General features: G+C 41.0%; 5 protein-coding genes across 5 annotated transcripts; 1 reads left to right on the top strand and 4 right to left on the bottom strand.

The window, feature by feature from the left end:
• Window positions 1-11,644: 11,644 nt before the first annotated feature.
• On the bottom strand, window positions 11,645-31,897 carry LOC112565184. The gene is made up of 5 exons (XM_025240517.1): window positions 31,533-31,897; window positions 14,775-14,989; window positions 13,878-14,078; window positions 13,310-13,454; window positions 11,645-11,822 (listed from the first exon to the last, which is right to left on the bottom strand). Exons 1-5 carry the CDS (start codon window positions 31,599-31,601, stop codon window positions 11,712-11,714), a joined length of 741 nt encoding a protein of 246 aa, XP_025096302.1. The 5' UTR covers window positions 31,602-31,897; the 3' UTR covers window positions 11,645-11,711.
• A 5,302-nt stretch (window positions 31,898-37,199) lies between these two features.
• On the bottom strand, window positions 37,200-75,497 carry LOC112567716 (ubiquitin-conjugating enzyme E2-24 kDa-like). Its single transcript, XM_025244534.1, has 3 exons — window positions 75,328-75,497; window positions 40,185-40,317; window positions 37,200-37,457 (listed from the first exon to the last, which is right to left on the bottom strand). The coding sequence occupies exons 1-3, from the start codon at window positions 75,495-75,497 to the stop codon at window positions 37,200-37,202; spliced, it is 561 nt and encodes a 186-aa protein (XP_025100319.1).
• Window positions 75,498-101,725: 26,228 nt separating this feature from the next.
• On the bottom strand, window positions 101,726-110,064 carry LOC112567654 (RNA-binding protein 40-like). Its single transcript, XM_025244406.1, is given in 17 exon segments — window positions 101,726-102,561; window positions 103,254-103,386; window positions 103,624-103,682; window positions 103,857-103,951; window positions 104,110-104,209; window positions 104,434-104,510; window positions 104,973-105,220; window positions 106,286-106,395; window positions 106,604-106,653; window positions 106,656-106,671; window positions 107,106-107,217; window positions 107,494-107,589; window positions 108,067-108,182; window positions 108,474-108,521; window positions 108,938-109,059; window positions 109,812-109,850; window positions 110,055-110,064. Coding segments are annotated over 17 exon segments (1,470 nt in total). The 3' UTR covers window positions 101,726-102,522.
• Window positions 110,065-110,407: 343 nt separating this feature from the next.
• Window positions 110,408-114,084, bottom strand: LOC112570657 (tRNA wybutosine-synthesizing protein 5-like). Its single transcript, XM_025249207.1, has 7 exons — window positions 113,935-114,084; window positions 113,330-113,484; window positions 112,688-112,757; window positions 112,026-112,208; window positions 111,601-111,688; window positions 111,278-111,394; window positions 110,408-110,711 (listed from the first exon to the last, which is right to left on the bottom strand). Exons 1-7 carry the CDS (start codon window positions 114,013-114,015, stop codon window positions 110,440-110,442), a joined length of 966 nt encoding a protein of 321 aa, XP_025104992.1. The 5' UTR covers window positions 114,016-114,084; the 3' UTR covers window positions 110,408-110,439.
• Window positions 114,085-114,120: 36 nt separating this feature from the next.
• Window positions 114,121-125,334, top strand: LOC112571413 (m-AAA protease-interacting protein 1, mitochondrial-like). The gene is made up of 5 exons (XM_025250351.1): window positions 114,121-114,595; window positions 114,736-114,807; window positions 115,364-115,493; window positions 122,327-122,456; window positions 124,210-125,334. Exons 1-5 carry the CDS (start codon window positions 114,170-114,172, stop codon window positions 124,307-124,309), a joined length of 858 nt encoding a protein of 285 aa, XP_025106136.1. The 5' UTR covers window positions 114,121-114,169; the 3' UTR covers window positions 124,310-125,334.
• The last annotated feature ends 18,845 nt before the right edge of the window (window positions 125,335-144,179 follow it).

Genomic DNA, 144,179 nt, shown 5'->3' with positions numbered 1-144,179 from the left:
ATTCTTTCTAATCATTTTTCCCGTGCTTTGCCCACAACGTTCAACTTGAATTCGATAGTCTGATGGCCCATGACCACTGCCATGGCGAAGACGCGAATGTTTTGTTAGCGAGGACTAAGTTCACGAGGGCTGCCAAGCTGTTTCTAGGTTAGACGTTTGGATGGGACAAAGGATTGGGAGTGAGGAAGGAATGGAGGATATGACGATGAGAGAAAAGCTTGTAAACCTACAGTGCGCCTTGCGAGCGCATTATTGTCTCTTTGAAAACATACTCGTCAGAATTAGTCTCATAATCTGTCCATTGATTTGTGTAAAACTGGCATTAAGTTATTAATGTATTGATGAAAATGCCTAATCTGGTGAGTGGCCTATTTGATGTCAGAATTTTTATTTCTGTAGAAGCATGTTGTGGCCTGTTCAGATCGATCCCAATTCCACCCGGGCTGTGTTCTGTGAAACGGGTAATGTGCCAGGCTGCACAACCGCTCGCCATTGCGTTCAGAGGTCGTTCACTGGAGATTAAAGGCAGCCTGCGGCGGGGGGAGGCGGTGTGGATGGGGTGGGTCAGAACTGTGTCACACTTTAAATATGTCACACATGAGAGCAATCTGCTCACAACTGTTCACTTATGCAAAATACAGCGCTAAAGACTTTTCCCCTTTAAGTATGCAAACACAGGTATGCAGCTCTTCTTTTTTCAAAATATTTGGCTGTAAACAAGTAAATTTTTTTTTACGTCCTAAAAGAAATCGTCGCAATTTGCAATAAAGGTAAACTTATCTTCCCCGGGACTTTGCTTGGCTTGCCTTGTGAACAACAGAAAAGATGTGCTGAGTCATTGATGTTGATGATGTAGTATTTTTTTATTTTGATTGCAGCTGTTAGATGTGTGTAAAAATCTTTCCCACAAATGTTTAGAGAAGAGTAGAAGGTTCAGTTTGTTGATATTTCTGTTTCTTGAACCCGTCGTTTCGAGCAAGAAACTGTCTCCCAAATATTTCTCTAAGAATTGGAGAGTTGTTTGTTGGTGCTCTGTTACTCGATTCTGTCAGTTACAAAAAATGTTTCCTAAATTGTAGGACAAGAATGGAAGGTTTACTGTTTGTCTTTTGTTACTTGAACCATTATTTCAGAAAATAATCGGATCCTTGGGGCGTAGTCATGAAGCATTCATCCAAACTCTAGATATATCTCAGCTCAGTACTTACATCCTTAACCTAGCCTGATGTAGCCATAGGACCTCTACATTATCATCCAGCCCTCTAAATCTTCTCTAAATAAAACACTTCTCAATACTTGCGGTGCATGGCTAACTTCGTAACTACAGCCACAGGTGTTGAGACAAGAGTCGGAGGGTCACAGTAAAAAAAGCCCCGGTTGTTTTACTTTGCATGTCTACATCCGGGTCTTGAAGGAAAAGCGTTTGGGGAGAGTGTCTAGGAGTGTTTTGTAGTTCTGATCTGCGTTCTAAGAAGTAGCCATTCATGTACTCCGATGTGTTCTGTCACAGGCTGGTGAGGTGACTTTTAAAGAACCTTCAGATGGAAGATGCTGTTTTAGTTGATGTCTGATTAGTTAATGGATTGAAATGCACCTCGCACGTCTTCGTGAAAAACGTTGACTAGCCAGAACAAAAAATGATTTACAGTTTTCTTGTGCGCGCGTGTGTGTGTTTTCTTCTTCATCATCTATTGTTGTCCACTTGATTTCTGAAAAGTGGCGCGTTTTGATAGTACTGTTAGAGCTGGTTCGCCAGAGCCAGCGCTTGTTTAACATTCTCATAAAAAAATTTCAAGTAGAAATTTCAAAAGTATTGCCTTTCTTTTCTTGCATCTGTTATTATTCCACCTGGTTTGATCTTTGTTTATTTATTTTCGTTGTTTTATCAGTGGTTTCTCCTCGCCTTTTCATTTGACCTTTGTTTTTTCTGCTTAGATTCTGTTTAACTCATACATCTTTCTATCACCTGTTTGTTTGCTACTGTCTTTTATCTAACAGACATGTGCATCGTGCTCCTGCGTGCTTTCAAAGTCTTTCTTAAACCCAGAATTAACCAGTCACATTAATTTTTACTTTATGTCTGAACTTTTTCGTCTCCATTTGTCTCGCAACAAGGAATGATAACAGCCTGCCCTCAAGGCATTGTAGTCCAGTCTCGTGCACTAGCATTCAAAAATTGCCGAAGTTGTCCGACATTCGTCCCTTTTCTTGATCCCTTAATGGACTTAGAATTTCGGTCGAGTTCCGGAGGCGAAATGGATGGTTGCAGACGACTTCTTCACACACGTGACCGCTTTCTTTTATCACGGACCTCGGCACGGCAGGTCACCTGCTCGCTGCGACTTTCCCATCTCCAATGGCTCAAAATGGCTGAAGACAACCGGAAGACACCGACTTCGCCCTCTCACGGCATGCGTGGAGACCCGCCATCTTGAGGGGCTCATAATGAATCTTGCCTGCTTCGGCTTTATTAGGGAGAGAACACAGTTTGTTCTCACCATGACGGTTCTAACATATTTCTTCTGTAGAGCGGACTTCTAGGGAAGTATCCTGCCGCTGCTAGAACCAGGCATCGTCGAACCGGCGGCCCACTAGGTGTCTCTGCTCTTGTCTTGTTTATGTAGAGTGAGTCCACAAAGTGGAAAGGACACAGTTGCGATGTTATTCTGTTGACCACGATGCTGTAAGCATGATACTGAAGTAGCTAAAGATGGATGCACTAAAGACCAGCTCTCCGCAATCTTTGTGAGGAGTCGTCATGATTACTTGGCTGACGAACTGAAGTCTGGCAGACTAGTGTTCCTCCCTTTGATCTTGTTTAGTTTGGTTGAAGTTGACCATAAAGACGACTGTTCTCTCTCTCTTAGAAGGCATGACAGAACAGTTCAACAATAAAATTCATAGAGAAGGACAATACTGTAAGTTGTTTTCTCAAGATTCTTTTGCACAAGAGTGAACTTCTCGCTTATAGTATTTAGAAAGCCGTGCCTCACTCTTAATCATCGCTCTTCAGACTTTGACAGTTTCTGCTGACACTTTAAGGAATTTTTTTTTTCTCACACGCACATGTACGTGGTGCGAGGGCAGGTGCTTTGTCCAATCAAACTGCCTTTCCTTGCCTTCTTTTTGTCTCCATGCGCGCCTATGCGTGTTGTGGTTGTTCAACAGATTGTACCTCGCGCCATTTCGAACTAATTGTTTTTCTTTCTTTTTATTTTTTGAAGCATTTTTTCATCTGCAGCAATGTTAGTGCCTTGGTCAGAAAAATATTGCTGTTGGGGGCAAATGCAAGTCATGTTAGACTAGTCAAAACTGTGATCTGGTATGCCGGACTAATGTTAAACATTGAACACATTGTGGGTATAAACAGGTGGTTGGGGAGCAGGGGTGATGCTCATGCACTGGTCTCATATTTTATTATTATTGCTCGCTGAGGCATACAGAGACAAAGTGATCCGAAATTTTATCAGGCAGTATCATTGATGAGTCACATCGGTTATTGGAGCTGGAGGCTCGGAAACTGAGTTTGGAGGTAGAAGGGAATTAATGCCACTAGCCACGCTTTGTCGCTGATCTCATTGAAATTTCGTGACATCTCTTGACCACTTTGCGGTTCGCTATCCTCGTTTCATTATCGGAACCTTAAATCTCCGCTTCGAATTTTCAAACCCGAAATAGGAAGGGGTTGTAGAGAGTTCGAAGGGGTCACAACTGATCCATATCACTGACCCGGTGGTGTCCTTGGATAGACATGAGCAGCTCAAGTCGGTGTTTGCTTCAATCGTTTCACCTGTGGGTCCTCCTCCATGACAGGCGCGTAGCCGCTGGCGGGACGCAGGTAGGATGGCGACCTCATCGCATCCCTTGCAGCAACAGGTCTTATCGCTGCAGCAACAGAGCTTATCGCTACAGCCGGATTTTTCCTCTGACAGAATAATTGATTGGTTGTTAGGGGTGACGAGGTCAACAAGGGATTGCGCACACCCATCCCCCGAAGTCTATCCTCTTATTTACTCGTCCCTTCTCTTTGCTTCTCTTTAACACACACATATATAAATAATATGATAGGTTTGAAAATTGGGTGTGTATGTTGATTTGTCATATTGATAGAAAGTGTACTTTGACGAACTCTCTCTGCGGGCAACTTCCGCGTTATTCGCAGTAAATGCATCAGAAAACTTTCTGTAGTTGCGGCCCTATGCTCCACTGGGGGCGATTAGGAACAAGAAGAAGCATCAGAAAACTTAGACGACAGAATGGGAGGATGGCTGGCTGTGTACACACATCCTACATGGATATGCATACAGTGAAGCAAAAACAGGTCGCCGACGGCAAGTGGCTGTTATGTAATTTTACTGTCTCGCGTGTGTGTGAGAAGAAGTGAAAAGTAGGCAAAGATTTTTTTAGCCAGTCACTTAAGATTGTTTTAATATTTAATGTCTCATGGTCTCATAAAATACAAGAAAAAAGTATAACCATCATTAATTTATACAGCTAAAAGTAAGTATAGTCGCAACAATACATGGAAGATACATGGAAGTACTTCATCAAAGTTTGAACTTGATTGGCAGATCAAACAGTGAAATAAAATTTCATCATCCGAGCTTTGACATCGGATGGTGGGGGAAAAAAAACCTAGCAATCAGCTCCGTGTCCTTTACCTCTGAACCAATGCAAACCATGCTTGCGTGCGTGTGTGTGTGTTTTGGTCCAACCACTCTTGTTACTATTTCGCATGTCATCTTTTCCGAGGCCATACTTTGTATATTTTTGACACAAGATGCTATATGTTTACAGGTTTTTGTACTTTTGTGTACGTTGATCTATATATTTGGTGAGTATGCCTTGGTAAGGACATTGTACAGACGTATTGTTCTATATATATATATGAAATAAAAGGAATCTAACTTATACTTCCTATGGTGTGTTGGTGTCTGTGCTATGTGTGTCAGAGAGAAAGTTTCAATTTAATTTATTCTCTGACTTCAGTGAGTGCTTCAATGAAAAGACAACATCGATTCGCAGAGGCTGGACTGAATTGTCTGCGAAAGGAGTAGCCGCAGCTCTGCATGCAGAGACATCCCAGTAGTCGCCATCAAACCCACCCCCACATCCCCACAATCACGAGTGTTTTCTAAGGGGGCAGAGAGGGTCAGTGCTCAAAATAACCGCTCGGCTATTGTTAGAAATCTTTGTGGCAAAGCAACGCGTCACCGCGACCAGAGCAGATCCGGGTTCGACCTACAATGCCAACGCTTCGCATCGCACATACAGTAATATACATGGGAATATGCATGAATGTGTAATGGTGGGAGAAAGGATGTCAGGTGTGGAGCATTTATGGTTGTGAATGTTTGAATAAGCATCACAGAAGTTAGGAGGATGCTTATCTTCCCCGCTCCCCAAAGTAAAACAACCGTTTTCTGCACGTTTAGAAAATGTAAGGTTTAGGCATTGCCGATATTATTCCGACTAATTCAATAACGAAGATCGTGTAAGTCTGAGTAAGGCAATCCTTGGGGCCATGGTAACGGTCTACAGCAGACCTGGGCAAAGACCGGCCCGCCTCCTGTCTCTGATCGGCCCGCCCGCTGGCCCGCACGCCAGTATATATACTTTTTATACAGTATTGGGTAAAACTGAGTTAGTTATATTAGTCCAGCCCTCTAAAACCATCCCAATTTCTCATGCGGCCCCTTGGGAAAATTAATTGCCCACCCCTGGTCTACAGTAACACCTACCGGCTTGTTAGTTGGTTAGACGGGAAAGTGCTTCCACCTAAAGGTGAATGCGCATTATGAGAGCTCCTAACTCCTAGCCATGCAAACAAGTGTCACACACAGACCTGAGGCGATATCTGAACTAGGGCTCTTACTGGAATGGTGACAAGCGAATGTTTAATCACTATACATCATCGGGAGCCTCCATAGTATTTTATGTACAGTGTATAGCCATAGACAACAACACTTAGATACATTAAAGTGCTGCCAAATAGGCCTTGAAATATTCACTCAAAAATAAAACCCGCAGATCGCGAGCTCATAAATAATGTCTATCAAATTCTCGTTATTGGCAGAATCAACGACAACAAGATAAGTCGGGTGTCTAGCTTTGTCGGAAATCGCTCTTTTCAACCCCTTGAGCACAGTGACGTCCAAAGAAAGGGAGGCTAATCTCAACAGTTCAAAGCCTCCGAGCAACACTCGGTAGTCTCCCTTGGCCTTACATGGTGCCGTCTGCGCTGCAATGCTCGCTGTGCGTGCAGACGAGTAGGGCAGCCGTGAGAGTGCGTGCGTGTGTGTGAACGAGAAAGATGCAAGACCAGAAGACGAGGAAGTTGTCATGAGCACACGTTTACGATTAATTATGTGTTGCAGTAAGATTTCTGCTCCGACATCAACCAGCTCGCTGTCCGACCACTCGCCCCCTCCCTCCTTGCCTGTTAGCGGAGCCTCTGCGTGTGGCAGTTTTCCCCCAGTTCTCTGTAGGAAGCGAGAGGGGGAATGTCGCACCATGGAGCCTCTACCAAATACACTGATATGTCGACCGACTGGCATTTGAAAAGGGCAAAACTGACCAGCTTGTGTATTACCTTTACAAAGACCCCGCCCTGTATGGCCAACGCAATTATGGAAGAGTACACATAATTTATTATCCCTCTCATAAAAAAATGGATTGTAACGGTCTTCCTCTGATTAAATACCATCATTTTCATTTACTGTGTGGCGTAGTGCAAGCAAAGATTTAATATTGCTATTTTTTTTTATAATGAACAAAGTCAGAAGAAATAAAAGCATTGCATTACATGGATGCAATTACATTTATTGCTTACAACATATTTTCTTTGAACATCTGCAACACCATTACAGTATATTTGGAGACATTAACCATGCAATTTCAAGCAAAATTTTATGAGTTAATGAATAATTAAGTCGTTACTGATTTGATCTCTGAATTCACAATAGCTCATGAATACCTCCCAAAGCTACAATTAAACTTTTATGCTGAGTACAGTACTGAATACAGTTCATATAACAAGATATTGAGTAAACGTCACACTTAACACACTTCCAGCACCTTCAATCAAAACTGATTATTGACCTTCACCATATAAATATAGCACGCACAAAAACTGTTAAAAAGTCAATGTATCATTGCTTACCTTTGTATATTTTTGCTAATCCAAATACTGTCCATGTCATAAAAAACTGTAATGAGAGATCAACAGAATGGCGTGGGTAGGGGGGGGGGGAAGAATTCATATTTTATGTGAAACAAGCAGCTAAAGTTATATTACTGCCAGCCAGCTGGCCCTGTAAAGATGTGCCGCACGCAGAGAAAGAGCAGCAGGTCAGAGATGAGTCTTGGTTCGAGACTGCCAATCCTCATTGTGTAAGTGATGAGCACTTTAAAAAAATTGCCACCAGACCACCCAACAGAGTGGTAGGAAAAGTAATTTGCAAAAACAGAAAATTATTCTCTTTCTTCTTTTCATCTTCATTTTCTGTGTCTTTTTGATCATTTTAACCTGCTCAAAAAAATTGCTTGATTGTAAAGTCATTTCAACACAAGAGTTTACTGCAGATAATGTTATAACATTTTCACACGTCAGGGTATTATTAGTTCACAGAATTAACACCTCAGCCCCATGTTTTATCCAGATCTTCTCTCCCTGCTCCCTTCTAATGTTTGTTTTTTGTTGTTTTTTTTTAACTTCAAGAACTCCAAAACATCAAAAGTAATGTACAGTGAGAAATTGGAGTTGTTCATAAGCCAATTAACTTCAGGTTTGTCTTCTTTGATGGCAAAGAGAAAATAAAGTAAAAATAATAAAATCTTTTAGATCATCAAAACAGCATAGGTGTAGGGGTAAAAAAAGAAAAAGAAGATGAAGAGGTTTACTGAAATATCTGCGTCCTGAGCAAAGTGGGGCAATATTACAACTCAGGGGTTTCAGTTTTGACTTGGCTGTTTCTCAACCATTTGTTTTTTCTTTTCGAAACTTTCCCAGCTACATCAGCCTTGAGGTCACTATTGCAAATGTTGCAGCCACCAGACAAAATTTATTTTTAGAGCTGTCTTTTTCTCTCTACCCCCCTCCTCCCCATAAAGCATTTGAGATGCTTCCAGACTCCAGGGCCCACTGTAAGTGTGAGTTATTAACTACTAATTATATTTCGCTCCACATTCCGTTGATTTCATACCTTATCTACTGTGCCAGTGTTTTTCTCTCCTCTGTAGGATGAGGACAAGATAAAAAAGCATGCTTTGTTGATACTAACACCCCACTTAAGAAAGAATTTTAAATTCCATTCTATCTCGCTCTCTCTCTCAACTAAGCTGAAAAACTTGCTGATAACCAGATTAATTGCTTACTGAGCAGGCTACCTGTATGAAGCGTCTTACCTAGGTTGCCTTATGTCCTAGGAAAATCTTTCAAAATTATTGTTAGAGCGAAAAAAAACAGGCTTCAGTAAGGGTAACGATGTCTTTATATACCCTAACTGATGTCAGTAAAAAACCTACCACAAGTACAAATGTAAATCTGCCCTGTCCACTATTTCAGGGTTCGTCTGTAGCAGCTGCTGTAGCAATAAGAAACCATAATGGCTACACAAAGTAAGGGAAACAACCAAATATCTGAAAAAAACAGTGAAAGGAAAACATTGCATTTATCTTTCCAGATAAGAACACTTATGTATTAATGTATTAATAACAATTATTAATTTAGTATCAATTTGTGATTGTATGTTACGCAACATTTGGTTTCATAAAATAATTTAGCTATGACAGAAACATAAAACACTTCTAGAATAACAATATATAACAAGCCACATATGCTAATAATTACTGACATTGAAATTATATCTGAAAGAAAAGCACACAGAATAAATAACATCATATAAAATTGCAATGCATATGGAATTTGTTTTTGATGACTTGCCCAAATATGTTCCTTCAATGAGGTACATTATTTTGATTGCAATTAAAAAAGTAAAATTCACCAGAAATGCATGTACTGGTTAGATAAAACATACACAACTGATTTAACAACATTGATTTAAGTAAATTTGAGCAATATAATGAAGATAACATCAAGTTTATAAATTCAGTATAAGAATCATGAAAAAGATCATGCATCAAATTTTTGATAACGGAACACGTAAAAAGAAAACATAATATCACATTTGTTAAAGCAAGTCAGAATCTTAAAGTAAAGTATTCTGAGTAACATGTTCTACGTTAAACAGAAACCAAACTTATCAGTCATCAAACTACTTTTTCTATGCTTTGTAAATTAGCCAAAATGGAATACCACCGACTTGAATTTTGAACAAAAACTGATGGACAACTGCTCTTTCAGTAACAAGTATATATATAAAAAAATATAAATGACGTTGTTATTGATGTCACTTTATAAATTGTTGTCCATGCTTATAACATTTTATCATAGACTTTCTTACTGTATACATTGTATTGCCACATTTTATATTCAAATCTCACTTTTACTAAGACTATTTCAGTTTGAAAATCTCTTTCTTTCATTACATGTATATATTGGGCCACCGAAATCCAGCACAGGCACCGGGACAGATGAACTTTCCAGGTCCTTGCATTAATTGTAATCGCTTATTATTTTTCCAGTATATAACAGTATGCTTACAAGTTATAATTTGACTCGCAATGTCTATAAGCATACCCTTTGTTTAGCAACATAATATAGACAGCAAACATTAGGTAAAGTGTACACATCTAGGATCTACTGAATGAGATGAACATTTTAGAGTTGTTTACATGTGAAGTGTTCAGTAAATGAGGGAAAAGATCTAAAAATGTCAAACTAGTCTCACCCTTCTACAGCAAATGTCAACAGTGGAAGTGAAAAACTCAACAGATTAAAGAAACAAAGATCAAAGACAAGGTTGATCCTTCACCCTGATGCATGTGTATGCCAGTAGTAACAGATTTGGGTACAATTAAATGGAGGCAGCAGTAACTCTAATAGTTGTGAAGCCTTCACTTTACAGCATTCTTTGAAGTCTAGCTTTTTCCTTGTGGTTCCTTTCCTTTTCGCTTTTGTTTAAAAGAAAAAATTACTGACCAAAGCCAGGTCCCCTCCACAGCCACGGGTCCGGGTACATCACCATCCCTCCCTACATATACAAAATATTGGGATATATATATTTATATCTCCTATTCCAATGCCTCTTTTATCTTGGTCACCATTCTCCCTCTCCACCCCCTTCATTGCTCTCTTTCTTCACTGATCTCTTTCCCTGCCCCTTCGCCCTGCCTCTCCCAATTGGATTCCATTTTTTTCTTTGAGTCTTTCAAAATTTGTGTTTTACCGACTTGCCCTACACTTTGCTGACAAGCAGCTGAAAAATTGAAGCGAAGTTCATGTCCCGCGACTGAAAGGGGAGGGTAAACGAGTGGAGCGGGCCCTGACAAGCCCTAACACAGTAAAGTGCGGCAAGGCCTGACTGCTGAGCACTAATCTTGAGCAAAGCCTCTTCATTTCCCTTCAGAGAAATTGATCTTTGCCAGCAGGAGAAGTGGAAAGCTGGTCCTGCCAGCCAGTGACAAGTGCGATTAAGACACAGCTTTCCTGCAATAATTTCTGAGCTAGCTAGCTTGGCACAGTAAGCTCTTCCCATGACTTACTCCAAAGACAGAAATATTGCCAGTGCACACGGCACAACAGTGTTCCAGTCATGAAGACACAGATGTGGCTAACAAAACAAACTTTAAAATTCTAGTCAGAAAGAAAGTGATCTTTTATTTTTAAAACCGGGTGTTATTCTTACTTATTTTGCATCTTCACCAGGTTCTATTTTTAATACATCTTTTAAAAAAATGGATGCTCGAAGAAAGTCTACCTGTCTATCCAAAATGTCTAAACCGTTAATGTTAAAACTGAGAGCTCAGACTGCTATATCTCTTGAAGTGTATACAAAATCCCACAGTTAACATTGTGTGCTGTGACTAATGGCTATCTAGTGTACATAAAGCCTAAATGTTTACATTTAATGATCTGGTATCTGTTCACATGTGCAGATGCGTTCGATGCAAACCCCAATGCGTATAAAACCGGATGTTGACGTAGTGAGCTCCGATATCTGTTCAAATGTGCACCGATCTGCTATCTGTGCAAATAGGTTTAAACCCTGAATGTTGAGATCTGCGCTCCAACCTCACTCCAGAGGTCGCTAACCCTGATGTCACCTTGACCTCTTTCTCCCTCCACTCCTCCTCCTCTGAAGGTTTGTGACATATTCATGAATACTGGTAGAAATGTAGACTAGCTTAACATCATAAATAAATCTTTTTATAATATGTCACAGCTGTGATGTACGAGGCTAATGAGCTTACGACCTTTCCCGTTAGTCAACAATTTAAAAATCTGCAATGACCATCACAGGCAAACAGCACTGGCTGACATACATGCTTCACTATTGTTGCGATTAAGATTGTTTCATATTTTCGATTTAAGTATGCTTGCTTGACTCTGTCCAGAATTGTCAAAAGCATGAATAAATAGTCATTCAGTGTGAAAATACTTTGAAATTTCCACAATTGATCGTGCTTTATAAAAACAAAAAACTGATTTATACACATAACATAAAATGAAGCTTCAAAATTATTTTTTTTTTTTTTTTACCCTTAACCTGTGGTAATGCCAAGAGGAAGCCGGCGACACGGAGGTGAATTTACTGGAGTGTGGTGTGGGCCCGCCCCCACTTCATGCGCAGCCAGACGGGAGGGGCCGTGCAGCGCACGGTGAACTGGCGGGAGAATGGCCCCTGCTTGCTGCTTCCTCCCTGCCAAACATACCAAGCAACACATCCATAGTCAAACATCCAGAGTAGCAAGATGACTGTGCGTGTGTGTGTGTGAACGGTGAGAGAATACGGGTGTTTATTTTTTCTCTTCAAGAAACTGCCGCCATTGTGGCCTCCTGTACCCACACACCCAAACTCTTAGTCAGTACCCGGTACCTATTCTTTAGGCAACAACGCGCCTTTTCTCACTCTTTTTATTTATTTATTTTTTGGGACGACTCACCACTCTCTCAACAGTCAGCTGGCCTGTCACCGACCAGCGGTTCCAAGGGTGGTGGGGGGCAAGATATGTGGGAGAGGCAGGGGGGTTGAGGAATCGTCTGCCACTTGGTTTCTTCCAGTAAGTCTACATCATTTGAGACTGATTCTCTTCGCCTCAACATCAATCCCCTTTCATTTTAACCGTTTACCCAACTGTTTGTTTTAGAAAGATTTATTAAGGATAGGACCTAGGATGAGGGTTTACCCGTGATCACCATGCTATAATAAAAGCCTCAGGGACACCGGGCTGTAGGCTTATCCCTCAATCCAATCTCAAGGACAGTAGGTTGAGGGCTCACCGCTAAACAGTCTCTAAATACCTCAAGGACATTAGTCCCCCGCCATCAGAAATCTCGAGGACAGTACGTCGAGGGCTTAGCCTTAAATCCTGAGGCTACAACAGTCTCAGGGACAGCAGGCTGTAGGCTTGTCTCATACCTCCAACTCCCCACGCTCGTTTTCGCACTCTCCCCCCCTCTCTCTCTCTCCCCTCACCCCACTCCACCCCATTATCCTCAGCTGTATCGATCTGTTGGCTGTTCCCTTGCCTACCGCCCGCCCCCCGATTTCTCTCGTGCGTGAGAAAGAGAGAATGCGTATGTACGTGAGTGCATCCACCCCTCCTGCCAATGCGATTCGAAGGACTTTTCCACCTTCATGGCAAATAGCACATAGCCTGGCTTCCTCATCTGTCGGAACTCCTCCAGAATGCACCCGCAGTGGAGGGATTTGGGTGGAAAATCGACATGCAGCTTTTCTAAAAATACACTCTTTAAATTTTTGTTCGCTGCAACGAGTCGGCACACGACATCATCACTTTACAAACAACCATCAACACAACATCAAAAAATATCTTAATCCAACATAAATGTACGTGGTAACATAATATAAGCTTATCCTGTATTTCTGAACAATAAAAAAACCCAAGTATTGTCTAATGCGCTTTCCTCCCTCCTCTGTGTGTGTGTGTGAAAACAGATGTACGAGCATCACTTCAAACAAGAAAAGCTTCGTATATCTTTACTACCTTATATATATATTCTATGCTACTATCAAAAGCACACATCTTACACCCCTCAAGTACCTATCCCTCCCTCCATTCTGCCCTCATCCCCAGCTTAGTGGGAAAACCATCACCTAGGACCTCGCATCACTCAAATCAGCCCTCGTGTCTGCCATTTACGGTCACGTGAGCAAGTGCCAACCTGAAGATCAAAGAGCGGATGGCTGCAGCTGCCCAGGGTCCACTGCACCGAGTGACTCGACTTGGCGGGCGACGCACTGCGGGTCACTGGGGTGGGGATGGGTCCGTACAGGTCCTCCGTGTCCAGGGTCTGCTGCCGCCTCAAGCTGCAACACGCAACAAACGTGCAACACCGTGCAACAGCTGCAGCCACTGTGTCATTATATCGTCTACATGTTTGTCATTATGTTATATTAAACCAGCGTGCTAGCAATATTGTGTATTAATCTGGCTTGTCAACAGTAATATTAAAGCAACAACATACAAATGGCTTGCCAGCAATATTGAACAGGCTTAACAATATCTATGTAATATTAAACTATCTCGTCAGCAAGTCAATATCGAAATGGCTTGACAATAATAAGCTATAATAAACTGCTTAATGATATTACTGGCAGCAAGAAGACGAGAAGAATAATGGCAAGCAGCGAGATTGAGCGCAGTAAGAAGTGCAGGAACAAAATACTTTCTCTTCCTTTATCTGAGAGAGAGAGAGAAGGGGGAGCGCAGAGCTGGCGAGTAAAGCCCACCTTTTATACACGTGCACCTCATCTATTCCTCTCACGCCGAATCTGTGGAGGTGCGGGTCATGGAGGGAGGGGTTCCCATATCTCGCGTGCTGCCCTGCCTTCAGAGGTCGCTGACCCAAGGGTCGCGCTAGGTCAGAGGTCAGTGCAGGCCAGGACTGCTTCACCGGCACCTTGTGTATCCGTGGTGTCAGCTCTGGGATTCTGCGATAGCCACTGTGTTATTAGCTCTGACATTTTCACGCAGCGCTATACAGCTCCTCCATACGTACAACAGTTCGTTAATCCTGATATTTACAGAAATCTATGGGGAACTGATAACAACAATAATGGACCCCAGCCCAGGTGTCTTGTCTGAGGGATATATCTGAAACAGATAACTGATTCTATTCGTCTATAGCCGCCAAGCTGCTGTGGCTAAAGGTTAAAAGAAAGAAAAGGGAATAAACTTTTGGTGATAAATGACTTGTACAGGCGGCTGATAATCTTCTGATCACTCTCACAATAATTTAATTTCGCTAGAAGGTTCATTCAGCTGGACATGCACTTAGCCTGTGGACTCCACTACCGATAAATATTTGTACCGAAATATTTGCAGCTGTCAAAATCACCGCAATTGTCTTGTGTTTTACAACCTATGAAAGGTCACAGCCTGTCAAATGCCCCCCCCCCCACCACACACACCACCTCCACCACCACTGCCACCACCACCAATAACAGAACTAAAACTAAATTTCTCAATTTCCTTTATTCATCAGCCAAAATGAAGGTCAGACAGATGGGCCAGTTTATGAGACTGATGGACTGACCGATAAGCATGGAATCATGCAGGTAAAAAGATCAGTGGATAGATGAAAAGACAGCCACCCTTCTCCCACCCTTCAAGACTGAGATATGTACCTGATAATGTGCTCGTATCCAAAGCGACCCCACACTTTGTCGACATCGTCGTTGTTGTCCGCGAACTCATTTGCCAGCGCGGCGTCTGGCGTTCTGGGAGTAATCCGCGGCAGACGGTAGGGCGGGCACCACTTTCCTCCGCCGTCTGGCACCTGCTTCCTCGCCGTCCGCGACCCCGACCACCAGACGTGGCATTGTGGGCCCTGGCCATCGGTCTGCACACACGTTTGGCCGGACACGACGATGACATCATCATCATCATCATCATCATCATCGTAATCATGTTTTGATAACAAAAATCGAACTACAGTGGGTGGGTAGTCGAAAGTACTTTTGTGTGTTTAATATTTTTATTTTAAACAAGTTGTATATCAAAAACATCGATTTTTTTTTCATTTGTTTGGTCAATTTTGAAAAAATTTTATCTGCTAAGCTTTTTGAAAAATTCAAACTCTTATTTGCTTAATCTTTACAAAAAAATTTAACTGCTTTTCTGAGGAAGGTAAGGTTATAATAATAATGTTTTGATGATGATGATGATGATGATGATGATGATGATGATGATGATGATGAAAAGAATGCCTACGAGCTTCGCAAATATCGATTCTAAGGTTTTAACATAGAACAGGTTGCTGGTCTTGTCAAAGCTCGCGCACATCTTCGCCGCCTGCCGCTGCCCACCTTGTCTTCACGTGACAATGGAGTTAGTCTAGCAAAAAGTTTCCCTTCACAGCTGCGTGTTGTGTCTGATTATTTTTTTCCCCCAAGAAGGGGAGGGTCGGCAACTGAGAAGGGGATAAAGTGGGGATCCTCCGTGTCAGCACCGATCTGTGGAAAGGTGTTTCAGTCAAGGGACTTAACCTGGATTAAGCTCACAACAGTCAAGATGATCGCATCACCTTCACGAGATGGCAGACACAAGCAACAGCTTACCCTCGGGTGCCTCTTGGCCTTTTTTTTTTTTTTTTTTTCCCCAACAAAGCCGGTGATGTATGCAAACAGCTTGTTGTTGCTTTTCCACACTGAGTGTCGCAAAAGAAACTTCACCAAAAGCGAAGTAGATAGTTGATTCTATGGACCATTTCCTGAGCGCAAGAAACTGAAGCGAAATTTTAACACGTGTCTCTCTCTCTCTTGAAACATTTAGCAAAACCACAGCCTCTTTATACCTCCACGACAACAATGATCAAAAGGACGAGGAAGGCGACACGCGAGCGTTAGTCAAGCCCCCGTACAGCAAGTCTGTCGTCTGCTCTCGTCAGACACCAACTCTTTCACAGCGAGAAAAAAAAAATAGAGAAAAAATGCGGCGCGGCGCTCAGGAAAGGTGTTACATTCCAACAATGGATTACATTTCACACCACAAGATGGTGCGGAGGGCTGGGGGTGGAATGTGAAGAGTAAAGCAGAGGAAAGGTGGGGGGGGAGGATGGGTGGCTAAGAAAAACTTATTTTAAAAAACGCATACACGTCCCCAACGACAGATGTTCCCCCACCTTTTTTGGTGTCACGGGAAAGAGAGAAAGTAAGAAAAAAAATTATACAAAACCACGGCGGTAGAATCCACTTGCAACACAACACTAGGGTAGCAGGGTGTTAAAGAAACACGATGTCTGCATGTGTGGTAGACGGATGTTTCACACACACTATCACACTATCGCAATAGTTAATACCAAGCCCTCTATAGTTCTTCTTGACATTTGTTACCTCCATCGCGATCTGCTGTTAGTTACTACATTATTAGTCGTCTGCGTCAACACACTCGCTCACGTTGAACATTTAGCAAAGAAAATCCGTGATTCGGTTATCACTCGAGTGCGCATGCTCAACATGTTAACCAACACAGACGACCCTCGCACAACACTCAAGAAAAGCTGCAGGCGGACCATCATCTCCAGCCCCCCGCTCAGTTTGTCCTGGAAATGAATGCCTGCAAGTCCAGGCCTACGCAAAAATTCGCCTCTGCATGGGGCTCGAACCACTAACAAGCGCCTTACTGCATGCTCAGTCCCCCGGCAACCTGCGATAACACGGAGGACTAAAGCTCATCTGTCAACCTTCAAACACCGCGACGGGTATTGTTGAAATCGTTGAACAAAAAGTTTTTATTTTCGCGCTCATTAATCGAGGACCAGAGAAAACACGCGCCAACTCCGGCCCTCCGATAATTTTATGTTTTTTTAAAATCTTATTCTCTGTCAGGACGGACAGTTATACCTCCCCGGTGTCGGAGGCGCTGACGTGTATTATATTTTATTGTTTACAAAGAACAGGTCATGCTTGAGCCTTGCCCGATGAACCGGAGCCTTAGTGACAGGAAACCCCAGTGTCTGATGGAGCAGTCCGTTGCTGCCCTTCCTACCCACCCAACCCTTCCTAAAGATGGGGGAGGTAGATAACTGGACGTGTGCTGTCTACTGTCAATCTCTAACCTCTTGTCAATCTCAAGAAGGGTTGAGAAAAGGACAGAAAACGAAATCGTTATGCAAGCAAACTTCAGGAAAAGAAAGGAACTTAAGGGTCAGGCGTTCGAGTTAGACAAATCCAGAACTAAGAAAATAAGCTCGCACATCCACATCCACATCCACATCTACATCTACGTCCACCAACAGCTGCGACTATTATTCTACACACAAGCAGAGACTTAAGGAGAGGAGACTACAATAAAAGAGTTGTCGACATATTCCTCTTCGGCGCCGCCTGCCCATTGCCAAGTGTGCCAAGTGGTCGCTGAAGTCCAGGCGAGGTCGATGCCATCAAGTACATACACCGTCTGATGGGCAGGTCTGGCAAGTGTCAGCGCTTGTCCCTGAGGGACTGGGACCCCGGCGTGGTAGTGAGCGTGTATGAATGATATTATCGCACCAGGGAGAAAGTTGTGAAACATTTCATCCACTCTGGTCATTGGACACTTCTTTGGTACTTATGCAGGTTGGTGACACAGAAATGCAAGAGATATGAACACATGTACATGCAAATAATAAATAAGGCCGGTGGCGCAAAAATGCTAAAATATCGATGTGCACATTGAATAAAATAAACAAGACTACCGCGCAAAGTAAATTACTCAAGCCAGTGACAGAATCTTAAGTCCTAAAATTAAAAGTGCGTGGATAAAATCATCCTAACCTCTCAATTACAATTTTTTGTTTCATCCATTCACACCACACACGATGACAATAAAGTGGAGGAGTTGTACCAACAGTTAAAGAAGATGATAAAGCAGAACCGAAACAAAACATCGTCGTTGTACTCGGTGACTGAAACGCCAGGGTGGGCTCAGACGCCCTCCATTGCTGTCTCGCCAAGAGTTAAACCTGGCCTGGGTGAAGCAAACTACGGAACCTCAGACTTCTAGAGTTTGTACAGAACCATCGACCTACCTCAGCCAATACCCTACACCCAACAAGAAAACAAGGAAGGCAACTTAGCACTTGCCAGATGGATTGGTCCATGACCAAATCGAATTCATGCTGCTTCCTAGACACTTCAAATTCAGCATCAACAAGGCCAATAGAGGATGTATCCAGACATTGACCCTGACCTTATCTTAACGAGCCTGAAGCTGAGGATGAGGCGCCGCACAAACATCCTCCCGAGTTTGCTTTGATTTGGAGAATTGTCAAGACCCAAAAGTTGTTTAAAACTTTAAGGCACAGTCGCTGAATATGGTGGACTGTGATGTAGACACCCTTGCGGAAAACATCAAAGAGATGTGACTATCACAGCCCAGGAAGTGCTAGAGCGTGAACAGAAGAAATAACCCTGTGTCACTACCGACATCTTAGATCGTTGGACCAAAGGAGTGCCTTGAAAAGAGAAAGTAGCTTCCAAGTACAAAGTGAATTGTGCCATGAGAAAGCGGGTGAAGGCAGATAGGGAGAACTGGATCGACGGCCAATGCCGGATGATGGAGGGAATGGCACTGCAAAAAGACCTACAAACTACTAAAGACCTTACCGTCAGGTCAACACAAAACTTCAGTCATCAAATGGTTACCTTCTCACAGAACTGTACTCAACTGATGGACTGAATATTGCAAAGACCTACATAGCGTCCAGCGGAAGACAGACGCTAACATCATTTAAAACAACTAGACTAGAACCAGCAAACCTGCAGACTTACAAACACTACAGGAAGAGGTCGAAAGTGCAGTACGCAGTCTCAATGGCGGAAAGTCATCTAGCGTTGACAATGTCCCAAGTAAGGTGGGTATGAAACAACAAATGTTCTCACTGCCCTGTGCCAAAGAGTTTGACCCAAAGAATGACGAAAAGAATGGACGCAGTCAGGAGTCGTATAGACACACATGTTGATGCAGCTTGCTGTCGAACGGCTGTCCGTAGTTTCCGACCTCATTCATCGCCCCATCCCCTGCCACCCTCCACCCTGTTCACACACAACAGTCTCACATCGCACTGGGTGAAACTTTATTTCAAATTTCAAAAGGCGAGGGCGAGAGTCTAACGGCGGCTCAGACCTCGGCTCGCTGCAAGTCTTTTTTTCTTTTATTGGTGGAGTGTTTTGGGGAGGGGGATGCAAAATCTCAACAAATGAAGTTAACGCCTTCTCCTTATCCAAAACCATTTGTCTTACCACAGGGATCTGATGATCTTACTTTTTACTGCCAGCCACAAATGGAGGTAGATACATTATCCCTACCGTTCATTCTTAATGTGATTTCTCTTAACAATCTTTTCTTTTCAAACATAACTGTAAGAACCGGTATTTAGTGTACTTTATATCCCCGGGTCAAAACTTTCTTCCCCGTCCCCCACAATAAACATCGGCATTGATGAACAACAACGAGGGTCTTTTGTTCAAATCGGTTTCCAATGGCAACATCAAATAGGCATTGAGCAGCTTTCTTAGTGCCGTATGCAAACTAAACAAGTGGGAAGAGGGCGAGCTCTTGCCAAGGTAGTAATTTTAGTAGTGGATACTAGAAACAACACAAAACGAGGACAGAGAAGAGTGATTTAGTCTGGCTCTTCAGCCTTTGTGCATTGGCGAGAAAACCTTTCTTCCTGAGTGAAGAGCACTAGACAGAAATGGTGGAGCATTATGGGAGAATAAAGTCGTTTCCACTCATTGGAACCTAAGATGCACAGTAGCTAGCGCGTGAAGAACCTATGACTAGTCAGCACAGCTATAAAGCTCATTTAATAATTACATTGGGCTTTTAATAAATAACAAGTCTAAGACAACAATGATTATTTCTGTATTTTTGCATAATATATTGTATCTACATATTGGACAGATACCTCTAAGCGCTTAAGAACAAGAACGAAACATGGACAGCATACGAGGGACAGGAAAACAAATAACATATGAACTATAAAAGAATCAACAGCCGTACTAAACGAAGACTAAAATCAAATACAGAAAACAAAGAGGAAAAATAAAAGTATTACTGCTCGATTTCTCATTTGTTATTGTATATATTTTTGATTATTTGGCAATCATATCACGGTGAAATTTAAAGGTAGTATGCAAAACATCCCTATACACATTTCTCTGTCGCTACTAAGGTTCGTTCATGTAAAAAAAATATTTTGCCACAGCTTTGTGAATGCTGATTAAAGTATATCTTGTCAAATGCTCATTTTCACTCAGATAATGCTCTTACCGTCAACTGTTATTCCGGAATAAATGTCTGAGGCTACTATCCACCGAAATGAGTTTTCTGTCAGGTCCAAGTTCTTTCCTCGTCTCGCTTCAGCCACAATTTTTTGACTTTCAAGTTTTTAAGCATTTATTCTCGGGATGAGCTAATAATAATAATACTCACGCTTCTGCAGTATGTTGTGACAGTTTATAATAGTAAATTTTTCCGCCCGTCTTTTTATATCCGCATATCTCAGTAAAGACAACTTGGACCAACTGATCCCCTCTTCGTTTTAACCACCATCGAGTGTGTACTGCGCATGCCCACAATAACTGACGAACCTCATCACTACTCCTCTTTGAGCAGACTTCCCGCGGAGTTCCATCTAAACCTGCAGGTCTATTACTTAGTGCCACAAAAACACTTTCTAAAAATCGTCTTTCACGAAGTGCAGCCATTCTCAACCATTTTTTTTTTTCACCCTGTAGGAACCCTTGCAATAATGTCTCAGAGTTTTTACATCTTTAGCTCGCCGTTCTCAGAGGTAATCAGGGAACAGTATTTTATTGCAGATATATTAAGCACTAAATTCTGTTGAAGCGATTGTTGTGTTTATATCAAGCTGTTTGCCACAGTGGAGTTCAATGGTTTACACAGCCAGTTCCTGTAAAACTCATTAATGGTGGAGTTCTGGCGGTAAATGTCGACTTGTCGATGCCGCAGTGCAGAGAAATTAAATCCTCTTGTCATTCTCTAAAGTTATCGCCATTGTTCCAGTGCCAGCGAGACCTGTCTGTCCTGTGGATCGCGATGTTAAGAACAAAGAAACAAAAGAAACTCTTAACAATCTGTATATTCAACCCCGAACCAATGGCCGGCAAGAAGAGAACTGTCAGTCTTGTTACATTATAGTAGAAGTGGATTGATAATACTGCTTTCTTTCTAGTTTATTTCTTTGTTGTCTCCTTTCATGATCTGGTATTAAAAAACAGATTTGTCTATTTCCTCTTTCAAACTCGAACAAAAACTTTGGAAAAGATTCTGCATTTTCTAGTTTTGAAAGACAGAAAAATCCTTTATGTGCTGCATCAGACTGTTTGAATGCTGGTAAATAATTCTGGACATGGTAAATCGTCTTGACCATGACAGACCTCACGATGGCGAACCTTTCCATGAAACTTTCAATCCACCGAGCTGCTCGCACCTGGGGGCAAACAGGTTATAATTTGCAAATACAGTTCCGAAGCAGACCTTCCTGAAGTCATGCAACAGCATCAAACCTGCCTGACTCCGACCTCCTCCCTACAGACTGCACAGCGAGTTAATAATAGTATAAAAACTTTATTCTCTTAGCTCGAGGCTACCGGGGGTTTGTGTCCCCTGACGATAAACAACGTCAGGTCATGTCCGTAAGGTTAGCGGGCCAATCATCCCCATTCCCCTCCGTCTCCTCCCTACCTCCTCTTCCCGACTGAAACAGCATGTGGCGGTGCTTCCAGTGCAGTTAAGGTCTAGTGCCGCGCGTGCGCCTCCCTAATGACTCCAGTCATCGCAGTGTCATCCTTCCAAAAAAGATGTCAGACGCCAGCAATAACACTGAGCTCTTCATGGCAGGACAATCGCACAGTTCATGTAGCAAGTCTAAGTCTCTCGAACATGAAAGGTGCCCCGAAAGGTCCATTCACTCCCAACAATTTGCAGACACTTTTTTTTTATGTTGTGTTACGGCGGTGTAAACCCTCGTGCAAGCCAACCGACACGCTCCTGCTGCATTTAACGATGTAAAAAAAAAGAAAGAAAAAAAAAAAGTAAATCCAACAAACGAACTCTTGTTTGGTCACTCGCGTCAACCTCACGGAGCAGCTGCAACAAGAAAGCCTCTAGAGATCACCTCAAAAAAGGAGTGTGAAGAGAAAGTAAGAGAAAGCAGTCTTCAAGCCTCACGACAAAAAAAAAATAAAATAAAAAATAATAATAAAATAAATAACAACAAACAACATCAAAGCCCCGTACAAAAACTGAGCCGGTCTAGTACCAGGTACACTGTACCACAGGAGCTTTCACCGCTTGACAAGAGGTTCTTTGCTACTCACCCAAACCTCCTCTCCTCATCCCACCACCACCTGGAGGGTACGCCAGGGTACGGGTGGATGCATGAAAGATCCACGACATTAAACACACACACTGGCTCGACTTTATCCAGTCACTGTTCTTGTCGCCAGGCCACGTGACTGCTCGCGCAGATCCGAGCATTTCTGCATGAGTAACATCGCAAAGAGCGCATCCCTTCACTGACTTTATTGTCTGCTTTTTTTTTTCTTTATTCTGTTCTTCTTTTTATTTTTTATTTATTTTTTTTTCATACTCAACCGTATCCCCTCTTGCCGAAACTGACAAAAGCAGATGTTTAGCCTTTCTTCTTCCTCCGTGTTTGCTCGTGTAGCAATAGAGAAATGAAGGTGATGATACCTTTATGAACTCCTCCTCGAGAAAAGCAATTAACTTGCACGAGAAAGGTAGCAACTGCCTAGCTTCTCTCTCACTCTCACACACACAATCTCGCTGTACGGAGCGATATCTGCGATCAATCTTGGCCCAACACTGGCTAGTGAAGCTCTGAAATTCAATAAAGCGTTCAGTTGATTCTTTCTTACAGATGGAGCGGAGGGGAAGGTAGTCGGTTAGGGCTGCTGTGTGACAGGTGCGCGTGCATGCTTTAGCCGAATACAGTGCTCACAAGCGCCAACCATCTCCAGATTAAACTAGGAAAAAATCCACCCGGGTATATATGGGAAACTAAGAGGAAAACTTTTGTAATTCTCTCTCTAGCTACACAGTTCTTTCTACATTTATAGAATGCATTCCATAGATATCTAATTCATTGAATAGGGTTACATAATGCCTTTTACAATTTTTTGTACATTGCATTATAATCACATAAGTCGTTACTAGAGAGGAAAGTGGATAAAACAAAAGCATTTCCCTGATATTACACCGAGAAGTTTCTATCCAACTATAGCTATTGAATGTATTCTATAATTATAGAATGATTTGTATAGTTAGAGAAATTTTGACAATTCTCCTCTTGGCACCCCATGAATGTTGAATGTAGTCAAAAGTGCTAGTCGTGCTATGACAATGAAACAGACGATGCGACACTGACAATGACCAACTGGGGAATTATACTAGGTAAGTGCAGTCAGATACAAAAATAAACAAAACAATAAACATTTGCTAGTTACAAGATACGACTGCACTCTGCAAAGGTTGAGTAAAGTGGAATGGAATGTTTCCCTTGCCACACCAGTTAAGAGAACTTGATGACAACTACGACCTTTGTGGACACGACATCACCTGGTCTGGACAATGTCCAGCGACAAGGTGCGATTCCCAAAGGAAAGAGGAGCGATGTTGCACGGTTTTGTTCTAATGTTTACGAAGAAAACGAAGGCGGTGCAGCTGACTGAGCAACTGCAGCTTGCATTCATCACCTTCTGACAGCAGCTCCAGTCATTTCTATGATGTGGAGGTTGGTGGGTTGTTTTTTTTCTGTGCTTTCACTTTTTGATCTGCTTACGGCATAGGAGTGGATGTTGGATAGCAATCTTGCTAAGGACACCCGTTGTTGCGCTCTCGAGGGTGGAACAGCAGGAGGTGGGATGCAGGCCCACAAAAAGTTTATGCATAGCAACAACAACAGCAACGGCATGCCAAGATTATCAGTGGAGTCCTAACATTCTGATGCCTATATTGCAGATTATGCTGGCAGTTTCACCATGACTTATTTAGAAGAGGTCACAGGGTCACCCGACGCCATGTTGGTAGCGCCAACTCACGGAGATGCCAGCCAAACAAGCCGATCAAATATGTTCATGTGAAGTCTGCCAAATCCTTACTGCCTAAACTCGAGGTAGGGAGTGCCAGGATGATGGTTGCATAAAATAAACAGTTATCTACTGAACCAGTCTCAGCTACACAAGGTATCTGGCTTCGCTTGGCAAACTATTTGAAAGGAAACTCTCTTCATACAGGAGACCGTCCAGCAAGCCAGGGAGCACGTAGCAACATGCTTGGCCTGGTCAGAGCCGCACTGCACTCTGGGCGATTCCAGAGCCGTTGATGAGGCCGGCAGGAAGCAATTCTTCCCTTGGTGGCAGTCCGTAAAACGATCTCGTCAGCTGCAGTTGTCACCCTTGATCTTTCGGAGTGCGGCTTGTCTGCCGAGAAAACTGCGGCTTTTGCTGGGGACCTCTAAGACCAGTTGATCGCCATGACAATGGAACCGTGTACGACCTCATTTCGACACTGTCCATCGCATTCTTTCCCCTATATTCTGCTGTTTAAACTTATATTTTAGTTTGGGTTTTAAAAAAAAAAATTTGTTCATTTACTTTTGGTGAGGGTTAAGGTGTATTGAATTGAGACAAACCTCACTCGACGGGACAATTTTAGGTGCATAAATTCTATTTACTTCTATGTCTGTCAGGGTGTACTTCCGCAAAATTTAGAGAACATAACATATGTACTCAAAAAATCCCTTTAAAATGAACACTGTTTCACGCATGGGTGCAGATGTGAACTTGTCCAACACCCCATTGTGGCATAATTTCTCAAATTGATGACCAGTCCGACAGAGACAAAGAAATAGGACCAAACAATAAGTGTTGCTACGACAGATTCCCTTGACAGCACTGCTGTCCAGAGAGGGTGGCCCCACGCTGCCCCTTATGGGAGCTCCAGAGCCCTATGGCACGGCCGCGGACGGAGAACTGAAAATAGCCTGCTCCCGACCACATCAGTCTAATTGGGTTTAGAGACGTGGTGCCAGACCTGTCCTCTGGCGGAGCTGTTCTCTTTTAGCAACCGCTTTCCCTGTGCCCCGAGAACACTTCAGTCCTTGCCAAAGTCTTGCAAGGGTCCTAAAAGGGCATTTGCCCTCTATATTTAGCAGTCATTATGACGATTTGGGGACCCAGTGCATCTTGCGCAGTCGGTGCTTGAAACCATGAGCATGAATCAGTTGTTCAAAATGTAATTCTTCCCTTGGTGGTGTTAAGTGCCCCTCTTGCCTCCTCCACCACCACACACACTCTCTCTCACACACACACCAACAAAAAGAAGCAGACAACAAATGAATTTGCACCAAAGGTCTGCCCAGACACTTCGCTTCCATTATTAACTAAAGAAAAACTCTCCTCTGGCTGCGACTGTCTGAGAAGCAAGAATGATGCTGCCGGCACGAAAACTGATGTAGGGTTTTTCTTCGATTTGGGACTCTGACATCGACTTTACATTTATTTGTTTGTTTTTGCAATGATAAAACAACGATGTGTTCAAAATAAACAGCTGTATATAAAAATTTGTTTCAAAGACAACAAGACCGCGTCTTTATTTTGCTGTACACACACCTTATGAACTTTTAAAAAAAAATGGGAGTAAGGGGGAGGGAGAACCATACAAGAGAAAAAAAAAAAGATTTATGGACGCCTTAACAAATGAAGCACGTGAACATAACAATCAAAGCAAATGAGTATTGTAAAGTATCGGCGTCTTTGAAAACACTCGGAAATAATTATAATGATGGTCATGACTGTGGTGATCACGTGTCTAAAGACCACAAAAGAAGATGAGCAGTCTCAACGATCCATCATTCCGTGTGATGACCACCTTTAGCAAAGTATTAAATTTTTGGGTTGTGGGAGGAAGGAGGAAATCGCACAAACCTGCAACCACAGACTTACACAGAAGTCTGTACCTGCATCCACTGCCATCACATGATCTTTATGCGCGTGCAGTCTGTCATTTGTCGGCGCACTTGCACAAAATCCTGCCACAAGCAATATGTCTGATGCATACAAACAATGTTCATTTGCTGCGGCGGAAATAAATTCTGTATATGAAGGCCTCTTATTCTGTGCGCGCAGAACTAGGTTCTCTCCCTCCCACTGTCGTTGCTGTCGCAAGTATCGAAGTCGTTATTGATGTTTGGAGCAGAAAGCAGACTCAGATACCCGTCACGTGCCGATCACTCGCACCTGCGACACGACAGCTGCCGTATTATTAACACGTTGGAGCTGCGCGAGCTAAACCATCAAAGCCCTCGGACACGCCATCAAAGCCGGACAGATTAGCCCCAGACCCATCAGCCATCATAAACTGTCACCTCCTTCAGACACACCACTAAATCCAGACATCTACACTGCTCTTGAAATTTGTCGACTTCGTCCAGTTACGGACTTCGTGTACTTAATGACTTGTATGAGTGGCTCTCTCTCCCGCCAACACCAACCCCCAATCATTAAAAATATTAAAAAAAATACTTTTTATGTTCCCGTAGAGACATAAACGGTTTACACAGAAAATTTTTTAAAGCCTTATATAAACATGTGCAAAAATTTTTACTTTGAAAAAATGACAACACTGTGAGGGAAAAAAAACATTAGAAGAACACAAAGACTATCTGTGGGCAAACTACACCACATGCAGGGTTCCCACTGTTGCCGATATACTGACGACCTCTGCATTTTAATCCTATTATTAACATCAATGACTTTCATAAAAAAATTATTTCTGACAATGAAGGAGAGATGATCCGTACACTCTTGACCTGAAGCGACAAAAAAACAAACAAAAGGATGGAAATGCTCAAAATGAATGTCAAAAAAGATCAACATGATCAAAGTTACAATTTTTTTACATCCATCTTGCTTCTCTGATTTTTGATTTTCAATGACTTCTGCTCCACATGTGCAACAAACCATCAACTGATTAGTCCTTTCCTTGTGTGTGTCCAATGAAAATGCAGTATTTTAAATAGCCTAAACGGTGGCAGATTTTTTTTTTTTGTTTTTTTTTTTGGTCGACGCTTTTGAGGCGCGGTTGTTAAAACCGAGTGGCTTTCAGTGCCAGCGTTGTTGGTTCGGTTTTTTAATGGATCCTTTTTATCTTTGATGTGCACGCTTTAGCTTTTTGTTATTTATGGAAAGTTGCTGCTTTCCCGTAAATATACATCTGCTTTTTAATTTTTTTAAATTTCTGTTGGCAAAGTCTCTTTTTCTTACTGTAATTTAGACCATCAAAGACGATCAATGGCCGCATTAGCAATTATGTCTATATAAACGTGAAAATAAGCCCCCAATGGTAAATTTTCACACTTGAAGCTTTCGTGACGGACAAACAGAAATTGTAACGGTCAAGATTTGATAAGCTGACTGCGTGTGGCTGTGTGTGCATGAACTGAGCAGGGTCAGTCGCATGTCACTCCCCGGACTGCCCCGTGCTACCACCAGCGCTATCTCGTCCATCGAACTTCCCATGCCCTTCCCTTGCCGCCGCAGAATCGACAGGGAACGATTCATTAGGTTATTACAAGGGCTAAGACTATGAGCTAGCTGTACACATCATGGCTGTACAAACACCCTATGAGGAACCTGAGGTCAATTAAGGGGTTGGAGAATTCGGTTCATTATCAAAGTTCTAGTCACCTTTTACTTTCAATTTTTCGATCAATTCTTTGTTTTGTTTTTTGTTTGTTTTTGTTTTGTTTTGTTTTTGTTTGTTTTTTGGTTTTTTTTTTTCAAAAGGTAAAGGCAGCAGAAAACCTCCTCCCAGTCTCACCAAACCAACTTAAGCGGTAAGAGCATGCTCCTTAGGAATGTGAGTATGCACTTTACAAATTTTGTCTTTATTATTATTAACACTCCCATTATCACCACTTACATCGCCTTCATATAAAAAACAGCTATAAACGCTGCTTGCTAACCATTCTCAAGCCATTACCGATAGCACTAAACCACTGCAGTCTATCTGACAGCTCTGGCATGGCATCTTAAATGCTGTGATGTGAGATTTGGCACCACAAGCCCCACTTCACAATCAATAACAAGGCAGACGCCTCCCGCTAGATAGGTCTCGCCATTCACGGCCTAGTCACTCCAACAGTCCCAGCCTATTTATCTTCTCTGCAGAACAGTGAAAATTAATATCCCCAGCGTTTCCTATGCCATAGGTCACACTAGATGTCACAGGCTGAGTCCATTTCAAACTGGAACATTCGACAAGTTTGACTGATGGCCCACGACAACGTAGTTACTACGTACTACGCCTCCCAAAAAGGAAAAAAAAGTTATATAAATACCTGTGGCCACAGTTGTGAAAGGAATAAAACTATCAAGTCGTTAACAAAATATGATATGTGTACTTAATTTCAGATATTTGCAGTCAAGCCTACTCAACCATTATATTCGTATTCTTCCGGCTGTAACTTTGATGTTCGTATTGTATCTTCAACATCTGCTAACATAATTACTTACATATTGATTGCACTTGGGGTTTTAATGCGCTGGAAGGTTTATAACAGGAACTGTTTGTTTTGTTTGTTTGGTTGGGTTTTTTTGGGGTTCCTGTGTGCGTTATGAAATAAAGCTATTCGGTGTTACTGCACACTGTGTACATGCAAAGAAAAGAATGGTGAAGAGTTCACGGAATTCAAAAGCATGCTGGATCTCTTTCTCTGCACTGATCAATGAAGAAAAACAAATTGGTCGGATTACAGTCCCGGAGGAGGTGGAGGAAGGAGGGGCGCTGCTTCATGCAATGCAAACCAAACAGCCCGGTGGAAATATTCGATTTGGAGGAATGCCAGGTCTCGCAATTCGACACCAATCTTCCTTAACGATCTGCTTCAAATAGCCAGAACCGTATCTTCAACCTTTAATTAGTTCATAAATATGTTAGTTCCTGTATATCTGAGGGTGAATGGTTAAATGGCAATGAGCTTAAAAGAAAAAAAAAACAGTTGGAGGATTATCAAAGACTGCTCAGGAATAGTTAAAATAACGTTAGGTACCCTCTACTGCTATCACCAATAAATGGAGGGTTTTTTTTTTAAAAGCTTGACAATTTTATACATGCCCATTTACTATCATTCATATGAGGGAAGGTAAATAAGTAACAAAAGGTGAAATAGTATTTTGAATTTATTGTATCCGCAAATAATGTTTCGCTTAAAAATAAGCCTAAATGGAGGGGCAGGAATAAAACATTGACACAATACCAACACTTCATATCATGCAACATCTGCTTTCATGAAACTTTTTTGTGTTTCAGCAACTAGTTCAAAAAGTGACTACATGTCAAAGATGTATCAAAATGTGTTAAATACAGAATCACTGTAAATCACTTTTAATATTACTGGGATCAGAGTTAGCCTACAACTAGAACATTTTTCATTAGCACAAAAACAACAGTGAAACTGCAGTATTTTGGGAAAAGATTAAATACTTTTAAATTTATTTTCAGACATAAGTTTTAAATAAATAACATACCTTACTGCTCGTCAGAACAAAAGCATAATACCAAAAAACTGCCTTATTTCTAAATGGGATGTGCCAGATCCAGAGACTGCTGATTAGCTTTTAATGTTTTGAGATTAAATCTTGCCAGAGGCATCAGACCTCAAGGCAATGCATAACACTCATCATTAAGCTTGGAGTGGATTGCTTAAGTATTCATTACGGGCTTTTTCTATACCAGTGAGTGCCCATAATTTTGCAAATCACTTATTTTCCTTTAGTTCAGGGGCACATCTGAATGGTAAAGAAGGTATCAAACACACTCTGAATGTATTACTACGACTGATGTGATTCTACTAAGTTACAGGTTCCTGAAAGTACTCATTTTTTTGTTTGAGATGAGGTCTCCTGCTGTATTTATTTAAAACTGACGCAGGATAAATAAAATGAAACCTTGAGTTTTCTTTAACTTTTTTGTGGCTGTGATTTTTTTCAAAAGGAAACGAATAGCTTTAACCGAAGGAGATTTAAGATTCAGTGCAAATTCTATACGCAAATATTTGTATAAGTGATGATGATGCTTAATAACCAATCTATAGATTAGTATCATTAAAAAGGTAGGAATATGAAATGAAATCTCTGTTTTCTTAATTTTTTCCCCCCTTTATTTAATGTCTTTTTTTTGGTACAACTAAAATTGCAATATTTTCTTTATTGTCGATTGTCAAGATGAATAATTTCTATAATAAATGCTTGACAAAGGCCAATTTCTCAGGTTCCATGCATACAAAAGTAGTTATAAATTATCACACTAGAAAAGATTATGCTTTTAAAAAATTGTGCTTGAGGCACATTTGTAGATGGTCTATAGTCAATCAGGTTCAATAACACCATGCTGCAGTTTTATGCACCAAACACAGACACTGTATCATCTATTTTATGACACTAAGCTCAGCCATTTTGCCTTGTTAAGACACTGTTGTTAAATTTGTTATTAATCTTCACAAATTGTAATCACATCTTTTCCACTAGCTGATACTAGTTGAAAGCTCATATTTTAAAACAAGAATCTCAACAGTTTCTTTGTTGATGGTAAATATTTAACATTGAGTTTATTTTGCACTGTCATTTAAAAATTATATGTGATATAAAGTGTGCACATCTATACCTATAACATATATTTCTCCCCATTGTCTTGGTACTCACAAGAATTTGAAAATGGCATTTGTGTAAACAAGTATAGTTGTCTTTATATTCTGATCCTGCCAAAAATAAGTCTCCCACCTTTTTTCTCTAATTTGAATACAAATTTATCTGTAATATGTCGAGGGTGTAATGGAGGGATCATAACTCCCTTTTTATGGGGCTACAAGACATTAAATTATGCAATATTATTTTTTAACTTACAACATCACTCCCATTGCTACTTTATATTTGCGAGCCAAAAACGTTATCTCCCTTTTCAAAAGCCCCACAAGTGCTATACAGACCACAAAATAGACATCGAAAACAAACTCCATTATGTGTTTCTGCATTTGCCAGAGGAAGTCTTATGGGTTTGTACAAAAATATTTGGCACTCCAGATGTTTGGTTACTTTTGATGGAGGAAATTGCCCCACCGCCTCTACCTCTACCACCACACCACCACAACCCCTTTCATAACCAGCTCATAATAAATCATCAAAGCTCAAAATCAACCCTCTGCCCCTTTAAGAAAAATGCGGTGTCACTGGCAACGCTCCAGCAGGCATTACTCAAAGCAGCTTGTGACACTCAATGGTCGGCTGGCAGCCTGTTGGTGAGTTTGTGATATGCATAGCACACTGACAAGCCCAGACCTTTAATTGCTCACTTACCTGCTCTTCAGACGGATTCGAAAGCCCATGCTCGATGACATATCTCACGTCTGTGTTGGATGTCAGCATGGGATGTGACTTTTGCTAAAACAAGCCTTGACAACAACTGGCTGCCCTTGACACTCAAGTTTTGGAAAAACTTCCGGCGCCATTTGTTGTTATCACGTGACCACCCCCTGGTGTTGTCATGACCTGCCACAGCTCAACTCACGGCAAACTAGTCCAGGGGCTTACTCGCAAATCTCCAGTTCAGCTGGATTACTACCAGTCGAACACGACTAGAATGATATGATCTGTAAATTTAAGTTCTAAGTGCTATTCCTAGTGTGACCCTTCACATCAACAAAACTGAAATTGACAAATGGATGGAAACAATAAACAGTTGATTTTCAAAAAAAAATGTCATCTTTAAGAATGTCGTCTTTTTAAGAAACAAAGCAACAGTCTTAATGGTATTATGTCTAAAATATCTACCAATATTTCAGAATTGCACTAAGCATGTCTCTTATAAATTAATCCTATAAAATCTTCACCAATTTCTTGAAATGTAAGGGAAAAAATGTATGTCCATGAATCTTTATTTGGGGGGTTTACTGTTATCTAGTGTGTGTGGTGCATTTGTGTGAGAATGAGAGAGGGAGGTAGAAGGTACCAAGTGAAAAAAATAGAACAGTGACAAGTGTTTAAATCAATTATAACATTGTTGGCAACTATCACCAGTGGGAAAGCCTTAATCACAGTAACATACACTCTGCCATCCTAACATCCATTATAGTTTTGAATTCTCTCCAAAGCAAACAGTATTAATAATAAAAGTAATGTAATAAATGAACATCCAGCATGTTGATTCCTCCTGCCATACTATAAAGGACTGAAGAATACAAAGAAATATTCAAACATTTATTCAGCTAATAACTACAAGATCTAATACCTGTATGTCACATGGATCATATTGCTGCAAGAGTCGTGAAATACCACAACTCCAGGCGCAACAAGAGAAACAAAAGCACATCTTCAAGTGCAGATTATTATTCTCTGTGCATCAGTCTTTCAACTAAAACCAACCACAATTAAAAAAAAACCAGAGCTTTTGCAGCTCCATTCTGGCATTGGTCACATTTTACAAGTGGACAGAATCATGATGGCCAAAACAGTGAAAAAGAACTTTGAAAAAAAAATACAATGCATGGCAGAAAAGCAGTAAAATGTAAAAAGAAATAAAAATGAAAAATAAATGAGAAAAACTTTTATTTCAGCGTTTCCACACTTGTACAGGTCAGCATTTATAAGTAATCTAGAAACATGAAGGTTTTACTTATAGGGAAAATGGACTGCATGAATAAGGTAAACCTATTGCTCCATAACCTGACTTCAGAACTTTTTAAGTTGTTCTTAACCTCTTTACAAAAAATTTTTGTCTTTGTTTGCTGCAAAAACCACCTTTTGTATCTAAACAGCAATAAAATCATTAAGTATTAACATTACATCCAGTAAAGATCTGATAACCTTTTTTCCCTTTAAGCAAATGTTTCAATGTTTGGAAAAAAAAGTAGCTCTGTTTTTATTGTCATCCATTACTGGAAGGCTTTCTTGAATGCCCCCAAAAATAATAATTCCACGACAGACTTTTGAGACCTACTTCCCCACCCCCAGAGAAGAAATGAGATAATTTCCATGATTATTAAGATATATGTCCTTATTTTCAGTTGTTCTAAACAATCAAAGGACATAACTTGCTTTATTCTTGAGAAAGCTACAATGATTGTGGAGAAAAGGAGTAGATTTAAAGATGGATAGAAACATTTTAAGACCTTTTTTTTAATACTTTAACATTCTCAATGTTTAGACAGATTGGTTCCACAAGTAATGACTTTTTCCAAGTGCTTGTTTCGAGAACCAATAGTGACTTTTTTAATGGTTTAAAACACACAGAAGTAATAAAAAAATACATAAATCTCCACAAAAAGACATCAAAAAAGGAGAAACTGAAAATGAACTAGTCACAGAGCAGCTCTTTCGTAAGAAATAATTCAGATCATTTTAGCATAATCACATTCCTTCCATTGCTATTTGCCTATCAATCTGTGATGGCCAAATGTTGTGATGTATGATTGTGCCAGCAATAAAACAGTGCAAAAAGCAGGATATGATGCAATGCAAATGTTTTTCCCACTTACTGCACATAAGTGCTAAAGTTAAAATCTTGTTCTGCATTCTCAAGGAACAAAAACAAAGAGAAAATAGAAAAAGAAATATGGTTTGTGGATGGCTTCTGTCGGGGTTGACAGGAGGAGGGCCAGGGAATGGAAGGGAAGGGTCGAGCAGAGAAGATAAAGGAAGTTTTCATTTTCTGAATCCTGTAGCTTTCTTCCCTAGCACACTGAATTCAACAAGCAAATCAGATTTTTTTGTTTTCACCTGTAGCTTACGGGGTACACTTTCTAAATATAAAGTTACAAAAAAGTACAAAAGTAGTTGAGAAGATGCTCATCATTTGGGACTGATGCCAACAACATGGTCTTTAAGGACAGCACACACCCCTGACACTCTTTCCAGTCTGTGTAAAAAACATGACTAACATACTGCACATTCTACTCCAATTCATAGCACAATTATCTCAGTGGTGCCTTCTAAATCTTGTTGTCTTTGTTCTCCATATTTGTCACATTCTCGAGTCTTGAAAGCAGTTTTTGTTGTAGAAAAAATCAAGTAACAATGCACATAATCAACTGCACAGGCATTCTGGTTTTGAAATGTTTGAATTAGGAAAAAACTGTCTTCATATAGAGAGTGCTTTTAAATGTTAAACAAGCTTTTCTCTTTCTCACTCACATGCATACCCTCTCTCTTGCCTACTTGATGAGTATAGCCCTTTAAAACTACAGGCTTTATCAGAACTGATTTCTTTAGCTCATCTCCATCTCAATTGTTATAAACAGCAAATATTATCATCCCACTTTAAAAAAACAAAAAAAAAATCCTGATCTGTAGCAAATACTCAAAATGTCTGCCTGCACAGTGTTTCTTTTTGCTAACATTAAAGAAATCGGTCAATATATTTAGTGTTATGTAAGATTGTGTTTGTACATTCTTTAGTACAGAAAATAGTCCCTTAACAATGTATTTTTGTCTTTGTTAGAGATGATCCACCTAAGTGTAATACTGCTCTCTCAAAGCAACCTCCCCAACAGCTTACAATATCTATAATACATAGCTATAACATCAAGATTATGGTTCACAACTACACCCTCACATCATTTTGCATAAAACTTCCTAAGCAAACACAAACCAAAAAAACATAAATTCTAAGACAGGTGAAATTAAATATATATAACCTGCTTCTATCCACTAAAAAAATTGGGTTCACATTATTTGCACTGTTTTGCTCCAGTCCCTGGGTACTGGCTCTCAAAGGTAATTGGTCTTAGTTCACAACTGATATAAAAAAAAATTTTATTTAGATTTTAAGTTTGATGAAAATGGCTAGACCGATCACAAGCATAAACGTAACATCCATTTCTTCCTTGTAATCTTTGAGCAAAGAAATAAACACTGCTGAAGATGTGCCAAGCCTCAAAACAGTCTCACATCAAGAATAAATACTACTTGATATGCCAGTAATAAAAGTGTGAAATGTTCACATCTTTGCTATTCTCTCACAAACATCCTTAAATAAAGCAATATTCTGACCATTACAGCTGCTGTTACTCATCTGAGGCACAGCACTGACTTTATAAATATTACAATAGAGATCATTAGTACACACATCTTAAAACGAATCCTGAACAACCAATAAACTTAGGAAAACAACAACAAATTAAAAAAAGGGGGAAATAAGCCTGACAAAAAATTATTTCACAGTTTATAAAAGACAAAACAACTAGTAAGCAAGATTGAGGACAGAGCTATAGAGAGCATAATCTTATCTTTTATTTTAAAATCATATTCATGGTTTCACTCTTTTGGAGGTATTCAATAATGATGGCAGAGTCTTAGAGATTCTCTGGATGTGGAATATTTCAAACCTGTTGAATATTATTGTTATTTTATGTTTTACATTGTATCACTTTTGCTGCATACTGGCTGCTAACTGACCACCAATGCACTTGGCTGCTGCAACTTCCTCTCATTATAAAGAAAACTTTCACACTTGTGTATGCTGACATACTAAATGTATCAACTAAAACACCACAATTTGTTTTTAATAAAATATCCTACTTCATGCTTTCTCATCAAACTACAACATTAAATACAGCACAAACCAATCCAACCTACAATGGCCCTAATAGTAGTAATACTAGCCCAAAATTTAAACGGACATATCTTCGCCAACCACTCCTTAACACAAAGTGCATTAAATCTTCTAACTAAAGCTTCCAATATTCTGGAGGCAACAGGGATGAAAGGGTTTTTATGAAATAAACTTACCGTGTGAACTTATGTGAGAAGCAAACTGAAACAAGATTAGGGAACATATCCACTTCTGGGAGGCAGCATCTGCACTGTGCTGTTGGTTGTGAGGATGACATGAGGAAAGAGATTGGCAATTCTACTGCTACTGACACATTTCACTTGTACTTCCAGCTACACAGTCACCAAACCGTCAGCACACTTAACACTGTTGCCTTTGAAACTAATTCAGGGCAGGATTTGGTCAAACTGCAAATGCAGGCATCATGGCAAACTGAGAATACATGCTGCAAAAGGACTCGAAACCTGCATCTGATAATGTGCATATTTGATCTCTAAGCAATTCACTTGTATGTTGAGTCTTCTGCTTCAAAAGGTCATCTCAGATTTGTTGGGAGATGAGTCATGTACACGTGATAAGAAGTAGTTCTACAGGTAGGTATGTGGTGGAGACTGAATGCACTCAGCTTCCAACGATTTTCACCAAAATTTGCACAAAGTCTAAACAATGTAGTGCCTTCCAGTTAATGCCTGTGCATGATGTAAGTTCATCACCATCACACCTGCTGCAAATTGTAACTGAAGCTGCTCTGGTCAGAATCGTAGGTGCAAACTATAGTTCCATTTGCGTATTCTGCTCTTTGTGAATTCCTTCCAACTGTGCCTTTAAAACCAATTAGCAAACTCCAGATGGAAGAATATGAAAATTTTCTCAGTCCCCACATACATTCTCAGCTCCCACATCTTGACACAGCATTTCAGTCCTCACATGCAGCTGGTGGGCAGCATCTGCTCTGATTGGCTGTAGGTTTTCTGGACAATTTGTGAAAATCAAACACTGTGAACAAAGTCATGAAAATGCCAGTATAAAATCCATCTATGAAGACCCTCCATGCCAGAATCTGTGTTCCAAAGTTCACATTTTGGACCAAAAAGAAGAAAAAAAAGCTACAGATGCTTCCAAAATGGGTTATTCCACCTACCCATTCCTGGCTGCTGCAGGTGCACATAAGCATGTGTAGCTGTTTTACTTTCTTCCTTTCCCAACAGAAGGCCCATGCTGAGAATAGTCTCCATCTGGTCAAGAGTCAACTGCCTAAGCTCACTATCCACAAGGCTACCCCCACAGCACTGCCGGGTAGCACCACGACCATCCTTCACACAACACACACATGACAAAGAAATGTATTGTATCACTCCAAATAGGATTGTAGGGAATGAAGGGGGGTGTGAGGGTTTAAGAGGGGAGAGAACTGTCTAGCTGTTGAAGCCAGCAGCATATCTCTTTGTCCACATGCGAGCCACGCGGTCATGCTCCTGGCGATTGTTCACATACTGGGTGGCGATGCTGCTGACCAAGGGGTCAGCTGGATTGCAGTCGGTGAGCAGAGAACAGACAGAAAGCAAGACTTTGGAGATTGTCAGCGCAGGACTCCAGTTGTCTTTCAGGATGTCTAGGCAGATGGCACCTTGGCTGTTGATATTGCAATGATATATTCTTGTCTTGAACACAACCTGAAAAAAAAAAATCACAGATTAGAAATCAAGCCATCAGGGGAGACCAGTGAAAACTATCACCTTTAAGATAAACATTTTATTTGTTAAAAACCTAATCCCAAACCCTAAAACTAAACAATGGTACCTGCAGGACGAAGGAGCAGTAAATGACATTACTGTTTGTACCCTACATTTTTATGACCATTCAGAGTACTCTTCTTCACTTGTCTCCCTTTACCAGTCAGTTTTCTGATTTTGTTCATATTCATATTTAAATATTAAGCAGATTTTGTAATTATGATAACTGATGAAGATTTTTATATTCTAGCATTTGTTAAGCACCTGAAAGATAAAAGAACAAAGAATAAGGAACAATGTCCATAACAAAAAAACCCTTACACAAAGCTTTACTGCACCTACTGTTAGTCCTTCGGAATTGGTCAAACATGTAAAGCAAATATGTATAAATAAGCCTGTAAGAATTACACTGCTATTTAAAGCCGATTTACCCCTTTAGGAAATTATCATCTGTAAAATGAGACTGAAACTATAAAAATTCTGAAATGATGGTAGCACAATATTTTTTTTTGCTAGTACAGTCGAATCTCCCTACTATGCCACCCCACTACTATGCCACTCTCGGTATTATGCCACTTTTGCTCGGTCCCGACTATAAATTCAATGTAAAAAAAAATTTACTATGCCACCCTACTCTCGCTACTATGCCACTTTTGTGATTGTTAAAGCACAAGTTGTGAAATTCCACGCAGTGCTCGATTACTATACTGTATGGTAGTGTGGACATCGCAGTTAGGTGGGGATGGAACAAAGCACACACACACAGGGAGAGTGGAGGCTGGCAATGTGGGGGGGTCGCTGGCCGGGTGACAGCACACGTGACAGAGGGAAGGTGTGAGGGGGTCGACTAGCGACAGGATGCAGGTGCGCGGATGTGGTTGGAGGGGTGGAGGTAGGGGCGAGAATGAGAGGAGACAGCTGCGAAGCCGACGATTCTTGAGAGCTTTGGACCAGAGCAAAGGCCTCCTGTCTCTGTACATATACTAACATACAATATTGCGTAAAACTGAGTTAACTATATTAGTCCGCCCTCTAAAACCATCCCAATTCTCATGCGGCCCCTGGGAAAATATTGCCCACCCTGCTTTGGACTGACGGTAACTTGAGCAATAAAGCCTTTTTTTCGACCCTCTCTACTATGCCACTCTCGCTACTATGCCACTTTGCTCCGGTCCCGGTAGGTGGCCATAGTAGGGAGATTTGACTGTATCTCTAAAGTGATAACACAACAATCTCTTCTAGAAAAGAATATCACTGGAGTTTCAAAAGTGAGAGCTACTAATGTCTTCACAAACTGTACTTTTAAAGTCTGAAGTTTACACAATAATCTATCATGAAAGTAAGTTGTAAAGTACTCTTATAGTAAGTCCAAGCAAGGTCTCTTTTCATGAATGAATTTAGTCTACAGTTGATTGACGGAAAGTCAAAAGACTGATCAACTGCTTTATACCAATTAATAAAACCGCCAGTGAATTAAAGAATGAATGCAATAAAAGTAGCTCGTAAAAGAAGACCTGCTACAACTCTCTTTCTCTCCCTTCCCCACTAGTGTGACAGCAGTTAATAACTTTGTCACTGCTGGTTGGCAGCATGCCCCCATACATGGCTCATCCTTCCACCCCAAGCTATAACAATGGTCTTTCTCACTCCTGGTCTTTTTGTTTGTTTTGTTTTTAAACTGTAAGACATGGCAGTGAAGATGGTGGCTTTGACCACATGCCTGTAGCCTTAAAGCCTGGGCCTTTTAATAAGCTTTGTGTGTTTGTGTGAACATGCAGGTCTGTTTTACAGACACCCTAGAATAACAAAGCTAAAATAATACTTTCCCCTAGTACAATTTTGAACAGTTTCTATTTATGAAAAACAATATTGTCCTCTCATCCCCCTCCCCCAACACTCTCGCTCACTTGACCCAGTGGCCTCCCCTTAACGACATTAGCTACTAACCTTAAGTGTTTTACTCCACTGCAAAAGGAAATCAAACCAGCCATCAAAAACGTCTCTTTCCCTTTTATCTGCTTACAAGCCTCCCAGGAATTTCTGTTGCTGGATCAATATCTCTGCTAAAGCGCCTGTTGCCGCTTTTTGATGTATCGGAGTTGTAGTTGCTGTTTCCCATTTTACATACCTATTCTTGTGAGCAGGAAGGGGAGTGGTAGCTGATCAGTGCTTAAAAATTATACTTAAAATTTGGGACTCCCCCCAATCTTTTTCGCATACTCTCTAAGCCACCTACTCCTCGCAGCTTAAGGCAAACGTTTCACCCCCCCCCACACACACCACCCTCACATTTCCCCCAGGGTGAGACGGGGGAGTATTTTTGTGTAATCTCTCAAGACAGTCGACAGCCCACGCCAATTTCTGCCAACAAGAAAACTCTAAGCACGATTAACACTGATGTTACACGACAGCATGCAGCAGAATAAGGCGGCGGTGGAATTTGTGTTGCGGCGCCAGTCAATACCAAGTGAATGCGGAACAACGATCTGCCTACTGTTGCTGTCTACTTCCCATCCTTGTGTGAACCTACCAACGCCAGAAACTGCTGGCGAAGGGTTAAGCTCGCACCCAGAGAGCTAACTAACGGCTAAACTAGTGTTCTTTGATGGAGTTGGGCTTTTTATGGGAGATAGGCGAGAGATGTAAGTGCTTTATGTGCTTGCTCACCTTTGGGGGTTTGAAGGGGTATTCTGTGGAGAAATTGATATCCAGGAAAAACACACCACCTTCGTAGACAGAACCAGTTGGTCCTAAGATCGTGGATGCCCACTCGTACAAGTTGTCACCCTTGGGTCCAGCGCTGCAAAAAGTAAATAAATAAAAATAATACCGAATCAATCGAGACGATTTATTTTTAGACCTACTGGGGTGAAGAATTTTATGTCACGTGCGTCATTGGTATTCTAAACAGAACGGCAAAATCATCATTTACAGAAGCAAAAAAACAAAAACAAACAAAAAAACAAAAATGTCAGAATGAAGCCATTTTACTCTAGTTCCCAGGCACACACTAAATTTTCGATCACCAGTTCCCCAATAATAGTCCTTGAAAACGCAACCACTAATCCCCAAACCTCGTTCTTACAAATTCCTTCAGGTTTCTTAGTTGACTACTGCACAGTGCTCACTTGCCATTCTTATTACAGGGAATCAACATTCTTCAAAGTATTCTTTTTAAAAAATGAGTGAATTCTAGCTCCCTGGAAGAAAAGGGAGGAAGTATCTTGTCAACTTTCTGGTGGCACCCTCCTCTCATCAACTGATAACTATGGCGGCATGAAAACAGATCGGGGTCTCCATAAAATTAAATGGATTTGGTTTACTGATATACTGTTGGTGTGCTTGCAACGAAGGCGATGATTTCTGGGAAAACAATTGAAGATATGTGCTGATGAGGCTTGGAAACGTGAACAAGCAAGTCATGCGGCAAGAACCGCTTCGGTTATGATAAAGTAAGCAAGGCAATGCGATGGTTTCTCGTCTGATGTGGCTTAATCCCAAAATGGTGTCTTTCTAGTTAAGAATTTTTTTTTTTAAAAAAAGGAGTGTTGATAAAGATAAGAAATTTTGGCGCTCGCGCGCGCACACACACACACAAACAAAAGCACATCCAGTACTCGTTACAGTAGGTGTGTTAGGTGGCTACTCGTTACAGCAAAGCAGATTATTTGAACCTGAGAAAACTTGGCGAGAAGGACGGGTGTATTATCAGACGCCAGTTATCTACAGGGTATTCTGCAGTCTCTTGTCTAGCCTGGTACCCGCCAGGTTTCGCAGGCTGACAGATTAGGCATGTGGCCACACGAAAGACACGTGCAGAGAAGCTCACGAAGGAGGGGGAAGGGGTTCGCACATGCATCAGGCTACAGGTGCAAGCCAGGTCTGCAAATGTGCAGTTACAGTTGGAAGATGAAGCAGACTCTTCGACACCCACTCCTCCTCCACCCATCACTGCATAATCACCCAATCGTCCCTCGACAAAACCCGCTCTCGTTAATAATTCAGAGGTACCTGTTTAAAAACTCCACAGGTAATATTTTCTTTCTTTTCTAGGCAAAAATAAGCAACCTTTTTATCCAGCATGAACAAAAGGTCCCATGGCCTAGTGGCTGTAGGAGCAATCAACTGTAAGTGGCTCACCGTGGATAATGCGCGGCATGTGGAAGGTAGGACTATTGTTAACCTTCCCGGGTATTATATGAGGGTACCAGATATTGAGCTGGGTGGGCAAGGGAAGTTTTCCATGGCGCCGACCCTCAAGCCAGCGACCTTTTAGCACCGGAGTCAAGTGCACTAACCATCAATCCCCGGACCCTTCCTCCACCCGACCTCCATCCCCCCACTATACCCTACAAGGAGCACGCGAGTGAGGGCTAGCCGAGACCGCGAGTGTGGGTCGCACGTGACACTAAGGCACGCATGCGCACTTCACACCGACACTATCGTCCTCACCCCCGAACACACACACCCCACTTCCGCCAGAAATGTCGCCATGTTTGTGCGCCTGGTGGGTAACGCAGTCACTCGACGAAATCACCCAGCACAGGTCGGGGTAAACGCTTGGAAAAAGCGATGTCTGGAGGGCAGCAGATGAAAATGGCTCATCTGACATTTGCTGTCGTCTGTTTTTTTTTTTCTCTCTCTTTTAAAATAAAATAAAAAAAATACATTTCGCTAAGCCATTACACGGCCACCGGCTAACTCCTGCTCCCAATTTTGACCCCATCGCAGCCCCAGATCCTTGTGTGTTGGTGGTGGTGGTTGTTGGGAGCTGATCGTCACACAACTGTGCCAATGATTGTCCGTTGATGGCTCGTGCCGACTGCCCTTGTCCGGCATTTAGTCTGCTGGGGATGACTGTCGGCCGGGTTGTGGCGGATGCTGGGAAATGCACGCGCTGGCGAACACAGGTGCCGTTTGTAGTAAACAGTTGTCTCTCTAACAACCTCACTTGAGAGAACAAGTCCTCCAGCCAACCCTCTCGAAAAAAAAAAAAATCAACAGTCGCACATGCACGTTCTAGTGTCCCATCCCTACTCACAGAGAGAGAGCCAGTGCCATGTGGAGTCTCAAAACCAGCTGCGATGCCTTCTGGGGCCGAACTCAGGACTCGAGTAGTAGTGTCACCTCTAGGACTGGACAACCTGTAGGGAGAGGAAGTTGGGGGGAGGTGGGCTTACCAATTAAAGTAAGAACTGTAAGTTCTCAACTCCCTGCTAAAGCGATTCCTGACTGGACATTTTCTGATCTCGCCTGTCTACATCCTGCTAAAAACCCTTTGTCCCGCATCCGACTCTCGCATTCTGTGGATTCCACTTCACAAAGACTGCTACATGAAGATAAAATGTACATTCCTCCTTTACTTTCAAACAATATAACTCTTTCATACTGCATCCGCCATTCAAACTCAGAGCATCATTTAAACGCTCGTTACATGCTTATCTGTTGTTTTTTTTAAATGCTATGTTTGATTACTTTTCATATAGTTTATTTTCCTGTGTTCTTATTATTTCCTGGCTGGTGCAGAGAGTGCAACCTGTCTGGCTGTGGTGCTGAGCGACATGAATGTTTAATTAAACAGTCCCTGACAGTGAAGGCCTCCGTCTTGAGTGCACACGTCTGAGCCTCGAGCCTGTCAGATGTCAGTCAAGCTACAGGAATGTAGGCGTCGATCTTCAGCCTCCCAGACACCACATGTCTGTCTGGAGTTTACTAAATATTATTCATCATTTTCAACCTATTAATTCCTAGAAGTGAGCCTACCGGACACTAATCGTTTTGAGCCTACAGATACCTGTCGTCTTCGGCCTACCAGATGGTTGTCATCATCGTCTTCTTTCATGTCAATGATGTCAAAGCAGTTCTGCTGTTGGAGTTGAAGTTGTGTCATGTGTTGACTAAACCTCATGTGACAGAGAGTGACTTTGTTCGTGAAGAAAACAGAAAACATCGGACTAAAAATCTCTCTACACAGACATCATCAGACTACAGAACTATTCTAGGTGTAAGCGTGTTTGTGTGTGTGTGCGCGCGCACAACCTCATGGGTGTGTGTGTGTACGGTGAGTAATGAAGAAATCTCTTGTTGATACAAGAATCCTGTGTCCTGGCCAACAATACCGACCGCTCAAGCACCGCCTCACCTTTGCTTGCACACACTTGTGCTCGCAAAGAAAGGAAAAAAAAAAACAAACCGGAGCTAGGCTTTGAGAGATGGGGCAGGGAGGACTGAGGGTAATGAGAGTGAACACAAAGGAAGACATAAACAGACAGTGACAATGAAACACCTGATTCTTACCTACTTAACAATCAACCCGCTCGTTAAATAAGCCCAGCTTGGCGGTGTCTGCCATCAAGCCTGCCCGTTAAATAAAACCAGTTTAGTGGTGTTTTGTCAACCAACACCAGTTTAGCGGCAGTTCAGCCATCCAACCTGCCCTTTAAATAACACCAGTTTAGTGGTGTTTCACCAACAACAAACCTGACAGTTAATAATGCCAGTGTGGCGGCGTTTTGTCATCCAACTTGACCGTCAGCAAAAGTACCTATAAGACAGTTAGCTGACTGCTTGCAAGACCGTTAGAAAGAAGGTAGGGAGACTGCGCACCCGGCCCCTGCTCGTTAATAAAGCCAGTTTAGCGGTGTATCAAGTGCAAGACCGCGCCAGCTGTCGAGGGCAGGCGACTAACCAGCGAGCCAGAAGCATCAGAAATCAATACTGACGCCATGCACAGGGAGCTAGCGAGGCCCACCCTGACGCCGTCTGATGCCACCTACTGTAGAGGACGGCCACAGCCCACAACCTTTTTTTTTTGTGTGTGTGTGTCCTTCCCCCGTCTTCTCAAGCATTGTGCATGTGTGTGAGTGGGCTGATGGTACTGAACACAAGCTTTAATGCCAGGCTGTCGGCCTCTCCACGCCAGGTCAGATTGCAACAATGGAGACAAAGCTTCTTGACCCCTGCCTCCTTCTCCACCCGATGTCGTAACTGTACATTAAAAAAAATACACACACACACAGAGAACAAATTGAGCAGGTCGTGACGGTGGTGAAAGGGAAGAGTCTATTAAAATGTTTCAGGCCTCCTTAGGGTCAAGAACAAGTGAAACGTCTGTTTACTGATATCGAGATTTGCACGCATTGGACAGTGCAAAAATAAAATTAATTAATAAGTTATCTCAACTAGCGACTGAAATTAAGCAATAAAAATGGATTGAATAATTTGTATTTGCCAAAGATCACATAAATTCTAACAACATAAATATTGTCATCTACTTAATATTCCTAGTCACGCAAACATTAACTCTCGTAACCATCGCTAAACTTTATCTTTACAACCCTCTTCCTCGGGGTACTTCATTGTGTTTATGTATTTCTGGGGTGTTTTCTTAATACACAGTAGCACCAAAACAACTTCATTGGTGTTTCCTGATCCCTCGACCCCAGAAGAATAAACACAGTAAGACTTCTGAAAAATGGAGTTTTTGTACGGGTACAGGCAGCAAACGGGTAACATTAGGTTTCTGGTGTCGAGATGGTGGGCTGCACACAAACCTGACAAGGCGCCGTTCCCCCGATTAGCTGAATGCAAAATTACCCGCGCTAGTGGCTCTTGTTCAAGCCTCACTACTGAAACAGAATTTTTCTCAACCGCGGAATGAAGGTTTTACACGATGTGGGTGGTCTTACTGTTCTTTTTCTCTCCCTCCCTCCTTTCTCTCACGTTGTGTGTGCACGTGCGTGCGTACAACAGTACAATGACCACACCCTTCCTTGCAACTCCCCTCTCCCCTCCCCACCTTTAGGTGTTTGCTGCTCTCGCGGAAGCGTCAAACACGGAAACAGGAGCGAGTAGTGATTCCATCCTGATTATCCTACCGAGTGTACTCCTGCCCTCTCATCAGTAATCTCATAAATCACACAGGCCTGTCCAACGACGGTCTCCGATTCTCTCCAATACTTCCACCGCTGTTCGAAGTTTCGTTTTACAAACGAGAGTCTTTTTCTTGTACAATGACCCACTCCGTGAGTTTGGTAGGACTGGCCAACACTTGTTCTCGACTAAACTCTTGCCTCCAAATGATGTTGTGGAGCCGCATCCGGTGTGTCTTGCAAGGGATGCCACGTTGTAACCGTCCAGTAACTTCGTTTTCTGTCGCCTTGGACTGTCAAGGCGGTGACAAGACATGACAAGAATCCTGCAAAGACACGGAACCGCATGCGAGTGTCCAGCGACCATCTCGCCCACTGCTGGAATCACCCGCCGCACGACGGCAGGGAAGTAGTACGCATGCGCAAGAAAAACTGGCTAGGAGAGCGCATGCGCGGAACTGGCCAACACGCACACACATGCACGTGCGCACGCCACTCGACCGCGGCTTGCGACTTCGCACGCGATCCTGTTAGCGTTTTCCTCGAATTTACAAGTCCGTGATTATTCGCCTCGCGCGGCCCTCAGCCCTGTTTAAAGGCCAACCTGAGCCAAGGACGGAATCACACATCAAAAGCCTGGCAAGTAAGCTGAACACACTGTTGTCACTTTGTTATTAAAGTGCTTCGTGATTATTTTTTTAAAGAAAATCGCACGTGAGTTGTGAAATTTGTATTCTAACGTGCTAAAGCTTGCTTTGCTCAATCAGCGACCATTTGTGATCTCAAAGGAAATAAGGTCTTGACCCTTTTCTCAAAACCCTAGTGAGACCTACGAAATCCAAAGGTTTGAACTTGTTAAAGAAATAGAATACCTTTCAATATTTTAGGAATATTTTTGAAAAAGTCTCATCGGAGAATAATTTTAGAAATAACTATCATAGGCAATCCTCTGAAAATGATTTGCCGTCGGGTTAGCCTTTACAGTCGATATGGAGCGACTTTTCAAGTGACTTAGCTCCCTCCTGGACATTGATTTCCGAACTCTGAGCAAACAGTTTATTTAACCGCCGACATGCATAGAAACAGGTACAATCATTGGAAAAAAAAAAGCTATTCATGTTTGAATATGGATACGTTCGTGAAAACTACAGCCAATAGGAGAGCTGAGAGCGAATATTAACGTGCACTACTATGACGTCACATATCGGACCTCTTTTCAGGTACTGATGAAAATGTCGATGTTTGAAGACATATCTCGTGAACATAATGGGGTATTCGCTCATAAATGCGGAATTAGCCTCTTGTACCCAACTAAACCCAATTAACCGGGGAAAAACAATCAGGTAGATCTTAAACAACACGTGGGGCTTGTTTAAAGCCCTTATCTGTCAGCGGTAACCTGTAGCCGCTTCGCATCTCTCTCTAGCAGCACTTTTATTTCACACACTACCTTCCGCGCCCGTCTAGCAAATTATCTACTCGCAAAAGGCTCTGTCTGTACCTTTAGTTTCTTGTCTGTGCAAGACTACGTCTGGGGGAACCTACCGACTGACGAGGCCATCACCGGCCATGCAACGATTTGTTTAATAAGCGCTTTATCCACCTCCAGCCCCACTATTTTCCATATAAGCACGTTGGCAGCTTCAAAGAGTCGGAACTCTGGTCCCGCCTTCCTTTCCTGAGCACACAGGGATGTTGATTCCCTAAAATTACTGGACTGCACCGCAAGAAGGAAGTCACGTGGTCCTGGGGCGAGATACTGATCACACCAATCTTCCTTTGTGCACGCGCTACCACTGATCTGTCCAGCGATGATCGCATTCTGACTGTTAATACACACACGAGCTTTGAACTTCGGCTTTCCTACCGGAAAAAATCACTACAGATCACAATGCTTTTATGTATCGAGTTTATGATATTGCTTTGTACTATTAGAAATTTTGAACACACACACATACACACACACACACACTATCCAAGCGAATTTCGACCCAAATCTTCAGACGTTTGTCACGGTGTACCGACACACTACTCCACTTTCCTGTTTAATTCCTACTCGTGAAACTAAAGGATTTCGAAATAGGCAATCTCATTAACTAGGAGACAGAGAGAAAATAAACTTTAATTTGATACCAAAAACTTGGCCACTTTCGATTCGAAAAGATTGCAATAACAGAACTGAAAAGTTTGGATAGCGATTTGTCACGGAAACGAAGCACACACTGGATTAATGTTGGAATCAGAAGATGTAAAATTGTTTAAACTACCGAACTAACAGGTTTGTTGTTTAGACTTTAGAGAACGGCTCCCACCCATCGGGACCTGCTGTGAATAAAGATGCTGTGAAACCGGATTGTGCTTCATTACCAATCGCCTCCATGGCCGACAATGTAACCGAGTCGAATCAATGTCGAGGTTCTCACTGCATTATCCACACTGCTCTAATTAACAGTGATTGTTGGTAAGTTCACACATTATTTCATGTTTTGAAGTTCATTTGATATGAAAAATGCTGTTAGTTGGTTAGAAAACTGACTACACGCTGGCAATAGGCATGAGTTGCCTATTATTTTCTCACAAGTCAAGGCATGCTTCTTTCCATCACCAATCTTCTCTGCTTATGATATGGTGAAGTGGGTTACTGAGAGAAGTTGTGAACAAGCAAAGGTCAGAGGTCATGATTTCAGCAAGACAGAAAAGACAGGTACTGCTGCATGTCTTCTAAAGGAAACAGGAAAAGTAGAAGCCGTATGTTGTCAGAAGAGAGGTAGTAGCAGAAGCAATGGTCAAATAACAGTGAGAAAATTAAGAAACAGTCACACCAGTCAAGGTAACAGGAGAAACTTCTGCAGATGAAGTTATGAGATAAGTTGCTGGAAAACCAATGCAAGCAGCAGTTGAAGAAGGCAAAGGCTTGCTGCCAGGTGTGCCGATACAGTAAGTACACACCACACAGCAAGCCTTATTAGAGTACATCAGTCTCAAGGCTAATTCAGAAGATGGGTTCTGAAGAAATTTAATGCGCCACCATTAGGTTATCTCTGTTGAATCAGATCAGGTATTACAAGCTCGTCTTGAACCAGAAAGCAGCATTGAGGTTATCTGGGACTGTACAGGCTCATCCCTGTGAAGTAGAACAAGATGTTCTTGAGAATGAGATAGCTAGTTACTACCAACCAATACTACATTGGACAGGTTCTGAATAAATTCTGCAGCTGTCCAGTTTCTTGAAATGACCTCTTGGAGAAAAAAATTTCTTTTGGTAGCTGTGCAAAAGTTGCAGAAGTCATGCTGCATGTTTCAGCAGGACTTTCTCATTCTGCCAAATTACCAATAATAACAGAATATGGCATGCTTCTACTGATACTCTATGAAAGAATTACTATGCTGTGATATTTCAGTGTACATTTACTGCCTTAAATTGTATTGCTGCTGCTGATTAAAATATGCCAAAAGCATACATCAAATGATCACACAACATAGTTATCGGTCTAAGTGTTGTGGAGCAAAATAAATGCATTTCTGGAAAAAGCTCCTTAAAATGAATCCATTGATACCAAAAACCATTTCTGTAGCCTTATTAGAAGCAGCGTTATAATATTTTTAACTTTTTTTTTCCTTTTTGAGTGTTGGCATAAATCAGTGTTACGTTTCTCAGCAGTGACATTTGCTGGAACTTTCCACTTTGAGTGATATTACAAATATCTTTCAGTTTCTCTGTGAAAAATTTGGGCAGTTTATTAAGTGGTGCTGCCAGAAAGTGATTTTTTAGAAGTGTTTAGTGCTTAACTGTTGGTGTGCTGATCTTTCAGATTCAGTTTTTTAAATTTCAGTTTTGAATTACCTGATTATAAAATATTTAAAAATCATATCCTGGAAAGTATTTGCGGTGTAAAAAAAAAAATCCTTTAGTTTATGATTTATTTATTATGGATTCAACTATCAGTTTGGAGTACCTATAGCCAGTTGGTTTGTTTATTTATGTTTATCTATTTCTAATCTTCTTAGGTAAAGGTGGTCGCAACAAAACCAGCCCCAGGACATCTACTGAATCAACACCTGAGCAGGTTATGCAGCAAGTTGACAGCCCCCTAGTGCCTGCAGCACGAATCATACAACAGCGCAGCCTGCTTTATCTATTCTGTCTTCTCTCTCTCTACATTAACTTCCACGTGTGTGCGCCACAACACATGTCTGACTCCCTTCATGCTTGATTATGTTAATGCATTGGTTACATTCATAGTTTGCTGTGTCAAACTCGGTTAAATTCCCATTTAGTCGCTTCATACAGGTGCATGCGTTAAACATACATGAACTGTGAAGCCATAGCAGAGAGGGTAGATATAGATATCTAACCCTCTGGCCATAGTCGGTCTGCCATGTAAGCTGTTCAGGTTTACCACACCGTATTCTAATTCTCAAAAGTGAGCACGCACGTACACATACCTTCATGAACATCTTAAATGTAGAAACATTTGTGATAAGCATATGAAGTAATTTATAAATAAAAGAAACATTCTAGAAAAATTTCCTTGTGTTACTCCAAGCTGGGTGGCACGTGACATCAGCCTTGCCTGCCGGACCCATTTTAAAAAATGGAGAAATGGAAAAAGGAAAAAACCGCTAAAATAGCCTTATCGCTCGGTTCATTGAAGACAATTTATTAACGGCACACAACTCAACGCCCTACTCCCCTGTGTTCAATCTGCTTACCTCCTCTCCCTTCTGTTCAATGGGATCATACTCGATAGCTCTGTTTAAGCATATCAACACGGCTGAAAAATTTTAGTTAAACCCTCTCCTGTCGCTGGCGGAACTCGTATAGAAACACCTGAACAGTTTACATGGCCCTTAGCATGCTCAGTACATGGCGAACAGAGTCAGTCTTCATTTCCGTTCAGTTAGTTTGTGTCCGTCAGACTCATGCCTGACCGTCTGACGCCCCAATCTCCTGATTCTGAACCATGTCTCCTAAAGGCCTGCTGTACTTGGATAAACCGAAGCGAACTGACAAAAGGAAAGGAAATAAAAAGTAAATGACAAAAAAAAAGCTAACCTTACAAGTAACCTGCTCCCTACTACATCCCCCGACAAAATGGCTCCCGTATCGCATTTCTCCTTGATGCTACACCTTAAAAAATATCATGACGACGGTTACGACAAAAGATGAAAGGAAAAGGGGGCGGAAAGGCCAGGGAATGTTGAAGCAGGAGCCTGCCTGTCAAAAAGCGTTCCCCATTTCCCCATTCCCCTTGCACAGCTTCCCTGCATAAGCCTTTCGCTGCGTGCTTGACAGCTGATGGATGGGTATCAAGACAAACAGCCAATGACTTCTCCAACGGCTTTAAATAATCCACTTTTAACAGAATCGTAAAACGTCGCCTTTTTATTAACATTGGAATTTTTGACATGCCAGCTGAAGAGCGCATTCTCTCAAACCTGTAAGCATGCTGCACGAGCGATTGTAAGTACACCATTACGGGAAGGCTTGCAGATACCCAGGGTGTGGTGAAAAGGATGCAGCTGACCTCTTTCCTGTCTCTCGACGGTAAAGTGTCACTATAAACAGTTATAAACAGCTTCTGGTAGGTAGAGATAATATAAATAAATTCGGTGAATTTCAGGGTCTGAAACACGGTGGTTTATTTATTATCTAATTTCAACGTTGGCAGCACGAATACCGCGCCACGTCACAGCCGGTGGCGTCCACGCTGTCGGTGCGAGCATAACGGCCACAAGATGGCGCAGTACATCGGCTTCATCAGACGATCTTTATTTATTAGTGCTCCAGTGGCGAAGAGGAGTGTCAAAACTGTTCTATAGTCCTGAAAATATTAAACCTAACATGTTTGAACCTGGGGATTGTGAAGGTTCGAAACCCCAAATACCAGCCCCATGCTCAGACAGCAGACCAAAAAAAAAAAAAAAACAAAAAAATTTTAAAAAAGCCACAATAACAGATGGTAAACATTTTTGATCTTCTCAAATTTAGTAGGTGACCATAACAATTCATCCTTTAACATCCCTTAAGCTACGTACTGTCAAAAACTCCTAGTGTGAAAATTTACAATTGGGAGTGATTTGCAACTTTACATTGGCATAGTTACTTAAAACAGTTGTTGGTGTAAATAAATGTAAACAAAAGATAGATTATCATCTGCTACTTTTTTTAAAAATGGAAAAGCAAAAATTCATTTTTGAAAAGGTTCTTGCATATATTCCTTATCATTTACGTGTGCACGTGATTAACAACACATTGTGTCGCCGGTCACGACTTCAATACTGTGGCTTGAAAAGTTGAAGTACATTTCTCGAGATAAATAAAATCAGGTGTTCGTGCTGCTACTCAATGTCGCTGGAGGAGATAAAGCATGCTTCTGTATGTATTGTAGCCACAGGGCCACTGGAGGAAGACACTTCTGTGTCGGCCATGATCTCCCCGGTAACGACTTCACACATGGCTTCGGGTCCAAGCGGATATTTAAACAGGCGAGGAACAAGCTTTTATTTAAATTTCTCGAGATTCCTGTTTCTCCTTGCGATTTCCTGTTCGATGTATTAATAAGTGATATGAAAGGAGTGTTTTGAGCGTGATATGTGCCACAAATCGGGTAGGTCCTTAATGAAGCTGGGAGCTGAAAGAAAGCGAGAGCTTGGCGCCGATGGTTTACAAACCTTTTACCAAGCAGGCTCGAGCCTAGACCCTGCCTACCCTAGGCAACCCTGTCACAAGGGGCGGCGGACAAAGTGAGCTTTGCAGGCAGGCTGGAGGTAGTTTTACGTCTGCGAGGCTCCGATGCGCGGGCAGCTGGCGACCTCCGACCCCAGCAAGTATGCCTTGACGGCACTTCCGGTCTGCCTTCGGCTGCAGATGGAGACGAGCGAGCCGTCGTCAGCGCCGATGGCGATGTAGGTGTAGTCTCTTAGCATCGTTACCTGTTGTCCACGTCGGTGTTTTCACCTCAACCAGGGAAAGATGGAGAGAGCTGGGAGGGGACGAGATGAAGAATTGGGGTGAGCAGGGGGAAATGGTATAATTGCAGACTTGTAAGCCGTGTTTCTTATGAAATGAGCTAAAAAAAATTTTTTTAAGCTGACAGCTACAACTGTGACCGGGTAAGACGACATTCAAGAAATACTTTTTTTTTTTAATACGATCACGCCCCGGAAACACTTCTATATGGTCCAATAGTCATTCAGGAGCAAGTCAACAGGTAAAGGGGGCGAGGCGGTGGGGGAAGGGTAGATAAGAGGTTATAGAGCAAAGGACCACGGACAAACGCGTCCCCAAGATCGCCATACTCCGATCTTCCCGTGTGGTCAAGCCGTATCTGTGACCACCGTGTTGTCTAGCAACAGCAGCGCTTATCCAGGCAACGCAGGAGCGTGCGTGCGTGCGTGCGTTGTGAGGGGGGAGGGTAGAGCACATTCGCATGGCGGCCGTGTAATGACGTCATTTGGTTATCGGATCCAAGACGTTCTGACTTGCAGAGTCCTCCCGGAGTCCCGCCCTGCCCCTGTACCCCCACCCCACCCCCAACGACCACACTCAGACACGTGACAGCGCTGTGTGAGGTCCCTTGTTCAAGATGCTCGCGCCTGAAAACCCTCTCCTCGCAAACTCCCCTCCCTCCGCACTCGCACGCACGCACCCACAAAAGTAGGCACCGGGTGGGCCTAGACACTCCTACTGTAGGTCAGTGATACTCCTTTCTTATATCCGCCTGCACGTGCACGCACGTACCGAACGAACAAACGCACACATATGCACGCCCCGGGTCTGCATGCGTGGGGCTTAGCCTCATTTCCAAGCGATTCGTTAGGCTCCCTCGCTCGTGTCCGACAGCATCTCGCTGCATCGCGCGCAGACCTCCGCAGCAAGTCCACATCGATCGCTGCACAGCCGCATGCCAGCCCAATCTTCTCCCTCATCCTCTCCCCCCCCAACACACTCACTCACTCATCCCCCCCCCCTTCTGCCGGTCCCACCTCCATGCTCTCCTTTTTGTCCCTCCACGTGTCGACGACACAAATCTTCGCGCGACACGACGATGCACGTCGTCAATACGTCGTCTTCTAACGATCAGCGGGTACACTGGGGGGAAGGGGGATGGAGTTCACACGTGCCGGTCGCTCGAGATGCGGTAACGCTGGTGGCGGTGGTTAGCTGTGCTGTTTTGTGATGTGGTGTTGTAATTGTCGCTATCGGTTTACATCAAGTAAGCCTTCTTTCTCTCTCTGCTCCTCTCCTCCCATCATACAATGGCCAGTCCGGTGGTGCAACGCTTAGCGTGTCGCCAAAATAGTAAGGATGGGTTAGTAAGGATAGGTTCAGGGTAGTAATAGTTCAATAGTAAGGATAGGTACAGACCTCGTCTTTTGAAACACATGCCTTAGATGCTGGTTCGGGGTTAATAAAACAAATTTCTTTTATCCCACCCTCGCCAGTCTCCTCTCTCCCCCCGACGACCTCCCAACCCAACTGAAGCCGCCACTCGATGTCATGCTTGACTGATCTCCTCCCAACATCTCTCCCAACACCTGTCCACCCTACACTCCCACCTTTGTCGCCCCCCAACCCAAGCTCACCCCCACTCGTCTCCTCCATTCAGCCGACACGGGGTGTCGTCTGGCGTGCAACACTGACCGCCATGTCAAGTGCTTCCGACTCGGGTTCCGCCAGCGCCACGCCAATCGATGTTCACTCAATCGCCCAAAATTTCTATGATATCGGATCGAATGGTTCTTCTTAAATACGCGTTGTCTCCCTTTTTATGTATGACATTGTAAAACTTCAATCCTTGAACTCGCTCCATAAAGTTTTACTTTTTATTTTATTTATTTATTGGTCACCTTCTGCTGTACACAGGAAGTATCTGCGTTGATGTAATTAAAATAATAGTGGTAGTAGTTCTTACTACTAGCAGCTTCTCCCGGGGTTTATTCCTTGTCATCATTATCATCATATTGGAGTCAAGAATCAATCACTCGTAGCTCCTTTCACCTCCTCTGTCCCTCCCCTCTTCCATTGGTACCGTCTGAAAACACGTTACCCACGTTGCTACCGTGTGATGGAGGTACTCTCAATTTCATCTGTGTTGTAATTTTTCCACTTGAAGCCGCCAGTGAAAATTCAACATGGCTCTCGACAAAGTACAGGATAGCCGAGAGAAATATTCCTGCTAAATATGGCGAGGATCGGCCGGGCGGGAGTTGAACTGTACAGGTTCCAAGGGCCACCCACAAATACATCCCGTCGTGCACTGCTTTACTTTTACGACTGACCATGATTTATTCAATGTGGTGCTCTTCTCATTAAAAGGTTGAAGGTCCTGCCTGGGGTGAGCGAGGGCGGGGTGGAGGGGAGTTGTTAAGGATCTGTGGGCATCGATTCTAAGTTAAACACAGTGTGTGGTTCGAGAAGAAACTGACCGCAACCATACACAAGTATGTCAGCGTATCTTGTAGTGATGAAGCGAGGACAAATAATTACCTCGGGGTAAGGGGGATGGGGTTTGGTGTCTTACGCCGTCAGCAACTAAGGCTACATCACGGCAAAGTCCTATAAAAAGATGCCGCAGAGAAAAAAAAAGACAGTCTGCCCGAGACGAGATCTGAACCCAAGACATACAATCCTCATTATATTGGTGACGGGGGTGAGGGTGGGGAGGAAGTAACGTGTTACACCGAGCCAGCAACTACAGCTATGTCACAGTAAAGTATCCATCCCTGTAAACAGATGCCACATGTAGAGACGGAAAAGTGTGTCTGAGCCGAGATGTGAACCCAGGGCATCCAATCCTCATTGTACCTGTGACAGGCGCTAGCTAGAGAGGAACTGAGAAAGTCAACAGAAGGCTTCTTGTTTCCATAGTTACAAATTAGTGTCCAGGGGCCACTTGCAGAGCAATTTCAAATTTTACACACTATCAGGCGTTTAATCTACTTAGATACTCCGTTTTATAGAAACACGGAGCACAACACAATTTTATATTATTTTAACAAAAATTCTTTTAAATAAGATAGAAACTCACTTAAGCCAGACTTTCCTTCCTGTCGGCACAATTTTTCAAATGCGTTTGTGCAACAAATCTAAGTGGCATATGATCAATCAGTAGACGTTTCTAAATTTGTTTCTTGAAGACAGTTTTATGTTTATAACAGCCCTAGAGCCGCTTTGGTTCTTACATCCCAGAGCATCTTTGCCACTGCGGTAAAGCAACATCCGCGGAGTGTGGACACTTGTAAACCCACTGAGACAAGATGCTTGCTCCTGATTGCCAACCACTTATCTGCCCTTCTTAACTACGGCCCTCCAACTCCAATTGTGGACTGTATTGCTGACCACGCAGTAGCTGTACGAGTGAGAGCACGACGGTCAAGGGCCATCAGACCACACGGTCAGACCTTTCCATACACGCCATGAACTCTCATCGCCCCCAGCCTCCCTCCTCCCAGCTTCAATGGATGTTCTACCGCTTGGAGATACTCTGAGCTTCAAATTCAATCTATACACCCACCCTCTCTCTCTCTCTCCACACACAACCTGTTATTTTTGTTTGTTTTTATTTTTTCAAGAAGGGAACGGGGATATTTGAGGGTTTGAACTGGAAACGTGTCGGGCGATAGACATCATTCTACTTACTGATCTCCAAACATTCTTTCAAGATGGTGAATGCTGAGATTTGTCCTCTACAGAGAGGCGCCTAAAACTTCTACACGACAAGTTCTAACAAATAAACGGCATACTATTTGTGGCAAGAGCACAGACTCGGGGAACATAACATTTATTCCTCGGTAAAGTGAGAAAATCGACACGTTTATCTTTACACTACTGTATACAAACAACTTATACTCTGGTTTAAAGAACTTGTTTCGGTGGGTGGGGATCGCTGAAACCCGCTAACTCTTCTCTTGACTGAGAATTATGACGCCTGCTACTGAGAACAAAAGACTACAATTGAGGACCGAGTGATGAATCGAACCTCCGCCGAGGGTCACCTCTCAGGTAACGTCGGTGACGGTGGCCGCGTCGTTGATGATGATAAACTCTCGTGGACTGGATGGGAGAAAGTAAGATAGCCGAAGAACGAGAAACTTAGAAAGAGTTAGAAGGGAAGAAGGTGGAGATAACGAAAACTTTATAACATCTGCATGCGCATGCACGAGTGCACGTGCACGCATAAAGAGCGAGACATGCAAGAGAGAGAGAGACATAAATTATCACACAAAGCGAACAAGCTTGAGCAGAATTCAAAAGTTCAACTGGAGCACACAAAAACAAAACCACGCAGAAATCTCGCGCACCAGGGCGAGGACTAGGCTGCGATGTTGAAGACGGCGCCACCTCGCGACAGAGTCTGAAGGCGATGCCAACCCGTGACGTCATGACGTCTCCACCCACCGCGTGAGCGATATCCTCATCAAAGCTCGCCATTAAAAAAAATAAATAAATAAATAAACAGAAAATGTAAGTTTACTAACCTGCAGTTTGGAGGGGGCTCGAGTGTAATTTCTGCCAGTTCCTTCTGGATCCTGCCCACAGACAAATGTAGAGTTTGCGTCAGACAGAACAGTCTTGTCTGGAGACGTCTGCGAACTTAGAACCTTTCCCATCCCCAACCCTTATCGTCAGCATCGACTTAATGATCAAAGACGACTGATGCCAAGTCACGGTGCTCCTGCCCGCCACGCACGAACAGAAAGTCGGCCAAGCGGCTGCCAGCGACTTCCTTTTTCCCAAAGAAAAATTACACAGGGACCTTACCTGAACCTTTTGATTGCCCACCTGGCTCATGTGACTTTATCTCGAACCCATATAAATTTGCAAAACAGCTTTAATAAATATTACAAATAATATCGTTTATAAAAATAACCATTCGATTATACAATATACTGCGGAAATTTGCGGTGATTTAAGACAACGATTAAAAGGCTTTAAGAAAATTGATAACACATCATTCCTGTTTCTAAACATAACTGTACCAAATAAATTCAATAAATATACTTACTTGCACGAAATGAGAAAATCACAGTAGCAAGTAAAATCGTTGTGTAAACCAAAGCCTTAAATAACTGTGGAAGCTTCAATTTGAAAATGTCAGGGTTTAAACTAAGAATACAGCAACATCCGTTCACTTATGCAACAGGATCAGTTGTAAGACGGAGCTTCATGCATGAAAATATCCCTTTTTCCACTGAATATACTTTTTATTTTTCTTTCCCTGCCGTATTTCCAACAGAAGGTAATTTGCAATGGCGATATCAAGTTCTCTAGAGCTGTGACTCTGCGGAACATTGTTGGCGGGCTTATCTGCATCACCAGCAACAGTATGGCTTTGTAATTACAAAACATTTGGCACAATCTCAACACCACCAGCATTATGATTACATGTCGATCCACTCGACACATAATCCTTGTGAAGCAGGCGTATCAATCAAGGAAATCATGACTTGCTGGTATGTATTTGTCAATTGTCAGACTTCATGTAAGCCTGTGCATCTCTTGTGATAAATTGTTAATCCCAGAGAAAGACTTTTGATCGAGAAGGTTTAGAAAATAGTTTTGTCTGATACCTTTTTTTTTTACTTCACACTTGAGAATTTATAACATTTTAGAAAACAGCAGAATCATCACAAAAAAAAAAAAATAATGTATTGCTATTATGCACTTAGGATTACTGTTCTCTGCTTTTCTAATTCTCATGCAGCAGCAGCAGCATGGTATGGCTAAAATGAGGGTAATGCTAAAAACAGCTCCATGCTATTTTTTTGCTTCCACTTCTCCAAAACATTGCTGCTGTCAGCTGTGACTGTACAGATTACTGCTGTATTATTAACAAAGTATGAGTCTCATTGTAATATAAAATTCACAAACCTTAGTTAATTAAATACATTATTTTAAACTTACATTTTTTATTTTTGACATTAGGCTGTTTTTGTTTATGCTTGGCATTTAAAATTTCAAAATACTTGTTGTTAGCTTTTACACTGTTGTTTATTAATTAGCAGGCCATCCTTCCTGAAAGACACAATATCATGTCTGCTGGTATTCACCAATGGGTGAAGGCAAGTTTAAGTGGTAAATAAGACTGCCCATCACTACTGCAGGAGATGCAAGGAGCTTGGCTTGACCAGCAGAAGAAAAATGCCCAGATTACATGGCACATAAAAGCAATTGCCAGAGCTACTGGGAAAGGGACCAGAGTGAAAACCTGCTACAGGTGTCAGCACGACACCTTTCTAAGAATTAAAACAGCAGATGAGAAGAAAAACACCAAAAGTACAATTGCCTAGCTTAAATAACCCTGACCATGTAAGTTGTATCTTGCAATATCGATGTTACTTTTGTGTGTGTAAGTCAGAAGTTTCAGAGGAGTAGAGATATCCGCAAGCTGGTGCTCGAGAGCCTGACATGCCTCACTGCTTCCCAACCCTCCTCCCTCCCCTTTTCGTCCACTTTTACCTGTACACTCCTTCAGTTCATTTTGTTGCATGGTGTGATGATAATTATTTAGAGAAACAAATTATTGTTGATTTTAGGAAAGCCAACACTGTTTTAAATAAAATTCTTATTAAGGGAAATAGTAAGAAGAGCTGACATTTACAAATATTTATGCATAATTATTGATGATTAACTTACTTGGAAAGCTCGTGTAGACAGGCATAGCCACCTGTACTGTCTGAGAAAACTGGTCTTTTAAATGTGCACTTAGTCTTAAAACTTCTGCAAATATTTGACACCTGTTATATGCAACATCTTTATTTCCGGTCTAGTGTGATGATAAGGCCGGAAAATTGCAAAAAGGGCAGACACAAATTGAACAAGAATATTAATTAAAAACGCAGGAGTAGCTGGGAGTGGCAATGTGAATATGTCTGGATTTTTAATCAGTGTGTGAGTGGCTGTAAGTGCCAGCGCAAATGATTACAAATGGAGAACTCGAACTGGACGAAGACATTCCCTTTTTTTAGTCTGTGTTGATGTTTTATGTAATGTTCTAATATTACCGTTGGCATGCACGACAATTCCATAAAAGAACTAATAAAGATGTTTTGTATTTGTATTATGACAAACATACATCTGTTGGTTTTTGTTTTTTTTTTCTTTTTCGTAAAAGAGTTGGGCGGGGAGGAGATAAAAATCGACTGTTTGGCAACAACAGCTCGATATTCAATAGAAGTGAAAGGTTTGAGCCTCTTTCTAGATCTTCTAGATACCGATGAGCTCATGCACTGAGCCACACTGTCAACGGAGTTGTGACCTATACACGGGCCTGACGGACACCTTGCTTTGTGCGCGCGGTGGGAGGGGTTATCACCATATCCGCCGGCAATAACCCGACCACCCACGCAGTTTCCCTTTGAGCCAAGCTACTCGCATCGCTTTTGGATACAAAAAAACCTAGCGAAATTATGGGAAAGCTTAGTATGGGGGTGGGAAATGTATACGTCCGTGCAATCTGGCCCCAGGATTCTAAACAGTCCGCTAAGTTTTTCTTTTCTAACCATTTCCTATTGACATTTGCTGCAGACCTAAAAATGACCAAACAACATTTCCTGTGGCCCCAAGTATCATGCTTAAGTATTGCTCGTATTTTTATTCCTACCAAACCTCAAGAAAATTAAGAATGAAGAAGAGTTTCAAAATAGCTTACTCGAACTTGTGACATTCAGGTTAGCAATCACCGCGTTGAAAAAAGAAGAAAGTAAAACAAGCACGTTAGGGCTCGAAAGACAGAACAGAAGTAGAAAAAGATAAATATATATATTTAAAAAAAAACCCGCAGGCCGGTATGATGGCAGCTTGTTTCGTGCTACATCTAAGTAACAACAAACACGCGATGCCCAGTGTTAATGCCATTGGTGTGGTGTGTTTGTTCTTTTATTTTTATTTTTATTTATTTTATTTTTTTTATCAGTCAGGAGTGCAGTGTTTGGGTTCATGCGGCAACAAACGCCTACAACTTCCTGAGGTACAGACTCGTTCTGTCCCCTGAGGACCGACCCACATCAACAGCTGCATGTAGCACCTGACAGTGACCGTTTGATGGCGACATCATGACAAATTATTACAACAGCAGTCACACTCCTACCGCCATCCTCACCTCTAAGCCTCTATAATGCACACGGATACGTAAATCTTGGTGGAATAATAATAATAATTTTTTAAAACACACACACATATTCCTTCCCCTTAAAGTCAACACTTCAAATACACTGGTAAAGAAGAAGTAGAAATGTAAGAAACCGTCAACGGATAATTTTTTTTTTTATCGATAAAGATCCCTTTGGAAAAAAGATAAGGGAATACAGGCGCTGTACCTCTGCTATGGCAAAACCAATCCACGACTATCAGACCACGAACTTGTATGACTGGACTGCTAGCAAACGATTTTTTTCCAGTTAACTACTAAAACGAGGCTTGCTACTACAAAGCTTCCGGTTTAGTCGCATTCATTGTTTAGGCTCGCCGAGACTAACAGCAGAGAACTTGGCAAGAGGCTAAGCCTTTGTCTTGGCAGACAGACAGTAATCCACCTATACACATCCGTGATCAGACTGCTCAATCATCAATGTTAGTAGTTGAGGCCAACTTTCCTTTTGCATCATCCATCAGCAATCACTACTGACATGACCCTTGACCCTGCTGCAGAGGTCGGTGGGTCTGAAAATGTAAGGACACACGCCACGTTTCTCTCGACAAACTGCCAACACTGTGCGTTCGTTGTATCCAGCCTCCAGTTATAATTCCTTACTCAGGTGCTGCCCTGCAAAACCTCGTTCACAAGTTTAGAAAACACAGAACTCTGCTATACTCAAAGGAAGGAAAGCGGGACCATGTCACTCCTCTCCTCCGTTCTCTGCGCGCTGGCTACCCGCTCTTGCTCACATTCAAGGCTGTCTGTGCTCTGATTAATTTCTTTGAAGGCACTTGTCCTGCCTTTTTCTTTGAGCTTCTCTTCTCTTCAATCCCACCCTGAAATATTCGCTTTCCGTCTAACCCACGAACTCTAATTATGTCACCAAAATAATTGGCGGTTTTGTAAGTTGCAGCAACACAATGAGTTTCCTTTGTTGTACATATCCGCCGTTTATCCACCATTGAGTCTTTCAAACGAAAAAACTTTTTATAAGCACTACTGCTTAACAAAGTACACTTACTGTTACTAGTCACATCTTTTTCTCCCTGTATATTTCTTCATTACTGTCGATATCCCTTGGTTGATACTCTTTAGCTATCTCTTCATCGTCTGTCATTTGTATTTCATCCTTTGACCATCGTATAAAACCAGAGGGCGAGCAACAGGGCATCCTACACCACCCTCTGGTGCCACGTGCAATTATCTTGTCTCTGGCCAACACGGAGTAGTCTGAGTGAGGTCGTGACAACTGCGGACTCCAGGTGACACAAGACAATCGTTCTTGTGACCTTTGAATGTGTTTCCACCAACCCCATCCTAACCTAATCTCGATCTCAGATAACTCCAATTATAAATATTTTCGAGCTAGCTTTGATTTAAAGAAAAAGGTATTTGTTCATATTTTTTTGTTTGTCTACAATGCATTTCTCTGTCTTTTATTTAAAATGTCGTCCAGCAGGGAGGTTTCTGGGGGGAAGTTCAAGCAGTCTCCTTCGGTCGTTTCTCAAAACAACCATCACAAGTCCTCTGGACGCGAGTTACCTACAAACCGATAACAGACCAAGAGCTGGGCGGTTGGTTTCTTTGATCAGAAAGCGCCTCTATCTTGTGGTTGTTCGCACAAGCGGTGGGGGGACGAAGAGGCTTGACAGGAAACCTGACGACCGGTCAACAGGTGAGAAGTGGCTGTGCCCCGAGACGGATCCAAACCTAAGGACCTCGCGACACCGGTGACAAGTAAATGTTTTACCGTACGGTACCAGACCATCCCTCTCTGGCAAGAGTGCAGTGGTGTAGGATTTTGGGGGAGAGGGTAGGTGGGGTAGGGAGTCTAGGTCGACTCGGTGTATGTATACTCCCCCCCCCTCCTCGACCCTCCGTGTGATGTTGGCGTTCGACATAAGATTGCTCAAGGACAGCTCTCGAACGACTGCGAGTTGCCTGACGTGACAAAAAGGGACACCGACTGAGGGCCGCTATTTACCCTATTGACAGCCGGCCTCTTGTGCGGTTATTTTTAAAACAGCCAATCAAATCTAAGCACCATCCCTTTCACCTTGGCGGTCACCAGAGCCTCGCAGGCAGGGAGGATACTTCTGCTGCTCGCGTTGCTGCCGAACGAACGGAAGCCCGAAAAAAAAAAAAAAGAAAACAGTTACACTGGGGTGGTGGGATGGTGGGGTGGAAGGGGAAGAGAATCTTCCTTAGTCGGAAACTCAATCTCGACACTTCCAGCCAATCTGCTTTTCACATGACGTCATTTCTGGTGCCATCCTCCCTAAACCCGCGACTGAACTCGTCTCACGCTCGTTACAGATGCGCTGCGGACGCTAAGTACACGATGTCATCCTCAGGTATTTTAATTTTCAACTTCTAAGTGATAGTGAAATAAAAATTGCATTAAAGTGTTCTCCGCTTCAGCGCTGTGACAGCAACGATTGTTGAGATAAAACCCCAAACACCGCTTTCTTGTTCCCAACGGTAGTTCAGAGGAAAGCGGTCGCCAACTTCCTTTGGAGATGTTATCGTGTAAGCCAGAAACGACGACAAGAAGCCGCCAACAACACTTGTCCTTCCTTCATTCCTTCCGCTCTTTTTAAAGCTCTTCCACCCTAGCCTGACTTGTCAAGTAAACTTTGAACAGGCAACCAAGGCAAACTAAGCTGCTGACTGCACTACCTCCACACAAACACACACAATATCACCAAAACCACAACAGGTCAGGCTTCAATATTAATTATCTTTAATTATCCTTTTATGATCGGCAATCAAAATGCAGTACATCAAATTGATTAGTGACCAATTTGGCTGTTGTAGTGTAGTAAGTAAATAAACAGTTTTGAACGTGAAGGTTGCGGATTCGATTTCAAGCGGATATTTTGGTATGCATGTCTTTATGTTTACTTTTTTTTTGTCGGTAAACTAAACCTTTATACTCAAAATAAAATGCTAGCCCTCGCTGGAGCTTTTGATGTGTATCCACACGCCTTCTTCAGCAATAGCTAAGCGACTGGTGTGTTCGGTGCACACCATCCTAAGATGAACTCGGGGCATGTGACTGAATAAGACCTCTGTAGACTGTCGGCAGTTGGTGTCACCCTCGGTCTCTATTGAGGGAAAGTTTTGTACCCGTGATGTGAATGGCTTCCTTCACCCCCTCCCTCTCTGGAACCACCCAACCTGGCGGCCCAAGATGGTGGAAGACACCCTTACCGGTGAGGACACCCTTCCAACTTTTTTCTTGATATGGAGGGCTGGTGTGTGTGGGAGTGGAGGAGGGTGTGTGTGTGCGCGCGCTCGCGTGTTCGTATGATTTAACTCGTTAATTCGACAAGACATAAGACAGCTTTGAGGTTTGGGTTTAAATGTTTGAGCAAAATGATTGAGATAAGAAAATTCTCTGCTGAGATCAAGGTTGGGTAGTCGGCAGCAGTGCGTTGGGCTGTTTGTTCACGCATAGAACAGACCAGTGACAGTATTTGGCGAGAAAAACACGGCCTCCTCTCGGACTCCATCTCCTGCCTCTCCACCACTCACTTTCCTGGCCTTGGGGCGGTATCACCAGGTCACCTCACTTAAGGCGAGAAAACACTTGAAGACATGAGTCGGCCTCTGACCTCTCTGCATCACCGAGATGGAGAAACCGCGAGGAAGTTTTAACGGAGGTGGAACTGGAAAATATTCTTCGCGCCTACCACACGTCAACAAGAGAAGAAAAAAAAAACTAAAAAGAACATCACAGCCTGATAAGCCTGAGAAATGAGGGCTTTGTGCACTGATCACAGCGTATGAAGACAGCAATATTAACAAATAAAAGGAGCCTTCTTTGTGGTTCACAGCTTAGCTACGTTCATATGGACAAGCCAAAGAAGAGTATTGTGAACTCGACAAACTCAGCACTCGTCTCACCTGTTTAGGTGGACTGTAGAACTAGTTTACCTGGCCACACAAGACTGGGTGTAGTGCCGTGTCGTCAGCACCCGACTAACGAGTTGTTTTAGTCGCAACGCCTATGTACACACTGTACTCCACCCGACAGCACCTAAAAGTAGCGCTGACTGTTTTAGATCAACACCTGACCAACACCTGTGTTTTAATCTGGTGACCTGGTGGCGCAATGGTTAGTGCTTCTCACCGATACAGTGAAGATTGGCTGTCCTGGATTCAGACCTCGTCTCGGGCACGCCGTTCTTTCTCTGCATGTGACATCTGTTTTTACGAGGCTAGCTGCTTTGCAGTGATACAACCTTAGTTTCTGCCTCAGTGTAACCACCAATCCACACACACACAGTTCCCCTGCACTTTAAACGGCAGCACCTGGATGACGGGTATTTCAGTCCACAGTACATATCTATAAAGCGTTGTCGACAGACCTTATCTACTTTTTGTACCTGTGGCACGATGGCCACACGAAGATCAGATGTGCGTAGCCCTTTTAATAGGTTTACGGAGGGTGTCATTCAAGAAAGAAAACCTACGCAGTATCAAAATGCTTATTGAATAAACATGGAAGGAAACACTAGCGTATTAAGTGTCAAAATATCACGTGCAAGTATTTTTGCTTTCATCTGTCTCCCCATCCCACCCCAACACACGCGAGTGAAGGTTCCTCCGCTCAGCAAAAAATTCCCCCTCCCCACACACATACACACGCACCAGCGAGCCTGATAACACGCTCGTCACACACAAAAAAGTCCATAAAGAACACTGTGGTGAGGGGAGACACAACAACACCCGCCTGCATGCAGCCTCCCTCCACACAATCCCTTCGCGCCACCTCGCCTTTCAGGAGCTTAATCTCTAGGTCTCATGATGTAAATGGGATTAGTCACTGCCCGCAAAGCCTTGCTAACACTGGACTAGTGATCACACAATCATGTAACAAAAACTTTTCCAGGGTCCCCTTAATACCGCTTCCTCTCTTTAATACTTCAGTTGTACTAACAGGAAAAAAATCATACTGAATATACTATACAAATTACAAAGTTTTCAACCAACGGTATGTAGCAAAACTGAACAAGCAAAGCCTGCAATAAATAAAAAAGCCTAACCAATAAATGCATGTTGGAGACTTTTCTAAATTTAAATTTCTAATATATTTCACATTACCACCACCTATCCCAAAGAAAATGGCTGAAGTATAATACTTCTCTCTGCTGCATATGTGTGTTAATACAGCATTATAGACTTGTAACATGCACATCAAATTTGCTCATTTTGTTCAAGACCTTTATGACACTCTGTGGTGTACATCTGTATAATCGTTTTTTACATCTTTGTCTGCTCTGCATTCTGTCTTTCTTTTGCAAACAGTATTAGTCTGTCTACTAAATAGGAAAATCTGCTATATAAATGTCATTTAGTATTATTTCATGCTGATTATAACATCTAAAATAAAACTCCATGCTATGGGGTATATCCACTGAGCACGAGTACAAAGAATAAATGTAAAAGTTCATCACTAAAAAAGTAAATCTTTACACCAAGCTCCACATTTGCAAGAAAAAGCCAGAAACCCAAACTCTTGCAGTGCATGTGCTTTGCGCAGAACTTTTTTTTTTAGTTGCTAATGAGTAGTGTGTGTTCCTAAAATGTTTACATCCAACGACAGCAAGCTGACCGAGATATTATGAGAAAACACTTTTCACTTATAATCTCATTATGAATTCATCAGCATTCTGAACATTTTTTTAAAACCTTGTCCCACATTAGTAAAAACAGAAAGAAAAAAAGTGTCCACTTACTTCAGCAACTTACATTTCTGGAATAGTTTGATTAACCAGTTGCTTTTTTATTAAAAAAAAAAAAGCCTTCACAGTTGCTATAATTCATTCCCAACCTTCTCCCTTCATCTTAGGATAAAAATAGGTTCAGCTCAACACTTTAAAAAAAAATTCCTGGCATGCCTAAAAATATACTTTGTGAAGTGAAACATCACCATTTCCAGCTGATCACTCACTCACTGACAGTTGCGTGATGCAACAATTTTAAATGGGGAAATTTTAATTTAGGACAATTAGTTTGCAATATACAATGCTCAGAATTTCTAATTTACCCATTTTTGAAGCATTGCATCCATATACAACCATATCTTTTCATAAAAAAATGTCCCAAATATATATTACTAATGTAGAACTGGTTTTAACGAATAGATAGCAGCAATAAATGTTTGCATATTGATCTCTAGGGCTGGGTTACAAAAGGTTCATGTCTCAATTTCATGCATAAATATGCCTTTTAATTTTGCATTAAAACGAGCCACAGCCATTTTCATAAAGAAAACATGAAATGGGGAAAAAAGGTTATGCAACCGAGCCCAGGCGTTCATCATTCCTCTCTCCGCCACCCGTCATACGGCAGTTCCAGGTTAGGACAAGCCTCCCATCCACAGAACTGTAACCGAGTGCAGTGTCCTCTCCACACCAACTGCGCTGCACATTTTTGCCAGCACTGGCGCGATTCTATTTAAATGTACAACGGTCTCATTTGTCCACCATGTTGAAGCAAACGTCTAGTCAGACCTCTTCAAGAACCATCTCTGTACTCTTTTTTAACATCAGAAAACTCTTCGGGCTGTCGCTTGCGTGGATCTTGCTTGTCGGAACTTCAAAGAATCATTTTACTGCTGTCGACATAATCACCCGTGTCTAGTCTTTTGACGTGCAGCCTTAATCACCTGACAGGATATGGGGGTCTGCTGTGAGAGAGAGAGAAGAAGGTGAGAACAAGCTTCGAAAACCATGCTTTGAGCTCATTTCAAGTTTCCCTTCGAGCTTTGAGGGGTGGGGATGGCGAAGGTGCGCACAGGAGGGATAGGAAGGGTGAAGGTGCAAGAGGAGGGGTGAGGATGGTGAAGGTGCAAGAGGAGGGATAGCAAGGGGAGATGTGTGTGCATGTCGTGAGGCTATATCGAGCATACAGCCACAAGCACTCGATTCAGACTGTAGCTGAACAACAATACTGTTACAGAAATACGCCTGTACTTCATGAGTCAGCACGACTGATGGTTTTGATAACTCGACCCCAAAATAACTCACGTCAAAGACTATAATGTTGTGCTTATGTTCACGCACATTTCTCGTGCATTCCGTTTAAAAAAAAATGCCAGACTATATAAAAGAACTCTGATGTTGCTCTTCGTGTTCTCATCGTTATCTGTAAACTAGTGCGATGCTGTTTGGCTGACGGATGAAGAAAGAAATAAACTAAGCGCTCGACGGCTGTACAAATAATAAAAAAAAAATTCCCTGTATATGGCATTATCCGGCTTGATTAATATAGTATACAGCTTCTCAACAAGAACTGCTGTCGGAGCTAGCACTCAACATTTATGTAATTATGAAATTCTCACAAAGCTTCTACCTTTTAAACAAAAGACCCCGTCTCACCATTTCCTTTTCTCTGCAGCCAACTGGAGGACATTGCGTCATCACACCTTTCCTTTTTCTGTTAAACTCACTCCTCCAACTCACCCCTCCTCCGTTTTTTTCATCCCCACAGCTCCGCACAAGCACGTACATGCACAGAATAAACAAACACCTGACGAATCCTGCTAACCATTCCTTCCTCTCTCCTGTTTCTTTCTGTGATGAGCCTTTACTTAAGAAGTTGACTAGGGCATGTTCAGCGGAACTGAAGCTGGGACCTCTACAAGGGTAGTTCCAGACAGTTTACTTATATATTTTTGATCTTTAGCATGCTCTAAGAGGAGTATTTACACTACATCATATAATTCTAAAACTAAGGTAATCTAGAAATTTCAATTTCTACTCTTAAGGAGTGAATTTATTTCTTGTTAGTTTTTTGGGGAGAGGGGGAAGGGTGGGTAGGCTGATGCTTTGTAATAAGAGTTTTAAGTTGCCGAAGTATATTCCTAATAACAAATCCAAAATTTAAATCTGTTTTAAGTTACATAAACCAGGATTTCATGACTGGACATGGATTTTTTAAAACTATAACTACACACATCTTCACACAAAATTAAATCGTTTGAATTATAATGCAGTAATGATATAAAATGGTCTGTGTACAGTACACAAATGAATAATTCTCTTAATAAAGTTAGTGCTCACAAACTTCATATTATACTGTTCTTACTGCACCAGTATTTAAGTGTTGTGCTTGATGACAAATTACTACGCTGGTCTATTCATGTTGATGCTGTGTGCAAAACTATGCAATCTGCACCGATTTCTCTCAGGAAACTACATCAGTTAATGTGAGAAAAAGTGAACAAGATGCCATGCATGCTTTATCAGGGTGTTGGTAGCATGCTGTTTGCATGCAAGTGCTGAGAATGTAACTCACCAGTAGGTGATACAGGAAGATTAAATAAATTAATTAGGAAAGCTAGACCATCTGCTGGTCAAAGTCTAGACCAAGTTGAAGCTATTTAAAAGCAAACACTGACATGATGTTGAGGTGCATTATTTTTAACTATAAATACCCTCTCCATAGCACTCTCTTGAAACTGAAAAGCTTCTTTCATAACAGATTTATCCTTTCCAAGTACAGAACTAAGCATTATACATCCTCATTTATTCCCATGGCAGTCAAATATCTAAAAGCATAAACTTTTAAATCTTGAGGTATCTGTGTTACCCTGTATGATGTCTTTGCCTGCTTGGTGTTACTACATTCTATCTGATGAATGAAAAGATGGCTGGTTGATATCATTATTATTTTCTGAGTGAACTAGTAATTAATTAAAAGAAACTGACTTCTGAATGAATGTGACATATATGTGTCTTTTATTATTAATAAACTTTAGTGGTGTACATTTTCACAAAAATCAATAAAACATTGTCAAATAATTGCTCCCATTTTTCATGGCAGCAATATTTGTGAGGCATATAGAGACTTAAAAATATTTTCACATCCTGATCAAGTTGTTTTATCTAAAAGATGCCAAAGCCACAACTGGTATTTTATAAACTATGACAGTAAAAAGCACACTCACTGTTCAACACCCCCCACACACACACACACTTACCACCATTTCACTCTCACCACTCCTTAAGATAACAAAATTTTATTCTAAATGTTGGTGTATAATTTCTGAATCATTAAATCTGCCTAAAGAGGCATTAATACATATTTTCATAGCGATTCACTTATTTACAATGTTAAGATTAGTTATATGCTGATATAACAACAAGATCGCGGCCCTATGCTCCACTGGGTGCGAATAGGAGCAAGAAGAAGAATAACAACAAGATCACACACACACACACAAATATACTTCAGGATTACACCCTTCTGTTTTCTTAATCTACTTCCTTATAAGCAGATTCACAGGAATGTGTGTAGCATAAAGCAGCATGATCCAAAAATAAAATGCCTACACCAACCCCCACCCCCTACCAAGAAACAACATCCCCCTCAACATGATATACCATACATACCATGGTATGAGAAGCAAACTTAATATTAGCCTTGTTCTTTGCCAATCAGCTATTTATAGTTTACAGCATCAATGTAGCAAGATCAAACCTGCATCAGTTCAAAAGGTTAATATTCTCCACTTAGAAATATGCAAGAGTAATACTACAAAGCCTTTGCATTAAAAAAAACTCATATAAACTCACATGCAACATTTTGCCAATATATGCATCTGAGTGGAAAATATTATTACATTCCCAATATCAGTTAACCCTTTGAGCACGATGGGCCACAATTGTCGCTCTGCAGGGGAAGCACGGGGAAGGCAATTTTCATTATTTTTATTGCAAGGTTCAAACTTTCTCCTTTCCAAAAAATGTATAGGTTTCTTGGTCAAATGTTAACCTGAGAGCAGCAATAATAAAAAACAAACTTCATTCACTATCATTCTATACAGTCTTCAGTTATTAACTGGTCTTTGTAATACTTTTATTTTTATACAGTGCTCAGAGGGTTAAGGTCCACACTATGCACAAATCAATCCGTTATGAAAACCCTTTTATTGCTTCAATCTAAACAGTTGTCATCAGTTAGGAAAGCTTTCAGGTGCAACAAAATTATTTTGTATTTTCTTTCCAACAGCTCTCCACCCTAACATTAATAATGCATCAAATGATGTTCTTAATGCTACTGCAAGAACAGATCATGTTTTTTTCAGCTAGTAATAATTTAAAGTGAAATATCTGGACAATTTTTTTAATGTTTGCTGACAGGTAGAAAAAGTTATAAGACAGCACCAAAAACTACACTATCAGAAAATATATTTTTCAACAGCTCAGCAACTGAAAACTAGCAGAAAATGGTTTTCTGTTAAAAGTGCATTTTCATGTGCAACAGGATGTGCCACTACATTATTACCCACTAACTTTAATATGATTTCCACATGCTACATTTACTGTAATTCATTTCTTTTTGAACCGAATAGAGCTTAGTGACTTTTTTTTTTTATTGAAACAAAAGCATACAAGAAGAATATAAACATTTGCTTGCTATCAGTACCTCTGTTAATGCTGCTTTACTACTGTCTAGCCATTCTATATCAGATATTAGCCACATCAATGGCAGTCATTAAACTGTAAATTCTTCCCCTGTCTTTGTCAACACCAGTGACTGCTGATAAACTGCACGCGGTCAAAGCATGCAGGAGGGGAAAAGGGAGGACACATGGGAACCCAAGTCGCAGCAAGCAGCATGAAATACATCCAGCAATGGCTTGAGCTACTGATTATTTTACCACACAATGTAAAACGGTTTCACGGTGGAAACTCCTTTCGCAGTTCGGATGCAGCTATTACAAGAAGTAAAAAAGACCAAACCCGACACTAATAGCTCATGGGCCTTGAGACAAGAGGTAAGTCACCCCTAATGTAAGTACAAGGACCGTGCGGCTGTTGTCATGGTGTCTGAAACATTGGGTAGATGGATGTGGGTGGGTCAATGGACGGGTGGGATGAAGTTGGTGGTATATCACACGAGAGAGAGCGCATACACACGGGTGCACGGACAGACACACACAGCCTCTAAATCCTGCCTGACCAGATGTAAATATTATACAGTTTACAGAGCTCGTGTCAGAAGCACTGCTGGGGAGGGAAGGTCCTGCAGGCAATCAATTCCGCGGTGTCGGGCTTGGCAGGCAATGTCTGCCTACGGTCCCCGGCTCACGCGCGCTACGACCGCGTTAAGGTCGCGGGGTCAGCCGTGGAGTTTGGTGGGGGTGAGGGGGAAGTCATTTTCAAGAAAAATCCTTCCACTTTTCAAGACCCTCATTGTCGAGGTAACCTTTGCCACGAATTACATAAATATTGCGACCGGCAATCGTCGTTGCAGTAGCTGTACTTTGAAAACGACAATTAGGCGGCGTGCTACTGTATTATTTTGCAGAACAGTGTTTAGGGGGAGTATACGACTTTCACAACTGAGGAATATTAGCAGCAGCACAATTATTATTGATCTCATTAAACACTGCAAGTTTTCAATTACAGTGATAACAAAATTAATAACCCATAAAATGCCGCAATAAATGAATTCCATATCAATACAGAGTTGTTTTTTTTTTAATGCACTGTTATAAGACTGTCTTTCAAGCAAAATATTTTGCAATTCCTTTACTTGTAGCCTGTGGTACTAATTCCCTTCAAAACTGAACACTAATGCATGTTACAATCAGATGGCACTAAATTTCCTGAATTACAATTTCAGTTGTTTGTTATACGTCTTGCTTTAGATTTTCTTTATATATTTTTGTATTACATTAACAATTCTTAAAATTAATATTTCTGTTCTATCTTCCTAGGATGATCTCTAACATTGCGAATGTCATAATTAAAATTTAAGGAACTAAAATTTAGCATTGGATTCAAAACAATAGCAACAGCAACTAGAGTAAGTACTGAATATAATTTTTTTGTCGAATTGACAAGCATTTATAAACTGTCCACCAGAATTTCGCTAAATATAAATGATTTTTTTTTAATAAGACTGGAGAGTAATAAACAGATTGGCATCAAATACTAAATTGTTTGAGTGTTTTTATCCCCTTAATTAACACTTTATGATGATTGGATAAGCAATATATAAGACGAAAACAGAATGTCCTGAAACTAATGAACGTCAATGTTTCAACAATCCATTTTCATCTACCTCAGGAATGCACTTGATCCTGTCTTATACAACTAAAAATCATGTTTCCCTTCATATTATTTTCTCAGCCTATCAATCTTAATGCTCTCTCATTAGCCTATCCCAGCACTCCTGATCATGCACACACAACCTCTCTCTTTTGCTTTCTATATACAATTACAATGTATAAACATGCTCCTTCAAATGTGTACACACATATTTGAAACATGCATACCTACACACAAACATATAAACAAAAGCAGATATAGAGTTATCCTGAAATCGAACAATCATGCAAATAATATTTTTGCAAGACTCCTCTGGTGACTTTTTACTGATTTAGATAGCTATGCTCTATACAGGCCGTAACAATCAAAACTGCTGTCATGCCAACAACTCTAAAGTGAATTTAAATAGCAAAACAAGCCGTCAAATGTCAACTCTTTTAACAGCAATCCCCTTCAAGAAAAAAAAAACAAACAAAGAACTAAGTTGGTTTATAATTATCTCTTTAAACTAGTCTTTAAACAAAATTCAAACATTATTCTTGTTGGGTTATTGTTTACTTACTACAAGTGCAATGTTGAAAATACACACACACCGTGCAGTTAAACCCCATAAGTCACTAGCGTTTCTCTGCTTAGCCTAAATTTCCCTGATTCTCCTTAACACATGATTTGTACTGCAGTTAATAAAATGCCACATATTTTGAATGACAGCAGACACTTCTTGTTTCTCTGAAATTTTCCTTGATAATAACTATTACTTACCAAATACCTTTACCAAATAATTCACAAATCTACATGACAGTGGAAAGTCTTTATCTGTCCCCATACTTTTATTCATTTAATCTTCATTAGTCAACAATTAGAGTTAATACATTCCCAATCTAGTCAAATGAACTACCAGAGGAGTAAAACTGCTCTGAAGTGATTTAGTTTTGGGGTTGTGTTAATGTGTTTGTTATTTCAGCAGTTTAGTAGCAGCAAAAATAACTCAAGAGGAATACTTTTCACTGATAAAAATGAGCAAACACATTTACAAAATATAGCCAAGAAAGAGTTTTTTTGTAAGAGCTGCTGTTCTGCTCCTTATCCCTGCCCAGCCAAACTCCCAAAAGAATAAAAAATATATAAGCCCTCCCATTACCTCAACCAGACACTTTCCTTTCCACAGGCCAAAAAGCTGAAAGTTTAAACAGACATTACATACACTAAATGCTGGTCTGGTAAGTTCCTTCCAAACATCCTCATCCATATTTTACATTTAGTTATAGTGACATTGCCTTTCTTTTATTCAAAATGCTATGCAGGGCAGAACAAGAGGAACATAAATTCCCATTCCACCAGGAAGTGGTCTGGGGAGGGAAAAAACTAATTTACCACTCCAGTTGAACATGTGTCAAAGATTTACAACATATTCTGACATGTGGACTTTTCATGTCAGTTAACATCCCTTCATGTTAATCTTGAAAGGATGCTGTACATGTAAATGTGAAACTGCATGCACCAGTGATCACCATACGAAGATCATCAACTTAAAGCTAGAACGATTTCAAAATCCTTGCATGCAAGGAAAAATCAGATTTTTACCAAAAAGTCTATTGCAACGGCAGGGAAAGTAAAGAGATTTCTTGTTACAGAATGCTAAAAGCTGAGACCTGATACCAACCATACAAAGAACCTAATCCTATAAAATAACTGATGCAGCATGCAGAGACTCTGAAACTTTTGTCTTTGCAGCAAGTTTTCAAAGTTTTTTTTTTTAAACACAGGGTTAGGTTAGATTGAATTAATACATGATTGAATTAACCCTGATTGAATTAATACATAAAATTAGCTCCTGTTACTTGTGGTTTTTATATTTAGCTTGGTGTATATGATACCAAAAAACATCGTTACTGTGATCATATTTATAAATCAATACATATATGACAGATATTTTATGAAACTGAAGACTCGGTCAGCAAAAGGCTGCAAACACCAAATCTGAAGTAAAACTGAATCAAACTGTATGTGTCGAGGCAAAAAGGGGAAACCCCAAAATTAAACTACTAACATGAAATGCAGCCTCTGAAACTTATCAAAGAGAACAAGGTGTACAATTTTATTAGTCTTGCTACAGCCTAACGAACATCCGCTTTTCAGAAGGTTTACGGCGATATGGGATCATAGCAATAGTGTACAACAAAGCAGGATGCATCTACAACAACATACTGCTGCAAGCGCTTCTGCATAAAAGCAGCATCAGAAGTCAAGGAAGTCTGGCATGAAGGCATTTTAAAAATCCCGGTGGCTGTAGAGTCCCGAGAAAGAGTTTGCTTATCACTATCGCCAATTCCATTCTCAACATGGCGAGCAGCCTTCTTCTGACCCCTAGGACGCGAAGGGAATTTCCTCGCTCTACAGCCTCCTGACCATCCCACCCCAAAAGCAACATCACAAACACATTGTTGGTGCATTGCTCTTTAGCCACCAATATGCATATTTGAGGTTTTAAGCTCCTGCTTTCGAGTAATAACGACGAAAAGCTTATATGCAAATGAGGCAGCGAACCCCCCCTCCAGTACCGTAAATCTTCCAATAGAACGCACCAGGCAAAAAGAAAGCATTGTGTGCGCGCGCGCTGGTGTTGCAGCTACTCGGCAACCGACTATCGGCTTTAATTTCCGATATTTGTTTACGATGAATGCAGAGGGATTGTCGACGGGGGAAACTGCAAGAGGATGCTTACCTTTTTAGGCTGGTGGACATCGTTTTGGGAATCTTCAAGTTCGTTCGCGGGACCGAGACTATTCCTCGTTGCGACGATGACGAGGTACCTTCTCCTGTTTCCGTGTCCGAGCGCCTTTTGCGAGGGGCTCCGTTGCTGTTGCTGCTACTAGACCCACGCTCCGACGACATTCCGAACGCCACACACAACTTTCAGGCAGTCTCAACTCTGCCGTTGCCTCTCTCGACCAGCCTGAAAAGAAAAGCGGCGACTTGGTTACAAAAGATGAACCTGTTCTAACCACTAAACTCATTGTTTGACTACTGCTAGCCGACACTCGCCGGCACTAGCTCGCACATGCACATGTGTGCCTTCGGTGTTGCCCGCGATCGCTTCTCTCTCCCTCTCTCCCTTCGCCTCAACTCAACTGACGATATTAATAATTTGGCCCTAAAATAACCTTCGCTGCGTCTAGTACGCATAAAGGTCAGCTATTATCAGAAAAAAGGCATGATTAAATTGATACAAGCCGATGAAACGAGGGCGACAATCACTGCCTTTAACACCAGGCTGACAAGCCTCACAGCGAAACTACACACACACAATGTTCCACGCTTGCCTCACAGTCGATATCAACAAAGAACGCCCAGCCTTACTCCTCACCAAACGCAGCCAAATTTACAGAAAGGACACTCACACCTCTGCTGAAGCACTGTAGCCACACACCTGCACGATGTAATGCACAGTAATGTCACAGAACCTTGATTTCTCTTGTCTACTCCTTGCAGCTCAACTGCACTCGATTTGCCAACTTCTCCCAGTGACCTGAGCAAATGGACTGGGCTGTTCCAGTAACCGCCCTCCTCACGTTCGACGCGCTCTAACTAACAAACGGAAAGCTGTCGTCGCCGAGTGCTGAAACGTGCAATCGAGGAAATGAGTTAAAGTTCGCTGCAGAAAACTTGTATTTCGTTCTTTCTGCATGTTATTTCCTTCCTCGCGCGTACGCACGTTCGGTGAAATAGCTGGCTGTTGGCAGGAGGGAAAAAGAACAGCTGACATCGGATTCCATAGATCAGTTAGTGATGTATCTAGTGTCATCGGCTTTAGGCGCGTGGGATTGACAGCAACAAAAGACAGCATCCCTCATGTTGCCGGTCATACTAGAAAGAAACATTTTCCCGTCCATTAAGCCATCGCCGGTTTTCGAGTTTGATGGAAAGTTCGCGCACGAATCGCTGTGTCTTCGCAGCATCATGATGGAGAGATGGGGGAGGGTGTCATCAAAACCGCACCTCCCTCACCTTTTCACTCTCTGTCCCCCTCCCTAGGGGTACCAGGTGTTCAAAGCACGTGCTGAACACAGCATGACCGGCCAGTGAGGTATGCAGCAGCACAAGGTGTGGTTGGTACACGTGTCATAAACCTAGACAACATGCTGACACAAGGCCAGCCTCTTAACCACACGCACACAGAGGTACATGCATACCATAAAAGAAGTTTGTGAATCGAAGTGGCAGGTGAATGATCATTGTAAAAAGGTTTCGAAAGCGAAGGAGCCCAGTAATTACAGCGAAATTTCTCCCTACCCCCGCCCATTCACTACACATGTCCGGAAGGAGAGAGGGGGAGTCATTTGCAGGGTGCGAATGAACTCTAGACTATCGCTCGCTCGTTCGTGTTTTTAATCAATATTTCAAAGAACACGGAAAAGCCTTTCCACTCGCGATTCTTCTTCTAATAAAGCTGCCGCTGTTAAAGATTAATTAAATAAACGATCCGCAAATACAGAAATAACGTGTTTAAATTATTGGGAAGGAGAGGGGGAGGGTAGAAAAAGAGAGAATTACAGAGCGAGAAATAGAGAAGCTTAAACAGAGTTCCATGGCAGTGACCGTGAAATGGCTAGGATATTAAGGAGACACTGACAAACGCAAAGAATTTTTCTCTCGGGTGGCGGATGTTTAGCATGGCTAATCCGCATTATCTCTACCCCACCCACTCACCCATACACACACTACTGAAGCTGAAAGTCAGGAAGCCATCATATTTCCCATTTCTGTCGACTTAAAAGTTGGGTAGTGGTGGTAGTTGTTGAAGTGGCAGAATCTGTTGAATAGACGAAAAGATGCATCCTACGTGAAGCAGAACGTAATACCACCTATCAATAAATAAATAAATAAATCCCTCAACAAGTGGGTGTGCTCATTTACAAGTCACTATCTGTCCACGACTCAACATTAATCTGTTTTCGATTCTACATCTTAGAGCTGCTACAACCTTTGCACACACCGGCATATTTGCCTTCAGCAAGCAACATATTCAACATCAAATCGGAACAACAAAAGTGGGAAAAAAATCCATGCAAGAAAACATGAAATTATTAAATTATCGCATTTACACAAAAAATAATCTGTTTGGCATTGCGTGAAACATATTGAGAATACATCGGAAGAACTATAGTTTCAGTGAGGAAACATAAGTTTGATGAAGTCCAAATGGTTTTATTGCTGCTGCTGCTGTTGTTGTTGTTGTTGTTGTTGTTATTGTTATTATTATTATTATTATTATTATTATTATTATTATTATTATTATTATTATTATTCAAGTGTCACCAGCTTGATAGAATGAGGGGCTATACAAAAAGTGCGTGTGTGTGTGTGAGAGAGAGACTGCATGAGTGCAAGGTCTAGTCTCTTACTACAATAGTTACCAAGTCACACATACTACCACTCGCCCCACCACACCATTCAACCATTCAACCAATCAACCAGTCACCTGAAGCCCGATGCCAATAAATGCCCGATGCTGGCTGGATACTAAAGCCCAGGCGTCAGCTAAAATGCTTATAAAATATGAGTAGCTTAGCTGACTGCTACTTAAGCCTCAGCATCCACATAGAGAGTCTACCCACCCGGTCCCTGGACGTCAACTACTGTCATGACGGTTGATACATCTTCTTCGCAGACAGTCCATTCTTCAGGAGCCACGGACTCCCTAGAGTGAGAGAGGTAGGTAGGGAGGTGGTGGAGAAGTGGAGAAAGGAAGCACTGTAGATGACTGGAGATAGCCCTCAGACTACAGTCTTGATGGTCCTTCGCAGAGAACAATAACAGATACAACGCCTTGTGTCAACAGGAGTAGACCAAGTCATACCACTCAGCCTGCAGCATTCTTCCACTTCCTGGGCTAGCACCGGAAGTGATGCTTACACAGAGAAGCAAAATACCATTCATACGCAACCGATTAATTTTATTTTTGTTGTTTTATTTTGTTTTGTTTGTTTGGTTTTTGGAGGGGAGGTGTTTTTTTTTTTTTTTTTTGTGTCTTTTTTGATTGTTTTGGGTTTTTTTGTTTTGTTTTGTTTTGGTTTGTTGTTTTTGTTTTGTTGTGTGTGTGTTTTTTTTTGTGTGGTTTTTTTTGTTTGTTTTTGGGTTTTTTTGTTTTTTTTAGTTTTGGTTAAGACTAAGAGACAGACAGGTAGAATACTGACTCCCAGAAGCACAAACATGGACGCAAATTACGTCTGCGTGGATGAAGTCAAGGTAATCGGAGGCTCTGTGTTTCCTAAACAAGTGTGTAGATGACCCACCACCTGCATGACTATCGTCAATTATCTTCATCCTCATCGTAGCCAGGAAAAGGCACTTGCACATCTGTAACAATTCCCTTAGAGTAATCTTCACATCAACAAATGCAGGGCTTACCTGAACATTTCTTATCCATGTCAATGTCGACCGATGCTGGCTTTTTTGCAAACTAGTCAAAAAGCGAGTTAAATTTATCATCAAACCGTGCACTCAGAAGGCTATAAAGTTCGTGGGAACTGAACCACGGGCAATGACACTCACATGCGAGTTTTGCTTTCAAACTGATCGGTCTGCTGGATTTTAAAAGAAATAAAACGCCTTATCGCACTCAAAGGCGTTTGGTAAACATTCCAGAAATTGTGTAGCTGATTGTGCAGCCTGCTTAATATTCATGCTTAGACATGCTTACAGTCTACACTGCAGTGTTATCGCTCTGTTGTAATTGTGAAAACTGGATCCGTGATCAGGTCACCTCTAGGTCATAGCTGATACTCGACCTCCGTCTCTGGAATACATAATTTTGTCTTCTTTTTGACTTTTTTTCCCCTTGATGTTCTTTCTGTTGTTGCCGAGTTTCTCCTACTTTTCTTTCACCGCCTCTTTTTTGTGTCCTGCTTTACGTTCCTAGCTCCTCTTCCAGTTCTTCTATTTTTCCCTCTACTTCTTCCTCTTCTACTTCTTTTTCCTCCGCCTGTATTTGTTTCCCTCCTCCTCTACTCTTCCCCTTCTCTTCTACTTCTCTTCTTTCCAAACTTTTTTCTTCTCTTTTTCTGTTTCGTCCTCCTCTACATCTTTTTTCGCCTTTTTCCTCCACTTTTTCTCCTTTTTTTCATCGTCATCACTTCTTCCTCTTCTTTTTCTTCCTGTAGTTCTTTTTCCTTCTTCTCTACTGCTTTCTTTTCTTTCTTTACTTTACCTAGTCATGCCACAATTGTGTACCTATGTATGTAAATGTGTAGCACGCGTTTGCTTTACAAGTCGAACTTATGTTTGCTTAAAAGTGCAGGTTGGAACGTTTTAGGCATCCAACGCCAAAACGAGGCTCTGAAGTTCGACAAAGAAAGCTTTCTTTGACCCTACCCGTCTCCTTCCCTTCAACCACGATCTGAAAAAGCGGATGCAAAAAGTCGTGAGAGGAGCGATCGAAGGACTCTATGCTGCAGCTGTCACTGGTGCTGATGCACACTGCTGCGGCGAGGAAAGCCAGAAGCCGACGACATCGAGAGAAGCTCTGCAGGAGGGTTGGCGTCGAAAAGCCGAGCGTGACTCGGAAACGCGGGCATCACCTGTATGTCGGTTGTCCTCCAAAAGAACTGATCGATAGTCATCCTCGATTTAGAGAAAAAGCCTTAAAAGGGTGGAACCTGAATCAGAAGCCAGACATAGTGCCCGGATCAGAGTATATCACGCGACCATAAACAATAAAGGAAGAAATCAGCCAAGGAGTTACTAATGGCAAAGGAGAAAAGCATTAAACTCAGGATGAAAAACCCACCAAGACCTCGGGTTGCAGACCCTGAGGAAAAAGTAAGCTAAGATTTAAAGATCCTGGAGGAAATGAAAATTACAGGTTTCCACCCACTAAGGCCCAAACATTCTGGAATAAGAATCGGAAAGCGACAAAACATTGTGTAGGAGGCAGACTTTGTTGAAAATGTTTATCGGTCAATCCTACCGAGGCAATAATAATAATAATAATAATAATAATAATAATAATAATAATAATAATAATAATAATAATAATAATAATAATAATAATAATAATAATAATAATAATACAAGATTGTGCACAGCGCATACTCCTAAGGAGCATGCTCTTAGCGCTTAAGAACAAGAACGAAACATGGACAGCATACGAGGGACAGAAAACAAACAAATAACATATGAACTATAAAAAAAATAATAAGCAACTGTACTAAAGGAAGATGAATGAGGGTGTTTATAACCTCCAGAGTTCAATGTGCATTATAATAATCAGTCACTGTGAGTGCTTGCACCACCACCGTCAGCTGTTATTAATAATGCTGTTCTGTTACCTGGCACCACCACTTGACCTACTTGCAACCTTAAACAAAACGGAGGGGCAGTCTGCGCTCCATGTATACACATATCCACGGAATCTTGTCAGCCGCCATGACAAAGAGCAGACACCGCTCACACTGCAGATAACTGCCACCATAGTAGGCCTGCTGTACTTTGCAATGGAAAGAAAAGGAGCAGGTGGCAAAAAAAAAAAACCGACAAAAAAAAAAACCCCACCAAACTATACAGTCTAATCCTTGGAACAAAATTTCTATTAACATCGTGTCTGAAATAGGATCAAACCTTTGTTTATTATTCTGAAATGGACCATTAAAACATTTCGCCTCTTGTGACCTGTGCCATTCTCATCTCCCGAGGCCAATTTTTTCTGTCCCTCTCGGAGGCTTCTGCACAAGGTCTCGGCTAGTCTCGTGTGTTACCGTGACCTCCCCTGCCAGCTTTTCGGGGACCACGTGAGATTAAAAAAAAAAAAAAAAAAAAGAAGTCAAAATGTTCACGCTTGTACGCAGACACGCCTAATTAACATGAAATCCTAATTCTCCCATTAGCTTTGACAAAGGTAAGGTATCCATGTACAATCATGACGTCAGTGTTGTTGTCCTTTTTCATGGTACGTGGCCATGTTTGTAAGGAGTGTATCTCGAGAACAGAATGTGCATCTGGGATGAGGGGTAGAGGAAGTATTTATCCAAATTTCAGGAAATGTGTATATTTCGAACTGAGTTTTTACCAAGTCATTAGGAAAATGTCATTGCACATAATTAGACTTTTAACAAAAGAAAATGTATCAGCTAAATATAGGGTGAGGTTAAAGGCCAAATTTACAACAGAAATGAACCATTTAAGAACAGATTTAGTCCAGTCTTTTTGTTCCCTAAGCCACATGACGCCTGAGGTCCGTAAAAAACGAATTCTTCACAAGTTCTTTCACTTTTTTTAACTCTCCGGCTCTTTACACAATTACACTTCCTTTCTCGTGCTCCGTCCTCTCGGCTAAGAAAAGGAGTTTTTGATCGCTGGCTTCTTCATTCCTCTTGATTTCCGCCTCCTTCTTCATCTTTTCAAAGAAATTAAACTTTTCAGCAACAAGAATAGCTACATAACCTCAAACTATCGTTAACATCAATTTTTTATCAGGATTATTCGATACACTGTAAGGAAGGATTCAACACTCTTTCACAAATGGCAAACTAAATGTCCGGCAAAGACAGATGAAATCAGACAGCATTTTAACTGTTGTCCGATAATACAAGTGGCCAGAATATTTACAGAAAAATAATCGACTTATAATCCCACAGCTGTTTAATCTTTTCACTCTTTTCTTCATTCATTCATTCGCTTAGGTTTTAAATCCGAGTGACAAATTTTATGTCGTTCATCATTTAGTAAGCTCCTGATCACAAACCCTTTTCATTCCCCATTGCTCCGACTTGACTTGCCATGCATACTTGATATATATATAAATATTAATGTGACGAAATATCAGATGCAAACTGCATTGCAGCAAATGACTGAGACAGACAGACAGTCTAACCGACCACCAACCGCTCAGTTGTTCCGAAATGGAAGCCAGAGTGGCAACACCTGACTGCAGTCTCCCAGCAGGACATCAGGACGCGGCAACTTTGTCGTCTGGAAAAGAGGGAAACAAACTGAAACCTTTTGTGATGTGCCGGCTGTTTGATGGTGTGTCTACTTTATTTATAGCCACTCACACAAGGCGTTGTCAAAGACTTTCTGCTTTTGCCATTCTGTCTATCCGTCCTTTTGAAGACAGCTCATGCGGGCAATACCTTTTGTTTCCTCTCTTTTTTTTATGTACTTTTGCTTTTTCTGAAACCATTCTATTTTAGTTTATCACGAAACCTAAACCGCCACAGAGAGAGAGAGAGAGTGCACGCGGGCAAGTGTTTAGATGATTGAATGTATGGATGCATAGACTTTTTTCTCAAGAAATGAGTGTTTTAGTCCAGACAGCTTCATCAGAAAGATTTTCTCTCTCCATGTCTCCATTTCCCTGGAAACGCCAGGACACCTACAGTCGCTGCAGTCCGTTTCCACCTGCCGAGGGACAGAGTTTTATCATCCACTTCCCGATGTCCACGTCTATTTGTCATCCTGCTCTCGGATGATTTGCGGTCGACGGGTTCACGTGACTTCAAAAACAAGTTCCTGATGCTGCAGTATTTTCTTTTTAATATATGACTAGTAGCTAGGCGCACAGAGGGTTGGGTAAATACAGAACAAAGAGGTTAGTTTATTTTAGAGGGACGAAATACAGAATCAAGGCGTTTTGTGATACAGGTGTTTAGTTTATTTTATATCATTGTTCTATAAGCACAGCGCATGGAACTCGCTTTCACTGGAAGAACGCTTTATAATAATAATTTACACATCCTTTTCCCCTATCATCAAAAAGGAAGCGTGAAAAAAAATTTTGTAGTTATAAAAGGACTTTGGGATGGGTGACTCGATAAATGACTCAAAAATGGCAATAAACGAAAAAACATTTTGGACAATGTTTATGAAAGAAAGTTCAACTCATAAGTGCTGAAATGTCTGCGCATAGAATATATTAATTAATATGGAGATATTGCTCCTTTTTGCCCACAGCCACGCTCTGAAACACTACCATAACTGCTGATTTAATGTATTTTTTCAAAATAATATAACTATTCAGTGAATCCCAGGTCAAAGGCCTCATAACCTTTGCATAAATACCAAGTGTATGGTGTCAAGCGCTTTTTCGAGGTCTAAAGTCAACAATAACCCTAGCAAACATCTGTCATTAATAGAAACAATTAAGTAATATAAAACTGATCGTATCGCCTGTATATTTATTACTCATAAACCCGGTTTGGTATCCATAAATTAAAAACAGCTAAGAACTTCTTATTATTTTTTTTCTTCTTATTGTTTTTATTAACTTGATTAAACGATGTATTTTGTGTGTGGATAAATTCGACGATACAGTTGTTGGTGTTCCCGTTCAGTATTTGAGTCAGTCCAGGGAATATAATTCTCCTGCTCGCCTGTTTCTGTGCCGTCCCTACTTTCCTCTGGCGTAAACAAGCCGTTATTGTTATGGTTGCCGTTTGAGCATCATTACGAGCATGACCCGTTAAACGTTTGCAGTGTCAGCAATTTTTGTGTCGTCAGCCGCTCGGAGAGGAACTTCTGTCCAATCAGCGCCGGTGAACCCCGACAGCGAGTTCCTCTGCCTGCACGCGAGGCGGCCTAATAACAATGATTGATAAGTGGATGCCGAAAGGGGTTCCAGACAGATGTCAATGAACCTGGGGCGAGCCGTCAATAAACGAGTCGCCAGTTAAGGAACTGATACACGACCTCACTGTACACCACGATCGTCTCTCGCGCCACTAGGACACCAGGGCGAAAGGACAGCGAAAGAACTCGGGAACGAAAGTAAGAACATACGGGTAACAGGAGAATCTCAGAACATGAGAGAAGGACAGGGTCAGAAGGCAGAGGCCAAAGACGATGTTAGAACACTGCGGCTAAGGACGGAGTCAGAACACATGGACGGGAAGCCAGTGTCAGAACACATGGACAGGAAGCCAGTGTCAGAACACATGGACAAAAGACCAGCATCCAAAGGACGAGAAAAAAAAAAAGAGTTGCTCTCTGTGCAAGAAGCTGCGTTGTTCACGTGACAAGGGGAAGCAACTGAGTAACAAAACAGTGCAAAAAGCATACCGTTGCTCTATCTTTGCCGACCCCTCGAGTCGCTAGTGAATAACAGATAGGCTTGATTTACGAGCGGGAAGGTTCCATGAGGACGGGCTTGAAACCTGAATCGGGGCTGTAGACTTGATTCGTGAATAAGGGAAATTAACGAGGGCTAGAATAGACAGAGAACCGCAGGACCGTTCACTTACAGACTCAACAATTTTATTTTCCTGGGCGATCGCTTGCATCTTCCCACGAGATGCCTTCCAAACGAGTAGCACTCAGCACTTTGATTTCAGTAAAGATGACATCACATCCGGTAGCCTAATGGATGTGACGCCCGTTCCAAGGTAGGGGGTTCGAAACCTGCTCAGGTCTGTGACCAGAAAGATTATTCTATTCACTCCGCAGATGTGCAGACTGGTTTTATTAGCGAAAGTATTACTCTGAAAAGGTCGGACACTGCCACCACATGCTACTTGTGGAGTAAATTGCGATGTGAGAAAGCCCTTTAGGGCGACTGCTAAAGGACCATTCATTACCACACAGAGGGAAGGTAAAGCTTCTTGCCATGTTACAGGCACCCTGGGTAGTATTCATGGAGTAAAGGTAAGACGTCCCGGGTAAATCAAGGGTTAGTGTCTTGTCTCCGGCTGGCGTCCAAACTTCGCCGACATTGTCTTTACTTCTGGGATCTTAGTAATAAAGCAGTGGCAAGTAAGATAAGATAAGACTTTATTTATCCCAGATCGCAATTCTAATATGCCCTGAGGTAGGGTGGCATAAAGTAATATACACGTGGGCTGGACGGTGTGTAGTGACTAAGGAGACAAGATGTTTATTATTTGATCCCCACCTCCCTGCTGAATGAATTCCTGCTGCTTTGCCAAGTATTTTGCGGAATTCACTGCCATTTCGACAACCTGACATAAAAAAATCAGTCTATCAAACTCATTTCCTTCGACATTATATAAACTTATAAAACACTTTATTTATCGTTAGAATTTTTGTGTAATATATTTAAAACAAAATTTGTCTTACATTTAATTAGTAATGAGTGATGAATCATTTATTATTGATATATGTCGCTTTACAAGAGCTCCTCATCATCCTCGTCATCATCATTCTTCTTTATTGTTCTGTTTTTAATTGCTGTAAACATTTTACCCTGTGTAATTATATATTGGAAACAGAGCACACCTCCCATTTAACTTGCCCATTGGGACTAATAAAGTTGGTTGTTATTGTTATTATTGTTAATTATCAATCAGAACAATAAAAATATTTTTTATTCCCTTTCTAGAAGCATTCCATTTCATTTTATCCGAATTTTGTGTTCTTATATTTCTTACAAGTTCTAAAGATGAATTACAGTTACATAAATGTAGAGTAGCGGATATATAAATAAAAACTGCAAATAGAGGATACACGCTTAAACAAACAAAATCAATGTATCAAAAGTCTCATAATTAACTAATGACAACTACTGAGCAAACATAATTATCGCGAGGCCTCCAGTTCACTTTGTAGCCGATAAGCCTGCACACTCGGCCTCCCGCATCAAATTAACACCCTTTTCAGCAGCCACTGCCGGTGCGTGCTTTATTTAATTGAGGCGCACACACATCGTAAAGACGCCACCTTTTATTTCCGCTGTATGTTCCTCGCTGCGGTTATTGCGCATGAACACGATTGAAGTGCCCGGAACGACTCTTCCTTCTCTATCGACTTCCATTTACTGCTGGCGATCCCCCAACTCCATACATCTGAGTAAGGGTGGTCATCGAGAACACTTGATGGAACAGCGAAGAGAGTGTATATGAGTATGTGTGTATGCGCATGCGCGTGTGTGAATGTGTGGATGGTGAGCTAATTCACGCTGGCGAGAAAAACCCACGTCCTGCGGATCTTTTCTCCCGAGCGTGCTGAGCCACGAAGACTGTAGGTAGAATGTAGAGCTGCTGCGCTTGAGATGCAGCACGTCAAGACAAGCCGCGAGGTCCGCATGCAGCAGACTGATTCCCTGACCACTGAGGTTAGCATCACCTCCGAGTGCGGCTCCGCGATGGGGGGATATCTTTCTCGAACCCGAAAGGACCGGTAATTGCGGCGAAAGGGAATTCCAGAAAAAAATTTTGCTGGAGTTTCTTCCCGCTCGGCTCCCTAACCTCCTCCCGCACATGGTGCAAGCGGCAGCTGTAGTGTGGAGACAGATCGATAGTCGTCCGACTTCGTTGGCGACGCCGTCTACGGCTGCTGCTGCTGGTGGTGTTGGTGTTGGTGGTGGTGGTGGCCGCGCTGTGACAACGGACTGTGGTGAGGCTGACGATGTGCTTCGAGGAAACCCAGAAAAATGTTCGCGTGCAGCCAACGTGCGAATATTCTTCTGTCACCCCCACACACATTCTTACCAAAATCGACAAAAAACACTTGCTCACCCCCGAAACGCACCCATCGACCTATCTCCAACCCGCCTCCTCCCCTACACAAGCATACACACACACATACGCACGCACACGTCAACAAACGCATATACATGCACACGCACGGACGGATACACAACTATTGACACACGCATGCACACACCCACAAACAGTTGAACAGAAAGTGATGAGATGAGGAAGGAGGAGAGACGCCATATTTAATCATCGGGAAATCGCAGGGGAAAGTGGATGCATGCTATCAAGCACCCGCACCCACGCCCAGACGCATGCTCGCACACTCGCGCGAACATGCATGCACACAAGCAAGGAAGATGTTTTACGAGAGAGAGAGACCCTCGTCGCTGGCACGAACAATTAATGGATTAACACTCAGGAGTGAAAGGTTAACACACAAGTTAACTATTTCTTCTGGAGGATACTATTTCTTCTCCTCGGAAATAACATGCCTGCCAGCACGCATTTATGCTCATCAGATCCTTTTCCCAAAACTCGAAACAGAAAAATAACCACGGTCGTTACAGTTTGCAGAAGGGAAGGTCCGGTGGGTATAGCAACGGGTTTTCATTTCGAATGATGTTCCATACGAGTAAGATGCATCGTTCTTCCCCACCCCGATGAATCAGCTGGAGAGTGGGTACCTAACTCCCTAAAGGGATGGGCAAGGAAGGGCAGAGAGGGAGAAAGAAGATGGGCATCCTCATCCCCTATAACCATCGTTACGAAACATCTTCACCTTTAACCTTCATGCAGTAGCTGGAGAGATGATCCATCTATTGGCAGAGGAACTAAGGAAAGTGTTAGCGGCAACAATTTCTGTAACTGTTGTCTGTTGTTTTTATAGTGTAATGAATTGGAATCTGAATGTACTGGTAATTAATGAGAACAGAGAGAGATAGTGAAGAATACAGAAACTTTTTTTTTACTCCTGTGTTGCAATTTTCTCAGAAAGTATTAAGTAGTCTGAATTAAGACAAACAACGGTTTCAAATACTTTCCATTAAGGCTTTCTGTGCACCGATATAATGAAGAGAAGAAAAAACAGTTTCAAGTCCGTTCATTGGTTTGGATTTTTATTTTTTTTTTTCTTTAAAAGCTATCAAAGGAGGCGCTGTACACCTGTGTTTCGCTGCGCTCTGCATCGTACTTTGTCGTGTAAAATCTCGCTCCGGCCTCTGACCTTACCTTTACCTTTTCTTTTACCTTACATATACCGTGGTCTACAAACAGTAAACCACTTTAACCGTCACTAGGCTACATGAACTTGTACGCATTTAAACATGTCTTTCGATTTTGGTTAAAATAAAAAAAAATTCCTCCGCTGGGCAAAAATGGAACTTCAACAATCATTTCCAAGCGGCAACAACTGTAGTCACCTCTTGTCTCCCTTTGACTCGGTCACGCTTTGATGTGCTTGTGATCTTGCCACTCACCATCGCCGTGTGAAGGCTTATCCGGGTGAGTCATCACAAGCCTACTCGCCCTTAGGACAGGTTACCTTTGTCAACATCCCTGTCCTTCGCACTTTCCACCATCTACTCGCCTCCAGCTCTGACCCGTGAGACCCGTCTGCCTTTACCTGACTGTAGACAACAATGATGGGGTAGATATCAAAGAGAGTAAGGTGGAGGATTACAACCAAATCGAAGAAATGAGCTTCAAGTCTCGCCGGAGGGTTGGGGAGGGAGCAACACCTGCAGCAGACTGGAAGAGTAGCAGGTGTTTTAGCTGCCAAGTCGAGTCTGGCCGCCTCCTCCCGTCTGTGGGTTGGAACTTGCTGTAGACCTGTAGTCGTGCCAACAACTTTAATGCAGGTAACAATAATAATTGCACCTGCAAACCACGAGGATAAAGAACAGGCAGGTACAACGCAATGGAGTGAAAAGCGGTTGTGTAAGTGTCGACCTGCAATAAGGGGAGGGGTTAGGGTTGGAGGGGAAGGATGTCCGATAAACATGTCAACATGAAAGAAAAATATTATCTTCGGTACAAAGAAAAACAGCAACATGCGAGCATCCTCTTTTAATTACATTTCCTGGCTAGAGTGCCCGTCTGCGAGAAAAAGCCATTGATATATACATATATAAAATTGTCTTTTATCACTGCAAGAAGCTTACCCGGAGGTCGTTATGGCGTCTATGATCTAGAGATACTGTCTGCACTTCCAGTAATGATTATAGGAACTTTGCGAACTTTCACGAGAGTATTCCATTCTGCGATTATGAGATACTTTGTGTCTGCTTCCTCGTGCAATAATTTTTGTATTAAAAAATGTCAGTAAGCATTACTGCCAGGACTGAAATTTGTGAGTTTCTCAGAATTAATCACAAGCTCACGTGTCTCTGTCACTGTGAAGGGGACATGGAGGAGGGGAGAACCATTGTGAATCTCGTTCTGGCATTCTTTCGCTTCGTTCGCTCCGTGAGTCCTCGGTTGTCTGTCTGGGCAAAGAGACATATCATTAGGCTCTCTGGGTAGGTATCCAGCTTCCACGTGTTTGTGTCTACCGACAAACTCAAATGTCAAAGGGGGGAGATAGCTATGTGTGGCAAAAAAACCTGTTGGTATAAACTTTTCTCGTGTGATTTTCTCCTTCTCGAAGACAAACCGTAGCCTACATAGTGAGTTGAATTTGTTTACCTGTTTCCCCCTCCCCCAAGCCCATTTAGCTCCCTTTCGGGACCGGTCGCTTTTCTGGAGTGTCCACCTGAACCAACTTTCATCCTCTTGTCACACGACGAATGACTTCGCACGGCAGGTCACAGTTAGTAGGTTCTTCTATCCCCGTCCCCCCGTTTTGATGCCACTGGCCATAATATGTATCTCGTTTCAGTTATCTAACTGCATTTGTTATGGATATCGCTATCCTACTTCAACACGATACTCTCCCCAACTCGCCCCTGAGTTAGCATCCTTGGGTGAAGCATCCTTTTACGACCAGAGCCGAGGGGGTCATCAATCACTCAACGGCTTGTGACGCCATGCTTTGTCTGAACACGCGCACCACTCACTAGCGGCTCGATGGACAACATGACTCAAATTAGCAGCCGTGTGCTTCCCTGAACACTTCCCCGTCTCTCGTCCCCCACCACACACTCCTCACACCTTACACACACAAGCAAACAAACAAATAAAAACAAGTTTTTCTTCAAATCTAGGGAGGGCTTTCAGTTCATAAGGTGTTTGTTTGCCGAGACTAAGGAGTATTTTGTAGCCGAGACCACAGCTGATGATGTGACTTCGAATAATTTTGGGGTTGAATGGATTTTGTCGACTGGAAAGAGCCGTTGTAAGCACGTTGAATATACATGTAGATTGTTTTTTTTTTTTTTGGACAGCCTAACAACCTAAATAGAAAAAATTCAAAATATGTTAAGCTGAAACTCTTATATATATATTTTTTTTTTGCCAGAAGTACACTTCCCACGGTCACGGTCAATTTAACAGAACTGATTTAAGTGGGGTTCGGTGGATATCTTGGAATCTTTTCTTTTTTCTTTTTTTTTTTTTTTTTTTCTCATTTAGATCGTGGATTTTGTGTAAAATGTAGGCACAGCTCACCACTCCTATCCGCCTTCTCGTGCACGTCCAAGTACGTGCCAGTTCATTGTAAGCGCTCTTTGTCTGTCTGTGCTAGTCGCTCCGGCTCTCCTCTGTCTTTCACACTCTCACCACTATACAAACCATCCCCAGGGTAACATTGACACGTGTGTCCCACCAACTCTTCACTAAATTGGAGAGAGACGAGCCTCTGCTATGTGACTAGACACCGGGCTTATGAATGTCTCCGTCTGCTCTGGAACATCCTGCATGGAGACTTATGGACACCGTCAGGCTAGGTGTTGTGTTTTAAGACTAAGTAGCAGGGAGCGAGCTCCCGAGAAGTAGAAGCAGAAACAGGAATAGAAACGAGAAGAAGAGAAGAAACAAGCAAATGTATGAATAGGAAAAAGCTGTGATAGGTGGAAAAGAACAGGGTTAGAAACAGGACAGAGTGAACAAGGGAGGAAGGAACAGGAATAAGAAAGAACATGAGCAGAAATAGGAACAAGCACAAAATAGGAGTATGAAATGGAAAATGAGCAACCAAAACAAAGAAGAATAAAAATATGATTGAACACAAGCACATAAATATCAGCAGGATTAGGTTCAAGCACATGAACAGAAATCAAAACAGGATAAGCAAAGGAATAGGAAAAGAAACAAGAACAAACAGAAATAGAAAGATGGTAAAGCACAGGAACAGGAAAAGGAGCAGAAACACAAAAAAGGAACAGGAACAGGAACGAGAGCAAGGGTCGAAAATGCATGTTACAGTTCACATTTTTTGGCACAAAGAACTACTTCATCAAATCAAGCCACGAACTCCTCTAACATATCTTGATGGTCAAGGAGAAGTATTCTTCTTCCGATCACGCGACGAGTTTTTTTTTTCTTGGCAGGTGAGTCGGGTGTTCTTATCTTGGTTTTGTATTCCTCTCAAAATCATATTCCTCTTGGGCAATTGTTCGTTAGAACTTTTAAAGATAAGTGTACAAGGGAGTTCCATTCACGAACCCCTCTATATGGACATACGTGTACTTCGGAAGCAAAAACCCGGAGTCAGATGATTTCACAAGGGCAGGCTTGTTGTTGTCTTTGGGGGATGTGTGATTCGAAACTGTCGCATCCACTCTAGCTTTTTTCTCGTCGCCATGGCAACGTCTCAGGCGCATCAGTGCTTTGAAACTGGCGCAACGGCTGGGGATTGTCTCACTCTGCCAATGACGTCACGCCAGCGAGGGTTTTCAATCTTCGTCAATTATTGTGTTCTGTTAGGAAACACCACATTAATAAACAAGGATTAGCAACGCCTTTCTGCGACAAAGCAAATTAATAAACAACAATTAACAACGCCTTTCCGTGACGACAAGGCTGCGTTATATTAATCAACATCGAGCTCAACTTCGAGCTCAGGTTAGCCTTGTAAGCGATGAGCCATCGGGTGGTTTGTTGTAACGAGAAAGAGGCAGCCACACACAAAACCTCTAAGTCATGACATAGCATGAGCTGCAATAGTGATTCTTATGACTAAAAATTACAAAACAGTCATACCCCTTGCTTGCGAAACCAGAGACAGAGAGGGAGACAAGAAAAAGAATAGAGAGTGAGAGAGGCACTGGAGAACGAGAGACAGAACGAAAGAAACAAAGCGAGAAAGAAACAGAGGGAGAGAGGCAGAAGGAAAAAGCTGTATCGTGACTACAGCTGTTCAAGTTAATGATACAACTTCATTCACATGGCCAGTGGTTTTCCAAAACCCTTTCCTGTTTGGTTTTTTTTCCCCGCTTCAATTCGAATTCTTGCGTGAGTAAGATTTTTTTTTTCCTTTTTTCTTCCTCCATCGGTAAAATCACGTGCCGCCACGCGCGTCTTCTGTGCGTTCAATCGTCTGTGTATAATCTGTGCACTGAGAATATTCGCATTTTGACAACACTTTTTTATGTTTAGTTTTCTGATCTGACACTTTCCATGCTTTCTTTTCTTCTCAGACCTACTTTGCCATTCTCTTTTTTCTTTTTATATTTTCATGTTGTTTTTTTGTTCACTTTTTTTTTTTCACTGAATTTTTTTTTGGTCTGACTCTTCAGTCCAAAGAATGCGAGTCCCAGTTACAAGAAATTATTGTTTAACAATTTATAGTCTCTCTCACCCATCATCTACCCCACTTCCCCAACCATCCCTCGATAAACTCCTGACATTTGACCTCGCTGCTGCTCCATGGCCATCTACAGCTCTCCTACAGCTGTTCCAGTCGTTCCAGCTGTGGTATATTCTAACCGCAGAACACAGGCCTTTGAAATTGTCAAAACCATGGAATTCCTCGGTGTCTCGGCTGATACAGGCAAAGCCAATTGTTTGTCGTTATGTCGTTACACTTGTAGGACTCAATAGTCTCGATCGTTACCCCTGTGGCACTCGAGACACCCCAAGGTATTACAACCGGGCAACCGGGTACGCCGTTCACGTCTGTATATCTTCGCTAAGTTTGGGGCCCTCCCTCTCGTGTTGCGGTGTCTGATCCTCCATTCAAACAATCTCGTGCTCCAATGTCTTCTATTCAATATCCATTTACGTCCACATAAAACTTTATTTGTCCCCTGTGGCAGAAAAGTGGCGCGTTGAAATACAAAACAAAAACTCACCTGCATTTCCTACCGTACCTCTTTAAAAAAACACACTTACATATACATATACATGACATCTGACATCCACCTACAAATCCCATGTTACGCCAACATGTTCCTCTTTTCTGCCCTCCTTCTTCCCCAACCCTACTACTCCTTCAACCCCTGTCCATGGCTCACCACGCCTCCAGGCTAGTCATAAACATCAGGGATGGCCGACTTCCTCCCCCCTTCTTCTTTCTCCCCCCTTACCTGGGCTTTCAAGTCGGGTTAAGAAGCAGGGTCACGACGCCTTTGTCTGGAGTTCATCAGCCATGCGCATGAAGGACGTGTTGTGTAATCAGAGCCGGCGGCTCGACTGGGGTTGAAAAAAAAAAAAATACCTGTTCTTCGCGGCTTATCCCCGCCAGGTGGCGTACCAACCACCATGCACAGATATCAGGGGCCACGAGCACAGCGAGCTGCTAAAGGTTTTAGCTGTCTGGCTGACGAGAAGTAGGCAATTAAAGAACAACTTGAATAGTTTGCGTTTTTTTATTTATTTATTTTTTGTGCAGATATCAGTAGATATAGGCGATATAAGCCTAATCTGTAAATTTCGACTTCCAAAACCCATCCATTAATTAATTATCGGCTATCTACTGATAGCTGGAAAAAAAAACGCAAACTGCTGAGGTTGGTCTTTAAAATGCTGCTTGAACTATGACTTACCTGACTGCTACCTGGCCACTGGTGGTTCATTCTGCCCAAGGGCGCTGAACTAGTCTGCCTTGGCTAACTACTGCAAATGTATCCTACTTTCATCAACTTCTGTTTGTATGCTTTCTTTCGATGGCCCGACGGAACTGGTATGAAATGCCTGTACCCGAAACACCCACCTGTTGCCACGAGTAGTGTAGAGTTGGCTTTTCCAAACATTGTTACCTGGTAAAACAAGAGGATTAAAAAAAAAAGTTTACTCGTCTACAACAGTTTTAATTTTTTTCTGATGTAGGGTTGGGGAGTAAGGTACCCACTACAGAAATAGTAATCCGTAACACCGCTCTTACCACTACACTCATAACAAGTACAGTAATATTTAAAAACTATATCAACAAAAATATACCCACATTATCAACTTCTTCTACTGTCCGTATGTTTAGTTTCCCTGATATTTGTTTTCTTGCTGATCTTATTAGACATTCTACTCGTCATTTACAAGATACACATCAGCCAGTTGTCTCCCTCCAGATATTATCTTTCATTACTTCCTTTAATCCCCTTCGTGTTTCGTCTCAATTTCCACTCGTCAGGGCAATTCTCTTGGACGCTGATAGTAGTGAAGGCCCTTTACATCTGTTGTCAGTCTTGTCTCATTTGCTTCTTGCGGAAATTCTGTTAAGACGCCCATTTCTATTAGAAGATTCGGTGGCTAATAACTTTTTCTCGTAGCTTCCTAAAAATGTCGGCTGTAGTCTGAAACATTTCTCTTCAACCTAATTTAATGCCTTTTGTAAACCCTTCAGCGCCGTTATATCATTTACTTGTGAATCCAGGAACCCGTTAATAGAGTTAATCCCGGAGTGATTTCTCGACCAGTCGTAAATTGTCGGGGTATATGCGGGTGGTGGAGCCCATCCGATTCGGTAGACGGAAATACGGAGTTTGTTAGCGGTGTAAGATCTCGAAAAAGAACTGTATTTAAATGTCTGGTAAAGAAATGAAAACCTTCAATGTTTTCTGTAGTTGACTGGAACAAAAGTCTGCAGAGTACCAATAATAAAAGGTGAGACGAGTAGTAGAGGAGGGTCGGGTGGCGAGTCAAAGTGAAAGCCTGTTAAATTTGCTTAAGTCCAATTTCTCTCTCTCAACCCCATCCCCACTTCTTTTCAATCACATAAAAGTGGTTTGTTTCATGGGCTGTGTGTACGGACTAAAAATAAAGCTACCTCTCATGTCCAAGAGCTAGTCAGCGCCTTCTTGGAGCAAACAACTCGACCATGAAGATCACAGGTACTGAAGCAGCAGCAACCTTGTCTTCCGTCCGTTACAACTCTCTTTGGGGAGGGGAGAGGATGGGGAGGGTCGTCACAGTCCTGGGTGCATCTGTGTCTCAAAGTCAGGAAGTGGCCCTCTACACGACCTTCTCAGAGAAGCGAAAAGATCCAAGGGAAAAAAGTCGTTAACGGACTCGCCATCTTCGAGCCGAGGGCATGCACTATGAATGGCGGTCGGAGGGATCCGGCAATAAATCGCCAGACCTCTTTTCATTCCTAAGTATTTTGACGACGCCAGAGGATTTCTGCAAGCTTCAAGGCGGCGTCCTCTTATCGCCTTTGCTTACATATTGGAGTGAGCTATTCAGGGCAGCCTGCAGAAATAGGGAGAGCAGTCGACACAACTGCTCCTCTTCGTCTGGGACACGTCTGGACGATATCTTTCTGACTGTATAATTTGATTTTCTTGAATGCACTATTTGTTTGAAATTTCAAACTTTTAACTAATCACTTCTCACCCACCCCAACTGTTTAAGCCGGCAATCTCATATCCAGAACTACTTTCAGTTGTCCAGGATTTATCGTCGGTCGACTACATTTGCATGAATGGTGTTAGACAATATTCTGTCTTAATTTGGTTGCCATCAGCCCCATAGCACCATCTCCTCTGGCTGACTGATGTTCACGTCTTCTCTCGCACGCGCGTGCTAGTTAGAATTAATTCTATGGGATGCCATGCGACTGGCTGGGCCTGTGTAGTCTGCCATTCTGTTGCCTTTTGGTCGTACGACGACCCTCTGAATCCAGGCATGAAGACTGTTTGGTGAAGCAGCATGGCACGACGAAGCCCTCGATGGCGGTAAAAGATTAGAGCAGCATGGACGCAGTTTATTTGCAATTGTAAACTTATCAGTATTTCAAAGCGACGACAAGTCAGACGTAGCAACCAATGTTGTAGACGAAATTTTTCTTAAGGTCGTTGCTTGCATCCTTGATGTCAAGACACTGAGCACCAAGCTCTCCCCTGATGCATAGTTAGTGTCACAGACTAGGTTATGGGTTCAAATTATACAGGTGACCACACCTCCACACATTTTTCGCTCCAGCCACAGTTCTTATCCCCGGGCTGAGGACCGTCAGCACGCAGGCTCTGTTATACCTCCACTTCCCTTTTCACTCTGCCTCTCATCTTGACCATTGTTGCCACGAGAATCATCATTGAACTAAAATAACCACACCATGTTTTGCCTCAAGTGACCACGACATGCATTCCATCAACAATCAAGCCCTCTCCCCGCTCCTCCAGTTCATCACCTGCACATTCCTGAACGCTCACCGACCTCTGGCATTCCAAACAGCAATTTTAAATTCAAGTTTTGCAAAATTTTTGTTAAGCTCCTCGATCAGTTTCCGCCCTCCCTTCGGCATTTGCGCTCACTCCTTCCGGCCACGACTTCGCTTTTCATCCAAACGTGCCCTTCATAAAAGCCTAAGTCCTCATCACAGATGTCGGGCCCCGAGCCCCGGGGAGACGATGTTTAAAAAAAATAAACAAACAAAACAAAAACAAAAACAAGGGAGGGAAGAGAGAGAGAAAGAAAGAAAAAGACGTTTGGAAACTAAAGCGTCTCTCCTTTGGCGCGTCGTGGCTGTCGACTTTTGTGTATTGATTGCCTTTATAGCTCCCTGGCTTCAAAGAAAGATTGCTGGCTTGCTGCCCCTTGCTGGCAGGGAGTTCAGTGGAAGCGAGGGTAGGGGGCGCTAGAGTCGCTCGGTGATGGTGGGTCCGCGATGGCGCAGCGAACCTGCCGCTAGGCCTGCTGTTAGTGAGGATGACGATGCAGACGGCGAGTGACATAGTTCGGGGTCGTGTTGCAGCATACATAGGGGCGAGTCCTGCACCACAGGACCATGAGGCAAATGATAATCATCGGTAAGGTTTGCAACAATGGGGATGGGGTAAAATGACTTTCGTAACGGTCGGTATGTGACGGTCATACATTAAAAAAAAAAAAATTGCCACATTATTCGACAACATGCGTCCGATAAGAAGAAGGGCCCTAAACAGTGATGAGGTTCGTGACATTTCGCAAAACCTGCGTGCTGACTGAGGATCAACATCAATTTTGCGACACTAATGACTGCACCTAACCGCCATTATTAACCCGGCAAATGTCGAACGTTTGAACAAGTGTGGTAAAGTTGTGTGTGAAGGTCACAGGAAACCAAACTTTCGGGGTGAATGTCTGGATCGTTGGAACTTTGGTCAACATTCTAAGTTCAAACGTATTTGCCAGTACAATACGATTTGGGGGAAACTGCGGGTTTGATGCTTCGGCATTTTTCCCGGTTAAGAACGAGCTTAACTGATGTCTCCAGCTAAGTGTAATTTATTCCCATGTAGATTACAGGAACGTGAAAAGCGTAGACTGAGGCTGACGACATTACCACCTCGACATTTCCACTATCAAAGCTTAGGAAGAAGTGTGACAATCGGGCGATAGATGTATACCGGAAGCAAAGGAACGGGGAGCCCATAACAGGGGCTGGGTGCACGATGCGCCTGTAACATGACAGCTAACGAGTAAACAGTCAGCTAAAATATTAGCAGTTTAGCTGACTGCTAGGGATTAGCCATCCAGCTAGCGGTTGGCGGAGAATTGCACACAAAGCCTTTGAACGCCGAATGTCGTGGGATCGCTGCTAACACACTAACAGCTAGCACGTGGCATCCAAGTATAGAGAAAACAAACTATAAATAAGGAAAAGAAAAACTATGAAAAAATATTCTTTTACGAGCACAGGGGTGGGCAAACTACAGCCCGAGAACGTCTTTGGATCGGTCCGTCTGCCAACATTTGAAATGCACTTGTCATATTTTTATTCAGCCTACGTTGTTAATCTGATTGAAATTTAATTTATGATTTACAACAGCGTTAGAAGTTGGCAGTCCGTAAACAATTTTACACAAAATACAACGATAGCAAATAACACGCCTGACATGGCTGATGTAGAGCATCGGGGGCGGCTGCCTTCAAAAGAAAGGCTGGTTCTAAAGTTTCATTGTCAGCGAATTCAAACAGCTTCACTTAACAGAATAAATTCAATAAGTGAACGCCATTATGAACTCATCTGTTGTCCATTCCTATTAATACTAGGTACTGGCCTCGGGTTTTGGTGTTTTATTGGCCACCACATAGCTTAGAATTTTGAAATCGGCCCACAAATAAACCCACTTCGCCCACCCCTTCACTTTGGAAGCGGCTACACTTTGCGCACTGAATCGATCATTCTGCAGAAATCGAAAAGTGAATATTTGCATCCATATCAAAGTTGAAGCATTTGACAAATGACGCCTACATCTGACAGTTTAAAAAATAGACTACTGGCGACATAATGATTTTTTTTTGTGATAAAACCGTCGACAATAAAATATAAAAACATCTACTTTTGATTTGATATCGTTGTCTAATACAAAGAAAGCATCAGTTATGTCGAAATTAATCACCACTATACATACATTTGATGTCTTATTTTGCATAATTACCTTTCTACTCTACACCTTCGATGTTTTATTTTGTATAGTTTTCTTGACAGGAACGAATAAGACCCTGTCGACAAAAGTCGCTTACATAGCAACATCAGGGAACACAGTAAAAACTAGTCCACTACTTCTAATCCACTCTTCACGCTAATTTCTTTTAAAAAGTCCAACCGCTCCATCCTCCCCAAAACCCATTAAAGCTACTAGTCTACGCCAATTAAAATAATAAAAAAAGGATCAAGCAAACAGCTCGATATAAGTAGCACAAAAATGAACAAGGCGAGGATAACATTACAGTTCGGCTGCCTTGTTTGGAGAAGAAAGAAGAAAGGCGCAGTGCCGACCGAGTCACAACTTGCTCCTGAAAAAAACCAAACCCTTTCGAATCGATGAGTGGGTGGGTCGGAAAAGTGAGAAGGGGGAGGAGGGTACGCACGGACTCGTCGCTAGCCTCGGTAGTGAGGTTCAAGTACAGTCACTAGTCGGCCAGTCTACCCTGAGAGTGCGAGACAGAACTTAAGGAACCATTGGACACTCAGGGACCCTTCTCTGTTTCCTGTCAGAAAGGTCCGCCAGCGTTGCTCAAGTCGTTCCGACCGCTTCTGATTTTCTTCTCCTGTAGGTGATGAGGCTATCGACCACCAATACCTCCCACCAACCCACTACTCCTTGTCATACCACGCGACTAGTAGTTGTCAACAGGGGACCAACACCCTCCCACACACCCCCTCAATGAGTACCGAACGACAAGGTTTACACTGCTAGGGTTTTTCCAACCCACTCACTCAGATGACACCCAACGGGATCTCTTCGGGATTTCGGCGGATGGTGGGGAGGGATAGGAAATCGAGAAAATGCCCCATGGAGCCCCTTTCAAGCTTCGGCGTCGGCTGCTTTGTTCCAGTCCCACAACTGCTTCTGCCATCAGGCGAAGGGTCCAGAGTTCGGGTTTGCACATTGCGAGTGCTTGGTACCTCGAGTGCATGCAAGCACATCGTTGCTTGCGTGCGGCGTGACAACCGCCAACATGGAATCCACTGTTTTCACGTACAAAACCACCGTACATGCGTTAAGCTCGGCCTAGCCGAGTAAAGGTTGTCATGGCGGTCCATGAATAATGCATCTTCCTGGCATCCGATCTGCTCAAGCGCTCGATCACGTGGGTGGCTGGAGGGCCAGGATGCTGCATGCGGCTGTTGGCAGTTTCCTTTCCAGCTGTCCGAGAGAGGGTCGGAGGGAGATCTTGTTAAGGATGCGCTTCCTTACCCCCACTCCTACCCCCGTCTCTCGTGCCGAGTGCAGCTGACTTCATTGTTTCTGGAACCGGTGTCGACCTCCCACCCCGAGCCGTGGATCACCGACACCAGAACCGTCACCTTAAAACACGACCCGTGAGTTGACGAGATCGCAAGGCGAGATTCTCGCCAATGCCTCGTGACTGTCGAGACCGCGTGGAGAGATTCTCGATGAAAGTCGCAGCAGACGAGATCACGAGGCGATAATCTAGGCAAAGCCTGATCTTATCGGCGATACTTCCATCGATCCTTATTATTAAAAAAAAAAAAAAAGGCGACCTGCGACCTTCCCACGTCCTGTTCTCAGCTTCAGCCCCATTCCCCATCAACACTTGTCTCCGAGGACGTGTCCTCCGCAAGGCACCCCTGCGCCATCTGATCTGCCCTCTGGGAACAAGCCATTATGGGAGGTGGGCAAAGTCGACAGACGCGAGGCACAGTCGATGTTAAACTGCAAAATATAGAGCAGGACGGGGGATATAAGCAAACGCTGATTGCTAATGCCAGAAATGCTATTGACATTGGTAACGCCCTCGTAACATTATTCCAAACCTGATAAAACTATTTGTTTTTTTTATTCTAGCTGCTTAAGATGCTTCTGTTGGAAGGCACGGAGAGCGATTTTAAACACGAACAAACACTAGATGGGGGAAGGGGAATTAAAAACAAGACTATCCATTGATATTAGCTCCGGTTACAGATTATATCGCTTATCTGAGGTCAGCGCAAACAAAACCGTGTCACGGTTGCGAGAAGTCCGACCTGATACGCTGCTTTATGATGAGGGCGTCATGTGCTTTCTGGCTTCTTGTGCTGCCGGAATGCATCCCACTCTGAGCACTGGCCTAAACATGGGCACAACAGCGAGTATTGGACATTGCAGGGTTGTATTTGTAAATGCCTTCTTCCAGGGTGGATGAAGTGAAGTGATAAATAACTCTTTGCGAATTGTAATCAAGGAGTTTTAATCCTTTTTATAAATACCGAACTCTTGGTGCATGCGCGAGTTCTTTTTTGTATGCGTGTGCGGGATTTGTGTTGTGTGTTTTTGCGTGCATTTTGTGAGTTCCCATGCCTTGTATTCGTGCGAGCGTTTATGTGTGCATGTGGAGGGGGGAGGGATGAATTTCAACAAAAGAAAGAAGCAATCAAATAATGAGAATCTAAAATACCAGCGAAGCATATAGGAAAGGAACAAATGTATCAGGTAAACCAGTGAAGACAACTTCAACGATCAGCACTGGCGACTGCCTCATAAGAAGCACTGACGAGAGCCTCATAAATGACCCTAAACTCGCGAGTACCTTCATAAATATTATCGAATCACACGCTCATTTTGTCCGAAAGGGACTTGTAGGTACACACCTCAGGTCTCAGAATGAAGCAGCTAGTTCGGAATACCGTAGAAATGCAGCAATACCGGTGACCGGCCATAGAATTTTGAACTCATTCCTTTAGGGGTATTGTGGGGCAAAGGTCAGGCAACCAACGAAGAATCGTGTCAATAGACGTTAATGGTGTACTGTCTAACGAAATTTCAGCGACGTCATCGAAATTACCAACTACTTGCATATATCCAACACATACGGGACAACGTATTCTATAACCTTATGGAAGATTAAAACATCATCTCTCTCTCACACACACACACACTGCTGCGACTATTAAACTGCTTTGATCGCGCAATAAATCTTATATTAGAAATTTGACACAAATCACACGTCAAAAAACATCGGCCTGCAATCAGATGAAACAATAAAACCAGATTCCAAAGGGCATTCCTCTGGAACGCGTCAATACATCCACTGAATGAAGTGGACAAGTCCGGAATGGATTTTAAATGAGTTCTGAAAATTTTCCAGACACAGTCAAAACACTGCCTGTCGATCTCGAGGTCAGCCGCGCAGTTCTGGTACCGTGTGCCGAGGATGAAGCTTTGTAGTGTCTCCAATAGTGTTGGAGGTACGATGTGTTCCGTCATGCGCTATGCATCCGGGAATGGAACACACATTACTGAAGCGCTAAACGACCATGGCAGCCTCCCATACGATCCTTTTATCGTCATCACTTATTCAGCTCTGCTACCTCCTGAATCGTACGTGCCGTGTGGTTTAACATTTATCGATGTCCGGTTGTGAGATGCTCCCTTCATGGCGACTGGGTCCGATTCTGCTGTTAGAGGGGCCAGATAGCCATGGGAATACATTCCTTAAAACAGTAGAACACCAGAGAACTGTTCCGTTTTTAATTATACATCCCACCAACCACGGTATGCGATTTCCCCTTGATGCAAGCATTGTGTTATCTCTCGATACATTCAAATTATGCACCACACGCGTCTCATCAGTCACTCTCTTCTCTCCATGGAAAAACCGCTCTTCATTTTCTTGTCTTCTTTTTCACACTTGGTATCTGTGTGTCTCTAAAACACCAGCACGTTTGAAATGCCACATGTCAGGCTGTCAGTTCTCTAGTCATCATCTTGGTGTTTGGCTGAACGAGCAAATTGCTGAAAACGAAAAAATAAAAGCACACAAAAAAGCTTGAAATGTTATTTCACAAAGCAGTTTTATGGGTTCACTGTATAAAATATAACTACATATTCTTCAATGTTATCATTATTGCACCAAAATCTGATGAAGAATATTCCACTCCTACAAACACACAAATGCTAGTGGTGAAGAATGTTTTGGGCACTCCTCCCTTGCGGCCACTGCACATTTTTTTCTCATCTTCTCCGCCCTATCTCTTTCTTTCTCTGACCTCTACCTCTCTCTCACATACCTCCCAACCATCTACTCAAATGAGGTACACATCAATTTACAACATCACATCAAATGTACATTACAATGACTCTATTCATGAGAGGGGAAAAACAAAGGCATGCATTTCACCATCAGCAAAGATATATTCACGCAAAAAAACCCCCAAAACTAAACCAAAAAAACACACCAATGCACATGTAAGCAGATTAATATAGACCTTTATGCATACATATACTTCTTTGTATGTTCAAACGCCTGTACTCCACATATACACCTTTCATTCTTATCTCCTCCCCACCATACACATACTCGAAGAACACCCAGGGTAGAGGGAAAAAAAAAACCAACGAAAAAAAATTAAAAAAGAAAGATGCAGCACCAAATAAACAGAATGGTGAACAGATGATGAGATAGCATGAATTCTCCTACTGCTTACCACTGCCATAGGCTTTCCTTTCAAGACAAAGGCATTGACATCTGCAACAGCTTGCTTAGCCTGCTCGGTGCCAGGTAAAGTCACAAATGCCTGTCCCTTCATTCGACCCTCCCTCATCAGACGAATGTCAAACCTGTAAGACAAACAGACGAACAAGAACTTTATCTTAACCATAAATTAACAAAAAGTTACTTTAAAGTCCATTAAGCAACTAGTTTTTTCTGTATTAAAAAAAATTTGAAAAACTATAAAAGGTTATACATGTATAAATGAGCACTATTTGAGTCTTGTCTTTGCTGTATGAAACATTAATAGGATGTTTTAAACTGTGGTCATTCTGTGCCAAGGACAATGTTGCAAAGTTTCTTACATAATTTTTTCCCCTTCGTCAGCCCAGTTGACATAACGACCAAAAATCCAGTGCAGGTCCTGATAACAAAATAAAATATTAAAGTAATATCAATTAATAAATTATTTCTTAATGTTGCAAATAAAAGCTAACATAATATAATTTGAAATCACATTAATATTTTTTAAAGGAGGCCAATCCCTAAAACATTATCCTAAGCACAGCAAAACTAATGCAAATGTCCCCTTACGAACCTCTTCCGTCACTTGTCTGGCCAGGTTTTTGATGTAAAGCCGCCGACTTGGCTCTCCTTGCTGATAATTCCGGAACACTGCAATCTTTTCTGTTTCTAAACATTCAGCAACAATCATGTCAGCAAGACATTTTAGAAATGAAGCAAGAAAATAGTGTATTTTTAAAAAGTATCACAATAAAACATTCAAGGACATAAATCTTCTTGCAATGCCAAACATCTTGTACAGTTGTGGATTTCTATTTTATTCTTACCTTTATGGGACATTCTCCCCTTGGACAGTTCAGAATCAGTAACAAAAATTGTTTCTGACCATTCCTTTTCCTTTTCTTCCTCATTTCCTTTGTCCAAAGGCTTCATAAAAAAACACAAACAACAAATTATTTAGCTCAGGATTGTGCAAAGTAATTTAACTTAATCCCTTCTAGTGATTCAATCCATCCTGATCAAATTGTGATAGTGCTACTTTTTGTTTTCTACAAAGGAGTGGAAAAGGTATGCCAGTTATTTGCATTTCGTTATATTCTGTTATTTACATTCTGTCTGTTGCTAAAAGGCATTACTTTGTTAATGCATACTTTGACAACTGGAGTAAGAACACCAAATCCACTGGACTGGACTTCTTTGTCAGCATCAATAACATTTCCTGCAGTATCTGCAAAACAAACAACAATGAAAGTCTTTTTCTCTACTTTTCCACACAGATATCTGCTGGTGAAAAAAGTAAATATAAATGACATTGTTGAATTATTAATGCTACATAGAAAGCATGAATCAAGTGACTAGAGATTTCAAACTGTTCTCTAGATCTGCTTTTGTGATTCAGCAAACCCAGTCTCCATTTACAGTTGGGAGCAAGGATGTACAGCACTAATCAATGGGTAGGGATGTTAAAAAGAACTCAATTTACTTGTCATGAGAAGCATCAATTCTCAAATCATCCACGCTTATGAAAACACCGCTAATTTCCGTTTAGAGCCATTAAAAACTTTGTGTGTGAGGTAAAGTTTCTGTAACTAAAGGGCCATAATCTCACTTAAACATTTTTTGTTTTTTCCAGAAGGCGCGTACCATTTCATATACAAAATATCTAAGTGATATTTAACAAGTTATCTACCTTCTGGTTGCTCTGGCAGGGGTAAAACTTGACTTTCTGCTGCATCTGTTACAGCATTCGGCAGATTTAACTGTATTTTCCGCCGGCTTCCACTCTCTGCGATTTGCTCAAATACTTCCTCCAATGATACAGCATGAGAAGAGGGTTTAACCTCAAAGTTCTGAGGCTGGACAAGTGACAGTCGAGCCCGTTTTCTCACTCTCCTCTTCTCACGTTGGGGACGTTTCAGCAAGACCTCTTCATCTGGTCTAAAAATACAGCAGACATAAAATATCAATCAGGATTAATGTCGAATGGCCAAAAATATCAAATAAACCCATAAAAACTTCCCTTAAATGGGAACTAATCCATGTCACACCCAATGATGAAAAACCAAGCAGCAGTTGCTGCCACCTGCATCTGTTGTACTAAAATGAGTAAACAAATAAGTAAACAGCTGGGACAGAGACAAACGATCACTGCAGGAAATGTGGCTTGGCCATGGCTTCATGTTGTTCATGCCATTTTGATTAATGATGAAGTGGGGGGAGGGGTATTAGTGTTTTACTCCAAGCCATTAACTAAGACTATATCATGGCTTGCCAGCCAGCCCTTCTAAAAACAGATGCCACACGTAGAGAAAGAACACCGTGCCCAAGATGAGAGCTAAAACCAGTGCAGCCAACCCGCATAGTAAGATTACAGTCGCTAACCATCTGATTCATGATGAAAATAAATTGCTTTATTAGTGTTGTGATTTTATTCATGAAATCTGTGTAAACATTTGATAACCAGTAATGATAAAATATCAACATTCATGTTTAGTAGGTTACAAACTGTCCTGCAGTAAACCAGGTGCATGGCAGGCTCAAAATGCTGGGCAAAGATAGGCCAGAGTAGGAAAGATTTGATCTTATTTCTCAAGCCTAAGATCATACTCAAGTTGAACGAATTCATGAATGATGGTAGCACTCAATTACAGAAAACACTGATAAGAATTAGTAGTGAAACTCTACAATCTTCTGGGTTCCCTCTCTCTGGAATGTAATACCATATTTTTATGACCCATGAACAATTGACTTTTCACAGACAGATACTTTCAGTCATCCTGCTCTATCGGGTCTTGTCTTTTGTAAACACCTATAAGTGCAGCAATGGTTCCAACAAAATTATATGGATTATTATTTTATTTTATAGTCAGGAATTTTCCATGACCTGAACATTATTTCAAGGGTTCTGTCAGAACTAAAAGTTAGAGAAAGGCTGGTATAAACCCATTTATTATGAATGCCCCCATCACCACTGTAAGCTATCTCTTGCTACATGCTTCTCACCTGTGAATACCTGCATCACCTTCTATCTCTGACTCTTCGGTGCTGGACAGTTCCATTTCCTCTGTCTCTAACTTGTCTGCTGTGTAACCAGAGATGATTGTGTCAGCTGCCTGGAAACAAAATATTTCACCTATTAATAGACTTCCTCACTGCTATACATTCTTTTGAAATACTAGTAGTTATTGTGCTAAAGGTTACATTTCATCAGAAGCTCTATCTTGTAGCTACATGACTGAGCACTCCTGGAGTTTTCACAACAAAGAACTTTTAAAGAAAATATATCGTCATTAAAAGAAGTTAGATTTAACTTTATACTACCATTGGAGGTTGTGCTGTAACTGGTCCAAAGGGTGCTGGCAAATCCATTTATTCATGAGATGAAGCACCTGAAGATAAGCCATAAATGATATATCTTTATCAGAATTTTTATCCCCTAACAATGCTACAACCATCTAAATCTTTAGCGTTGTCACTACTGACAACTACATTTAAATGTTACCAAACTATAATTCTGTAGTATTAATAGAAAATTCCCACATACACTTATAATCACATGAAGCAGAAAGAAGATGAAGATAAAAAAGAAATAAACACATTCACCAAAATCAGTGCACATTGCAAGACATCCAAAGATGACCAATATCCAGGAAGCAGAAATTGAAAAATGTTATCTATCAAAAAGGGCTTTGGCAACTACTCTTCTAATTCTTGTTAATTTACATTCAAAGTCTCCCCAAAAGAACCATTAACCTTAACAAAGAACTACTCTGAACAGTAAAATAAATAACTTCAAAAAAAGAATCTAACAATTAAAAAGTACCTGAACATAGAACTTTGGACATGCTGCCAAAGCGTTGCTGATGTTCATTAGAATGGATGGTGATGGGGGAGGGTACAAATAAAATAATCGACGACGTCTTGGATACTTCAGCCTGTAAGGATGATATGTGAGAGAAAGATAGAACAAAATCTAATAAAGGTAATTTATCTATGCTTATCAATACTCTACTTTAAAAGTATGACAATGCCCAAGTTTACATGAACCAATAATTCCAGATAAACTAGTAAAGGACGGAGATATTTTCCTACTAGGATAGTTCTACAATGAGGAATACTGGGAACAAATATTCATTGTTTTCAATGAGTTTGTGTTTATTTAAGCTTGAAAAGTAAAAGTTATAAAATCAGCGCAGAATTAGCAAGCTTACCCCCATTTATGAAAGGAAAAGTCAAAAGGATTTTCTTCCACTTCATTGTCTTTTTTTTCATTTACTTTGTCATCCTTAGCATTCTTTTCATGAATTCTGAAAAAAGAAAACTATTGATAATAAAAGACATCAACAATAGCCTCTAATTCTTGAACCTATTACAGCACACAATCTTAAGGCAAGGGAGGTAATACATTTTCAGGGTTATGCTATTAAGAAATACTGTCAAAAACTGTTCTTGAATGTCAAGATGAAAAGTGTGGTTTAAGTGGATTTAAAAAAAAAATCTAATGAGTTAAAAATGTAATTTCATTTGTGTTTTTGAATGTATTTGCTGTTATGTGTTCAGCTCAGGTAATAAACAGAAATTTGTGAAATGTATCGACTGGTATAAAGTGCATAATTCTCCATCCTGCCATTTCTTTCTCACTCATGCTTGCACAGAGAGAGAGAGAGCTGTACAAAGCAAGATTTGTAAAAACACCATTTAAATATGCATCTGCTGAAACAGAAAAATGTTGCCCCCTGCCACCACTACCTCCAAAAAAAAAAACTTAAAAAAAGGTAAAGTACCTGCTTTCTGGCTGAGTATCTGTGACAGAAGGAAAGTGATGTATGTCCTGATCTCGAGCCAGCTCAACTACAATCTTACATCCTAGCAATTCCACCTGGTGCAGTTTTGCCAGCACCTATGCACACCATAACAGGCTGACTAGCAAGAAATAAGTTGGTGATATACCCAAAGGAAAACAAAATTTGCATTTTGTAATTTTAAAAATTACTTGCTGATGAAATTCTTGCAAACCCTACAACTTATTGCAAAATTGGAATAAATAAAACACAGAACACATTTAAAATAAAAAAATGCAGAAAGGAGACTTTAGTGACCTAAATTTAGGTTAAGGAAAAAAAATGCTAAAGGTGGCAGAAACTGTTACCACTGTTACTGCCAGTAACTTAATAAATAAATACTTAAATACCTGTAGTGCAGTCTCTTTGTTCTGGAATTCAGCAAAAGCGGTGTGTTTCTGCAGATAAAAGAAGAAACAGATACAAAAAAACTCATAAAATAAATGCCAACACACACAAATATATATAAAAAGAACCTTACTTCTTTGTTCTTCTCATGTGCTCAACACAAAGACTTTGCATGTTACAGATCTAAGATTAATGCTAAACTCCAATTTACACTTCAAACAATTATTTTTAACTACCAAGTAATTTCATGTGCTTTGCTTGCTAAGCAGTTGACTACAACCCACATGTTAATTATTACCTTTTATATTTAGAACAAAAATGTGAGATGGAGTGAAGATAAGACTTCTCTGATCTCTATATAAAGTTTGTCACAAATAAATATAGAAACACTACTTAAAGTTACATATAGATAACATTTATAGAATATTCTTAAATATGCCACATCATTTCTGACAACATTTCTTACCAGTGGGCCTTTGTTGCCCATAACACGAACTCTACAGGCACCAAAATGTTTGAGTAGGTCTTCCTTTTCATCCTTGCTGAGGGTCGATGGTAGGTGACGCACTAAAAGTGTACTACCTCCATCTGTTTAAAGTATACGTATGATTTGTCCTTTTTAAACTTTAATGTATTTCTTCATAATCTGAACTGTTTCTTAAATAGAAACAAGAGATATTCTTGAAAACATAAACATCTGTGAAACATGAGATGGAGTGTGAAAAATAAACATGCAGTTTCAAAAAAACTTGCTCAACAAGTATGCTGAGGAATCATGGGATGGGAATCATAAGATTAAGACATGAAAAGACATAGCTTTAAAAAATCTGGTGATAATTATTGTTATTGGTACTGTTTTCCAGACTGATGGATACCACATTCTAAACTATGCATAGGCAATAAACAAAATGGATGTTCTTGTAGATACTGGAGGAAAATAAAAATTGTGTGTACCAGACATCATGAAACTCTAAGAAAACAGTAACTAGCAAGCTTTTAAAACTGCTAACTGTGTAGTCATATCTTTTATGTCATTTGTTCTGTTGTTGGAGAACGTTGAGCTCTAATCTTTTCCAAAACTGTAATGAAATTTCGAGATCTTCGCCAATTCATGATAACAACGACAATTAACTCATAACTGTTCCTGTTTTTCCTCACTGCAAATATTTTATGAGTCAGTAAATACCATTTCTCTAGCGATAACTTAAACGCAAGTTCCCTTTTTGCTTATGTTTTGAAAGGTTTCGAAAACCTACGATGACACTTAAACAAGTTTGTTATGCATTCTCATAAATCTTGAATCAGGCACGTTAGTAAATATCTGTAAAATACATTCTTACCTTTGATTAAATCTCCAATAAACAATACAACTACATGTACTACTAGTCAGGAATACTTTCACTCTGAACGGAAGCAACGCTGTTCGCGCATTCGGACCAAGGGGAAGCTACTCTCCCAGACTGCTGGTCCAAGAGTTATACAAATGTTAATTAAAAGGCTAAAACCCTTTTTTTTTAAAAAAAAAATCTGCAAAAATCACAAGTTCATGATACTAGAAAGTGCCCATTTCAATTGTCACTTACACTTTTCCATAGTTATATGAAAGAAGACTATTTGGGACATAATGAAAAACTTATTTTCTTCTAAGAACTTTATAAAAAGACTAAGATTAATGCAAGATTAATGCACTAATTATTCAATAGATGAGCAAGTGTCGTAGAAACTTAAATTACAATTATTTAGAACTTGCTCAATTTTTGGAGGAACGAAAAAATTCTAAGATAAATATTTTTATTTATAAATATATGTTCTTTATACTTTGCTCTCATTTTGTATGCATAAATATTTAAAATTCATAGTGCATTGCACAAAATCATACCCAAAATTTTTGTACAACACACTTCATTTGTACCAAACAAACAGCACAAATCAAAAGAATATACCATTAAAAATTTGTGTTGTTTATTTTCAATCGCAATTTTTGTCTCCGCAATCTTTTTTGAAAGTTTTAGACTGTATTCTCAGCATAAGCCGCCGAGCGTAGAAGTCCCTGTATTCTTTAGGAAGATTTTCCAAGGCTTTGATAGCATTATCTACTATTTGCATGGCTCTTTGTGCTGGAATGAGGTCTTTGTTGCCATAAGTGTCTTTGCCATCGTATAGATCATTTTGTAAATGTTTCCAGAACACATTTACGGCAATGCCAAAATCCTTGGATATGACATTATGAAACCACAGAGCTGCAAGCAAAGAATAAGCCATGTTATCAGGAGCTTATGACATGCAAAGAGTAAATATTTGTCCATCAAAAAATATAGTACAGAAAGAAGTGACTGCAGAATTGTGCTAATTGCATCATGGAGGCCAGTGAAAGCAAAAAGACAAAGTGTTACAAAGGGTTAGAAGACAGTAAATCTTTAAAAAAATGAAAATAAAAAATAACTGAAATATCTTGCACCCATATGCACTTCTTATACAAGTGGTCCTCCTACCTCTCTGTGTGTGCACACAAGCGCACATATGAATTAATGCCCATGTCCACATGCATAAACCCTATGGTACATATCCATGAGTTTTTATGGTTCTGAGTTTGCACAAGATACATTAAATATCCTATATTATCCTAAACATATCTGTGTAATAGCTAATTGAAAGAATCAACACAAAGATTGAGGCTAGTTTACGTCAAATTAAGAACATACTAAAACAAAAGCACATGTTGAAAGCTAGAGATCTAAGAATCACTTATGTCTGTCAAAGTGCATGTTTGTGAAAGTCAAAATAATAGAATTAAATTATTTCAGACCTGGAATAAACAGTATATCTCCTGGTTCAAGACACCCCTCAATTCGACAGGCTTTAGCAAACTTGGGAAATCGTATCAGATCCGGGTTGTCAATGTCCAAAACTGCAGATTTATCACCTGCAAAATCCAGCCTTTTTTGGTAATTGTAAAATAAGAAATTGACTTAATTCTTTAACTTTCAAACATCAATATGACACGCATTCTTGTTATTTTATTCAACACTCTTTATTCAGACATCTTCATTGATTTTTGTAATCTATGCCATTGTTTCCATAATATAATAAATAAGTACTTAACACTTCTTTGATTGATGACTAGCTTACCATCCAGGTACAAGTTACAAGCTTCTTGTGGGCTGAAGAGGACCACTTTTTTGTGCCCAGTTACTTGGATCAGCATGTTGTCCATTATCTGAAACAAAAGCTCAGATGGGTACCGTATTACACATTCAAATCTAGTCCTATAGACTAAGCACTATGTACAGTCTGCTGTTTCATATATTTGTATTTGCTAATACACATTGATGTCCTGTAAATCAATTTTTTTTTGCATTTTTCACCCCCCCAACCACCCACCACCCATCCTCCATCAATATCAATCATCATCAGCATGTCCCTTAGGCTTGATTAGCTGTAGAGATGACTAATGATATTACCAACATTTTTTTTTTTTATTCTTTACCATTCACTGGGAAGTGATGAATGACAGTTTAGGCATTATCAAGTTCAAAAGAGTAAGTCAGTCTCACATCATAGTGTGTCCACAGTTGCAAACCCTTTGATGCAATTCGAAAGACACTGGAAAAAAATTTATCCTCATCAAAGAATGGTGGAATTGATATGTCACTTGCGAGCTTTGGAAACTGCCGGTGAATGTCAGCAATATCTCTGCGAGGATCTTCTCCAAGTGCTCTAAGATAGTAAACTTCATACTGCACAAGGAAAAAAAAAATTTTTTTTAATGTAGAAATAGTAAATTCTACAAATATCAAGAAGATAATTTTAGCACATATGACAAATACATCTAATTTACTAATGTTGTTGATGTCAACATGATACAGTTGTGATATACACCATTCAAATAATGACTATACTACTAAATTTATCATTAATATGTCTTATATGGAATTTGTTCTATACCATTAGCTTAGATGAATGATAAAAATAGTAAGCTTCTGTGAGAAACCATAAGACATTAAGAACTCTTGCACTTGTGAAAAAAGGAATTGCAAAAACAGAAACAATTGCTGATGCATGCGAATAGTAACAGTAGCAAGGCTGGAGACTTGCAAAACAAACAACCCCCCCAAAAAAAACCCCAAAACACTGCAATAACTTGTACAGATGTTAAAGTCATTCAACTTAAGTATGAATAAACCAACATGCAAAGCACCAGCTTATAAAGCCATACATCACTGGTGAAATAATCTTCATGCTTCTCTTCTGCTGCCCTTCTCACAAGTGTTGAAAATGGCAAAGACCTTCATGAGTGATAAGAAAGAGGTAAAGTATTTGTTAAATTTGTTCTGTAAAGTTTGTAACACTAAAATGAGCCTGTTTTATAAAATACCACTCATATTGGCTAAATTATAAGCTAGTTCATTATTACTCGTGATATGACTTCCAAAGACTTTACGTTGTCAGACTAATGTCAGATGTTTAGTCTTTGTGACTCCTTCATTGAAATCTATATATTAATATTCCCCATTAGAAAATTTGTAGGAGCTGTACTGCACTTTGGACCTTTTTATAGACATTGTGTTTTTAAAAAAATGCTGTTATAACTAGACAAAGTCACAAGAAAGGCAACAGAATTTATGGTCTAAAATATGCAACTATTTGCAAATACTCTTGTGGAGAACCTATTTTATTTTGAATAACATATACTTCCTTTAAAGTATTTCTCATATACCCAAATCTGGAAAAGTATTGAATAGTGCGTTCGTTTTACGTCTCAGACAGCTGCTTACATTCTGAAATACCACAGCTCACAATTTATTTTATAATTCATCATATAATCAGGTAATTATGATAAATAACAACTCTGGCACACCTGTAAACAAAATTTTTGGTGATAAAATCCATTTGTTTATGAACTGAGACATGGACCTTGACTTCCATCTCACCTCCTTGATGTGCGAGGTAATCCACTGTCCATTTATGTCTACATGGCCCTATGTCTATACCTCTCAAAATGGCTGGTCTTCTCTGGTGCCAAACAAAAAAGTGTCAACAACAACAACAAATCACGAAAAGATTCATTCGTTGATCCTTTTACTGATATAAACTGACAAACAGCTATGCTGGTCTGCCATGACTGGTCATCGGGGTAACAGCTGGATGGATGTAGTGGCCGACAAGGCTTGCCACTTAGCCCAACGTGGACAGTACTTGAAATTATGTTCCATAACCACATAAACTAAATGGGGAAAAAAATATGGCAAATTAAATCTACAATGCAAGATGCAGTATGTATCATATTGATTGATTCTTTATTACTTTAAGGACATAGCTTCAGCAAAGGGTGTTTCAAAGTTAGTGTTGAGGACTAGATCAAACTAAGCAGAAAGAAAATGCATACAATATTAATATTTCATTAACTGCATAGTTGGCTAAAGCTTAGCAGAAAATAGGCAAAAATATTGATTTTTATTCTACCCTTGGATAAATTTCTTCTTGAAATTTTTTGTTTGTGACATCATGGTAAACAATTAGAGAATCACTCGTCTTTTCAGCCATCCTGGGAGATAAACGTCTAATAATGTTGGTTCATAGCTTCCACGACGCTTTCGTGTCCCTGCGTGCCAAGGGAGGCTACTCTGATGAGCAGCGCTCTTTTGGGAGGTGAACAGTTTTAGACCCTTTTCCGCACCAAAGTTTGTTGTGAAAAAACATGACACAGGCATCAATTTTTATCCATGGCACTCTGCTATCTTGTGCTATTAGATCATATATGTCATCCAGAATGATTAAGATTATATCGAAGTTTGGTTTTGCTTCCAAATTTCGACGCTTTGCCTTTCCTGGTGTCTTTCAGCGAAGTTCTATGTTCGTGCCCTTCTCACCCGTTCACAATTTTCATAGCAGACATCAACTGTCGAATCAGTGGATGCAGAGTCGTCGATCTAGCAGCGGTGCGGACTGGGGAGGAGATGGGGAACGACAGCGACAGAGATTTCCCATCAAACTAATGGACTTTCCACAGATAACAATACCTAGTCTTGTTAAATCTTTCCGGAATAGATTTTTCAGTTTTTTGATTAGGGGCTACTACGATACCAGTTTTACTTTAGACGGATTTTTAGAAGCAGCCACTCAGGTAAACATCTGGTAGCTCAAGATTAGATTTGTTGCTTGACATGAGCTTGACTTGTTACACATAATTAGAGGGAGAACGTGTGTGCGTGCATGTGTGTTTGCCCACCATACTTATGATGTTACCTATGATTTATATTCTAGGCTGCTGTATATATCTCAACTTGCATATCCAGAGGAGATTTCTCTAAGCTGAAAGGCCTTGTTGTGGACGAGGTCAGTTTCTTTATCTATATATAATCTTTTACATAAATATATATATAATATCCAACATCAGATGCTGGTTATGGTCAAAAGAACTTACAGATACTGATATTTATAATATATTTATTTCTCTGCCTTACAGATGGCGATGCTTTACAATTCATTGCCATTTTTTTCCAGTGGTTTTTTTTTTTTTTTTTAGTATAAAAATGAAAAGAATTAAAAAAGGCTTCAAAGACATACACAAAGGCATTTAGGAATTGTTATTTTGAAACCTGACACTAAATATGTCTTAAGGTGATATGTGTGTTTTTGAAATCTGTATATAACATTTATCATTTATGTAATTTTTATGTTACTATGATCTGGAAGTGTAAAAGTTTGTAGGAAATAGAAAAAAGAGTGAAGTCAATGAGTAAAACAGCTTAGATTCCTTAAGTGGATTTAAAAATATAAAATGAAACTAGAAGAAATGTAATTATTTGTAGAACATTGTAGTTAATAATAAGTATATTTAGAGAATGGTCAGAAGTAAGGAGCTATTTTTTTTGTGTGTTTATGTTTATAGGCCATTCAAGAGATTCAGAATAATTATGCAGACCTCAACTACCAGCAGAGGAGATGGTTGCAAATAATACCATCAGAAATCATTGGGAAGTTTGTGTATGAAATTGGAATGATGTTTGATGATGACACAGGTTTGAGCTATTTTCATTTTTAAATATTTCTTTTAAGAGGAGTGGAAGTTGGGCTGCAGAGATAGATTCTGTTATTCTTAATCAGTGATATCCAACCTACGGTCGCTGGCCTCATCTGGCCTGCAAAGGTGCCTCATCTAGCCTGCTCATGAACGTCATGATTCTGGCAAAGCCGCCATGTTTTGTCTGTGATATTTTGTATCATGTCCAGTGCAGCCCTCAGACAAGAAAAGGTTGGGCACTACTGTTCTTAATCATGTCCAGTCAAAATTTCTGGTAAAGAGAGACCCCCATCATTTACTTAAAATTACAACTAAACATTTTTGTACAAGTTTGTGAACTTCATAAAACACAAATGTGAGGTGGTTCAAGTAGGCTGTCATGTATTGCCAAGTGAAGGTATTAAGATGTTGTGCAAGAGCCAACCTTTAGTCTCCTGAGTAAGGAGCTGTCAAAACACTGGCATCCTGGATTTGGAAATACTGAAGAGTTTTGATGTAGTTGTTCACTATAGCAATCATGGCCAATGATCTATGTGTGAAAAATAGAAGAATGCCATTACAAAACTGAATGAACCTCCTTGCACTTGCATTGAGATCAGTTTACAGTCAGTATAATTGGAACATATTCTCACACACAAATAAAGCCTGTACTTCACATGCATCCTGCTTTTACAAATCTAGGACACAACTAAGACATATTTGTTTGCATGTTTCCTGTGCTTCTTGCAAATTGGAAGCTATAAATCAAGGCCACACTGGCATCAGCAAAAATGCTGATAGTAGTGCAGCATTACTTGACTCTTTTCTTGTCTGCCACAATATTGTTAACACTACTTCAGCATCACTCATCACTTTTGTTATCTAATGGATCTACTTATGTCACACATTAAAGTTTGTTTTGCTTCGCAAAAGAGCACTTATATGGCAGCATCCATGAATTGGCCCTGTGTTTTATATGCAATTGTAGCTAAAAAATTAATTTGCAGCTCGAAATTTTGAATGGGCATAATTCATAACATTATCTATCATTTAAACCCAGCTTACCACTTCCTATGCTTTTCCCTTTAAGTAAAATGTTTTCCTTTTGTGCTTGTATATTTCAAACATTGTTCAGTTCCTTCAGCTTTATATACTATCTCAGTCTTTCGATCATCTGTCCCACAATGCATTTTTTACTTGAGGCAAGGGTACTTGTGTATGACCAGCAACAAGATAACTTTGGGAGATATTTGTTCTGCCACAATGCAGGGCTGCAAAAAGCCAGCATGGGTCCTGGGTCAGACAACCTTACCGGATCCCTTGCGTTAATTATTAATAGTAATAGTTTATTATTTTTCCAGTATATACAGTAACAGTATGCTTATATGTTATAATTCTACATTTCTACTGGAAATATTTACATTTCATTTAGACAGCAAACAAAAAAGTGTACACAACTAAGATCTATAACGGTGCAGGAAATAAACATTTTAGCTGCGTACACATGAGTGGTCTGTAAATGAGGGAATGGAAATGACACCAGTGGACATGAAAAACTCATCAGATTAAAGAAATGAAGATTAAAGACAATACAATGTTTGTTATCCTCACCTTAGTTCATGTAAGTAATGCAGTTATCACAGATTTGGTTACAATTATTATTAAGTGACTCTAATAGTAAAGTCTACACTTTATAGCATTCTTTGAAGTCTAGCTTATTCTTTCCTTGTAATGCCTTTTCTCTTTTGGTTTTGTTTAAAAGAAAAAAGAAAACGAAAAAATATTACCGACCAAGGCTGGGCCCCCTTTATAGTCCCAGGTACACCCTCGCTCCCTCTCCCTCCCTCTCATTTGGTCTGCCTCAATGTGCAGTGATATGGCAAGGTAACAAATTGAGACTAATTTACCTTTAACTTATGATAACTGTGGCAAGTCTTGGTAATTGTTCTTATATCATTTATTATAAAAGTTGTACACATGGTACTTTCTTCTTCCTCAGAGTGTTTTCAGATGGAGTATTCAGAAGAGTCTGTCTGCTCATTTTGTGTCCATTAATTACTGCATACCTTTGATACATTCTTGTACTGCCATGCAGACAAAGACTAACTCTACTGCTGCTTATGACTTGAGTATTTCCTACAATTCTTTTTCTTTTTTCTTTTCTTCTTTTTGACTGAAGTTGTATTTCACTCCTTGATAGAGGCTTTTGATGAGGGGAAATTTTGCTATTCCACACTGCACCTGATCCAGTATAATGTTCAGCTTATGCTTTATCTCTGTGACCTTTCAGTGGGTTTATGGGAGGCTCAGTGTTGCTATCCCTTCTCTCAGAAAGTTATGTTTGTCATGTAGATGACCAGCTCGGAGTGCTGAAGCATCTACCTTCCCATGGGTATCAACTGAGCATAATGGCTGTGTATCATGATCATTTGCATTACATGAATTTTTGCACCTTCCATGGATGGAGTTCATTGATTTAATTTCCCTACAGACATGGCATATTTTTTCTTTGAGTTGTTTTGGAAGTAGGTGGATCAACTTTGTCAACAAAAACATTGAGCCCAGGTGTTTTCTAGTATTACAAATTTGTACTTGATCATTATGAATAGCACCTTTTTATGTAGTTGACCAGTTAATGGCAAACTAATCTTTTAGTTTTATTCTGTATCAATCTTCGTGGCAGAAACTAGCATGAAATAGTTGCTTCTCATCCGGAAACCGATTATATGCCCACTGCATGCATGCTGCACATATTTTAGCACACTGTTGTTAAGGTTAGCATATTTTTTATGCTGCTCAAGCAAAGAGCCCATCACATTTAGCAAAATGTTGTATATCATTTTGTGAATTGCACTCCACTAATAACAAAGGTTGTAAACGGGACTAGTGTGGTATCAATTACACACTTTTTTCAATTGAGATGGGGGAAAAAAGAGAGTGAGGGAAAAAACAAGAGAAAGTGTGTGTGAGTGCATGCCTGCATGGGTGCACATGACAAACTACAGCACCTTACTGTCAAAGTCTTTAATTTTATCTCTTTATTATATGGACCATGTAGAAAAGTAGCAAGTAATTTTATTTAGTTTTCAATGCTAGTGCTGACAGATCCACCTTGCGCATAAGGAGTTTTTTTTTATTTTTTTTTTAGATCTAACCTTTAAGATAAAAATTCCATCAGTTAAACCGCAGGTAACCAAGGGTATGAAATATCAGTATCATGGTCCCTAACATTACATAAATTGTAGACAAAGAATTCATTGATTTGTGTAATGCCCTTATTATTGCAGCTTTTTACTGCTTTATGCATCATTGAATATTTTTGCAATTATTGCTTCCGCTCAATTCGGTTAGTTTTAGGATTATAATTTTAGGATTATTCATGATCTGCATCTGACAAACAAAACGCTAATAGAATTAACCAATCCTGAAAAAAATAGTCACTTTCAGTGTAATAATTCTAGTACAACCTGACCTAAACAAAACAAGAAGAGAAAAAGAAAATCCTTTGTGATATATTTACTTTTAAAGAAAAGGTCAATTTGTAGGTTTAAATAATTCAAGAATTAGCTCTAATCAGTAAGTACTACTTGATTTTGGAAGAGGGCCTTAGTTCCCAACTTCATTGACTTTAAAAATAAAAATGACAGTGTCTTGCATGGGGGATTGTGTCATGTAGTGCAAAAATTTAACAATGACGAAGGCCTTGTTCAAGTCATTGAAGCACTGTTCTATTTCACCATCTGGGAGACACAAACCACCTAAGAAAATTTCATTGAGTCTCCTTCGTGAAATACAAGACCAATGACTTTGTACTGAGCTCAGTGACCACCATTGTGTGATACTAGGACAAGCCGGTCTGGGTGGACAGTGTGACCTGGCATGACACTTTGTGTAAGACCATTCTTCAGGGCTGCTTGGAAGGTGGTCAGCATCAAGGTAGACAAAGGAAGAACTGTCTGGAAGACAACTCCGACTGGTCCTTGCAGGTACTCATCACCCTTGACATGTCTTAAGTGGTAAGCCTTGCCAGCTGTTGTGGGGAACCAGGTTCCCCCACTCCAACCTGATGACAAGCACTGACAGGCCAGCTTAAGTGTTGGTATTAATGGCAGTCAGGGAATGAATGGTAATGATGATTTCTTGATGTCCATGAAATCTTGAAGACACGTAGAAGATTGATGGTAACTAGGAGTGTGGGTTAGGTTATATTTGTGATGCTTATAAGGTACTTTGTAAGATTTTAGACATGATTTAAGAGAGTGTGGGTGGGGTAGAACTAGAAAGTGAGGCATAGTGTTCTCATGGGAGTTACGTAAAGGTTGTATGGATCATTTTTAGTTTTGTGAGGGAGCTATGATGCATTAGGTACAAAGGTATCTAGCCTACTCCATGGGGTATTTTCTTTCAGAATAATCATGAGTAGCTGTGTGTCACACCTATTGCATCAAAGTGATTGGCAGATCATAGAGAATGGCAGAACTCTTTTACACTGCTTTCTCCTACCCCTCTGCAGCAATATCCAAGGGACATAGTGGTGATGATGATGATGATAAATTTACCGGTCATCACACCAGGACTAAGTTATGAAAGTGGGTCATCATACATATTTCATTTGTTTGTTATGGTAATACTAGGTATTTTGATTAGAGAATGTGTTTTCAACTCTCAGGCCGGCTGAAGATTTCAGAAATGTTGAGGAAGAGGGAAGGAGAGGGGTGGCTGTAAAGCATGTTGCAGTGCGAGAAACCAGTCACGTGCAGTAATGGAGGATAAGCTTTTTCCTGGATACCGTTTCTGTTACACAGGGTACAATTCTTTTTTTGTTACCATGCATTCAGTCTGCAACCGTTAGAAACACTGATAGCCAATGGAAATGCCATTTGTCAGTTTTTGGCAGGTTATATATTTTATTGTGTTGACAGGTGGATTCATTGCAGCTAATGCAAATCTATGTCGGACAGCTAGTCTGGCTGATTGTATCTGTCCCGCGTGACCCGGCGGTTTAGCGATTAAAACACTAACACCTATACCGTGTTGATCGTGTCGTAGACGTTATCAACTGACTTTTACAGGACACGGCTATACTGTCTAGAGCAAGAGACGATTATTCAGTACAACTTTTGCAAATATTGTATTGTACTAAGCTCTGTCACAACATCCAAAAAGCATTTTGCTCTCTAGTGGGTTCATCTGCGCTCGCATCACACGCACACACAGGGACGTAGCCCTCTTGCAACTGCGTACTTGTAAAATAAGAAGCCTTTGTTTTATAATAATCTTTGACGTCCAAAGAATGGTCTAGCTTTGAAGCGTCTCATCTTGCCTTATGGACCCCTGTGCATTGTGACCTATAAGTGCCTGTACATTCTTAATTGGATCGCTTTTTGCGCTTTACGCTCTTATAATGTTCAGCAAGTGCGTAGGGGTGGCTAATTACTTTGTCTGATTTTATCCCCATTAAATCATCTTTTGACATTTTACAAGATCATGACCTGGCCATGTGGCATCTCTCCTGCCTTGTGTGATGTCATCATTAATTCCCTTTTTCTAGACCCTTATGAGCCATGGTTACATTTTTGTGTACAGCGGAGAAGGTGTGTTTCATTTCTTATTTCTCTCTCCCAGCCTTTTCATTTATGTAAAGAGTTATCACTCCCATCGTCACTTTGTAACCTAGCAGTTTTGATCCCTCACCTTCTTCACGCCGAACGATGTGAAGATTATTGTGTGAACTTCCGGATTCGATATGACACTAAGAAGATATTTGTGATTAAGCAGTTACTGCGTTATCTGTTATTTAATTTGGACCAATAATATAAAACCTTCAGTAATTTAGTTAAATAATCTTAATGCTGTGTAATTAGGACCAGTTATCGACAACATAAGTATCTCATTTCAATAATTTTAATAATAATTTGAGCAACCTTCGGTATTTCATCAGTACTTTTTACGCTTTAAAATTTGGATCAGTAGTACAGCCTTCATTTCTGTTCCACCTTGCCTGTGTCCACTGCTACTTGGAGTTAGTCACTTGATGTTAATCGACTGTGTCTTGCACTAGCTGGGTAGTCTGTCCCACGCTGATGTTGGGAGAGCGGCGGTAGCGCTCTGCGTACATAACTAAATTCGACTGTTTTGTACTCGGGGGAAAGATAACAAGTCTGAGTTACTCATTGATTCCATGTTTTTGCCATCCACTCGGGAACGAACCATAGGCTATGCGGAGATGATCTTTTTTGGTGAATTTCACCCACCCCATTCGTAAGTACGAATTAAATACCCATCTTTGAAATGGAGGCGCTGCCATGAATTAGTGATGCTCAATCCCGCTGAACAGGTACCCTCAGGAGTGCTTTCAGGGCAAGGGGGATGCACCCGTGCCCTGTCATAGTGCGCAGTTCTCTAGAGGACTGCAAGTGACTGTTTATAATGACATGTGAAGGCATACTCTGCTGATTATGGCATGAATCTTTGATACTTGATGGATGCGCGGTCTTTGTCAGAAGGATAGGGTGTGTTTTAAACTGTAGAAGGACCACGGCGCACCTTCGTTCATTTTGCGTTATTTTCATCGAGTTCAGAGTGACGAGGCACTCACAGCAAATGATTCAGTAGAGATTAGCGCCACTAGTATAGTTCTTATTTTATTCCTTCTTTCCTCTCTTGGTCACAGGTCTTTTCTTCCGCATTCCGTCCTTCTTCATCGCATACACCTGTCGTTGCAGAACGTTATCTCACCTCCCACCAAGAAACATTTTATTTGCTGGACATGAAAGAAATTGCAGCTCTCGTGAGAGGAAAATGAAATGAACTCGCTAAAAGACAAATTGTCGAATTGTGCTTTTCTTGCAGACAAGCGGTTTGTAGAAATCACGATTGTCCTGCATTGTTACCACGATCTAGACAAGATGGAAGGGGGCTTATCCGATCTGTACACCAGACTCGGCGAAAACCCTGAGAAGTTCTACGTCTGCAACTACAGGTCAGTGAAGGGTTGCGCGCATGCGTGTCAGTGATGACATTCATCCTTTTTGCTTCTAGTCGCCCTGCATTCATGTGTTTTCTTTATTTATGCTGCTAATTTTACGACGTCGGTTGTGTGTGAGTTTGTCGTTGCACGCTACATGCATGAATTTTTAACGACGTTTGCTTACTCGACATATCACATAAAAGGTGAGTGCAGTATTTTTACTGTGGCTGCCTTTTGCCTACAAGTTTTAGTTGTTATGCCATTAAGCAGCTGGGTTTTTTTTTAAAACATATCAAGAATGCTTCTAATATTCCATTGTCTTCGTGATGCAACAATAAGAAACATATCTCTTTCCTCCTCTTTTATCTTAACCCCCACTCTCTCTACCTTTCCCATCTCTTTTCATTCCTTTTTGTCATTCTCCACCCCTTTCCCCCCGCCATCGACTTCTCTTTCCTCCTCCTCTTTTTCGGTCCCCTTTTCATTCTTATTTCATGAACACCCGACCACATCAGCTGAAACAAAAAGAAGAGCACGCACAGTATCCACGAAGGCTTCGTTAGGAGGTGAGGTGTGGGAGTCCCAGCAGTGCTGAGATCATCGAGGTAGAATTCGTGCTCAGCCTGCCTAGTTCTGGCCTACCGTGGTGGGCGGAAGATGTAGACTGCGAAGTATACGTGTGCCCACACATCGGTGTGTGCACGGTATACTCTGTGAATTCTATACTCGCAGACGCAGAAAATGATGGTGTGTGCTATCTATGATCCTCCTTGTAACAATTGACAACAATTCTTCGTTTAGAAGGGACAGTAGAGACAAAGAGTGTTTTTTTTAAAACATCTAGTCTTCTTTCTTGAGAGGGAAAAATAATACCAAGACACAAGACAGTTATATTAATAAAAGGATAAAAGTGGAAAGAAAAATGCAAAATTATGCAGTAATTGTAATATTTTTGTGCATTGACAAGAAATCGCTGTTCTTGGAGTCCTTAGTTACAGGACTAGTGGCAAATGCTCATATCCAAAACTTCGTAAATTCGGTTTGGGTACCCTAGTATGTAAGTAGTTGGGAGCTGGTTATCATAGGTTTTGATACAAAATATTGAAACTTGTATTCTTGTTTATATAAAAAGTCCACTGTGCTTAACAAACACAAAAGTACAAAAAAAGACGAAAATCCTGCGGGTCCCTCATTGCAGTTAACGGAAGATTTTGTCGTTTCTCCGCTGAATGAAATCTTTAGACACCAAGATGTTGACATAGGACAGTTAAAATCTGTAGGTCGTAAAAGTGTTGTTTCTTCCACGGCGAACGAAAAAAGATCAACCAGTAGTCCTTAGTAGTGATGATCAGAGAAGCCGACATCAGGTAGAAAAGACGACGAGAAAGCTGAAAAGCCATAAATTGAAAGTCATCGTTGCTCAGGTGGAGGAGGAATGGAGGACGGTTTAATTAATAAGCTTGGGACACTTGTGAATTTATTTTGAATACAGTGTCGAAAGTTTATAAAGCAATTGACCTTTTCACCTGTCGAGGTTGCTTTTTTTTTTATCAATAAAAATAATTTTGTTGGATTTTAAACTGTTTTGCAATAGCAGGACTCCTAGACTAAATCGGCACACCTGTAATGTAGGTTTGACTAGTATTGCTTTTATTGTGTTCCACTGAACGCTTGCAAGAGACCGGAACTGGGGAAATGGCAGGTGGCGTGAGCAAGACCGTTGTGAGGCCACAGTCCATTAATCTGATGCTTTTCCTGTTTGCAGGTTCATCCGTGAGTTCACTAAAGGAGTGGAGGACTCGTGGACCATCAACAAACTGAATCATTTCTTGCCGTTCGTTCAGCCAGATGAACAGACCCAGTGAAACAGCCTATGCGCGCACATTGAGCGCGTGAGCGGGTGGTTTGCCCCTGAACCCTTTGATCACTTCACAGGTCGTCTGCACGTGCGTCAGTGAACTTTGGCGAGGTGCAGACGTAACCTTTGTACTCCGCTAACCTAGAGTTGATGACAGATTTACGATTTCCAGTGGAGGAAGAAACCTACACTGTTTAGGGCCAGAATATTCTTCATATTAGTATTATTATTGTTGTTCCCGTTTGTCCTTCGCTGCTGACTTGTGCACTGTGCACGAGATGCTTGAACTGTTGTCACTCCTTGGAAAATCCTGTGCTACCCAGTGTTGGTCGCCTCCTGTTGAGTTCTGCTCCCGAAAAGGCATCATGGCAGTGATGCGAAGCTTCCAGATAGGTATACAAAGCAAGTGATGTAGGCAAAGAGCGAGAGCTCCGACGTAACTATAAACAAAAATAAGGCACGTGGCTTCACTATTTTTTCAATGTAATATGACAAAGGAATACCACATGCACAGCTTTATCACATGTCTTCTCTAAAATGAGAAAAATGGCGAGGTGTCGACTAGTTTTAAAAAAAGTGACAAGTATATGTTTATTTCGGGACATGCCCATTTTAGGCCTAATCATGTAGACATTTTTGTGAAGAGCTAACTCTTTCATTTTTTGTTTCATTTGAAATTTATAATACTAATTTCCATCGGCGAATGGACATTTTTAAAATTTATATGCATCATGCTGATCGTATTTACCTTGAATATTATGGCCTTAGTTAACGATTTCTGCTCCGAGGTAATTACTCATTATAAGACGATGGCCTGACTCAAAAGCCCGGCAACAATAAAAGATGATAAACTTAATAATCGGCAGCTTCAAGAACGTCGACAGTTAAAGGTGAAAAGAAAATTGTCTCCCTTTCAGCCCTCGGGCGGCGTTGAGCTACAGACCAGTGACGTAATGAAAACGATGCTCAGCAGACGTTTACTGAAATATAAAAATATTGCATAGATAATAAAGTGGATTGCTGGAGAAAAACTGTCTGGTTTTCATGGGGCGTCATTCCACTTTCCCAAAACAGCCTTGAGTGTGTGCGTGACAATTCATTTCTGGGTGTTAGTGAGAAGAGTTAACATGAGTGTGTGTGAGAATCTTAAACGTGAGCATACTTTACCCCGCACGTACAATAGCATGCGGTTTCTACCTCCTTCTCTCCCCCCCTCCCAAAAAAAGTTGTGGCATCTCTTGCCTGTAATAGAAAATTTCCATTTCAAAGTGATATTATTTTGAACTTTCGCAAATGCATAAACTTTCTTAAAAGCCCTTTTTCCTAACGGGACAAATATGGACGATTGTTTCAGCAAGTTTGGCAATGGTTTTACGTGTCAGTTATATAAAAAAATCGTCAAACGTTTGTCCATAATTGAAAGGCATATTAAGAAAGGCCTTCATAAACGATTTTTATTACTATTATATAAATATAAATAAGTTTGCCAAACATGGTGACGTAGCAGACTATGCACTAGGTCGAAAAGAAGAGAGAGGTAGACTCGCTTCTGTCCTTAACCCCAAAGAGTGTAAAAGAACATGACAAATGATATGTAAAAAATGCAAACGCAAATATATTTACGTTTATTAGGGTAGAAATTTATTAGAAAGCTCCTAATATTTGTGGTTAGCCTATACGAATGTGTTCTTTTCTTTAGCCTGTTATGATTAAAAACAGCAATGCACATGGCATGACTTCATTTCTTGAATAAATTTATCTGATTATGGCTACCTTCTCATATCTATACAAATGAACTTTAACAAGTAATAGTATAAAAAAACAACAACAACCAAGTTTGAGGCACAAAGTTGCCAAACTGCGAGAGAAAACAAAGGAATCATGATTCGCAGACAAAAGTGTTTGGTAAAGTCCATGTTGTGATGTCTACTGTTTGAGTGGAAATTAATCCACTGCTGCCCAGGAAACTCTCAAAAAGATACTCAATGAAGGTAAAGTTGGATTCTTCAGCCTGGGCTGAAATCTATATTCAATCACGGACACGATGAATATTTCAAAGCATTAGAGAGGGAAAGACTGCTTTAACTCCTTGCCTGCCTCTGTTGCAGACCTTGGCTTTTACAGCGACTGTGATGTGTCTTCCTTAGGAGAGGATCTGCAGATAAAAATACTAAGGGACAGTCATTGTTCGCTGTCTGTGCGACATGTTCTTGCTCTTCACTCTGTCTTTTTTTAAATTTAGCTTTTTGGGGATTTTTTTTTCTTTCTTCACTATAGATTTATTCTGAGCACTCAGTGTGTGTGTGAGACAAAGAAAACTTTCTTTGTCGACTTTTATCAGTTCATGGGGCATGCAATAGAAGCAATATGTGATTTTTGTTCATTAAATGTAAAATAATGAAGTATATCTAACAGAGCAAATGAATCACATAAAGGCTTGACAAGTAGGTACTCCAAGCTAGTGAGCTGCTCTGAGTGTGATGCAGTTTTGTGAAAATTCTCTCACTTTTCAACAGAGTGCACGTTGTTATATTGTGTTTTTTTTTTGTTTTGTTTTTTTTTGTTTTGTTTTTGTTTTTGTTTTTTGGTTTTTGTTTTTTTTTTTTTTTTTTTTTTTTTTTTTTGAAGATGATGTGATTTATTTTATGACTCCACACCAAAAAAAATTTTAAAAAGCTCGGAACTGCACTATTCAAGCGCATTTCGCTAATGTCGAATGTGAAAAGTTTGGATATCAATTTGTTATGGCCGCGAAGTACAGACAGGATTGATATTGGTATTAGAAAATGCAGAATTCTTTGAACTACAAAAGCTGTCAGGTCTGTTGTTCGGAAAATAATTCTCACGCGTTGGGACCTGCTGTGAATAAAGACCTGGTAAAACCGGATCGTGCTTTACTGCCAATTGTCGCCATTCCGACGGGTACCAATGTTGAGGTTTTGGCAGGACGTTTCCCTCATCATTTATTCACGCCAATTCTGCCTAAAAACGATTTTTGGTAATTTCACATATTTTTTCAATGTTTTGCAGTTCATTTGTTATGAGAAATGCTGTTAGTTGGTGAGAAAATTAAATTGACTAGACGCGGGGGATCGTCGTTACTTAACAATGGGATACAGAGGGTTGAGATGTCGTATTGCTTTCTGATTTTTTAAAGACCATATTTTAATGTATTACTCAAAACTCTTTGATCAAGCAAAGATTGCACTCATGACCACAAATTATGTTGATGTTATGCCAATTATAAAAAATGTGTGGTCACGTGACTTAACCTTCCCACTGGCTTGTGAAACAAGAACTGATGATGTATAGCAATGACTTGCAAAATAATAGAAATTATGTGTTATTCTCTTTCTTCAATGACCATAAATCTACAGCTTTCTTCATTTGTTTCAGCTGCTTACCAGTTGAAGTGTTCATGCTGAATATCTTTTTGTTATTCATACCCAGCTGTCTGACTTCTTTCAAGGTAGACGTATGGACAGGAACTGACAGAAGATATGAGCAGCATGCTGAAAACTTCCCTCTCAACAATAATCTATTCTAGAAGAAAAGTTATGGACTTCAATATGAGCCAGTCAAGTCATGTCTTGTTTTGTCATCGGTCTTCCTGTTTGCTCTGTAACACCACCACAAAACTGCGAACGGGCTTTGCTGGGAAAAGATGTGAACAGTCAGAGATAATGATTGCAACAAGAAGAACATTCAGGTACTGCATGCCTTCCACAAGGAAGAGGAAAGGTAATATGTTAGGCTTTGTGAGAAACAAAGGCAGAATATGGTGGGTTTGTGACATTAAAGCTCCATTGCAGATACTAGATATGGACGAATTTTTAAACGTTGTGCATGTTAGGTGTTTATTTTCTTCCTGAGATTGTATTACTGCTATTGATTAATATCTGTCATTGTATAAAAACCACATCAAAAGACTACAAAGTATACATTGATGTCACGTCAGTCTAAAGTGTTGTGGAGCAAAATGGAAAAAAATTGCGGAAAGAGCTCAACAAAGGGAATCCATTGAAACCAAAGCCTTTCCTGTAGCTTAACCAGAGTTGCATCATTTCCACACCTTTTTTCGTTTTTGAGTGGGGTAGGTAGGTGTTATGGCTGAGAGCAATGGTATTTACTTGAAATTCCAATTCTCAAGTAATATTACTATATTTTTGAATGGCCCTGACAAAAAACTTAGGGTAGTTCATTCTAAGTGTTTAGAACTTAATTCTTTGTGCACTCATCTTTCAAAATCAGAATTAATCATTTTTAGTTTTGAGCATAAAATAAAAAATTTAAATACAAAAAGCTAACTTGAAAACTATTTTAGGCATCATTGAAATCAGGATAAAAAAAATTGTTTGTGTATTGTACTCCTTGATTATTATTGATTTAAAAGTCAACTTGGAATACCATTTACAAATCGAGAAAAAATCGGGAAAATGAGTGGTCTAGAGACTTATACAGAACATGAAAAACTGTACCACATCCAGACAGCCATGTTAGCACCATCTTGTTTACTCAAACACATTTTGTATGACTACGTGGTCCGTGTATGCACATCGCAAGATGGACAATGTTCATGGTTTGACGACTGCACATGAAGATGGCGAATACCAGAAATCATGCGACCTCCATGGTATTTGGTACATGCTTGAAACATGAGCCTTTTAAAATAATATCTTGGCAAGAACGAACCGATTAGAATGGCTGGTTTGCATTTGGTAAGTACACTGGCATCTGGACTGGCATTCGGCGGCCACCCTCTTCACGGGTTTTCAAGTTCCTTGTGACTGGATTGTCTTAGGTTAAAGTGTGTCATAGCCAGCTGCTCTTTGTTTTAAAAGAATTTTTAAAATCAGATTTTTGTTTGATTGCCATTTAGTCGCAAATAAGATTCTGTCCGGCATTCTTTCTCACCATAGCTTGAAGGTGTACATGACTTTAAAGAGAGAGAGGGAAAGAGAAACCGAGAACAAAAGACCAAGATAGCTGCAAAATGAAAGGTCAAGCTGCACAATCAGCTCATGGCTCAACAGACATCGCCAGAAAGCACGATCAAACAAATTTCGTTTTCTTTTTTAGGATTGGAGAAAGCGGAGAGGGCGGAGGAGGTGTCGAATATAAACGTAAGCCATCGTCTTGTCAGTCCTTCCTGTCAGAGCTTCAACCCCTCAGGACGCCCACGAAAATACACGTACTAAGACATACACACAAGCTTTGAGCATATAACCTCAAAGAAATTGTCGACTGAGTGTACAACACCATTGTATGCTCAGGACATTTAAATACTATTCCGCGAAAATATAACACAACAGAGTGAGAAGGAAAAGTCGAGGGTTAATGCGTTTTATTTCGTAAAAACCTACTTTTGTAAATTTTCGATTATTGTAAAGGCATTTACAGTCAAAGATGTCCAGGCAAAAGAGCTTCTGACACTGGAAAATTACCATTCATTGATAAATCCTTTGTTTATTCTGTTTTGTAAATGAGATTTGCACAGGTGTGCCAGACTAATAACTGTTACTGAGCTCCTTTGAACGATGTTTGCTGATAACTGCCTGTGTTACAGATGAAGATGTATTGCTGTATCCAGTAGTACATTCTCATACTGAACGTTCTCATTTTTCTCATCATCTTATTTATTCTTCCACTCCTGTACCACCTTCTTCCACTCCTGTACCACCTTCCCCCTTCGTATTTTTTGGTAGTATTATTATGTTTATTATTATCGCACTACAACAAGGGCTGCCACCACCACCTCTATGTACAGCGAATCCTGCCAGCAGGGACAAGAGTCATATGTGTAAGGTCATTTGTAATGCAGTAGCTGTTCGCTGAATACAGAATATCCGCCCGCAGATAGCTGTGCAAATCTCTGACAGACCTCACCAATTATTTCCCATGATTAGTCCGTTAGCAGTAATTTTTTTTTTTTTGCTGTAAGAACGGCGCATGAGGATATACTAGATGCGCCAAACAAGGAGTAGGCTCTGAGCCTGTACTTGTGAGGAAAACTCTGGTTTAACCCTTTCTGTAGTTTGAGGATTTGAAAGGTAGTTTGTTGGGTGAGGTTGGGGGTGGGGTATGTTAAAATTCTTTTACTCCATTCACTCGAGACTGAAAGCAGATGAATTAAAAGATGGCAAGCGCACATACAAAAAAAAACAACAAAAAAAACAACAAAAACAAAACAAAACCAACAACAGCTACATCAGAATAAAAAAAATCTTGATGTGTTTGATTCTGAAAACGGATTGAAGCAAAAGAATCAGCTCCAGCAATATACTCAATACCAAAAAGAGAAAGCTGACTGGCATGTGTTATGTCACATGTTAGCAAACTTTGAAACGACTTTAAAAGTACGATGAACGTCATCCAGAAGAAACGGTCCTTGCGTAGGAGAACAGGACAGCGGGGCAATTTATACCAATTTACCCCGCGAGTTCTGTGAGACTTGACTACCTGGGAATGGTCGAGGGTTCAACCGCCTCCTAACTGCCTTAGGCTTGCTTGTTGAGCTCGCCACCTTTGCAGATTGACAGAGAACTAAGTCGGAGCTGGTGAAAATCTTGGAAGTCACTCTAGACAGGCGAAGGTACTTCCGATGTGCGTGCGCATTCACACTGGCCGAGTTAGGCATCCAGTCGATGGTGTCCCGACCTGTCTGAGCTTCTTCTGCAGGAAACATCAACCCGGCCGGCATTGGAGCAGCCTCCCCAGTTCATCTTCGCCAATGCAGACATTGCACGGAGTCCCAAGGCAGACCTCTGGGACAGAAAATTTATTATCCATAACCCTTTTGAGAGCGCAAATATGAGAACAAACTCCATAAATAGTTAAACGGATTTAGTCCGTTTTCACCTATACATCGTAATGCAATATGGCCGTTTCTTGGCTCCATCCCCTACACATCCACTACCCCCCTCTCGAGCTGTTCACTGGCCGGTGTGAAGAGAAGCTCCCCCCAACATATCGCGGTGCATGCTGGGTATCTCGCAGAGGGAACCCCTGCAGGGACGAAGTGCGACACACAAGTGGGGAGCATGGGGACTTAACTACGTAACTAGCGAGCTGTTTACGGGCTCGGCGGCGTGAATAATGGAGCTGCATATTGTTCATCGCACGTGGAAGATAAGGGCGCAGAACTGATGATCCTCATGCATTTGTCATGATTGGAAACTTTAGGGTTTAGGATAGGTTAGACAGAAATTTGTGCATGACAGCGACAGTACGCGTGGATGCTTGTTGGTTCTGGAGTTTGTTCTCGCCTGCCTGGATTTCGCTTGGTCAGGAACGGAGTCCTGTCAGGTCTATTAAGAGGAACTACTGAAGCAGGAAGGAACAGAAAGAAGAAGAATCTCGTGTTTAACTCAATTTTTTATCATAAGAACATTTATCAGTCGGTATAAATAATAATAAGGTCTGTCATTGGCAACATGGAAATCTCCCTTCAGGTCTCAGCCACTGCTCCTATTGTTTTCTTCGTGATAAAGGGAGACTCAAAACATCAGTGCTATCCTAGCTAAAAGTATTGTATTTAGAATAAACAAAATTTAGCTAATTTCCATTCAAATATTAATTTTCTAGAATTTCGTTTCTCAAACAGTTTCAAGCCATTAACTGATTACACTGCTATCCTGGATTTTATTCTCCTGTTTTGCTATACATTGTCAAAGAGCTCTTATTCAATCATTCGTTCTTTGAATTAGAGTGCATGCTGTTCTAAAAAAAAACCCAACAAAAACCAACAAAAAAACAAAAAACAACAACAACAAAACTTTATGCAGTTTTGTTGTTTCAGGACTTTGCTAAAAAACAAATGTATACTTATTTGCGTTCTTATTGACTCTTTAGCAATATTGTTACCGAACAAAACAGCTTGTCAGCACAATATTTACTGACTATAGTCCTGGATGTAAAACAAATATGAATGTGCAAGCCAAGCTAAGATCGAGTTTTGTGAGCGCATACAAACTAATACTTACCTACTGTGAGTCTGAACTAGAAAGTATTCAGAAGTCATGCAAAGTACGGCCTAGACCAAAAAAAAAAAACAAAAAAAAACCAACTGTATATCAGTATATTTGCTTAACATATAAGTTATGTTGAAGTCAGAAATGTAGAACACTCCACTTCACTTTTTTTTTGAACGAAACAAATTGTTTAGTAACTACAGACAACTTTTTTTTTACTATCTCGAACCACGCACTGCAACGAGTAAACACAATGTTCATTTTATTTTTCCGAACCTGTTGCATTAAAGCGACAGTCCCCTTTGCAAGTAAAGCTGCGAAGAATCAGCCTGCACAAATATGGTGGAGATGAGAAATCCGCAGGGAGTCGTCATTGTTTGCACTCGCCAAAAACCGGCGAGAGCGTTCAAAGAGGAACGAGTGCATCGTCGAAGAGATAACACATGGCGACCAGCGTTAACTCATCATGGTGATGAGATCTCGGGTAAAGCCACATTTCAATACTCCCGAAAGGTCGCCTCCGTGGCCTCCTCTAGTTTTTCAAATTAACTCGGACAGGCCCACAGTAAAACAAACGTCTGCTGTTCCCATGTCAGGACTGCACGAGAAGTTGTTTCTTTTTCCCATTCCTGTGTGTGCTGTGTATTAAACATAAGAAAGTGCAGCCGTGGAAATAAAAGTTCCATTAAATGATGTTCGCTGTGTAAGATAAGGGAAAAAAACTTTATTTACGAGGTTCGAATCAGTCTGACTCAGCTTTCAATGGGCAACGTGTGTGTGTTTAGTTGGGAAAATGAGGCAATCCTTGTAAGTGAAGTAATAAACGCAGTTTTCTATGACACTTAATTCAAATTCGACAAAATGAAAACATACAATGGTATGGTTCTATATATAAACACACCTATGGATGTACATGTACAAATTCGCTCATACACAGGTACACACAGGTGCACACACGTGTATAACTATGCATGTATTCCTAAATACAGAAATCCAGTATCGGAAGCAGCAAAGCACGCACCCGTTCTCCCAGCAATGGGCCACCCACTCAACCACCCACCGTTCCGTTCTTCCCTCCCTCCCACTCAGTCACTCACGCACACACTCCCACAGGTAATGCGTAGTTGGTTTGCTTCGGGAGCGACGGGTGCGAGGAACTCATTTTTACCCTTACAGTTTCCAACCATTTGTAAGTTATAAAATAGTGCAGCTTCTACTTTGTCCGTTTGTACTTTCCTAAAGATGCTGAATATTTGTTCGCCGGACGAAAACAGTGTTGACACCAGTATCGTGTTTCCTTATCTGCCTGATCTACGTTAATTGGTGTTGGTGTGGAACTGGAACAGAAAACATTGTAAATAGCGCATTAGAGTTGTGTTGCATGGAAGCTGTTGGCTTCAGACCACGAATAATAAAATAGGAAAAACATTCTGAAGACCACTTCAGTCACTTTGTTGCGATAAGCACGTCTGTAAGACTTCTCCTACTCACTCCAGCTGCATTGGTTCAATCACTTTCTTGATTCCAGTATACGAATCTGGGAATCAACAATGAGGAATTTTCTTGGAACTTATCGTCACAAAGAATGCTTATTACAGTTTATAAAGAGAGCCAAATCACAGTCATGCTCGTGCGTTTTGTGTATATATAATTATATATAATGAATTGACAGTACTGCCATGCGACGTAGTTTTGACGTACAACAGCGGAAGTATGGCGTAATGCGTACGAGTGTCGAGTACAAAAGTGAACACAAATGAACCAAATGCATAAAGTAGATTTAACAGCTGCTAACTTTTATTATTTTGTGAAAATAGGATTTGACTCGTTATAATCCTTCACACCGTCATTGTAAATTTTATTGAATCTGTACGACCAGCTCAGATATATATCATTAATCACAATCACTAGTTAATAAAACAATTAGACAATATCACACTATGATGCTTCCTTAATGAACGAAATATGGTTTTACTTTTGTTCTTTGACTGTTACAGCTCTTTCGATCTCTTTCTGTAGGACTTGTAGGTCTGCAGGTTCACCGTTTCTAGTCTGATGTTGGGTTGTCGGTCTTTAGCTGAATGTTGTACATATTTTTGCAGGACTCAGCCCAAACGGTTTAGAACAGCATTGCTTTCTAAGAGAAGATGGCCATTGTCGTCCTCGATGACTGAGGTCTTGTGATGATCTGTCTTAGTGAGGGTCTTCGGTAGCTGGCAGGCCTTTTTGCTGTCACCTCGTGCCATTCCATCCTCTATGTCCCAGCTCTCGAGCTGTTTTCATTCCTTTCTTGATCTCACAGTTCAACTTATTTGCATTTCGTAGCTGCGTCGGGTTTGCTTTCTGTTCGCTCTTCGAGGCTCCTTTGGTCATAGAGAGCTAGGATGTCATTCGTGGCCCATGACCTTATTCCTGTCGCCCTAGAACCTCTGGGCTGTTGACAGCAGCACCTCTTTGATGTTTCCAGCGAGGATGTCTACATCACATTCCACTAGGTTAAGTGAGGCAAATTTTCCTTCAACTGTGGCATTGAAGACTTCTGCAAGGTGTAGGTCCCCAGCTTCTATTTGCAAAGTTAATCCACTATTGGTTGTAGCCAATATCTTTAGGAAAAGAGTACAAACTAGCTTCATCTGACTCTATAAGCCACTCAGCCACAGCACCTTGTGTCCCTGTGTCTTATCGGAGATTGCTTTTCCTTTCCTTTTCGAAGTCAGTTCGTGCAAACGACGCTATTTTTAGATGTCTCGCCTTTACGTCACTTCCTGCTTTTTGACAAATCCAGGTGTGATTAAGAGAAAAAAAAAATTGATATAATGTTTCTCGTGCCTTTTTGTCATAAAACACCACCGGAATGTTTTGTGATACTTTACGATCTATTTCCAGCGATTTTCACTGAGCACTCGGCTTCAATCTTGAAAGTATAATGCAACTAGATGCTTCCAAAGGTATTTAAATGACCTTTTAAGTTTCATAAGTTTTATTCTGATTTCAGTAACTGTAACTGTGTTGCTGCATGGTGAAGCAATTTTGAGAATACAAATATACACAAAAGTTAACGTCCGTTTGTAATTAAAAAATGTTTATCTTGCAGCTCATTAGCGTTCCTGAGTATAAATCACTTATTATCATCAATAAATCGAAGTATCTCAAGAGTGTGTGAATATAAATATTACACCATTCTAGTTTTTGAGTGAAGTTATGTAAAGTGCATGGTAATAATTTTGTAATATGCAGTTACTTTTTGAATACTTTCTCATATGCAGGTTTCCATTTAGAACATCAATTAGCCATGTCCAGGATGTGATTTGTAAATATTATTTTGAGACATACAATCAAATTGTCTTTTTATTTTAGAATTAAAAATACAAAAATACATGAAAGGTTTCTGCCAGTCTCTTTTAGTTACGTACAAGTCAGTTCCATGCTTTAATCTGTGGCTGTTTCTTAGTTCAGTGAGATACATTGATACAACCTATAACCTAAGCTACCACCACCATCACCTCACCTACTATTTTACCCACCCCACTCTTTCTATTTCTGTCGATTTTTTTTTATCATATTCGGAAGTTTGCAGACGACCATCTGATCAGGATTTGGTCAGTATGTGCGACAAGGCATGCAAGCCATGTGGAATCAAGACTCTTGTTCCAGAGACAAGAAATGATGAAGGGCACCATCGCCTGCCAAAGGAAATTTTAATCACCGAGATTTCCGGTGTTGGATTTAATTCGTAAATCAACGTCAAGTGTATTGTGCTTTAACAAGTTGCGTTCACAAGTCCACGTATCGATATCCTTCTTGGACTGGTACTGGCAATCACACTTCCGTTGCTGTTGAAAACTTGATGTCTTGGAATGTGCCTTTCACTTAGCAAAGTTGCAGGTTGGGATACGTGGATGCCGGCTTGTTTTCTGCTGAATGGAGCCTGAAGCGGATAATTGCATGGCGTGCTGAAAGGCCACCTCGCTTCATTTAGACGTCCAGCGCTCTCCATCGCTGAGAGCTGAGATGAATGACACCCCATCCATGCCCGACTCGAGAAACCCATAACAGGGAACTTTTTAATACAACAGAAAGAGAGGTCCAGGTAAGAAACAATCACTCTTCAGAATAGATCATGTGGCTAAGAATACGCTAATCAGAAACAGGATACTCGATTTAGATGCACTTGGAAAAAAATTATCAACCAAATAAAGGATTAGGGAAAGATAGAACACATATTACAATTGTTATATTTATAATATATATATATACCCAGAGAAAAGCAACAAGAGCTCTGATGGTAACAATGACGAAAAACGACAATATTTAGTCACGTGATCGAGTATACAGCATTACCAAAGACGATTGTCGATTGGGGATTTGTCAGTCAACTGGAAGAAATGTGAGCAATTGACTGTAGGAAGGTTGCATGTAGAGAGATTGTGAGAAATTCAAGCAAGACTATGCCAATAAAATCCTGTAAGCAACGAAGTTGTGAGTATGGACACACCAGTGGAAGAAGTGTCCTCAGAGACAACTCAAGAGGCTGTAAGGAAGATGTACAGAACATTTACTTAAGGGGACAACGAGTAGAGAAAACTCTTGGTACTGCATTGTATATAACGCATTCTACTGTATTTTTTTAATTTTTTCCTTTTTTTTCGGGTATTTCCTGGCAGAGTTGGAGTGAGTAAAGATCAGGCAAACACCAGAACACAAATTATTCCAGAAAATAGGAAAGCAAGCTAGCGTCCGCGCTCGCGAACACACACACACAATTGCATGCGATGACGCCTACATACACCATAATTGGGACCAGACACCGAAACTGTCCCCATGGTTGTGACTTTTTCTAACCCTTGCTGGTGGCGGTCCGCCACGCCCCCAACAAAGTTGCCGCGTGAGAGCACCAGCCTGACGTCGGCACGCGAGGCTACCCACGTCAAGTGCCCGTATGTAACCAACTCACTCCAGCTTCCGCAATGCGTGGTGGAATAGGCGGGGACCGGCCAAGCACGGGGCATCAGAAGGTTTCGTCCCAAAACACCAATTAGGCAAAAACAAATCGACAGGATTTGGTCAAGCACAGCCAGCAGTCAGCCAGCAACAGTAGCAGGACCATCTTCTACAGTCCACTTTCTTGGCGTTACAAGCTCTTGCAAAGGACATCTCACACATCAGTTAGACTTCCCACATCTTGCTGGCTAAGTTTCCTCGTTTTTTGTGAATGTTTTTGGAGTTGGTTTATGGTTCTTGTTATCTGTTTACCCCTTGTTTTTCAATTCTATTATATTTTTCTTCCTAAAAGGGACAATTTTTGCCAACAGTTTGTTTGAATCAAGTTTTTTCTAAGATTAATTTGGAGAAGTCAATGAAATAATACTTTGACCAGTAAAGGACTAGCTAGCTTTCAGGCAGTGACTGGAAAATCACGCACACACAATGTACAGTGATTCGAAAACAAAATATCATGCAATGACCTCATACAAAATACAAAACACCAATCGCTAGATTCGAGGAGGACTTTACAAAATGTTCTTTGGCTATGGGTCACCAATAAAGGATGTCAATAAGTGGGAAATCGCTCACCTCAGCTTATACAAACAGCCCAAGCCGTAGCAAATGACTTTTTTAGAAACATCTTTAAGATTTTTTAAAATGTGAACTCACTCCACACAGATTCCACACCATTTGTCTAGTTTAAAAAGTGGAAAAGGTTTCAGAAGAGTCGTAGCAGTCGTCTATCTTAAGCCGGCATAAAGAGACCAACAGCCTTCGGTCGTGGTCGTTCCAAAAAGTGCCCTTGGCCAAGACTATTGACGTAAATGTTACCTAATGTGTTCTCATATTTCCGCATCGCCTTCGAGTGTGGAAAAAAATCTCATTCTCTTAAAAAAAGGGTTTACTTACGTTATTTCAATTTGAAAATGGAAGAGGTATCAGAGAAATGTCAACATTTTAAAAAACTTTTACAGGACCCCCACTCTGAAGCCAGCTTTTACTTGCGTGTTATGATATTATTTTACGTCCGGTTCATATCATAGCACTGAAAACCAAACGAGCATCCTGATGAAAACATGTAGTCGGCTGTGACGGTAACGGATATAAAATAATCGAGAGCGAATATCGTATGGCCCTATTGATGCGATTATTAAGAGAACTCACAAAAGTCAATTCCCCCGGCAGCAGATCTTTTGTTTTTCAAATCATGACTTGCATAGATATTAATTTTTTTATCAACTGATGATCAAGTAAGCCTCTCCTGTGTGCAGCTTTTTAAACTTATGTCAAGATCCATGCACAGATTATGGTCCAAAGAGTAAATTCTCTATGCTGTATGCTTCCATGGTCAAAGCACCTGAATGCAGCAGGAAGGTGTAAATGAAAAATGGCAAGTCTTTGTCCCTTATGTAATGGTTGTCCTTAGGTTTAGTATTAATAAACCATTCTACAGACATTCTGCTCGCGCAACAGCATGTTCAAGTTTATTAAAAAAACCCAGCAAAAAAACAAACAAACAACAAACAAAAACTCTCCTGTTCGGTGCAGCTGGCGTAAAACTTGGGATGATTAGAATGTTGAAAGAACTTTATATTCCTCTTTGAAGCTGTCGTGTTATCGATTGTGTTCCAGTGGTCGAGTGGTAGAGGGCTTGTTCTCAAAACAAACAAGTTATCAAAACCAAATTTTTATGAGGAGAGAGTGGTTCGAATCGACGCTGTAGGGCAAAGGTGTGTTTCATGTTCTATGAAGACGTTTAATAGAGTGTAAAGAGAACCACGTATTTGAACATGGGTGTGGCAAGGTTTCAACATTGGTATTGTATTCCACCAGAACAACACCATAGAATAATTTGTGACAATGTCGTTAGCCTGCTTCCCTCATTCACAGCAGAGGCGTGTGTCTGAACCATCGTTAGAACTCAGCAAGAACATCTCATTCTCTCCACCCCCGACTTACATTTCCATCACCACATCCACTATGAGATATTCCTATTTAGAATACCAACGGATGCACTGAAAGGATTAAGTCAGTCAAGGAGCTTAGAACTAGCTTCTGGACAATAACCGATTTGCGGTTTGCTCATGACGAGCAGTTAGCTAATTAGAACTTTCTTACCTTTGTAAACGTTTTGAAAAAATATCGGCACATTACAGAATAGAATTCAATTTTGAAAATAATAAAATGATGACCGAGTATGGGCATTCTTTTTTCATACATATATGGAATTGATTGTCCCAGATGATGGCTCAAAACTAGAAGTGCTTTCCAGAAAGTGGCACTGCACAACAGTATAACAAAACCTTAACACATGGATCTACTATATATTTCTACTAGAATATCTTCTACCATCACCCCCATTCAGGGAGGATATAATTGAACTAGGACTTGGACCAGACAGAATCATTATATCGGATAATTTATTACATCGAGATTCTAAAAATTTAATAAGTCTTCTGGATGATATTAGCTTAAAATAACATTAAAATTATTATACTGAACTAGCAGTGCAAAACAATCCAGCTTCATGAAAACACAAAAATGTGCAATTTTGAAGTATCACTTTCTTCCTGATACTTAAAAAAAAAAATTCCTAATGAAAATCTTCAGCTTGCAAATCTGAATTCCAAAACATAAATTGCTTACAAGCATATGTAACTAGGGAGCACTCCTTGAATGCTAAATTAAGGGAAACCAAACTCTACTGTTTCTTGAAAAAGTCCCTTATTAGTTTTTGTTGGACTTAATCCGTTAACAAACAGGTGTCAGCAGAATATCTTCAACAAAGTTATAGATTCAGGTCACAAGTTGTTACATTAGAATAGGAAAAAACCCGCAACACCTCTCCATACTGGATAGAGCTATCACTTGTAAGTTCTAATCTTGGCCTTGCGGAGCCACACAATAATTGTAATCACTTTTTTTGAAACATCTACAACTTCAACCTCACTGAGCTGACGACCCATCAGCAGCTCGTTGTCCACTTGATAAAATCGACAAGGGTAACATCCGCCTGAAGAGATGTCGCACTCCGTAGAGAATTCCAGGGTGCTTGGGTCGTCGGCAAGTACAGGAGAAGAAAACACGAGATAAAATAGACAGTCCAGTACTTGACACGTGAGGGTTGAGCCGATTTCCAGGTACCACAGATCATGTCTGTGGCTTCCCTAACAAAAATGTGTTTCTCTAGTCGCTGGCAGGTGATGTTAATGAGGACCTTCCGCAATGGCGGTAGTTGGTCTTCTTGGTCCAGATGAGAATAAGACCAGTGGCTGGAGGACATGGTGCAGTTCTGAGGCAGATACTTCATTCAGACGTTCTCTAAACTAGGTAGAATGTTGATAGCAAATGACAGATTGTATGCACAGTAGTTGTCCATTGTGAGGAGAATCACTTGTATTAAACTTCATTAGGTGCCTATGTTCAGCAACAACAATAAAAAGGAAGCAACTGGTAGACAATCATCGTTTTGTCTGCATTTACGATGCCCTGATCGCTGTGGGATGTGAAGATTTTCTTGATTTCACCTGTATGCAACTCATTCTCATTCTCATTCGTTACCTCAGTTCAATTCCTTTCTCCGAAATTCTGTATCGATCCCAGAGGCGTTCAGTCAGCTGGCTTGGAACTTACATTGTCTGAAAGATGTTGTAAGTTCTAGAACTTACAAGAACTAAGTGAAGAATTTTGCTTCAAGACCTTCAGATAGAGCCATCTTCTTTCACAGCGGTTCCATGCTGGTCTCTGGTAGATGAACTTTAATATTTCTTTCAGCTGTCTTTGAGAATGGTAATGCTGAACTCGTCAGCAACATGTTTGGTTTTTCTTCCTCAGCTACAGAGAGGATCTGAGCTCTCTCTCCAAAACTCTGAAACCATTTCACTGTTCTTCTCACACTGACAACGAGATCTTTTGAAGACGAAACCCTCATTCATTCTCTCACTCAGTTTGGGCTTGTCATAATTGAACTGAAGATCATCTAAGACTTCAGCCACGGATGCTTCACTCTCGACGACCTTTCCCTCCTCTCTCCCTCCACCCCACGAACTCCCCCGCGTGCACGATTTACATTTACATTCACTAAAACTCAACAACACCGAACATCGCAATAAAAGATAACGCAAGATACTTTTTTTCATTTTGGATTTGAATTTTAGTTTGTTACATCGAAAAAAGTTATATTGCGATTTGTTATATCGAAACTTTCTTTTACGTTAAGCTCTGAGGAAATCTGCCAGGAATATGGACAAAAATTTGTGACATCGCAATTTGTTATATCGAGTTACATATGTACACTAATTCAGCGTACACTTTGATGTCACTATGTACTACAAGAAACATGGACGAATCTGCGAAGAATGATTTGACTATGTCTGTCTATCTGCCTGTCTGTCTGTCTGTTTTATTTCTCGCTAGTATCGTTGGACAGGCAGGTATACTGAGTGCATGTTATCCACTTCATATACATTCCATTAGCGAACAGAGCCACCAGCAACCGTGTATGTACGCCTGCTCCTTCACCCTCCTCTTTCTTGTCGTCTCTTGTTTCCGATGCTGGTCATCATCTCTGTCACTGCCTTCTAGAGCAGCTGAGAGCAGCGCGGCGTGGAGAGCCGTTGTCCTCGGCCAGAAGCCAGCGTTTACATATACCCTGGAGTAATCCAGTGTAATAATTGACTAACTGAGTTGGGGAATTGCTGCTGTGCCTTGATTATACTGGTGTAGTATCAGCAGGAGACAAACACATTTCCAGTGGATGAATGAATACATTTTTTTATTGCGCTTCTCTCTCTCTCACTCACACACACACACATAGAGCGAGTAACTAGAAATGTCAAGTAGTGTGTGACAATGTCTTTACGTGTGGGTGCATTTGTTTTTCTTAGTCTCTCCGATAAAGTTACACATTTTTTTTTTTTTTTTAAGTTTCGCCCGCGTTAATCTTCTTACTTTCACTGCCATGAAATTCGGAAACTATTTTAAATACGTTGATAACGCTTTCCTCGTCGTTCTTTACCTCTTCTTAAAAAAACACAAAACTAAACTTTCCAAACAACTAATCGAAGGTTGCACAAAAGCATCAATTCCAAGCTTCTATCATTGACGAAGTCTTATCCTGTTCTTTTGTAAGATGCGGCACTTAATCCGCTTTCGCACTGCTCGCCATTTTTTTGTCTTTTGTCGGGGTCTTTCCATCACCACCTTCGCCTGCGCTGTGAGGATGCGCCGGAAGCGAAGGATAATGTAATGAGCAAAGCAGCCAGTGCATCGCATGCTGTCCACGTCCACAGACTATGTTAACATCCTTCAGTTTTTGTAAAACCTTGATATTGTCAGAAATGACAATTTAAACATAATAATTTATTTCATTGCAGCATTTTTCAGTTGAAAACACAACATGTGGACTTTGTTCGTCACAAACTGGTAATTAAAATAATAACGGGGCCGACTTCTATACAAGGTCGAGTGAACTGTCAAATTACCCTTGTGTTTGAGACGAGAGCAGATCGTTTGTCACATTCATATACACAGCAAGTGAATGTAGTAGAGCTGAGCTTTAAAACATGTCAAGCAATAAATTCGATTAGTTGCTGTGTAGAAACTAGAGTATATGTTGGGACTAATGTTTTAATTAACAGAAACTATTTTTAGTACGATTGCCAGTCAACTTGGTTGGAAAACCTTTTAATTATTTCTTTAGCTGAAGTCATTCATTGCAGTGTAAGATATAAGGACTTGTTCAATGTAAGCTGAAGTGGTATTTTAAAAAAATCTCAGAAGGCTCGCAGGATGCGATGGGCAGGTGTCAAATGAGTGTCAAAAGACTTGCTTGGGTTTACTTAGAAAGCCAAATTTTCAGAACTGTTTCAGTTGTTTCAAATCCAGTAGTAGTATATGAACTGCACATATTATGTGACTGAAGTAGTGGGGAGGAGTGCGTAATCAGTAAATCAGAGAAAAAAGTTATAACTGCAGAGAAATTGATATAAAAACACACGAAGAAGAGAAGAAAGCCTCGGCCAAGATGGCCAAGATGAAGAATGAGCTGGAGACAGCATTAGTGGAGGATGTGACCTACAGGGTGGTACTTACAACACCCTGGGGCATTATGGGGAACTCAGGACAAGCTTCTTATTTCCAAATTTATAAAGCGGTGTCTACACTCCGCAGATGCTGTTTTGTCCATGGATCCGTAGTTATAAACCAATGGTAAGTGTGGCCTAGGGAAGCGAAATATGAAGTTGTGCCCTCGGGGTCTGGATATTATATCTTCAAAAAGGGACTTTTCCTGGAGTTCACCATTTTGCCCTGGGTAAACGATTTACTCTCACTTCATAACTGAAGGTGGAAACGACTTTGTGCAGTCAAAGGACAATCGGAAACAGGTATACGGAGCAACAAAACCACAACAGGAGAGACAAAGAAAGATAAGACAAGTTTGATCGTGCTCCATTCTTGTTTTGGAAGAAGCGAGCGCATCTTTTATTCAAATATTTTTGTGCAAAAATAGGAGCCACACTGAAAATATTAGCTAGACAATACCTACAGAATCCTGCAAAAAAAGAGTAATTTTTTTTAACAAGTACAATAAGTCATTGTGAAATATTGACCTTCGTATAAAGGCGTTTTCGATTTTATTTTGATGGGATGGTAATTTTGTCTTCCTGTTCCGGGGTTACAGCGGTGTATCAGCACATAAATTATTGTCTTTACCAAATGTTCCAAGCAGACAGGCAGGCAGTCACAAACACTGCAAAGTGGACAGGCAGACATACAAGATAAAGCTAGAGTGAGTGGGAGAGGAAGGCAAATGGCAGGATTCTTTTAGTATATAGAAGATGTAGGCAGCCTAGACATGCACTCAGAGCTCGAAGATAAAACTCTGCTGTAAGATTAAAACTCGCCAACACCAGCCATCGA

Source organism: Pomacea canaliculata, linkage group LG1 (assembly GCF_003073045.1).
Source record: "Pomacea canaliculata isolate SZHN2017 linkage group LG1, ASM307304v1, whole genome shotgun sequence".
NCBI classification, from domain to species: Eukaryota; Metazoa; Mollusca; class Gastropoda; order Architaenioglossa; family Ampullariidae; genus Pomacea; species Pomacea canaliculata.
Note: the sequence above shows the minus strand (reverse complement) of the source record. Positions and strands in the feature narration are given on the sequence as shown.

Coding starts and splice junctions, on each gene's coding strand:
- LOC112567716 (XM_025244534.1), bottom strand. CDS start 75,497: ATGTCGTCGGAGCGTGGGTCTAGTAGCAGCAACAGCAACGGAGCCCCT. Junction 40,318..75,327: donor ATGTCCACCAGCCTAAAAAG/GTAAGCATCCTC, acceptor TACTTTTTGCAG/CGCTGGACCCAAGGGTGACA. Junction 37,458..40,184: donor ACCCCTTCAAACCCCCAAAG/GTGAGCAAGCAC, acceptor TTTTTTTTTCAG/GTTGTGTTCAAGACAAGAAT.
- LOC112570657 (XM_025249207.1), bottom strand. CDS start 114,015: ATGGCTGAAAAGACGAGTGATTCTCTAATTGTTTACCATGATGTCACA. Junction 113,485..113,934: donor AAGAAGAAATTTATCCAAGG/GTAGAATAAAAA, acceptor GTTTGGCACCAG/AGAAGACCAGCCATTTTGAG. Junction 112,758..113,329: donor ACCAAAAATTTTGTTTACAG/GTGTGCCAGAGT, acceptor TCACTCATGAAG/GTCTTTGCCATTTTCAACAC.
- LOC112565184 (XM_025240517.1), bottom strand. CDS start 31,601: ATGCTGACATCCAACACAGACGTGAGATATGTCATCGAGCATGGGCTT. Junction 14,990..31,532: donor CGAATCCGTCTGAAGAGCAG/GTAAGTGAGCAA, acceptor ACGTGTGTGCAG/ACCGATGGCCAGGGCCCACA. Junction 14,079..14,774: donor GGATACGAGCACATTATCAG/GTACATATCTCA, acceptor TGGCTATCGCAG/AATCCCAGAGCTGACACCAC.
- LOC112571413 (XM_025250351.1), top strand. CDS start 114,170: ATGACACAGGCATCAATTTTTATCCATGGCACTCTGCTATCTTGTGCT. Junction 114,596..114,735: donor TTTTAGAAGCAGCCACTCAG/GTAAACATCTGG, acceptor TTTATATTCTAG/GCTGCTGTATATATCTCAAC. Junction 115,494..122,326: donor GATGTTTGATGATGACACAG/GTTTGAGCTATT, acceptor CTTTTCTTGCAG/ACAAGCGGTTTGTAGAAATC.